Source organism: Camelus dromedarius, chromosome 15 (assembly GCF_036321535.1).
Source record: "Camelus dromedarius isolate mCamDro1 chromosome 15, mCamDro1.pat, whole genome shotgun sequence".
Taxonomy (NCBI): Eukaryota; Metazoa; Chordata; class Mammalia; order Artiodactyla; family Camelidae; genus Camelus; species Camelus dromedarius.
In genome coordinates, this window is record NC_087450.1 from 41643193 (window position 1) to 41787371 (window position 144179).

Below are 144179 nucleotides of genomic sequence, written 5' to 3' on the forward strand. Positions count from 1 at the left end.
TAACTGTTTACAGTGTCAAAGCTACGATTAGGTGGTAAGAGTGGCCCTGTGAAGCAAACACTAGCATTTGCAGGACCACAGACACACTACCACGTGCCAGCTTCTACAAATGAACTTCCCAACGTGGCCACAGTCTTGGGTTCCTAGGAGTGAAAACCTTGGGGGTGAGCATCCACTAAGGACTCCTAGGTATGGTGTGGAAGATGACAGGACTTTCCTGGTGGAAAGCCGCATTTGCGTGCCGTCAGTGCTCTTCATTTAAGGAAGTTTGCTGGGGGAGGGGGCTTACCCTGCGGCTGCGTCCTGCTCCGCTCGCCCTCCCCCTCCCAGCCTCTGCTGCCTCTAAACCCCGGAGAGCGGAGCACGCACGTTGAGATTCCTCGGCGGGCCTGGCAGCGGCTGCTGGGCATGCTCAGTGGGCAGGACCCGTTAGAGTGGCGAGTAAGGAAGCGTTGGCTCTTCTCCGGGTCTGCCTTCCCCGGTTCAGGCCCCGGCCCTGGGCTTTTGTGTGCACGGGGCTGCAGCCGTCGCTGCCTCCTCGCGGGGCCGCCCGACCCCAGATGCCGTCTGGCCTGTCCGGTGTCCGCCGTTAACCTCGCCGCGCGGCCGGAGGAGGAGCTGGGCGGGGCGGGGCCGGCGGGCCGGCGGCCGGGCAAGCAGGAGGGCCCCGCCGGGGGTGGGGGTGGGTGCGGGGAGTCCCGCGGGGGGTGGGGGGAGGGGGCGGGCGTGGAGTCACGGGGGTGGGGTCACCGGCGGTGGCTCGGGGAGGCCGACCGGGAGGGGAGGGGGCCGTGGGGGCGGCTCGGCGGAACCAGCCCCGGCTGGGGAGCAGCGGCGACTCCGGGGGCCGGGGCCAGGGCTTTCCGGGCTTCGGTGAAGCCGCTGCGGGCCCCATCTTCCGGCGGTCGCCCGAGTTTGTGGTGATTGTTGCCGCCGCCACCACCGCCCCGGCTGCCATCTCCTCCTCCTCCCGGGCCGCCGCCTCCTCCTCTTCCTCCTCCTCCTGGGCCTGGCTGATCCCCTCCCCGCTGCCGCCTCCTCCTGGGCTGGGCCCGCGGTGTCTCGTCCCCTCGCGGAGCCGCTCCTGCCGCCGCCGCCGCCGCCTCCTCATTCATCCTCGTGCACCATAGGCGGCACAGGCACCAAGATGTCCAACCGAGTGGTCTGCCGGGAAGCCAGTCACGCCGGGAGCTGGTACACAGCCTCAGGTAGGGCCCCAGGCCGGCCGGCCCGCCCGCCGCCGCCGCCGCCGCCTGGCCCCGCGCCCGGCCGGCCGAGGTCGGCGGCCCGGCCCCGCGCGGCGGCGGGAGGGACGAGGGCGCGGACGGCCGCCGACCGCGGACCGCGTAGGGAGGGAGCGGGCCGAGGCCGGCCTCGCCGCCTCCCCCACCCGGGCGGCATCTCGCGGGGCAGCTCCTGGCCAGCCGCCCTCGCGCTCTGGCCGGAGTTGGGCGAGAGGGAGAGTTGCCGCCTCGGCCGCCTGCGCCCTCCCTCGGGACCAGGCTCGAGGAAAGAATGTGCTCCCGGACCCAGCCTACTTGTCGGCGCCTTTGGCTCCCGGGAGAAGGGCGGCCGGCCGCTGCCACCCCCGGGAGCCCGGTTTGCCAGGCACCCGAGCCCAGCTTCCCCCACGAGGAGCCGAGCGACCCTCTGCCCGCGGGAGGGACGCGCCTTCCTCCCCTCTTCTCCTCTAACCCGCCGGCGCCCGCGACCGGGGAGTTCTCAGCCTCCCGGGGTGCACACGCGGCCCTGCCCGCCCTCTCTGTCTTCTCCCTCTTTCCCTGGCAGTTTAGAAAGAGAGGCTGCATTTCCCCCTCACCTTTCAGGTGCTCAGTTGTCTTAAGAGGAGTGAAGGGTAGTACTTTTCCGCGTTGCCAGGACGGAGACAAGGTCTCGGCATGCGAGATCTATGAGAGGAGGCCCTTTTCTGGGATTTGCAGCTCTGTCTGTTGGGGGTAGGGTAGGAGTATTGCTAAGCAGAGGCTTGGGGTGGCCTCCCAGCTCTTTTGTCAGTGTTTTCATTGTTACTGTCATTCACGAAAGGGGCAGCTGGAGATGGCATCAGCACTTTTCCTGAGCAGCCTCCCCAGTCTCCAGTCGCTCAACGCTAAGCAGGTGCTGAAGTGTCTAATGCGTTGATTCAGGTTTTGAGCGAGTTGTCTTCTGTCGACACTGTCCAAAAACATTTTAGAGCTCTTTTTGTACGAGGGTGTAGGGACTTTCCCTTTAATAAAGCTCTTGTTAGAACGACTGTTTTCTGGGATTACTTTCAGGAGTCACATTTCTGGTAAATTGACAAAGTTCCACTGATTCCTAAGAGTTTTCAGCCATTTGGTACTGGCTTATCAATGACTGGAACCAACTCTTTAACGGAAATCGGATCATGTTTCCCTTTGCAAATAATTGGGTTGGATAGTTGACGTGATTGTGAGAAAACAAAGATTTGGAAGACAATTCATTTCTCTGAGGTTGCTAAACTCTTAAATACATGCTCTTTACTGACTCACTGAAGGTTTGCTGTATTCAGACTCAAAAGAATGATGATGATTGGACTTGCAAGCCTAACAGGTAGCTGTAGTTTCATATTAAGCAAGTGACTTTTAATGTTTACAGTGGCTTCCCTCATAGCCCTAAAGTACTTCATAAACATTTAATCGGTTCTCACAACCTTAAAGATCAGTTAAGCTGTTCTTGTTCAGCTTGTGGAGATGTGTGCAAGACTCTGTACAAGCCAGTGGCAGAATGGAGTCCCTGTTCCTGGGTTTGTCCTTCAGTCAGCCCATTTTTTTGTTTTTTGTTTTTACTTTCTCTTGTGGGTGGGTAATTAGGTTTATTTATTTTTTAAATGGAGGTACTGGGGTTTGAACCCAGGACTTTGTACATGATACTAGGCATGCAGCTCTACCACTAAGCTGTACCCTCTCCTAGTGCATTATTAATATTAAATTTATCAGTGAATAGTAGTCTTTTCAGTCTTTGTAAATCACTAAGCTTTTTTCTTCGATGTGTATTGGAGAGTTAAAAAGTCTCAGTTTTCACTCTCATGGCCATCTTTGGGTCAATTTGTTTTTGCTTTTTTTTTTTTTTGCTTTTGCTTTTGTTTTCTATACCTTTCAAAAGTATTTTAAACATTTTTTTTTGTGGTTTGCATTGAAATGTGGGCAAATGATTCTGGAGGAATTTTTTTATAGACTCTTGAACATTCTTTGTATAGTGAAATAAGGTATAGTTTACACTTTGAACTTTGAAAAGACTTCTTAAGTAATCTCATATATGAAGAATCCTTTAATTCAGCTCATTCTGTGATTATCAAGTGAACTAAAATGGACAATTTTCTTAAAGTTTTAAAATATATTCTTATTTCCTTAGATTCTTATGAAGTCAATAATTCCATTTTGGTAATGTGAGTTATCATGGAGAATCTTATTGTTAAAAAAATTCAGACTGTGCATGGTGCGTGTGTGTGTGTGTGTGTATGTGTGACTTTAAGTTTGAGTAATAATTAAGGGTGAATGTAAAGCACTTAGTTATAAAAGCTTATTTTGTATTTTAAACATGAGTAAAAATTATATGTAAGTAAACTTTGACTTGTTATAGTAAATTCTAGACTGCAATATACCTATATTGGTAACACTGACGAATGGAAAAATTCTACTTATATTATTATTGTTCCCTTAAACTTGTCCTAAAAACATATAATAGGAGAGAGACAAATGTGCTTATGGATTGTCGTTCTGTAGTTCCTGTAGCATTTAGATTGTGTCCATAGAATTAAAGTGTTCAATTACTGATATAAGGATAAAATCACATTTGCTTCAGTTATATAGTTAGTTCTAAAAAAAAGTTGTGTATACATACGTATGTTACACATATACAGACACATCATCATTTTTTATTTACCCCTTGTTATATGCTATATCTGTTGATAGGTGTATAAAGTATTCCCTGCCTGTAAAGTTTATTTGCTATTTATTTATTTTTATTGAAGTATAGTCAGTTACAATGTGTCAAATTCTTGTGTACAGCATAATACATATAGTTATACATATATATATATATACATGTATTCATTTTCATATTCTTTTTCACTAGAGGTTATTACAAGATATTGAATATAGTTCCCTGTACTATACAGAAGAAATTTGTTTATCTATTTTTGTATATAGTGGTTAATATTTGCAAATCAAGCTCCCAGATTTATCCCTTTCCACCCTCTTTCCCCTGGTAACCATAAGATTGTTTACTATGTCTGTAAGTCTTTCTGTTTTGTAGATGAGTTCATTAGTGTCCTCAAAGAAGTTTATTTGAAGTAAGTAATAACTCAGGACTGCAAATTAATGTCAGATGAGTTGAGGCAATGCTTTTTGGAGTTTGGAGGAGGGTGGAATAATTTCAAAGGATTTGAAGAAAAGGTATGCTTTGAAGGAAAGGTATTTGGGTAGGTTTGGAAAGGGGGAAAGTATTTTGGAGAATAGTACAGAGATACAGAGGCAGGTAAATGTAAGTAGGTTACTTTAATAGAAATGGAAGGTTCATAGAGGGGTGTAGTTCATGAGCCTGGTTGGAACCAGAGTATAGATAGATGCCCATCAATGCTACGCATCGTAGGGATTTGACTTAATCAGTAGGCAGTCAGGTCCAGTGGAGAAGTTTCTGAGTAGGGGACTAATATGCGAATAGCATTTTAGGAAAATTAATCTCATAGGAAGATTAATCCTTGCTTCTTTATGGGTGTATAGCAGGGATCAGCAAACTCACTGTGCCTGTGGCCCAAATCAAGCCTGTGGCCTTTTTTTTTTGTAAAGTTCACTAGCAAAGAATGGTTTTTAATTTTTAAAGGGTTTAAGAACAAATACCAAGAAGTGCAATAGAGACTGTGGCCTGTAAAGCCTAAAATACTTACTATTTAGCCCTTTACAGAAAAAAATTTGTCAACCTGTAGTGTAGATTAGTGGTTTGCAAAATGTAATCGCTGGGCCAGTGGCATAATGTGTCTATCTATACTCTGTTGTTTTTCTGTATGTGTTGTATCTTTCACTTCATTATTTCAGACCTTATCATATTCCGTCTGGACAGTTATAACTGCCTCCTAAACGCCCTTCTTTCTGTCAGCCTTATCCCCCTTAAGTTCATTCTCTACATTGCTCTCGGAATAATCTATCTAACTACATAACTTCTTTGCAGAAACCTCACTGACCCATCTTGACTGTTAGATAAGGTATAAGTCCCTTCATGACTTGGCATCTTCCTGTCTCTTTGGCCACTTCCCCCAACCCCATCCCAGTTCTTGTTTTTACTACCTTTAAGCAACGTCTAGCAACTGTTCATTGTTTCTTTAAATACACTGCAGTTTCTTATCACTGTGTCTTTATGCAGTCTGTCTCCTCTGTTGGAATGTACTTTGCCAGAATAACCCCTTCTCATCTTTTAAGCACTCAGTTGTTGATACCTCCTAGAAGCCTTCCCTGGCGCTTTACCTCCCCCTGGCTGTTCTTGATGTTCCTTGGTGTTCCTGTAATACCCTGTGTGTATCTCTATACGTTTACCTTCTTATTTGTTTTATGTGGTCTTCTATAAGATTATGAACTCCTGGAAGCCGGGGACTATGTCTTACTCATTTTTTATACCCTAAGTTCTTAGTACAAGTTTTGTACATAATAGATACTCAATAAGTATCTGAATAAGCCAGTTTTAAAAAAAATTTTTTTGTACAATTTATTTTTATTTATTTATTTTGGGGGAGGTAACAAGGTTTATTAACTTATTTATTTTTAGAGGAGTTACTGGGGTTTGAACCCAGGACCTTTTGCACACTAAGCATGCGCTTTACCACTTGAGCTATACCCTCTCCCCTGAATAAGTGAATGTTAAAATGTTTGGCATGTAGATATGTAGGTATGGACAGAGATATTGATGTTTAAATCCTGAAGAGCATTGTGGGTGATATGGGACCATTGTTAATCAAGTCTCTGAGTGTAGTATAGGTGAAGAATCTTGGTGGTAGGAAAGGATTAGAAATCCTGATTCACTAGCTGGTGGCCTTATTTAATATAAGATTCTTAAAGAAGTGTGCCATATTTATAGAAAAGTGTACAGCTAGATGAATTTACACAAAATAAGCATATCAATGTAATCAGCATCAGCTCAATAAACATCAGTTCAGGAATTTGCAAGTACGATGTTCCTTGTATTCTAACTGTAGAAAAGTTTTGTCTGTTTTTGAACTCTATGTAAGCGGAATTATATAGTGTAACTTGTTAGAGCTTCTTTTGCTCAACATTACATTTATGAGATTAGTCCATGTTGTATTGTAGTTTGTTTATTCTTGTATTCTATTCTGTGAATAAAACACAGTTTATGCATTCTACTTTTGATGAACATTTGGGTTATTTACAGTTTTGCTGCTTTGAACATTTTTGTGTTCTTTTTCCTGATGAACATATATATGCATTTTTGTTGGGTTTGTACCTTAAGTGGAATTATTAGGTCATGCTAATGGCTATGGTATGTTCAGTTTTAGCAGATTATGCTAAAGTTTTGCAAAATGGTTTTACAAATTTATACTCCCGCCAACAGTGCCTAAGAGAATTCCAGTGTTCCATATCTTTGCCAACACTTGGTATTGTCATTCTTTTTATTTTTAGTTATTCTGGAAGGGTGTATAGTGCTATCACATTGTAGTTTTGATTTGATTTTCCTGATGACTAATGAAGTTGAGCACCTTTTCGTATTAGGGGCCCCAAGTTTTATTAGCCATTTGGACTTACTCTTTTGTGAAGTGTCTGTTAAGTCTTTTGCCCTTTTTCTACTACAGTATTTACTTTTTTATATTGGTTTGTACTTCTTTATATATTCTGGATATAGTCTTTATAGTCTTTCTAGATAACATGTATTGCAGTTATCTTCTACTCTGTAGCTTTTTCAAGATCTTGGTGTCTTGGTGAATCAGAGTCCTTAATGTTAAAGAAGTCCAGTTTATCAATTGATTAGTGTTCTTTTGTTTCCATGTATGAAATCTCTACCTAGCTCAGTGCCGTGAAGTTAACTTTCTTGTTTTCTTTGAAAGCTTTATCTTTTCACCTTCCATATTAAGATCAGTAATTCATCAGGTTGATAACTGTGTCCATATGAAGTAGTTTTATGTTACATAAATTTTTTTGGACATAAATGTACATATAGAAAAAGTTGAAGTAAATATAACTGTAGAAAAAGTATACAAAACACTTTGATATTCACAAATTTAACATATTCTATGTAACTATCCTCTAGATCAAGAAATAGGACACTTTCAACATCCAGGAAGGCTGTATTACATTTTACTGTTTTCTAAAATAGGTGTATTTTATATCTTAAGTGTGTATTTAATGTGGGAGGGTCCCCCCCCGGAAAATGGTTGTTATATTGATGGTACATCTTATAATTACTGTGTCATAGAATTGTGGAAATATATCAAAGTCTAATGATTTCATAAAGCATTCGTAAAGTGTTTTTATGGTATAGTTCTTAATAGCAGTCTTACCTTTTATGTTGTTTTAATTCTGTTGTATTTCTAAATATAATAAAATTATATCAAGGTTCTATAGTTGGAAAACCTTAACTTATTTTTTGTCATGTATCGAGTTCTAGAGTGTCAAAAATATTATCTTTTGAAGAGAGAAAGACTTTAATTTCTAATTTCAAAATGAACTTTCTTAGGTTACTGAATATGGTTTTTTGTATGATGATTTTTTTTGTGTGTGTCTCATCCTATTATCTTCAAGAAAAAGAAGCAAAGAACAAATTTAATAGGTAAACTGTTCAGATTATTGCTTGATTAGCCCTTTCTCAGTTTCTTTCTTGTCCTCTAATGTGCAATTTCCAAGTCAAAAATCATCTCTTTTCCTACCTCCGTAGTGTAGTTTATATTATCTACTTTTGGGTTTTTGTCCATTTGAAAGAAGATCAAAGCAACAAATAAAAATGTTGTTGCTTCAGTATGTTCCACAATTGTGTTACATATATGTGTATATAATCTCTAATCTTCAAAAGGCTTCTACAAGGTGGGTATTTATGGATGTGGATACAGTGACTCAGAAAGGTTGAGTAACTTGTTTCAAGTATAGTAAGTAAGTGGAAGAGCCAGTCTGACTCCAAAACTAGTTTAATGTTAGGGGCAGGGAGGTATGGTGAGATATGTTGCTCCAAACACTGGACTTTTCTGTTTCATTTGGGTTTTTACCAAATTACAGTATGGACATTTAACTCGCATTAATACATTGTTTTTGGTTTATAAAGCATTTTCTCATACATTTTTGACTTTCACAAGTCTTATGATTAGGTATAGGATAGGTAAGATGGGGAGGTCTTTAATTCATCTCCACCTTGCTGTTTTATTGATGAGAAACTAAGACTTGGAGGAGGCTAAATAGCCTGAGTCATACTACTAGTAAAAGCTAGAGCTAGAATTTGAACTTAGGACTTCTAGCTGGAGCCTACTGTTCTATTTATAGTAATGCCAGAGTAAGTGAGAAGTTGAGCTATTTGGAATCAGTAAGCATCTCTGTAATTGTCAGGTAAATATATTATAAAATAATAAAAGCATAATTAAAACCACTTACGAATATTGAATATTACTTATACAGTATAAATACTGGCAAGGGAATTGATATATTTTAATTAGGGTAGTCGTAGGGTTTGAATTGGGCCTAACAAAACTTGACACTTCTGCAGAGGCTTTTTTATTTATTTATTTATTTATTTATTTATTTATTTATTTATTTATTTATTTATTTATTTATTTTTAAGACAGGGAATACTTTATTCAAATCCATCAGAGAAATGGATAGCTTGGGCCTGTAACAAAGCGTTGTGTTTTAAAGCATAGGTCAGTAATTGTGTATGAGAGTATACACTGCTACATACAAATTAACTGATCAGACCACAACTTTTCAATGTTGCAAACAGAATAAACTTCCCTGTAAAAGCAGCACCTTTGTGACATTTTGACTTGAGTATTCCTCTCCTTCTTCCTCTCCCTCTCCTTCAACAGAATCTACACCAACCTCCTCATAATCCTTCTCAAGGGCAGCCATGTCCTTACGGGCCTCAGCAAACTCTCCTTCCTCCATGCCCTCACCCACATAACAGTGAACAAAGGCATGCTTGGCACACATCAGTTCAGACTTGTGGTCCAGGTGAGCCCAGGCCTCAGCAGTGGCTGTGGTGTTCCTCAGCATGCACACAGCTTCCTGTGCTTTGGCCAGGTCTCCACCAGGTACCACCGTGGGAGGCTGGTAATTAATGCCAACTTTGAAGCCAGTGGGGCACCAGTCCACAAACTGGATGCTGCACTTGGTCTTGATGGTGGCAATGGCAGCATTGACATCTTTGGGGACCACATCACCACGGTACAACAGGCAGCAAGCTATGTATTTACCATGGTGAGGGTCACATTTCACCATCTCGTTGGCTGGCTCAAAGCAAGCATTGGTGATCTCTGCTACAGAAAGCTGTTCCTGGTAGGTTTTCTCAGCAGAGATGACAGGGGCATATGTGGCCAGAGGGAAGTGGATGCGAGGATAGGGCACCAGGTTGGTTTGGAATTCTGCCAGATCGACATTCAGGGCTCCATCAAGCCTCAGGGAAATGGTGATGGAGGATACAATTTGACCTATCAACCTATTCAGGTTTGTGTAGGTTGGGTGCTCAATATCGAGGTTTCTATGACAGATGTCATAGATAGCCTCGTTGTCTACCATGAAGGCACAATCAGAGTGCTCCAGGATGGTATGGGTGGTCAGGATAGAGTTGTAGGGCTCAACTACAGCTGTGGAAACCTGGGGGGCTGGGTAAATGGAGAACTCAAGCTTGGACTTCTTGCCATAATCGACAGAGAGATGTTCCATCAGCAGGGAGGTGAACCCAGAACCAGTTCCCCCACCGAAGCTGTGGAAAACCAAGAAGCCCTGAAGACCTGTGCACTGGTCAGCCAGTTTCCGAATTTGGTCCGAGACGAGGTCAGTGATCTCCTTGCCAATGGTGTAATGACCGCGGGCATAGTTATTGGCAGCATCTTCTTTGCCTTTGATACGCTGCTCAGGGTGGAAGAGCTGACGGTAAGTGCCAGTGCGAACTTCATCAATGACTGTGGGTTCCAGGTCTACGAACACTGCCCTGGGCACATGCTTGCCAGTGCCTGCCTCACTGAAGAAGGTGTTGAAGGAGTCGTCTCCTCCCTCAATGGTCTAGTCACTTGGCATCTGGCCATCGGGCTGGATGCCGTGTTCCAGGCCATAGAGCTCCCAGCAGGCATTGCCAGTCTGGGCACCAGCCTGGCCAACATGGATGGAGATGCACTCACACATAGTTGCTGTTTTGTGGCTGCCGAGGAGATGGAGGAGAGGAGGAGGAGAGGTTGTTGCTTCTTACAGCGCGACTCTTAAGCGGTTGATGTAAGAGAACCTGAGGCTTTATTTAACATTCAGTGATTCAGTATTGAACAAACTCAGTTCTGCATGAAAGGTACTGGTCTAGGGACTAGGTGCATAGCAGGAGATGAAACAGACAAAATATCTGTAGAGTTTTTATATTTTAGTTGAGGGAGACAGACAATAAGGTAAGTAAGTAGAACATACAGTATGTTAGAGGAAAGTGCTATGGAGAATTATAAAGAAAATAAAAGGAGAGCTGGCACATAAGGCATGTTAAAAAATGGGAGAAAAGCTTGCAATTTTAGATAGCAAGGAAAGGGTAGACTTCACTGAGATGGCATTTGAGTGAAGACTTGAAGTGGGTAAAAGAACCAGCCTTGTATTCCAGATAATCTTAAGGGCTGGATAATTTTTGGCTGAGGGTACAGCATGTTCAAAGGTCCTGTGGCTAGAGCAGGCCTGGAGGATTTGAGAAATGCAAGGAGGCCATTGCAACTAGAATGATGTGAGCTAGTCTGATTTGAGGTTAAGAGGTAAATTAAAGGCTAGAGCAGAGCACAAAGGTGCTGTGGTCAGATGACATTAGGTCTGGAAGACCACTGTAAAAACTTACTTGAATGAGATAGCTGTTGGAAGGTTTTGAGCAGTTGATGACATGGTCTAATTTAAATTTGCTAGAACCACTTAACTGCCATGTTCAGAGTAGACTACAGTTGGGGAGTGGTGAAGGCATTGGCAAGGGCAGAAACAGGGAGACTAGTTAAGAAGAAAGCACAGCAGTCCAAGTGAGAGATGGTGATGGCTTGGACTGAGTAATGACAGTGGAGTTGGGTAAGAAGTGGTTGATTACTGGATATATTTTGAAGGTAGAGCCAAAAAGATGTCATGACATGCTTAAAGTGGGGTGTGAGAGAGAGGAGTCACGGATATCTCTTAAGGTTTATCCTTGAGCAATTGCAATAATGGAGTTACTTTCATCCTAGATAGGAAAGACTTAAGACAAACAGGTTTGGAGGGGGAAGGTTAGGAGCTCAATTTTGGTTTGTTAGGTTTGAGATGTTTACTATATAGTTAAGTGGATACATGAGTGTGGAGTTTAGGGGAGAGGCCTAGAGTGGAGATATAAAATTGGAAATTATCGTTATGTGTATAATATTTAAAGCCAAGTATCTGGATGAATCACCATAGGAATAAGAGTAGCCAGAAAAAAGAAGTTTCTGAATGAGCCTGAGAACATTTTCAACTTGAAGAGGTTGAGGAGGTGAGGGAGATAGTGTAAAGAAGATAAAGTATCTCATGAGGAGGAGAATGAGATGTCCTGGGAGCCAAGTAGAGGAAATGCTTTAAGGCATCTCAACACAATTTATATGGATTTTTCTGGGCGTTTTTTTCTTGACAGACACATATAATCTGGCTTAAGCCACTCTGGTTTTAGCCATCTCTTAAGCTGCTACCAGAGCTTCCTAACAGGTTGCCTAATTTCTATTCTGTTCTTTACACAGCAGCCTAAGAGATCTTTTGAAAATGTAAGTAAGGTAATATTCTTTTCTCAAATCCTCCTATCATACTTAAAATCACATTTAAAATCCTTGTCAAGGCTTAGAAGATTTTACATGCTTTGACCTCTGTTTAACTTTCTCATTTCATCTCCTACCACTTGTCCTTTACCTTATACTGCTGCAGCCATTCTGGCCCTCCTGCTGTTGTCCAGATATGTCAAGTTTGTTCCTGCCTTAGGACTTCTGCATGGACTTCATAACATTGACTAACCCTGGCTTGGTAGTCAAGGAAAGGATATATTTATTGACTCCCTTATTTTGTTAGTCACCAGTAGGAGGCGAAATAGGAAGAGATGTTGAAAATGAATGAGGTAACTTTTCCTAAAGTGTTCTGAGAAACAGTAGTCCCTGGAGATGCCTTTGCAGAAGGGGTTTATGGTCAAAAAAGTTTAGGAAGTGTTGCATCTATTTTTCTCCCTCAGGCCCAGACAACTAACAATAGACTTGTTTTATGGCTCATTACATGGTCTGTCTTGGTGAGTGTTCTGTGTTCATTTGAAAATAATCTATGTTTTCTATAGTTGTGGGGTAGAATGCTCTCTAAATGTTAATTAGATTAAGTTGGGTTATTGTAGTTAAATCTTCTACATTTCTGTTGATTTTCCTTTTCTTTCTGTCAGTTCCTGAGAGCATTGTTGGAATTTCCAACCATAATTCTGGATTTGTCTATTTTTTCTTTTAGTTTTGTTGATTTGTTGTTTCAGGTATTTTGAATCTCTGTTATTTGATGTACATGTTTGAGGTTATATTCTTTTGATTACTTGGCTATCATGTATGTCTCTCTTTATATCTGGTAGTATTTCTTGCTCTGAAGTGTTTCTTGTTTTTTTTTAGTAAAGCCAGTCCAGTTTTCTCATGGTTAATACTTACATGGTATCTATTTTTCCATCTGTGTTGGGGGTCAACAAGACCACCTTCAGGTTTGATGATTTGTTAGAAGCATCACAAAACTCAGAAAAGCTGCTATACTTACAGATGTGATTTATTAAGAAGAAAGAATACAGATTAAAATGAGGAAAAGGTGCATACGGTGGAGTCCAGGAGAAAGCACGTGTGAGTATCCAGCTGTCCTCTCTGTGGAGTTGCTTGGACAGTCTTTAATTCTCCCATCAGTGATGTGTGACAGCAAGTGTGACTTCACATTTGCCAACCAGGGAAGCTCAGCGAGGCCTTGGTACCCAGGGTTTTAATTGGGGGTCAGTAATGTAGGCATAGAGCACCCTTGTGACTGACTTTAGGTACTTAGTCTCTAGCCCTCCTCTCTCCTGCATAGGTCACGCTGGTGCATTGTGGCCCAGGGTACCAGGAGAACAAAAATAGCAGTTCACCATAAATCACATCGTTAGCATAAACTGTCTGGCAAGGCCCCAGGTATATGAAGACACTTAAAAAAAATTGTGGTGAAATATACATAACATAAAATTTACAATTTTACCAGTTTCTCAGTGTACACATATCTGACATAAGTGCATTCGTATTATTTACACCATCACCAGCATCCATCTCTAGAATGTTTTTATCTTTTCCAACTGAAAGTCTATACCCATTAAGCACTTAACTGCCCGTTGACTCCTCCCTGCGGTCCTGGCAATCACTATTCCACTTTCTGTGTCTATGATTTTGCCTATCCTAGGTGCCTCATTTAAGTGGACTCATAAAATATTTGTCCTTTCATGTCTGGCTTATTTCACTTAGCATGTTTTCACAGTTTATCCGTGTTGTAGCATATATCAGAATTTCATCCCTTTTTAAGGCTGAATATTCATGTACCATATTTATTCATTTATCTGTTGATAGACATTTCAGTTGTTTCTACCTTTTGGCTTTTGTGAGTAAAAATGCCATGAATGTTGGTGTACAAGTATCTGCTTTCAGTTCTTTTGGATACCTATCTAGGAGTAGAATTGCTGGGTCATATGGTAATTCTATGTTTAACTTTTTGAGAAACTACCAAACATTTCCACAGCAGTCACACGATTTTAGATTCCTACCAGCAGTGCAGGGGGGTTCTCCTTTTTTCTCATCCTTGATGACACTTGTTGTTTTCCCCTTTTTTAGATAATAGCCATCCTAACAAGTGTGAATTTGTGTCACTATGGTTATGATTTGTATTTCTCTAATGACTGTGTTGAACACCTTTTCATGTCCTTATTGGCCATTTGTATATCATCTTTGGAGAAATGTTTATTCAGGTCCTTTGCTCATTTTTGAATTGTTTGTTTGTTTTTTTGTTATTGGAATTGTAAGAGTTCTTTACATATCTTCTGGAAAGAAATCTTTTATCAAATACATGATTTGCAAGTATTTTCTCCCATCCTGTAGATTGTCTTTTTACTTTCTTTGTAATATTGTTTCATGCACAGATGTTTTTAATTTTGATGAAATTTAACATTATCTGTTTTTTATTTTGTTACTCATAGTTTGGTGGTATATCTGAGAAATGACTGGCAAATGAAGATTTTCCTCTGTATTTTCTTCTGAGAATTTTATAGTTTTCAGCTCTTAACATTTAGAGTTAGGTTTTGACTATGGGATGATCTATTTTAAGAGTTAGGTTTTAACTATGGGACGAAGTAGGAGTTCCACTTCACTATTTTGCATGTGCATTTCCAGTTGTCTCAGCACTGTTTGTTGAAGAGACTGTTCTTTCCTCATTGAATGTTCAAATCACTGGGCCATAGATGTCTGGGTTTGTTTCTGGACTCAGTTCTATTCCATTGGTCTATATGTCTGTCTAGCCTATGTCACTAGCATACTGTCTTGATTTCTGTAGCTTTTATGCCCCATTTTTTAAAGGTAGTTTGGTAGGTGTTGAATTCAGTGAGTATATTGACATTACTTATAGTGTTTTATAAGTGTTCTGTTGTATTTTGGCTTGCACAGCTTCTGAGTATTCTGAGATTTTAAAATATTTGTTCCTCTAAATACAGGATATCTTTTTTCCTCTGGTTGCCTTAAGAGTTTAAAAAATTATTACCATTTTCCTGCTATTGTATTACCATGTGCCTTTGAATAATTTTCTTTGAATTTAATCCTCTTTGAGATTTGTCAAGTTTCTTGGATCTGTGGGTTGTAGTTTGCAGCAAATTTGGAAAAACAGTCATTGTTATCATCTCATATTTTTCTTTTTCACTTCCTTTGTTTTGTAGACTCCAAATAAAAGTATGTTAAATAGCTTAATACTGTCCCACTGTTCACTGAGAATTATTTTTTCCTTTTTCCTTTTTTTGGCTTCCTTTTGGATAATTTTTTTTGCTTTGTCTTCAAGTTCAGTGATTTTTTTTTCTTGTGCAATAACTAATTTTGCTTTTAGTCATCAGTGACATCTTTTAAGTATGAAAGAGTTAAACTAACTGCTGATCATGGTTTCACCTGAATGTTTTCTTGTTAATTACTTTATTCATTACTGCTTTGTTTTATTTTTATTTTTTCAGATGATTGGTTTATTTATAGGTTTAAAAAAAGTTACTGTATTGTAGCCTAGAAATCAGATTGACCTATGCTTATTTTTCTGGCGTAAGTATTTAGTTGCTAGCAATGCTATTTTGTCTCAGAGCTGGAAAAAAGAGTAAAACTTTTTGTTTTTCTGAGATCAGAGCTACCTAGAAATTGAAAATACATTTGTATTATGGTTTAATATTGGTTTAGGATTATTTTCTTTTAAATTAAATTATAAATTTGAATACATTTGTGTGTTCTAAAAATTAAAGATACTCGTTGAGAAGTCTCATTCCTATGCCATTCTGTGTATTTTATATTTCCCTTCCCTTGTAGGTAGTTGTCTTTATCAGTTTCTTGAGTGCCCAGTGTTTATGCATATAAAAGCACATCTGAATATGTCATCATTTCCTCCTTTTCAGCGAATGGAAGCTGTAATGTAATAAGTGCCACTCTCATATTTTGTTGTATACTTTGCCTTTTCGTACTTAAATTTAATAATTGAAGATCTTTCCATATTATAACAGAGTCATTGTGCTACCTATCCTACCTCCTTTTTTGGTCAGTTCTTATTCTGGTTCTTCAAAGGAAGATAGTTATGATGCATTTGGTAAGGTTATCCAGAGGTGAATAGCTAAATAAAGTATCATTAGATCTCCAGCAGTTGTTTTCAAACTTTAAAGTCCCAGAATCCCTTTACATTTTTCAAAATTATTGATAACCTCAAAGAACTTTTGTATGTGGATTGTGTCTGTTAATACCTATCAAAGTAGAAACTAAAACAGAAACTTTAGAAATATTTACTTTGAATTTATTTAAAAATAACAATAACAAACCCATTCCATGTTAACATAAGTAGCATTTTTAATGAAAATAACTTTATCTTCCAAATAAGGGAAAGCATTTATTACATTTTTGCAAATATATTTAATGTCTAGCTTAATAGAAAACAGCTGGATTCTCATATTTGTTACTGCAGACCTTCTGTTGTGATCTGTTATTTTACTTGAAGCATGTGAAGAAATTCTGGCCTTATACAGATATGTGGTTAGAAAAGGGCAGAGTGTTTTAATAGACTTTAGGTAATTGTGGATATTCTTCTTTGATGCTATACTAAAACTCGAGTGGCATTTTCTTATTTTTTAAACTTTTACTGATATATAGTTGATACACAATAAGTTAAACATATATTAAATATGTGAAGCCTTCAGCAAAATCAAGAAGGGCAGTTTTGGAAAGATTTAATTGCAATGTGGAATTTGAAATCGTAGCAATAAAGTTTTCATGCTCTGTTTTCATTAAGATCAGTTGGTCTATCCTCCACTTTGAGGATCTTTTCATCCAAGCAGGATTTTTTAACACCATGCATTAATCATTTGGAAGATATTTGTTCCTTGAGTTATGCAGATCTTCCAAATATTTACACATCTCATTATTCATTGTCAAAGAATCAAACAGAATATTAGCGTTTGTTAATATCACCATTCTCATCAGAAAAGTCTTTTTGACTTAGGAAGCTTGTAAGTCCACAGTGGTAGAAATGAGTTTGCAAAATTCTGATTTCCTTAAAGCTTGAATTTTATAGTTAGCAGTAGATATTGACAGTTGTTTTCCTTGATGTTACAGGTTCACCGTTGATTTTCAAGGAAGTATCTGCTAAATACCCAAGATTAAGTAACCATCACTTGTCAGTTGTTATTTCAAGAAAAATGGTGTTTTATAAAAAAAGTGGCTAGTTCAGCTTGCGCTGCTGAGGGCATAAGTGCCCAGAGACAACCGTTACACTTCCCATTTTGGCACACAGAATATTAACAAGTGTACTCAGGCTTGAGATTTTATAATATGTGTAATATTTATAGCTACAGCTACATCAAAGATATACTTGAATGAAAGTTTTTTTTTCTTTTTAAATGGAGTGTGGTGAGTTGTGGTGGCAAAGAGTATAATGACTGCTAGTCTAGTTTGGTGCTGCTGTTGCTAAGACATCAGCAGTTTTATCTGCCATTACTTTTGAGCTGTCAAGGCAATGCCAGTACAGTGAAAGAAGCAAATAATGTTTTTAGTATTTTGAGAATGGTTTTGAACTGGTGGACTGTCTTGAAAGGGTCTTGGGGATCCCCAGGAATCTGCAGATATTACTTCGAAAACCACTGGTTTGTAGAAATTCTTACTTCTTCCTTGGCAATTATAATTAACCCTTCCTCCCCACTTCAAGAACTCTTCATTGTAGTGGTTATCAATCTTAATGTCTCTACACACACGCACCCACTCAGACCCTCATTCCCCCAGCATACCCTGTGTCATATTACATACTCCTTCCATTAATTACAATGGCTGGAGGAAATTGGGGAGATGTAATTTGTAAATCATAAGTGATTTTGCTAAACTTCCTCCCTTACCTCTGTTTCTCGAAGTGTGGTGAGGGACTATCAGAAACCTTTTGAATTAGAATTGCTAATAAGTGGGACTCAGATGTCTGCATTTTTATCACACTCCAAAAGTGGTTTTAATACACAGCATAGAGAACCACTGTTCTGAGTCTTTAGGAAAAAACTGAGTTACTCAGTTAGAAGATGATATCACCATTATTAGTTTTGTATTTACTGCTCAGAGTGGAAGGTGACATCACCACCGTCATCTTCGTATTCCCAGCACCCAGAGAAATATCTGGCACAGAGCAGGAGCTTACTAAATGCTTTATGAGTGGTTGACTGAATGACTCAGATTATTTTGTTATTTGTCTGACACCGGCTTGCCAAATATGTGATGACAAAGTTAGCCTTAAATTGTGTATTTCATTATATTTTGTAGTGTGCTTACTTTACAAGTACATTTTAGATCTTAAAAATATTTAAATCAGACGATATGGCTGTGCTACTTACTGATTACTGCTTCAATGGTTTCCTCTTGTATTTAAGCTTCTGATTTTAGATAGCCTGCTTAATATGGCTTATGCCTGTCCTTCCTGCCTCATCTTTTGTCATTCTCTCCCTTGTTCACTATATTTTAGAATTCATGAAACTGATCATTTTTCCTCCTGGTTCGTTTAATATGTTAAGCTCCTTACCTTAGGGCCATTGTACTTGCTGTTCTTTCTTCCTAGAAATATCTCCCCCAGCTTTTTTCTTGTCTCTTTCTTATTCAGATCTCAATTCTGTTGTCACATGCTTGCGGTACCTTTCCTGTCTTTGTTTTTACTCCCTCTTCCTCTACTGCATGTAAAGTGGCAATGAAATAGTCTCTTTCTTTCTTTCATAGCATTTATCACAATCTGAAGTTACTTATTTCCTATCTGCCTGCCTCCTGTAGAATATATGCTCCATGAGAACGTAGACCTGCCTATCTTGTGTATTGTTGTCTCCCCAGTGCCAAAAACAGTCTTGGCATGTAATAGGCGTTTTGTAAGATTATTAAATAAACAAGTGAATGAATGAGTGAGAAGAATATATGGAAGAAAATTATTTGATTACACAACAAATATCTTTAACTTAATGAGTGAAAGTAATGGTTATATTAATAATTAAGGACACTACATGAATAACTTTGTTCTACTAGTTTATTAAGTTAAATATCACAGATTATGGTTTCTGGTTTATAAAATTGCCTGTAGAGTAGACATTTTCCTTTATAAATGAATGTGTGATTCTAAATAGTTGTTAGAACTTATATAAGAGGGAGCAACAATAACTTCTCCTGGAAAATAAGTATATAAATAAGATAAAGCCTTTACCATTTATAACCATCCAAGAAGAAGTCATTTGCGATTAAGTATTTTAGTAAGTTACCACTTTCAGCATTGTAGCTTTTATTTTAGGAATTTGAAAATGATGACATATCTTCTATTTTCAAAAATATGTGACATATTTCTCTTTTTCCCCAGCTTTATTGAGATACAATTGACATATAACATCATGTAAATTTAAGGCATACAACATGATGGTTTGATATCCTTATATATTGTGAAATGATTACCACAGATGGATTAGTTTAATGCCTCCCTCATCTCACATAATTGCTGTTTCCTTTTTGTGGTGAGAACATTTAAGGTCTACTCTCTCAGCAGTTTTCAAGTATATAATACACTATTGTTAACTATAGTTGTACATTAGATCCTCAGAACTTATTTATCTTTTAACTGAAAGTTTGTATCCTTTCACTGACCTCTCTCAAATTACCCCCCCCACCATTAGTCTACTCTGTTTTTTTTTAATTGAGGTATAGTCAGTTTACAATGTTGTATCTAGTCTACTCTGTTACTATGAATTCAATTCTTTAGATTTCACATATAAGTGAGATCATACAGTATCTATTTATATCTCTCCATCTCTATTAAGCTAGAGTTCACACTCATTTCTCCGACTCTAATTCATCATTTTTACACTTTTCCTCTTGCTTATCTGTAACTTCCCTCTTCAATAGTGAGAAACCTGTCTCCCACTGAGCATCCACCATCCATTTACTCATTTGTTCAACCCCAGTATATATGTAAAGCAGGCTTAGAATTGTTAGCCCATACCTCTGTGTGAAACACATTTACCGACTATAGTTCCTTTTAGTCTTAAAATTTCTAATCAAAATATCATTTTCCAAAGTTGGGTGATTTTGGAAAGTTACTAAATTTTTACACCTGCCATTCTCCTTACCTGCATGGGTGAGGTGGTATCATTAATTTGTAATATAGTTAGATTTATTTGTCATCATTTCTCTTTTCATCCTGGGATATCCTGTCATAACTGGTACATTTGTTTGTTTGTTAAACAAAGTTTAACTTGCATATAATCAAGTTCATTCATTATGATTTTAGTTCTGTGGGTTTGACGAATGCCTAAAATCTGTTTAGTTTTTTTTTTAAAAAAAGTGTTTTTGTGTGTGTCATTTCTTGTAGATGTCTTTATGCCAAATTTGTAGCAGTCTCTTTTCCCTGTCTGAGTTGTTGCTTCTCATCTATTGGGTGTTTGGTATTAACATATGTTTATTAGAATTGAGTGAAGTTAAGTCTCGAATTCTAGGGAACTTTCCTAGGAGTAAAGTACATGAATTTCATATGTAGGTTTTGATACCGATTTTGTCAATGTAGATACTTTTTCCTTTGGTTACTGTTTGCGGTTTAGTTGGTAAAAATATTTGAAGTTTGAGTACAAGATTCATAATCACTGTGCTTTGGAACACTAGACCAAGTGTGTCAAGGAAGAACATCTAGCTGATGATTACTCTTAGCATGTGGATTATTTCATTTTCATAGGACAAGTGGGATGCTGTGTTATTTAGGTTATAAGCCAGAGAAACGGTTTTCAATTACCTTAAGTAATCAAAGTTTATTATGGGAAAATAAGGGACACAGAAATCTCAACTGCTACACGGCAAGGTGTAAGTAAGACAGAGAGTGGCTGAGGGAATGAGTAGTCATTTAGGGAACCAGGGAGCTCTGGGTTATCTTGTTGCAGTCTTAGCAGCAGGTGTCCTTGGCTCAGTCCCTACTGCAGAGGTCCTCAACCGGAGGCTATATATAAGAATCGTCTGTGGGACCCTATGCCAGAAATGTTGAGCTAGTTACACTCTTCTAGGTATGGAGATTCTGGCCTTATTATTATTTTTTAAAGCTCTACAGGTGATTCTGATGAATATTTCTGCTCTAGTGTTTTGCTAGATTCAGGGTCTGCTTCTTCTGAATTAATGCTATTGACTAATTTAAACTGTGAGAATACTAGGTTGCATGCATCTTTTCAAGTTAGAGTTTTCATCTTTTCTTGTGATATGCCCAGGAGTGGGATTGCTGGATGGTATGGTAGCTCTATTTTTAGTTTTTTAAACAACTTCCATACTGTTCTCTATAGTGGCGGCACCAGTTTACATTCCCACCAACAGTGTAGGAGAGTTGTCTTTTCTTCACATTATCTCCATCATTTTTATTTGTACACTTTTTGGTGATGGTCATTCTGAGTGGTGTAAGGTGATACCTCATTGTGCTTTTGATCTGTATTTCTCTAATAATCAGTGATGTTGAGCATCTTTTCATGTACCTGTTGGCCATCTGTATATCTTTGGAGAAATGTCTATTTAGGTCTTCTGCCCATCTCTTGATTGAGTTTTTGCTTTTGATACTGAATTGTATATTTTAGAAATTAATCTCTTTTTGGTTGCATCGTTTGCAAATAATTTCTCCCTTTGTGTAGGTTGTCTTGTTGATTTGTTTATGGCTTCCTTTGCTGTGCAAAAGCTTTTAAGTTTAATTAGATCCCATTTATTTATTTTTGCTTTTATTTCTTTTGCCCTGGGAGACTGCTCTAAGAATATATTGCTACGATTTATGTCCAAGAATGTTTTGCCTGTGTTCTCTTCTAGTTTTATGATGTCAACTCTAGCTTGAAAAATTACATGCATCCCAATGTTTATAGCAGCACTATTTGCAATAGCCAAGACATGGAAACAACCAAAATGCCCATCAACAGATGAGACGATTGGTTTAAGAAGGTGGTGTGTGGTACACAATGGAATATTACTCAGCCATAAAAAGAATGAAATATTGCCATTTGCAACAACATGGATGCCCTTAGAGAATATCTAAGTGAAGTAAGTCAGACAAAGACAAATTCATATGATATCACTTACATGTGGAATCTAAAAAGTAACACAGTTGAATCTATATACAAAATAGAAACAGACTCACAGACATAGAGAGCACACTTACTGTTACCAAAGGGGAAAGCAGGGGGTTGGGGAGGGAGTATGAGATTAACAGATACAAACTACTATACATTAAATAGATAAGCACCAAGGATTATTGTAAAACACAGAGAACAGTATTCAAAATCTTGTAATAACCTATAATGGAAAATAATCTGAAAAAATATATAACTGAATCACTTTGCTATATACCTGAAACTAACACAATATAGTAAATAAACTGTATACTTCAATTAACAATAAACTGAAAAGTAGAAGGCAGGGAGCTGTCTATTCAATTATCTAGTTTCCATCTCTGCTTTGTATAGAATTCTTTGACTCCTAAGGCTACTGTATCAGCTATTGGCCAGCCCATAAATGAGTTCTTCTTGGGTTCAGACCCCCATTCCTATTCTAGTCAGCTGTGACCAGATTGAAAGGGTTATTTGGCATTATGTCTTATATTACCATACTTGGTAATACTTGTCTCAGCATTTGACTGTGGTGAGGAGGTAGTACAGAAGTGGGTAGTGGAGAAATACCTATGGGTAAGGATTAGAAGAGGCTTTTCTGTGAGATAAAAACTAAGTGGAAATCCCAAATGCTGTGAAGTTGTTTGGGAGAGACATTTCCAGTTAGAGGGAATATATGGTTAAAATATAGTGAAGACCGTTGGTGGAGGCTAGGACTACATCATACAATCTTATGGGGCTGGTAAAATAGTTTGGGTTTTATTCTAACTGTATTGGGAATCCATGTGAAATGGCAGAGAGAACTCAAAAAATCTGATTGGGTATTAAAATGTTCATAATAAAATAAACATTGAATGAAGAGCAGTGATTTAAAGATAAAAAGGTCCTTAAAATATTTCAAAATTACATTGCTAGTGTTGAATTTGGTAATTTTTTCAAATCTCAGTTCAATTTTCAATTCTTTCAAAATTTCAAGTGTTGTTTTTAAACAACTGAATTAAGGTATTTTATGTTATGGAATTGGATAGTCTGTCAGTTTGTCTGTCATTTGGCATAGTAATAAATGGTTGGTTTCTACATAGAAGTTAATCTGGATGTATTTATGAAATACATGGTAGCATTTCACTAAGAATTTTGGGGAATAAAAAATAAGTGCAAATAAACTCTCACCAAAGTTCGGATGAGCCAACATCTAACGGGGCTTCTGGATTCAGCTTAATGATTATAGCCAGCATTTATGAAGCCTTTACTATACGTCAGGCATTTGCTCTTGGATTTCTCTTTTAATACAACAACCACATGAAAAAGCTGAGGCTTAGGTTGTTTGAGGTCACGAAGTTTGTGCTTGTGTTTCCACCAGTTGGCTCCACAGTTGGAGCTTTTAACCACTGTTCCATCCATATTGCTTCCCATACAAAGTTTTAAATAATTGAATATCCTAGATTATTAAACATATATGTTCATTTGAAAATAAAATGTTAGGAAATAATTTAACTTTTAAAACAAATTCATTTCATGGAGTTTGACAGTGTAAGACCAATAAAGGCAAAATAATCATTAAAAAATTGTAAATATGTGAAGTTATAGTTGTTAGCCATGTGTGTTGCATAAATTATACAGTGCATGTTTCAGTATGTAGCTCTTGTAATTAAAACACATCTTCAAGCATAAGAACTTTCAGTAGCTCCCCATTTTCTGTCTATATGGAAAGTAAGGGAACTCCTTAATGTAGGAGTCAAGGGGTCACTTATTCTACTCCCCTTCTCTACTATGCAGTTGTTTGTTTCATGCAGCTGGAATTGTCATTTCTACTTCTATGTTTTTGTTCATAGCTTCCTTCTGTTTGGAAATGCCCTGCCTTCTTCTTCTCTGGTTCTACATTAAGACTTAAGTCTATTTTTCTTCCCAGCATTTTTCCTTCTTCAGAACTCTGAAATCCCTCCTTAGGCATTGTGTTTATCTCACCTTGTTTTGTTTAACTGTTTCCCCAATATAGATAAGGCTCTTGATGAAAATGGCTGTCACTGATACCTTTTTTAGTGTGTTATATACACAAGGAGCTCGATAATTACTTGTTAGTGAAAAAAGGATAAAAAGCTATATAACAGTATCAGTAATGTTTTTTAATAAACATTTTCATTTTGTTCATCTTGTCTCATAAATCTTAAGTTTATAATCTGATAATTTATATCCTTGTAGAAACTTTTGGTATTTAATTTCACCATGAAATGAAAGGTTGGAACTCTGAAAGGAGAAAGTGTATTTTGTATTGATCTGTATAAATAGCAAGAATAGGATCATAGTAATTTATATTGTGAATATTTAGAAATTGCTATTCCCTTGACATTTGATATATTTAATTATTCATACTTCAAATCAGGTTTCTTGAATACCTTATATTGGTTTTAAAAATTTATTCTTTATAGATTTGACTTATACTTCCTTTCTAAGTTTGGAATGTACATGGGGAAAGCTTTTAACTTCAGCTTGTTTGTACTGTTTATTAGTGTTTTTCTACCTTGAACTCTTATTTAAAAATTTTAAACTGTCTGTGAAAATTTCCTTCCTCAGTTGCCACTTTATCGTTCCCCTATTTAGTATTAAGTTGAGGAGCACTGATTTTAGGAGAATTATTTATTAAAAGTAATTGAAATTATGCTAACAGTCTAGATGGAAGTTAAACTTGCCTTGTTCTTAATTATGGGCTAAAGAGAATTTGGTTTGCATGTCATGTGCAATCCAACTTTCTGGATGTGGTTTTTTTTTTTTTTGTCTCTTCATATTTTTAATATATTTATGTATACTTTTAGTAGTTTTTAGAAATGTGACTATTGATGCTAGGTCATGATAATGTATATTGGCATTTTCAGCATTTAAAGTTTCTTGCCGCATTTTAACTACCGTTTAGAGTCTAGACTTCTTTTTTAGCTCATTGTTGCATGAGCTTCCTTTCCTTTCCTTTGTCTCCCTAGACAGTTTGTTCCTAGGCAAAGACACTTTGTTTTTTAGTACTTGGCCCACATAGGGGGTGGGAAAGAAATGTAACTAGGATGCTAGTGCCTTTTTCTAGATAATCACTAAAGAATGTGTAATCTAAGTGTTCTTCATATTTGGGTGGCATTGCCTGCATGTCTAGGTGGTAGGGCATGGGTTTTGGTAATTAGCTTTTCCCCTAACTGGGCCCAGTGAGCCCCTGTTGTATATGCATTGCCTGCTGACTCCTCTCTCTGTCACACAGATCTGGAGATGAGAATTTTCCTCAAACCCCAGCTTTGTCTAGCTGGAGGAGCTTTGTCCCAGGAGAATGCATAATTTAGGTGTCATACTTGCCAAGTATGCTTGGTGTTTATTTTTTTAGATTAGTTTTACTTTCCTACTGCAGACTGTTGAATTGGGAGAGAAACCTAATTTTTTGTGGTGTTCCTGTTCTGGATTAACAAAAATCAGTGTATTCTTAGAACTTATATCATAAAACAGTACTCATGACCACTGTTTATTTTTCTGTGTGCCATGTAGTTATAAACAGAAGATTGAGTTGATTTAGATTTTAGTTTCTGTCCATAGATGTTTTATAAGTTTATTGGTGTTTTGTAGTTTGAAATGCTGGATTTCTAGAGATGTTGAAGCCATGAGAAAACAAACGTGTATGCCTGTGCATATATTTTAATTTTTACTTAGAAAGCAGTTTGAGTTGTTAGAAAAGTACATTAACACTTTGCAAGTATCCATTACATAAATTGTCTTAAATACATACATGTAATTTTTTTAGATATGTGTAATGTTTTGAATTTGGAAGCAGAAAGTATGGTTTTCCAACCATTATTATGTTAATTGACATAAATTTTCACATATTTAAATTGTTAACTGGAAATGATGTGATACACTGACCTTGTGTCTTTGTTGAGTATCAGGCAGAAATCTAATGAGTAAATAAAGTGCCCTTAGTATACAGAATAAGGTGGTATATTTTGTGGATGTCCATGATATTAAGCAGGTATAAAAGATTGGAGGTAGAGGGAGAGAGAGAATAATCAGCACTTTCTAATTTATTGATTTTTCATTTTTATTATCCTATGAATTTCCATAAACTGAAGATTTGTCTAGATTGTCTTTGTTTTATTGAGGCAAAATTCAGATAATATAAAATTAGCCATTTTAAACTGTATATTTCATTGGCATTTAATACATTCACAGTGTGGTGCAACCACCACCTATATCAAGTCCCAAAACATCCTTATAATCCCCAAAGAAAACCCTGTACCTATTTAGCAATTACTCCCCATTTCCGCCTATTGTTAGCCACTGTTGGCCATGAATCTGCCTTTTGTCTCTGTGGATTTATCCCTTCAGGATATTTCATATAAATAGAACCATACAATATGTGACCTTTTGTGTCTGGCTTCTTTCACTTAGGATGATATTTTCAAGGTTAATCCGGTTTGTAGCATTTATCAGTACTATTCTTTTTTATGGCAAAATAGTGTTCTATTTTATGTATATAGCACATTTTGTTGTCTTTTCATATGTTGGTAGATATTTGAGTTGTTTCCATTTTTTGGCATTTGTGAATGGTGCTGCTATGAATATTTGTCCACTTGTACACAAGTATTTGTTTGAATACCTGTTTTCAGTTCTTTTGGGTATTTACCTAGGAGTGGAATTGCTGGATCATATGGTAGATCTATGTTTAATTTCTTTAGAAAATACCGAAGTGTTTTCCAAAGTGGCTGCACCATTTAACAGCCCCAGTAACAATACATGAAGATTCTAGTTTCTCCACATCTTCTTTGATCACTTGTTACCTTCTTCTTTGTTTTAGTCCTCTTAATGAGTGTGAATTGGTATCTTACTGTAGTTTGATTTGCATTTCCTAATTGCTAACGGTGTCAGTTGAACATTTTTTCATGTGCTCGTTGGCCATTTGTATATATCTTTGGAGAACTGCATATGGAGGTTTTTTGCACATTTTTAAATTGGGTTTGCCTTTTTGTTGACTTGTAAGTGTTCTTTATGTATTCTCACTATTAATTCTTTATCAGATGTATGATTTGCAAGTATTTTCTCCCATTTTGTAGGTTGTCTTTTCACTTTCTTGACAATATCTTTTCATGTATAAAAGTTTTAAATTTTGATAAAGTACAGTTTTATCTATTTTTTCTTTTGTTGCTCATACTTTTGGTGTTAAGGTATCATTGGCAAATCTGAGGTTATGATTTGCCTCTGTATTTTCTTCTGAAAGTTTTATAGTTTTCAGCTTTTACATTTAGGTTATTGATCTGTTTTGAGTTAATTTTCGACTGTGGGATGAGGTAAGCGTCCAGCTTCATCATTTTGCATGTACATTTCCAGTTGTCATAGCACTGTTTGTTGAAGATGCTGTTCTCTCATTGAAGTGGCATAGATATTTGAATCTGTATCTGGACTGTCAATTCTTTTTTTTTTAAATTAGATTTAAAAAATTGAAGTATAGTTGATTTACAGTGTTTCAGGTATACAACAAAGTGATTGTTATACATATATATATTCTTTTTCAGATTCTTTTCTGTTATAGGTTATTACAAGATATTGAATATAATTCTCTGTGCTATACAGTAGGTCCTTGTTGTTTATCTATTTTTATATATAGTAGGGTGTATATGTTAGTCTCATACTCTTTATTTTTCCCTCTCCCTTCTCCCCCCTTTCCCCTTTGGTAACCATAAATTTATTTTTTAATGTCTGTGAGTCTTTTTGGTTTGTAAATAAGTTCATTTTTATCATTTTTTAAAGATTCCACATATAAGTGATATCATATGATAGTTTTCTTTCTCTGTCTGATTTACTTCACTTAATATGGTAATCTTTAGGTCCATGCATGTTGTTGCAAATAATATTTCTTTTTTATGGCTGAGTAATATTCCACTGTGTGTGTGTGTGTGTGTGTGTGTGTGTGTGTGTGTGTGCGCACACCACATATACATATATATATATATATATATCCCACATCTTCTTTATTCTTTCATTCATTGATGAACATTTAGGTTGCTTCTATATCTTGGCTATTGTAAATAGTGCTGCTGTGAACATTGGGGTACATGTATCTTTTCAAATTAGAGTTTTCTCTGTATATATGCCTGGGAGTGAGATTGCTGGATCATATGGTAACTCTATTTTTAGTTTTTTAAGGAACCTTCCTATTGTTCTCCATAGTGACTGCACCAATTTATATTCCCACCAACTGTGCAGGAGGGCTCCCTTTTCTTCACATCCTCTTCCAGCATTTGTTATTTGTAGACTTTTTAATGATGACCATTCTGACTGATGTGAGGTGATATCTCATTGTAGTTTTGATTTGCATTTGTCTAATGTAGCGATGTTGAGTATCTTTTCATGTGCTTGTTGGCTAACTCTGTGTCTTTGGATAAATGTCTGTTTTGGTCTTCTGCCTATTTTTTGACTGGGTTGTTTGTATTTTTTTTTTTTTTTTTAATATTGACATGTATGGTCTATTTGTATATTTTGAAGGTTAATCCCTTGTTGGTTGCATTGTTTGCAAATAATTTCTCCCTGTCTGTGGGTTGTCTTTTTGTTTATGGTTTCCTTTGCTAGGCAAAAGCATGTAAGTTTGATTGGGTCCCATTTGTTTATTTTTGCTTTTCCTTTTCTCTAGGAGATGAATCCAAAAAAAATATTGCTGCATGGACTGTCAATTCTATTCAGTTGGTCTGCATGTCTGTCGTAAAACCAGTACCACACCGTTTTGATCACAGTAGCTTTGTAGTTAAGTTTTGATATTAGGAAATGTGAATCCTCCATCTTTGTTCTTTTTCAAGGTTATTTTTGCCATTCAGGGCCCTCTGAACCTCCATATGAATTTGAGGATCAGCTTTTCCATTTATACAAAAAATAGTGGTTGAGATTTTAATAGAGATTACATTGAATCTGTAGATCGCTTTGAGAGTATTGCCATTTTAACAATATTAAATCTTTCAATGCATGTACACAGATTATCTTTTCACTTATTTAGATCTTTGTTATTTCAGCAATGTTTATAGTTTTTAGTGTATATGTCTTTCACATCCTTGGTTAAAATTATTGCTCAGTATTTGTTTTGATTCTGTCATAAATGAGATTGTTTTCTTAATTTCCTTTTTGGATTGTTCATTGCTAGTGAGTAGAAATACAACTGCTTTTTGTTTTTTGATCTTGTATCCCTTATTAGCTCAGTTGGTTTTAATGTGGATTCTTAAGGATTTTAAAAAATCTCACTTTCCCTTTTTATCATCCAACATAAAACAACTATTAAGTTCTTATCCAGGAGATATGGGTAGCCCTGAAAAGAGCCTTTGGTTTGGACTTGACTTCTTCAAGTTCCTTAAACTAATGTAGGCCACTACTTTCCCTTAGCTTATGGTGGCTCTCTGACTTTCTGAGAGCAGCATGGCCTGGCTCTTTGGCAGGACACTGCCCTGAGCGATGGTAACTTTGCCCAGGAGCTTGTTCAGTTCCTGGTCATTGAGGATAGCCATTGGCAGGTGATGCAGGATGATGCGTATCTCCTTGTTGCAGGGCCTTGTTGCCTGCCAGCTCCAGGATCTTGGCCATCAGGTACTCCAGCATTGCTGTTGGGGCCACCTGCCTACCACCTCAGCCCACTCTGCATACCCTTGTGGAGAAGGCACGGTATATGGCCCATGGGTAACTGGAATCCTGCCCAAGGAGAGTGGATTTTGGCCTGGGCCTGAACTTTGCTGCCATGTTTGCCTCATTCAGACATTATGACCTCAACTACTACATTGCAAATAGCTATCCTAGGATTTTTTTAATATATAAGATCATGTCATCTGTGGATAGTGATAGTTTTATGTCTTCCTTTTCCATTTGGATGCCTTTCTTTCTTTCTTTCTTTCTCTTTCTTTCTTCCTTCCTTCCTTCCTTCCTTTCTTTTTCTTTCTTTCTTTCCCTTCCTTCCTTCCTTCCTTCCCAGTTTCTCTGGTTAGAACTTACAGTACAATATTGACTAGAAGTGGCAGAAGTTGGCATTCTTGTCATGTTCCTAATTTTAGGGGGGATGCTTTCAGTTTTTTACCATTGAGTATGATGTTAGTTGTGGGTTTTCTCATAAATGCCCTTTCATTAGGTCAAGGAAGTTTTCTTCTATTCTGAATCTGTTTTATCACAAAAGGTTGTTGGATTTTGTGAAATGCTTTTTCTGCATCAATTGAGATGATCATGTGTTTTTCTTTTCTTTTATTAATCTGGCCTATTACACTTTTATTTTCATATAGTGAACTACCCTTGCCTTCCTGGGATAAATCCCACTTGGTTGTGGTGTCTAATCCATGTTTTTGGATTTGGTTTGCTAGTATTTTGACATCTATATTCAGAAGGGATATTGGTTTATGGTTTTCTTTTCTTGTGATATCTTTGTCTGACTTTGTTACCAGAGTAGTGCTGCCTTATAAAATGAGTTAGACAGTGTAATCTACTCCTCTGTTTCTTGGATGAGTTTGAGAAGGGTTGGCATTAATTATACTTGAAGTGTTTGATAGAACTCACCAGTGAAGCCATGAGTAGGCTTTTCTTTGTTGGCAGGTTTTGATTGTTGTCTTGGTTTCTTGTTATACGTATGTTCAGATTTTGTATTCTTGAGTCAGTTCTGATAGTTTGTGTTTCTAGGTATTTATCCATTTCATCTAGTTTATCTAATTTGTTGGCATGCAGTTGCTCACAGTATTCTTATAATCCTTTTCATTTTTTAAAGGTCATTATTACTGTCTTTTTTTAATTTTTTTTAAAAAAATTGAAGTACAGTTACAATGTGTCAATTTCTGGTGTACAGCACAATGTCATGCATATACATATATTGATTTTCATATTCTTGTAAACTGGTTTTTAAATAGAGCTTTACATTTTTTCTTGCCTTGGTATGTTAACATACCTCTGTTTATACAACATGCTTCAAAAGGTAGAGGACTAGGAAACAAGTGAGAAGTACAGCATCCAAAAGTGTCTGGGTATTGTCTTCACTTATACATCAATTCCAACAGAGTTGGGTTCATCAGACTCCCAGACCACATCCCCACTATATCAGTTAGAGAAACATTTGAGTGAATGATTACTAACAAGAAAATGTATCACAGGTCTAATTTTGTGTAGTGCTAAACTAGCTTGTGCCTTTCTGAATCTTGTGGTGTAAGGTTTATTTGATGCAATTTTATATTTTTGAATCTTCCCCGTGCTTGCTTTTAGCTGTACTTCAAAATAAAAATTTATACTTTCATACATTTTCCTGCATTAATATACCTGAGTTATGTTTATACCCAAGAAAGAAGGGTCTACAATCTTGCTAATTTAAGAGTATTCTCACCCTTTGCAGGATATATTATTGGCAGCCATATGAACATATCAATGTGTAAATTAAGAATCTGGAAATGTGGGAAAGTCAGAATTTTAATGTGGATTTGGAGGGAGTTAAACTCTTCTGGTTTAGTTAGTGAGTGACTATATGAAATAACTCTTATCCTTTAGTGTTGTTTCAGAAAAAATGGGACAAAGTGGTCAGCAGTGCTAATAGGAGGTATTTTGCGTGTGCATCTGCAGTGTTTTTTACTTGATCCCAGTGAGAATGATAGTGTATTTTGAGTGTGACTGAGAACTATGTTATTTGGTCAGGAAAGATGTTAAGAGATAGTTGCCTCAAGACTCATTAGGAAACTGGGCTGTGTGACAGTGTCTAACATTGAATGAGTATTTAATAAATGTTTGGTTAAATGGATGGATCAGTAAAAACAAACTTAACTATAGAACTAAAATATGAAAGAGGCTGAGATTAACTAAGCTAATGTTAGCTCTTTAAAACAAGCTACATTTTCAAATATAGTAATAGGACTACTATACTGAATGTAAAAGTGTTGCGAGGGCCAGGAAGAGAATTATTCCTCTTCTTGGAGAGAGAGCTGTTGAAAATTGTGAAAAAGAAAAACCTGTGTTTATTACAAAGGTAATTCAGGTGCATTATAGGAAATTAAGAAAATATAAATATGAAGCTGAAATAAAGCATCTGTGATCCTAAAATAACTTTTCTTAGCTTTTTGTCTATGCCTGTGTATAAAAATGGGGTCGTTATATGTGTGTGTGTGTGTGCGCGCGAGCGCGCGCACGCGCGTGTATAAAGAGACAGAGAGAGCGCGCGCTTTGTAGCCTGTTGTATTCCCTTAACCATAAATCTTCTAACAAGTACAACTTTCGGTTGAAATGCTGGGGATTAGGAATCCTGCTGGAAGATTTCCTGTGTAATTAATAGTCTTAAATGGCTAACTGGATGTACTGATTAGCTTTTCCTATATGAGATAGATGGTATTGAATTTTTATAGCATTTATCTAAAGTAAACATTAGTAAATATTAATAAAAATGTCATGCATGTCTGATCAAATCAGATTATTTTTACATTTTTAGTAGTTTATCAACCAGTATTTCTCCAACTTTTTTTAGTTCAAAATTTAAAATGTTACTATGAATGAACCAGGAGGACTCTAGTATATTCTAGATTATGAGAGAGAGTTGAAAATGGAATGGAAATGTCCTGTTTAGAGAGAAAATGTATTTACTATCTAAAATTCTATCTAGTATGGACAACATTGACAATAAAATTAGGTTGAAAACAAAAAAAACACAAATAGAGATTAAATTGTGAAATAAAACACTCAGTTTATATGTTAGGAATTTTGGAGGAAGCATAGCGTTTGGAATGTAAGAATATGAAGTAAAGGGTAGTTTTGTAATCAAGGAGATAAGAAGTGAAAGAGAAGGAAGCCTCCTTTGTAATTAATCTGAGGCACTTGGAGGATTTATGGTGCTATAGTTTGGTCACTAACAGAACAGAAACCAATGACCACAAGGTTTGCTTCCAGGAGATGGAAATCTGCTGATATTGTTAGGGTAGCAGGCAGTGTAAGATGAAGAGACTTGCATGTCAGGGGATCAGCATGAGAGTTCTGAGCAGAGTTGGTGATCCCAGGGTAAAAGCTGTTTGCAGTTAGCCCTGCCAGGGTATAGGCAGCCCTGGGCCCCTTCTTGTTAATTGAAGCCAGACAACTCAAGTCTACAGATGCATCCTATTGCCAAGTGGGGCAGAATCAGATACTTGACAAGACGAGATACCTGGAACTGTTTAAATGAGGTGAGGTGGTTTCATGGGTTGGCTGGGGGGAAGCTATTTAGGGTTTATAGGAAGAAATAAAATAATTGTCAATGAAGTGCTTTTATTTGTCGGGTTTAAGCTTGATACTTTCTTGTATACTCTGATTTAGGCTTTTTTAGTTAAGCTTTCGTGGGGGTAGAGGGGTCAGTTCTGAAGTTTTATTAAGCACATCAGTGATGCTCTTGAATGTGGCTTTTGAACCAGAGATTGAGGCACACAGGCAAGACTCTTGAATCTTGGTTGGTAATTATGAGTTTGGTTCCTGTTATCTAATCATCCTGGTCAATCCCTCATTCTTCTGAGGCTTCAGATGACTCTCCAAGATAATATTTGAGAATAGAGGTCAGAACAGTAATTTCATAATAACTACTTTGGGAACATACATAAACAGCAAACCGGAATTTTAAAACCTTCTGCTAAAAATAACACACATTAAAAAATCAAGTTTTAGTAAGGAATTATATTTCTATTAAAAGTAGTTACTATTGATTGCCAGATGACTGGGATCTATTAATATTAACATCTCTTTACATGGCAGTTTAATTTAGTGAAATTGTGCTGATAACTACAGAACAATTTAGTATTCATTATTGTTTCTGTCTTCCTTTATAGAATGAAGTCCTGCGTTGTCCTATGTTTATACACACCTTTCTTCCCATTGTAAAAATACTTAGTTACTAAAAAAAGGATTAGAATGTATAGAGATGACCAAAATAAGAAACAAGTAGCCATAATTTGACAACCAGAAATAACTGCTGACAAAAACATTGGTTTTATATTGTTGACTAAGTTAGGTTGTTTTGCCTAAATATAATATTCTTTCCAAAGATTTTTAACTTAAATTTTTAATGAATTTTAACTAAAACAGTGTAAGTGAGATCCCTGAAGTGCATGTGCAGCTAGCAGCAAGTGGCTTAGCTTTCTTTGGGATAGGAGTATCAGGCCTAGTTACTCTTGTTGTTGTTGCTTTGGTTTTTTTTTTTTTTTTTAAATTGAAGTATAGTTGATTTACAGTACTGTGTTAGTTTTAATGGTGAACAAGTATGAGAGAAAAAGATTGTAAGTACCGTACGTTACTCGAAAGAAGGGTGTCTGTTTGGAACTGTAATGATAAATCACCAAATAACCAGTAGTAGTAACTAACATGGCTTGGTGATTGGTAAGTTTATTAAAGTAAGTCTCCACTTAAGCAAGACACAGGAGTGTACTTTTTATAAACTGGAAATATAATGTATAAACTGGCAATGAAGGGATGATATTAGAAGAGGAGCTAACTGCGCATGGAGTAGAACATCCCTGCAGTTCAGAGGCAGACCAGCATTGCCATTTATTAGCTGTATGAACTTGAGGAGACTTTGTTTTTTAAATTTCTTTGTAAGCTAGAGATAATAACTGTATCACATGATTGCTATGACAGTTAACCAAGAAGAACATTTTTAAGGAACTCAGTGCTGTGCCTGTCACATTGTAGGTACGCTGTAAATTCTGGTTTTTCTGTCCTTGTTTGCACTTCTTTCTTCCATATTATTGCCTCCTTTTAAATTGAACATCAAGTATATCTAAAGTAGCTGAAAACTGTGCTTTTGTTACCTTCTTCATGGTATTTGCTTAACATATTTTTTCTTTTTGAAATAAAAAAATTTGGTCTGGTCTTTTTCTGAACTTACAGATGACAGTTACTGATGTTCAAATTGAGGTTTACTTTTCATTCTGAATTACTTTAAACCAAAGTAACTTTGGTTGTTATATCCCCATTTATTATAATTATTGATTATTAATCACACATGTTTTAAATTTTATTTTATTTGTCATCAGGGTAGAATATAATCATGTTCATGCTTGTATGCTGCTGCAGCAAACAAGATTGTTAGAAAGGCTATAATTAATAGATGTTTAAAAGTTGCTTTTATGTCCTTAGATGAAAGCTATGCTACCATTAAGAAATGCTAGTATATTTAACTATCACTCTCCTTTTTAACTTGAAATATTGGCTTGAGTTCTATAGAACTAGCTATAGGATTGTTAACTTGTAATACATGTTTAATGTGAATGTGTAGAGAAAATCTTAGAAACTGTTTATCTTCCAAATAATGCACTCTCAGATTCACGCTGTTTGCTATCTGTTTGGGTAAAATTCCAAAAGCATACCTGAGTGTTGACTTTCCCATGACATTAGTAGAAGGTTTTCTTTGTTGGGAAGTATAAAAATATGATTGCTATTGCCTAAGGTTATATTTCATAAAGTGAGTGCATTGATGTATATGAGGTATTGGAGACTCCGAATTGGGAGGCCTAGAGATGATTAAAAAGGAGGCAGTAATAGCTGCTTTCAGTTATTCTTGGAGTGGTTTTTATTTGATGTCTCCGTTTTCTTGTAACTCATCTTGTTTATAATTACTGTAAATGCAAATTTTACCCCCAACCACTGAAAACTAATTGCTCTAATGTTACTGATTTCTCATAATCACCAAATACATTGATTGGTATTTTTTCTATTCTCATCATGCTCATTCATTGTAGATCATTGGATTCTGCTAATCTTGAAGATCTTACCCCTTTGCCTTCCTTGTACTGTATTTTCCCCTCTATCTCTTGGGCTGCACCTCTTTTCCCTCCCTCATTGTCTCGACTTCTTACTTATATACCCCAGTGTCTGTATTCGTTAAGACTCAAATTTTTAACGTTAGTGTTGTCATCATCTGTCTGTGCATACTCAGATGGTTCCTATCCATTCTCTTGTCTTTTGCCACCTTAATTAAGTGACTCTGAAATCTGTTTCTGTCCTTAATCCTATTTTGTCTGCACTTTAGACTCTTATTCTTTACCAGTTGGATATCTGTACCTAGTTGCTTAATTATCTTCTGTTACTTTCAGTGTGTTCAAGTCAAAGTCTTCATCTTGGAACAAACTTCATGAGCCTTAATTCTGTCACTGGTAGTGGTACTATCACTTGTCTAGCTCTGAAATTTAGTCAACATTCTTTCATTCACACCCCTCCAGTTTATTTAGGCACAGAGTTCTGTATTCTAATTTTGCTGAACACAATTTGGGAAATGCTGGCTTGTAAAATTAAAGTTGGCTGAGTGGTTATCTGTCTATCCATTGAACTGGCCTAAGTGTAGAGGTTTTTGGGAGGGAATTTTTATTTCTTTAATTGTTTGTGTGTGTGTGTGTGTGTGTGGTGACTGTGGTTTAAAAGAAAGTGCCAGTGGCATTTTCTAAGGTCTCTTAAAGGTGCTAGTGCCTGAGCATGGCTGAGGCTCTCAGAATTTTTCTAGTATGATCTCCTGGGAATGGGAGAGGTTCTCCTTGGGTTTAAACCCAAGTATTCTTCAATCTGGGCAGTTTTTACACTAACACATTTGTTTCAGTGTTTGGCAGTTTAGCGAAAACAGTTCAAAGGGATATGGAAAGGGTTTGGCAGAGTGGAAGTACACAATATACCTCAGCTTCCATGTTTAACCATGTCCCTTAGTTTCCAAACTTAGATTTTCCCCTAAATTATCAATCTCAGAACTCCTTGGAAAGCCTTTTATCTTGATAGCTGTTAGAATCGACTTTTTCTTTTCTGCATGTCTGATACCTGGCATGCCCATCTCTCAGTCTACATTAGGTGTGTTTTCTTGGCTAGTTATCAAGGAAGAACTTGCTGAGATTCTTTTGTTTGCATCTTATGGTTGCAAAATCAAAAACATAATTCTTTAGATGGATGAGCTGGCACATGCAGTACCAACGCTTAGTGAAAGAAGGAAACAGGCCTCAAACATGCCACAACAAAAGTACAAAAATGAAAATTGCATTAGATTATAGTTAATTACTTCATAAAGCAATCTGATTTCTCTAGGTTGTCTGTTACATGATTGCTGAAGAAGTCAGTGAAGAATACCTCGAGTCCTTGATAGAACCCCCCCCCCAAAAAAAACTATTGAAAGGATTATATTTTGTTCAATGGGGAAGAATTATAAAGAAAGATATTAATAAAGAATTTAATGTCCTTTTTTCTGGATCATTCTTTTCTAGAATGTTTCTGTATTCTCTGATTCTATCTGCCAGAAATTCAGTGATGGATATTACACCTTTATGGAAGGGAAGTAAAAGGGAGAAATCCCTTCCTGGTAACAGGGAAGTCTTGTTAGATTGTTCCATATGTATCCCAGTACTCTAATATATATTTTATTAATCAAATAGCAGTTCTCAGCAGCTTGGTTTTATTTGTTTTAACCTAGATTATTGACGTAGGTATTGTCTTAGGTTTAACGGTGATTTGTTGTTTGTTGGGTTTAGTTTTTATAGGCTTTCTTTCCATGTCACTAATATCAATAAACCTGTATCTGCAGCATCATGGTATTATAGGACTGCACTATCTTTTTTTACACTTTAAGTGCTTGGATAGGTAGTACATGTGCATGGTGCAAAATACAAAAGATACCAACGGTATACAGTGAAAAGTAAAGTTTCCCTCTACTCTTAGTTTCCTTGTCAGGATGGGACTATTATTTATTTCTTTTGTGTTTGTCCAGAGGAATTCTACATAAATACAAATCAGCATGTAGTCATATATAATATATATGCATACCCCAAAATGGCAACAAACTGTATCTTCTGTACCATGCTTACTTTTTCCCCTCAATTAAGAATTCTTCCATAGAGTGTCCATAAAATTTTGCCTCATTGTTTTCTAGTTGCTGAAATTCTATTTTATGGATCTACCATAATTTGTTTAACTAATTTCTTCTTTGGTGGATGCTTAGATTGTTTCAAATCTTTGGTTATATCAGTTTACATATATGTACTCATATTACACGTTACATTTGATGTAGTCCACTGGGCCTGATCCACTTTTTTTGATCGAACTCTGCAAGTGAAAACTCTTAGAGAAGAAAAAAAATCTGTATTATCTGTATTACATAGAATAGGGTGAAAATGTGGTAATGTCTACAAATCTGTTTTGTGGTAAAAATATATGAAAAGTGAAAATTCTAATTTTTTATCCTAAATGTTTATTTTTTATTTTGTTTTGTTTTTCAATTGAAGTATAGTCAGTTTACCATGTTGTGTCAATTTCTGGTGTACAGCATAATGCTTCAGTCATACATGTATTAAACTTTCATTTTTTAGCAATTGCCTGAGAAGTATTTCCTTGGGTGAGAAGTGTTATCCTATTCCTGATTCTTTCCAATAAGGCAAAGTTGTTTTATTTTTCCACAAATTATGTTTTTGGATTTGGTACCAAATTATCCAGATTCGCTAGTATCAACTGACTGGTTGTAACCCAAAGAAACATTAAAAAAAAAGTTAGCTGCAATTGGAAGAAAATAATGATTCCTGGTTAGATAAGTATTGTGGACCCAACTTTAAGTTTGGGCCACTTTAGGTTGTTGCTTTTTGTGCCCCAGATTCATCTCTCCCCACTAGAGTACTTGAACCCTGTATTAGAGGATAAATATGGTGTATCTTCTTGAAGCCTCCATTTAAACTGCAAATAGGAGCATGGGAGTTTTGAAATTACTACGGATACTGTATTGTCATTTAGTCTATTGCATTCCTATGAATTTTTGTACTGAAACAGAAGATTTAAAAGAACTGAGTTTGTTTATCACCCAGTTTCTTCCTTCCCTCTTTTCTTTTCTTTCTTGCAAAATAATTTTTTAAAATTGAAATATGGTCAGTTTACAATGTCAATTTCTGATGTACAGCATAATGTTTCAGTCATACATAAACCTACATATATTTGTTTTCATATTCTTTTTCATTATAGGTTACTACAAGATACTGAATATAGTTCCTTGTGCTATACAGAAGAAACTTGTTTATCTATTTTATATATAATAGTATTTGCAAATCTATCCCCTCCTCACCCATTTTCTTTGAATCTGAGTTCCTTTTCCTTTGTCATTAGGGTTATTTGAGAGGAAAAGCTGAAGAGGCACTGGTTGAAGTGAGAGGCTCAAAAGACTTAAAAATAAACTTATGTAAATTTTAAGAACCAGTGGATCACTTATGGCTTCAGAGTAGTTGGGAGGTAAAAATTCTGCATTTACATATTGCTGACTTAAAGATGATGTGATTTGTTTATGTATTGAAAATCTTTACTTATAATCCATCCAAAAGTCTATTAGCTGCATTGATCCATATATTCATTCATGTAACATGTGCCCATGAACTCCTTTATGGCAGTGGCCTCATGTTTTAGTGTGTATCACAGTCACCTGGAGAGCTTGTTAAACGCTTGTTAAAAACTCCAGATTGCCATCCCCAGAGATTGTGATGACCTAACAATCTCTTTTTAAAATAAACACATCAGATAATTCTGGTCTGTAGACTACTTTTTGACTATTATAGGAAAAAGATTATGATTGCTGAAAGGTTGAAAAATCATACCCCATTAGTTAAAAAGATTTAGTGGCAGGAGCATATAAGATTCTTCAGAATTGTGAGTAATTTAAAATAGTAGCATAATATAGCGTAATAGAGTTGGTTTTGAAATTGACTTGTCTACTGTAAAGGCCAATAGATAGTAGTTGTTTGCTAAACATTAGTAATGGATAACTTATGACTGGCACTAATACTCATCATGTTGCTATTCCATGGTCTAAATAGAAAATACGTATCTTAAAAGTCAAAATACATTTCTCTTAGACATTAAAATTGCTTTGATTGAAGAAATAGAATATTTTGAAATGCCAAATATAATTGAGATCAGGCATTAAATTTTCATTTTTATCAAACAAAGGATGAATTAAACTACTTAACCTTTTAAAATATTATTTCGAGAGTGGTAAGATTGTGGTGAAATAGGCATTGTTCATGCATGGTGCAATTTTGGATAACATTTTGAATATATGTATTGAAATCTTGAAAAGATTTATATTGATTTACATAGTAATTCCATTTTTGAGAATCTCAAAAGGAGATAACTTAAACTATGGGGATAGAGGTACATATTACAGAATTATTTTATAATATCACAAAAAATTGGAAAGAGCCTAAACATCTTATATTAATGTTTAAGGAAGCAGTGATCCATTTACACAAATAAATATTATGTAGTCATAAAATATCTTTAAAAATTTATGATAAAGGGGAATGCTATAATGTTATGTAAATAAGAGCAGGTTACAGAATTGTGTATCATTTTTAGGAGAATGAAATTTGGAAAATACTAATTTTGGTCATTTTTGTAATTGTGGAATTGTTTTTCCCCCTTAATATGCATTCCCCCAATTTTCTGTACTGAGCGTATTTTTTTAATAATGAAAAAGTAGCAAGCCAAAATCAATGTCTTGATCTTAAAAAAGAGTTTAGGTAAGATACTATAGCCAGGCACTCTCAAGGGATTTAGTGGCATTAGTTAATAGGGATAGAGAATATGTTCATAAACAAAGAATAGGAGTAGGAATAGAGACTCCAAATTAATAGACTGTTTAAGGGATCAGTACTAAACCTATTTTCAGATTACAGTTTTGTAAATGACCTGGAGGGAGAAATAGACTGTGATCCTCCAAATCTGCAGCCTTTTTAGTTTTGAAATGCCAATGGAGTTGGTATTAATTATTTGAAAATTTTGAGACTTGTATACAAAGTGGATGGAAAAGTAGCAATGATTTCCAGTTGGTCAGTATGAGTTGGTTGGTACGCACTAACGACTGTTCATTTGGATAGTTAGTTGCCCCTATGATTTGGTATTCAGAACTACAGAATTTAGTCAGAAATATAAATAAGTTCTTATAATGTTTAAATAAATCAGTGGGTAATAAGGAAGTCAAGATATTTGGATTTGGCCTAACACTTTGAGGTTTATATCAAGGAGAACAACAGTGTTCTTCACAGCAAGGTTTTTTGTTTGTTTAGTTTGATGCAGTATTGCTCTGGATAGGTTTTGGGTCATATTCAGTGTGACAATTCTTGTGTTCTTGTGTTCCCAAGGGCGTATTATTTTCTGTGTAAGGAGTCTTGTCATAGATACATAAGAACAAACAGCATCCCTTGAGATGTATTTAAAATAAGGCACTTAGTTTTATAAATAGCATAGCAATAAATTCCAAGTATGTAGTCACAGTACGGCATCAATAATGAGAGAAAGGATTTATGGAGAACTGAAATGTTATTTTTTTAGATTAAGTGAGATTATTATAGTTGGTAAGCCTTCTGAGAAACACTGTTCATTGCAGTGAGATGTAGTTCCCAAAAGCTGGTCTTCAACAAAATTTTTCACTGTTCTGCTTTGAAATAAATGTCAGAACATTGTGATGAGCGTGGTTTCATAGTACTGCTATATTTCTTCAATTTTAAAATGTACATTTCCCCACATTTGAACATTTCTGAAATTGAGATGTGTTTTTACAATCAGTGGCATCTTAAAATCATTGTCAGTTGTGAAATAGTTGTAACTGCCTTTACATACTTGAACTCAATAATTAATCCTGCTAGTATAGTTAGACAGTAGCAACCCATTGATGTTTCAGTTAACATACCATTTAAGGGCCATTTATGGAAGAGGTGACCATGCCTGGGTTGTCTTCTGAAACCTGTAAGTTGCATCTTCTGGTGATATCTTTTCATAAGATCAGGAAAGGTATGGCATCAAGACTTGGGCATTATGTGTCAGTTGCTTGGAGAGACCCAAGGCAATAGAATTAAGGTACAATGAAGGTATCACTTAAAGAAGAATATTAAAACAGTTGTAGCAGTTGGTTATTCTTTACCTTACCTATATGAAATAGTTTGACCAACACTGGAAGGCTTCTCCAACCAAAAATGTCTTTCCTACTGGGTTGTCCTGGTGTCTGAAATTTTCATCTTTTAGCCATTCTTTGGATTTAGGGTATTGACAGTTTTAAGTGCCATGATATCAGGTATCACTCTTTTGTATTGCTGTAACTCCAGCATCCCTCCCATTTCCTGGCAAATAAGTAGCTGTCCCATAAATATTTATTCAGTTAACAAATGAAAGGAAATTAAAACATGATTGGTCATAGTTAACCTTATGATATCATAGCTTATAAAATAACTAGTAGAAAATGAAGCTGTATGGTAATTGAAACACAGCTCAAGATAAAATTATAGGAAAGGTAAGTGATAGAACTAGGATGGAGAATGATTTTCAGACTTTTTGAAGAGTATTCTTTCCCCTTTTTAATGAACCTACTTCATGTCAGAAAGTACAGAATATTGTGCAAGACCGTAGTTGTTCTTTATAACATGTTGATTGATAAAATATATGATTAAAAAAAGGTGAAGGAAACTTCATCAGTTCTTTTAAATGAATATGAATTTCTTAGTCTGTAATTAATCTTATGTTTTTCTAGACATTTATTTTATCTCTAGATAAAGTTTAGTATGCATATAAATTTGTGGAGTCCTTGGGGTCTAAGGCCCTTTTTTGCTTGGCAACCATTGATCTGGACTTGATAACTTGAGTGTGGTTTGTAGGCCAGCAAATGTTGCTGTCACCTGGGGAGCATATTAGAAATGCAGGATCTCAGGCCCTACTCCAGACCTCCAGGATCATAATTAGCATCTACTAAGAAAAAAAACAATTTTATTTTTGAATAAGCATTAAGTTAGAATATGATGCACGCCACCCGCAATAAACATAAATTATAAGTAGTGTTCAAGTAAGAGGACTTAATAGCAACATTTGTCACACACAGTTCATCCTAAATTCCCTTGGTAATTGAGGTGATCATATGTATTAGTTAATTGGTTTATCCAAAGGAAAAATAAACTTATATTTTTATGACAGGTGGCAGTTTTGCAACTTACGGCTGGCCCTCTGAAGTTAGGCTCCTAACCTCCCACAGAAACTGGCATGAAGGAGTGCTGTCTCCCTTGTTGATCCACATTTCAGAGATGGCTGTGGGTCTTTGAGAAAGGTGGTCCCGGGTTACTGGTTAGAGGCTTTTTTTTTTTTTTTTTTTTTAGCTTTTAAAAAGATTTACATACATTTCAAAGAGAAAGAATTTACAATTAAAAATTTTGTAAAGAAAATGCTAAGAAAAGTGTGTGTAGGATGTCTCCTCTCTTATTGTTTATAGGGAGAATTAAATCTCTTATTTTTATTTGCCCTTAAACTGATGAGTAACTTGATCCAGCTGCTTCAGTGGGCATTTTATCAGTGTTCTAGTAAAATTGAAGATGTGCATAATCTATGATCCAGCACTTTTACTTTTAGATAGATTCCGGAGAAGCTCTTTAACACATGTTCATGAGAGACTTGTGGCATTGTATAATAACAGTGAAGCATTGGAAACAACCATAATGTCTGTAAACCAGAGAATGAGTGGATAAATTTGGGTATACTCATACATTACAGTACTATACAGCATTGATAATGAGTAAATTAGAGCTACATCTATCAAGATGAGTTTTTAAAAATAATGTGACTAAAGCAAGTTGCAGAAGAACATGTATAGTATATTTATATAACATGTAAAAACATACAGAACAAAATAATTTTATCTGTGATTATATATATTAGTAAATGAACAATGCAGCGATGAGCACCAGAATCAGAAAATGGTTACCTTGGTTACCTTAGGTGGGAGGTGCATAATCAGGAAGGGATTCAACCGTATCTTTAATAATTTATTTCTTAATATAGGAAGATCTTAAGTAAATAAGAATGTTAAGATAATTTATTTGGGCAGTCAATCCATGGGTGTTTGCTATATTATTATCTAGATTCTTTTATAATGTTTAAATATTTTATGATTAAAAGTTTAAAAAGAGAGAGAGCCAGAGAAAAGGGGGCCAGAGAAATGGGTGATAGCTGGGGGGATATCAGTTTGCTAGTATTGCATATTTGCAGGCTAATGGTAATGACCTACTAAAAAGGGCCAAGTTAGTGCAGGAGACTGGGACAGTTGTAAGACCAGAGTCCTTTAGTAAGAAAAACAAAGTGGGATCCAGTTCAGAATCAATTTGTTTGGCTTTTGATAGGAGCAATGACAATTTGTTGAAACAGGAGGGAAAGCAGAATAAGTGGTAGGAAGGGGAAGTAGTTCTCTTCTGAATTTACGGTGACTAACGTTCAGGTTTGCCTGGAACTGAGGTTTTCCAGGATGCAGGACTTTCAGTGCTAAAACTGGGAATGTCCTGAGCAAACCAGGATGGTTGGCCATTCTACTTCTGCTTGTTTTTCCTTGACGAAGTGAAAAACATGATCTTCTCCTGGGGTAGGAAGGGGATATGGTTTAAGGTAAAAGGACAAGCTATATGAAGTAGTTCTCTGTCTTAAAGATAGGGGACCAAATTCACTAGGTTGTTGTGGTATGATTTTTGAGCTTTGTTTGTTAAGGGTCTACTGAAATTTTATGGGTATAATTTCAAAGTTCATATGGCTATGTTTCTTTACAGTCTCATTCAGCTGTTCAGGTGGAGGTGCTGTATTAAGTGGAAGGTTGGTTTTAACAATGATTGGACTGTGACTGAGGAAGAGGAGCAATGGAGGGAGGCCATAGACAAGGGAATGATTATAGTGATAGACTGTCGCATCTTAGGATGGGGATAAGAAGTGAAGAAGAGAGGATTAACGACAGTTGTAAAAATGACTCCAACAAATTTCTTGAAGTGAACTGGAATGATAGAAAGTGAAGATGGTGGGATGCTTGAAATTGAGATTTTTAAGGTGGCGTCATTACTGATTATTGATTTGATGATGGGAATAGGGGGCTGGAATGAATGGAAGAAAAGGTCATTGGCGTGTGAATGATCACTCCATGGATGTGATTTTAATGATTAAGGCAGATTTTGGTGCTCTAAATAATATTCACTCAGTTATTTTCTTTTCATATGCTAATAGTTTACTGTTTCTTATTTTGTTTAATCATTGCCTCAAATTGTAGATTGTATCGTTCTCAAATGAAGACAGTTGTAAATATAAAAGTAAATGGACAAAAGGAGATTTTGTTTCATCATTACTTGTCCTTATCATATAGCATGCTAGTAGAAACTTTGTAGTTGGTTAAGTTTTAAACATTAACATCCAAAATGATGGTCCACTTCCCATTAAGCTATTTTGGTCACAAATACTTTCAATGAGGACTTCATGGCATGAATGGTTAACTGTACTACATTGCTTTGCCAACTCCAGTTTTCCTCCTTCTCTTTTTATAGGACCGCAGCTGAATGCACAGCTTGAAGGTTGGCTTTCACAAGTACAATCTACAAAAAGACCTGCTAGAGCCATTATTGCACCGTAAGTTTTAAGGGTCTTTGCACATGATCTTTTGTATGTTAATTATTAATAAAGAATGAATATGTATAGATTGAGCTAAAAATTAAAAATCACATGCTTTGTTGAACTGAAGAAATCATATTCATTAAATGTCATTCCTGTGGTCTTCACTTTAACTCAGGGATAAAGGAATCGGCCACTTCATTTTCTCAGATGTAGTAATTTCAAAATTTATTTTTGGTAATAAAACTGATTTTTAAAGCAGAGAGCTATTTACGTTAGGTAAGCTTTGTGATTTCAGTGGTATTTGGTACAAGTGAATAAGTTCTATTTTAAACATTAAAAAGATATACTTTAATCACATAATTTTTAACTTATAATAAAAAAGATGCATTAAGCATAATATGGTGCAAAATGGAGTAGCAACCAGATTTTTTGGGGGAGGGGTAGTTTCTGTTTTTTTTATGAAGAAAATCTGACTATTTTGTCTTTCTGTACAGAAGGCTTTTTTAAACTGCAAGCTAGCAAACATACAGTTAATTATGTTTCTGTATATGATATGAATTTAGTTAATTTTGACCTGGTAAATGTTGGAGTTTGTGCTATTTCTCTCACAGCAACATATTTTATGTGACTTCTGTTGAGTTAAAATTGGTACTCTGATAAATAGTAAACAGTGAATATAATAATAGCAACCACTTACTCAACAATATGAGAATTAAATGAGTAAATATAAAGAGCTTACATTAATGTTTGGCACATGGTAAGTATTCCCTAAATGTTAGGTATTTCATGTGCCAAACATTTTGTTAAATATTCTCTATGATCTAACTTGATCTCATGTAATAGACACAGGATGCTGACCAAACTACTTAAAAACTATGTGACATACAAATTATTTAATCTCTTGTGCCTTTGTCTCATTGATAAAATTGGAATAATAATAGTACCTCCATATAGTTTTTTTGATGATTAAATGAGCTGATCTGTATAAAACTTTTAGCATAATGACTTGCTGTTTATTTAGTCATTCAGCAAACATCTTCCAGTTTAAATGCCAGATACTCTTCTTTGTGCTGCTTTTTGAGTAAATCAAAATTGCTTCTCTCATAGTACATTTTACTCTCATGGTTGCATTTCAGTACTTGGGGAAGACAGACCATAAACAAATAATTCTATTCTGTGTCAGGTGCTGATGGGTGCTAAGAAAAATAAAGCAGATAAAGAGGACTGAGAGTTACAGGATGGGTTGGGAGTTGGTAGTTTGTGTAGGATAGTAAGAAAGGTCTCCCTGATAAGGTAACATTTGAGCCTAAATGATGAGAGAAGTTATGCAGATACCCAGGGAAAGAGGGTTTCAGGCTGAGGAACAACAAGGACAAAGGCCCTGGGGCAGGGTATGCTCAGTGTGTCTGAGGAAAAGCAAGGAGGCCAGTGTAGCTGGGGTGCCTGTGTGGGGAAGAGTAGTGGATGAGATAGGCAGCAGGGGCTAGATCACACAGAGGCTTTGTAGGAGATCTGACAAACTTTGTTTTTTATTCCAAGGGATGTGATGAGTAGTGAGAAGTTTTGAGCAGAAAAGTGACACAATCTAACTTAGGTTTGACAAGGATTACTCTTGCTGTATGGACTTTCTGTTTTGTGGGAGCAAGGAGTCCAATTTGGAGGCTTATTATAGTAGTAAAGAAAAGAGAGTGACATAATGGCTTTGTCTGGGGGCTAGTGGTAGAGGTGATAAGAAGCAGTGTACTAGATATATTTCGAAGGTAGGACTGATAAAATGGAAGAAGAGTCCAGGATGACTTATTTAAGTTTTAGCTTGTGGAACTGTAAGGATGAAATTGCTTTTATACTAGTTAAAGGAAAAAGCAAGAGTGGATGTGGGGAGTGGATTTTAAGTGTGTATATAGAACCTAAGGTTTTATTTTGTTAATGTTGAGATGCCTATTAGGTATCTAAGTGGGGATTTCTAATGGGCGGCTAGATATATGAATCTGGAGTACAGGGATGAAGGGCCAGGCTCTTTTGGTGTATCACCCTTACACAGGTAAGTGTGTAACTTATCACACATGAAGTCTAAAAAGACTGGTTGCCTAGGGAGTAAAATAGAGAAGAAATTCAGAAACTAAGTGCTTAGGAAAGCCAACTTTGTTTAGAGGTCCGGGTGAAGATGAGTATTTGTAAAGGAGATTCTGAAGAAAGACCAGTGAGGAAGGAGGAAAACCAAGAGTGAGTGATGTCTCTGGGAGGCAAAAGCATGAAAACGTGTCAGGGAGGAGAAAATGATCATCACTTGTGTTAGAACCTGTCAATAGGTCAAATCAGTTGAGGACTGATAACAGGATACTGTGGAGATTACTGGTTATTTTAATAAGAACAATTTCTGTGGAGTGATGGTGATGAAAGCATAACTGGAGTGGGTTCAAGAAAGAATCAAGGAAGGAAATGAAGGCATAGTTTTTTTTAGGAACTTTGATATAAATCAAGGAAATAGGTCAATGGGAATATGGATTCAGGTGAGAATTTTAATTTGGGGTGGGAGATACTGAAGTGTTTATAATGTTGATGACATGATTCAGTAGAGAAAGAAAAACTGATGCAGGGATAAGATAGAAAGTTTGTATAAGTGAGATCGATTGGGTGAGAAACAATGGAGTAATAATCATCTCTTTATAGTATCTCATGAGGTAATTCTATTGTCATTCCCATTACTTTGCTAGTATTTGACTATTATGGAGTACTACCTTGCTAGTTAAAACTTGTTCTAAATGTGGGAGCTGAGCTGAATCAACATATAATTAAATTGAAGTTAGTTATTCATAAGAAAGTAGCTAGACTTGTTTCCTTCTTGTAGTTAGTTTTAAACTGAAAGCATTGGAAATGACCTGGGGAATGAAATGTTTAAGCCTAAGTTATAGATATATTGATTTGTAAATATTTCCAGTTACCTTAGGTTTTAAAATGATTTTTGAAAATAATTTGGCTTTGATATGCATGTTTCTGCTGTTTAGTGATTTTGTAGTTATTTTTATGCATATATAGGCAATTTCTACTTTGATAATATATGAAAACTTTAAGTATAGTCAAGTTCATCTTTTTATATGGTTTCCAGAGATAAGTATTTTCTTTTCCAGAGTTACTTTTTTTTTTTTGAGGTAGAAGAGCAACAGCAAATATTTTATTGCTATGTAAGCACAAAAGGGTCTTTGTAAGGACATACTTATATAAATCTTAAAATTTTAAGACTTCTATTTATATTTCAAATAAAAAATATACTTTAAGTTTTATAAATTCTAGCTCATTGGGACCACCTTTTCTTAGATTCTGCCTTCATAGGAATAAAGCATATAAGGGAAACTTAAAAAAAAAAATGAGAACCTAGATAGCATACTTTTGAAAATGCTTAAACAGATTGCTCTTTTTTTTTTTTAATACTGATGTAGATTAAATAGAGTAATTTCATTAAAGAATAAATATTGACCCATAAACCAACTGTTTGATCAATCTTAATTCTAAACAGTCACATTTGGGGGAGGGGTTGAAAAGAATTTAACTTGACTAAAACATATCCTTTGGTTGAATTTAAAATTACCTTACTTACCTTGAGGCACAGGAGACAGTGTGTGGCCCAGGGATACAAATTGAAATGATCTTATGAACTAGGAGTTCCAAAAGCCTTCCTACCATGATTGCCAGACACCTTGATGCCAAAATTGTTGTTTACCTTGCAGTATTCAGGAATTTCTCAGCAAACCTTAGAATGGAGCTGTACAGGTGTGCATCACTTAAGAAACCTCTTATTAAATATAAAAATATAAACAGTTAATTGTGGAGGGGGCTTAATTTACATGACAAAGTTTTTTTGTTTTGTTTTTGTTTTTGTTTTTGTTTTTGTTTTTGTTTTTGTTTTTGTTTTAATGGAGGTACTGGGGATTAAACCCAGGACCTTGTGCAGGCTAAGTATGCGCTCTGTCACTGAGCTATATGTACTCCCAAAGTTACTTTTTTATTATAAAGCACAGACTATGAATACTGAAGCAACCCCCTCCCCCCATTCATACATTTAAAATAGAGTCTGATTTGTTAGTGGTTAATCTAGTAGACATAGTATGGAATAAGGATACTTTCACTTTTTATTGTGTATCCTTTTTTATTGTTTGGCTTTTTTACTGTGTGCATGTGTTACTTTTAATACAAAAACTAGTTAAAAAAATAAAAGCTAAGAAACATTTATATAGAAAGTCAGTTTGTATATAGTGAAGCATTCCTGCAGAGCTCTACCAGTGCATATCACAAGACAATGAATCTTCATAAATTATGTAGTTAATTTAAGTTACTGGAGATGTGCTACTTATTTCTCATCCTTGTTTATATTAAGCAGTAGGTTATTCACGGCAATATCTCAAATCCTGTATATTCTAGCAGTAAAAAAAAAAAACTTGATATGCAACAGTGTGGTTAGTTTATTCTTACTTGACTTTTTTTTTCACTAAACGTTCTTTATTGAGCACTGTTGAAACTTGTGGATTATGATTTAACTATAATTTTATAGAAGGCAGAATCAAAGTACTTAATGGCTCACTTTCTACTACTTTTATTTTTCATTTTATTAACTCAATATTTAGAATTTAAAATGTATGATTCTGAAGTTGGAAATCATTGAATAAAATTTAGCAATTTATAAATGCAGTTATTTTCTTTTATTTAACTTTTTAGCTCATAATATTGTTGACTTTATTTGTGAGATTCCGTTTTGTAAAAATAAACCTGGACTTTTTGATATAATCATCTGCTAATATTTTTTATTGAAGTAGGAATCTTGAGGGGCATCGAACAGTATTGTTCAAAGAAAAGTTTAAAAGGGTAGGTGCAGCAAAATAAAATTGACAGTCTATATGGAGATTGCTGCTTCTGCAAACAGTAGGGGGCAGTTGTCATTCAGGTTGGTCCCGTATGTTCACAGTTGTTTTTAAAGTTAGTTTCTAGCTTTGTAGATCGTATCAACTTTAGGTTACAAACTTTTCTTATTGTTGAAGGAGATCTCATTTCATCTAATCTTCTCATTTTATCTAGTCCAGTCTTTTTATTTTGCATTTTTGCTGCTATTAAGTAGAACTAGGACTTTGAGAACCTGACTTTGTTGAATTCAAGTTAAGTGTTCTTTTTTTAGTCCCTGTATCCTCTGATGAAAAGCCTTTTGTAGAATGTGTGGTAGATTCTTGGCATTCACAGTTGATACTATTTACCTGCAGCCTTGAAGGTCTCAGAATGAACAAGTGAAAGTCCGTGTCACATAGTGATTGGTGTTTTTCCTGACATAGGAATTTAAATTATACCACACTACTGTATGGGAAACTGTCACTTAACCAGTGAGTGACTTTGGACAGTGGCCTTGTATCCTCATTTAATTGCAGCTCTTGAGGGACGCAGAAATTCTGGTAGGTTAGGAGCTGGACTTGCTGATGTAAAGGGTCTGCTGTGTAGGAGTAAGGGCTGAAGCAAAAGTACTCCATGTTAAAAGAAGTATCAGCCTTTAGAGGCATGGTTTTAACCTAATGAAAAATTATAGATATTAAAGTATAATTTTATTTTGTTTTCATGAGAAGTTATATTGGGAACCAGAGTGACCTGGAACAACTAGCAAGGATGACTTTATTAAGTATTTTAAGAACTTTTAAAAGATTGATTTAGACACACTTTTATAATGCATTTTCAGATATCTGTAGAGCTCGAAGTTTCATTGCTTTTCTGACTTATGCACAAAAGAAAACTTATTTGTTCCCTTAATGAAGCCTCTTTTATTATGAATGACTCCTTAATGGAAGCTGTTTCCACATACATGTAGAATCATATATTTTCTTAGCAAGAAAAGAGTATAGGAACAGAGGATCATTGGTGAGATTTGATGATAATTACTATGACTTTGTCATTACTGTATATATGGGCCAGGATAAAAGAAAGTATTAGAAATTCTCTTCTTTGACTATTATCTTGGTCCTTTCATTAAGTGGAGTTCTTCATGATGGGAGTTAAGAGGGATGGTATACTTAATGATTTAAAAAAAAAGATACTCTGTGCTATATCCTCTATCCAAGTGAAGACTGTTCATCTCTTATTACAACTATTTTGTCTTTACTTCAAGTAGACTTTTAAGCCTTCAGCTTCAGAAAGGACTGAAACCAAGAAATCTGGGTTCTATTAGAAAACAAGTTTACCTCAGTTGATTGTGGGGTATTGTTTTTGTTTTTGTTTGTTTGTTTTGGTGGGGAGGGAATTAGGTTTGTTTATTTATTTATTTATTTATTCATTCAGTCATTCATTCATTCATGCTTAGGGAAGGTACTGGGGATTGAACCCAGAACCTCACACGTATGCTAAACTCGTGCTCTACTACTTGAGCTATATACCCTGCGCACCCTAGTTAATCGTGTTTTAAAAATTATCGTCCTTCCTTATAGTCTTACCAGTAGGATACATGATTCTTAAGTAGTCTTCCAATTGTCAGGCTTGTTGCTTTTCCTGCTTTGTGGACTCTTGACTCCTTCTGTTCTTCCTTCAGATATGTGAAGGTCTCTAACGGTGGTTAAGAGTGGGTCCTGGAGCTCTGCTGCCTGGCTTTTAAGTCCTGGAGTGCCACTATTTGACCTTGAGCAAGTGTGTTAACCTTTCTCCTTTAGTTTTTTCATCTATAAAATGAGAAAAATAATAATTCCTATCTCATAGAGTTGTCAGTGAGTAATGCTTTGAGTTTTCGTGGAAGAGTGCCTGACATGCAGTAAGCACTCAGAAATGTTAGTTGTCACCACTATCATAACTGTCCTCTTCCTCTTCTTAATGCTTGGTCACTAAGATATGTCAGTTTTTCTTTTTAGACTCTAGACCACTGATTTCTCTTTTTCCACTGGCACTGACACTGTTCTAGACTGTGATGTTACTACCTCATGCCACAATTTGCTAGAGACTTTCACTTAACACCTGCTGCCTCTAATACATCCTTTATGCTTGTGTTTTTCAGTACTAGACTAATTCCAGTTTCATACTGTCACTCCCTTGCTCAAGAGCATACAGCAGATTTTCAATTGTTTTATCAAGCCCAAATTCCTCTGTCCGACCCTGGCTTAATTAGCATTACTCTCTTATTCCACTCAGGCTAGTGTCGTATTTTCTCATCTACGTCATATACTTGGACATTTGCTCATATTCTTCTTTCAACTTTTATGCCCTTCCTTTCTGCCTTTACCCTTCTACTTTTTATATTTCTGTTGTATCCATACTTCAAGAATCCAGTGTTTCTAAGAAGTCTCTATGGCATGTAAGAACTGAGCTTGGGTAGGAAGAGCATTGGTAAAACTGAGAGAGACTCAGGTTGATTTACAGATCAGAGTATATACTGGGGTTCAGGACCATTAAATTGAAGAAGGGCAAATAGGAACTACGGTCTGAAAAGCAGATCTAAGATGAAGGACCAGTTTTAAGGTAAAGATTGAAAAGTGGGAGGGATGTGAAATGAATGACAACTGAGAGCAAAATGGTATCGAAAATCTGAGGTGTCATTCAGGTTTGAGACAGACCAGAGAAGATCCAGATGGATCAGATGGTTTTTAAGGTCCACATGGCCAGGCAAGATAATGTATTTCTGAATTGAGATAGGGGAGCCAAGTAATATTAAGATCATATGTAAAAAATAGGTTTTAGGAATCTGAAGCAGTCAAATGGAGTCTTGGGCATTGGAAGACTGGGGACATAACTGGATAAAATAGAGCCCCTGGTTAGGCTAGAGTATCAAGATCTGTACAGGATGACAGCAAAATTGAGTGTACTGAGCCATAGAACAACTTAAATTTCCTTATGATTAAGATTAGAACTGGATTGTGTGAATATTGCTGTATTGAGGCAACTTGATAGGCTACCTTGCCAGAGGTGTAAGGATGGAGGGACCACCATTGATCTGACCAGTAAAGCCTTTGGTGATTTCAGTGTACTTAGTGTATGACCCATATTGCTTTAATCCTGATTAAGCACACCACTATCTTGTATGGCTGTGATTGACTTATGTGAATCTCTTTTTCTGTATTCATATCTTAAGTTAGTTCAGATGAGTACCATTTTAAAAATAGAGCTTTATTGTGCTATGATTAACATTCAGCTGTGTATAAAGTGTACAATTTGATAAATTTGAAATATGTATATACCTGTTAAATCATTACTACAATTAAGATAATGAACATATTTATCATCTTCAGAAGTTTCCTTGTGCCCTTTTGTAATTCTTCCCTGTGTTCCTCTCTGCCCCTCCTCCACCCTCTCAGGTCCATTGATTTACTTTCTGTCACTAGAGTAGTTTTTATTTTCTAGAGTTTTTAAAATGGAGTCACACAGTATGAACCCTTTTTGTCTGGCTTCTCTCACTCAGCATATTTATTCTTTATTTTTACCACTTTTTAAGCAAAGTTATTTTGAGTGTGTCAGTAGTTTATTCCTTTCTATTGCTGAAGAATTTTCTTTTGTATGGATATACCTCAGTTTGTTTATCCATTGACCTTCTGAGGGATATTTAGCTGTTTTTAGTTTTTGTGTATATTGCAGACAAAACTGGGGTGAATATTTGTGTACAAATCTTTGTGTGGACATAATGCTTAATTTTTTTTTTTCCAGGAGTAGGATAGCTGGCAGGAGTTATATGGCAGAAGTATGTTTAGCTTTTTAAGAAATTGCCAAACTGTTTTCCAGAGTAGTTGTACTGTTTCACATTTCCGCAAGTACAGATTGAGTTTCAGTTCTATATCCTTACTGCACTTGGTATGGTCACTCATTTTAATTTTAGCTTATTCTAGTGAGTGTTTAGTGGTAGCTCATTGTAGTTTTAATTTGCCTGTCTTCTTTAATGACTAACAGATGTAGAGCCTTCTGTGTGCTTTTTGCCATTCCAGTGTATTCTTTGATGAAAATATCTGTTAAACATCTTTTCCTATTTAAAACTTTTTAAAAAATTCTGGTAAGAGACATGTAACATAAAATTTACCATCTTAACCATTTTTAACCATTTATGTAATAGTGTTAAGTGCATTCACATTGTTGTGCAACCAACCTTCAGAACTATTTGTCTTGTAAAATAGTTACCTATTTTTTTAAAGAAGTATTAGGTTGTTTTGAAATTTCTTTACATATTCAGCTATGAATCTTTTATCAGATATATGCTTTTTCTTTATATATTCAAATATAAATCCTTTATCACATAGATGCTTTACAAATATTTTCTCCCAGTCGTGTTTTGTCTTTTTCAGTTTACTGTGCATCTTGAAATTGGCCATGATGGGAATGATTTACTCCATATTAACAGGCAGATTGCTACAAATCAGGGCTTTATTTTTTGTTGATTGTCAGTGCTTAAGAAAAGTAATGGGGAAAAGTTAATAATGCAGATTAAACTTAAAATTGTGTTGTGTCTGTAGCCTTTATATTGTGAATAGCACAAAAAAGTGAGGAAGGAAATATACTTTCCAGTATTGGAAGAACTATTGTCTAACAAGCAAAGAAGTCATTCAAGTTGTTGAATGAGTGAAATTGTTTCACTCTTGTCATTTGCAACTATCGCATGGCTATGGGTAAAAGAGTTCAGCTAAAATCAGTGAAATCATTCTGGGACAATTGGTTGCCTATGTAGAATTTGCGAAGAAGAGTTTATATTTTTTCATTGTTTGTAAATGTATGATACATATCTTTTTATTTTAGTAAAATTTAAAATAAGCTTATGTACATACGTGTACATATACATTTTTTTCCTGCAAAGCTATTTGTTAAACAGTTACCAGTCTACTACTGGCCATACACTAAATAAATTGTAAATGGTGAAGGTAAATGTTTCTAGATTCATGTAACTTGAGTTAAGAAAGAAAAATGAGGCTCTGAAACAAAGTCACAGTGTGGGTGATCAGAGAACCAATTTAATGCTGAAACCAGAGGATGAGAAGGATAGGATGAATAGTAGGGAGATCAAATGAAAGACATAATAATACACAGAAGGCCAAGACAGTTCTCTTCCCACTGAAGACACAAAGAGAAGTGAGTTGTTAGTTGTAGGATATTTGTTTTGCTATGACGTGCTCTAATCTTACCATTTTGTGTAGGTGATAGTTCGTTAGTGGTATTGAAGAGGAAGGTTAAAAACTCACAAGTTATTAGTGTTACATTAGCAGCTTCAAGTAAGCCTTGAATATCTCCAACAAATCTAATTATCCTTTAGACCAAAAAAAATCACAAAATACATTTTAACATTTAAAACTGGAACACAGAAGAATAACGTGTTCCCTGTTATCTTCTAGAAAGTTGCATCATTAGCTAGATTGCTTTTTAATCTATACACACACTTTGTTATGTTAACCATAATTATTGTATTTCTTTCAAGAGATTTTTTTCCCCAGAATAACTTGATTTTGAGTCTGATGATTAAGTGACACATTTTGTTTTGTTTTGTAGCCATGCAGGATATACATACTGTGGGTCTTGTGCTGCTCATGCTTACAAACAAGTGGATCCATCTATTACGTAAGTAATATAGTCAGATATCATTTTGACCAGGTGGGAGAAGGTTGGGAGTTATATCATCATTGCTTTGCCACTCAAGCAGTTTGTTTTTACATACTTACTGTTATATACTCAATTTCATTATGAATTGACTTTTTATAAATTTGATTTTACCTTACATGGATTATGAGAAGCTTTAATGCTATTTTTCATTGTTGGAACAATTAGTTTTTATCTTCCCCCTTTTTGCTAAAATGTTTAGTTCTGGAATTGTTAGGAGGTTAATGCAGTATTGTCATTTATAAGAAATATTTTTTGGTCATTTAGATGACCAAAATATATTTCACATACATATTTGAGCTTCTTCCACAGTTCCTGGCTCACAGCTCCCCAAACTCTTGGAATTTCCTGAGTGGTGAGATTGACAAAGGTGTCTCTTATGTTACTGAGTGACTTTTGGACTCCACCTAAGGATGGGGGCTGGTTGCCAGGATAACTAAGTTTGTGATTAGAGGGTTGGAATTTATTCCCACTCCCCAACCTCCTCAGGGGGAGGGGAGAGGACCTGAAAGCTGAATCAGTGCCATAAGTACTATGTAATGAAACCCCAATAAAACCTCAAAAGGATAGCATTTGGGGAGCATCTGGGTTGGTGAATATGTGAAGATTTGGGGAGAGTGGCCCACCTGGAGAGGGCATGGAAGGCCCTGGTCCTTTCCCCTTATCTTGCCCTACCTGCATCTCTTCCATCTAGTTGTTGCTGAGTTACATCTTTTTATAATAAAATGGTGATCTAGTAAGTAAAATGTTTTTCTGAGTTTTGTGAGCCAAAATTAGCAAATTTCTGTCAAATTAATTGAACCCAAGGAGGGGATCATCGAAACCGGTCTGTTAGAAGTACGAGTAACAACTTGGACTTTGCGATTGGCATCTGAATTGAAATCAAAGAGGAGATTGATGGATCTCCAATCTGTAACTGGTTGGTCAGAAGTACAGGTGACAGCCTGGGCTTGGGACTGGCATCTGAAGTGGGGGATGGGCGAAGATTGAACCCTTAACCTGTGGTATTGGATGCTATCTCCAGGTAGATAAGTGTCAGAATTTAGTAGAATTCTTGGTCACCCTCCTGGTGTACGAGAATCGCTTGTTGGAGGTGTGGGCCCCCAACCCGTGTGAACCACACAGTGGAACTGGGTCCAGGAACACTAATATTTTGGTTTTTAAAATTTTCTTTGAAAACCTGGAGATGAGCATTTTTAAGAAAAAAACAAAGCTCTTTGTTCTATTTTAATCACTTTGTAACTGAAAATTCTTTATTGTACTTGTTAAGTTGTGGTTAATGAATTAAGAATAATTTCTCATTGACAGGATAAGGTACGTGAATTATTTTAGAATCTGACAGTGAATTTCATATGATGTTTGAAGTATATTAGCTCTTAATAATTTAATGACAGCTCTGAAATTAGCTTTAAAAAATCTTTCTGGCAAATTGAGACTGAATTGTATACTACTCTTTAAAAAGAAAAACTTGTGAACTTTAAAAAGCTTAGTATACCACTGTAAAATAAGAAACAGGAATTTTCAGAAGCTTCTGCTGGAAATGGCCACTCAAATTTCTTAATGTGATAACCAGCATTTTATTTAAATTGTTAATTCACTATATGTTAACCAGTCTCAGGTTCTACTTTGTGTTGCCAGTTGTATATACACTGTGTGAATAGGTGTAGTTGATTATTTAAATTCTGTCAAATGTTGATTGTTAGGTTAGACCTGTACTAGTAGAGATAAAGCATAATCATTTCAGAAGTAACTCATGACAGCCATGAGTTTATAAATAAAATCTCACTCACAGCCTACTCCTTTGCCTTTGAGCAATTAATTAGTTCAAATTGTTAAAACTAAAAATCTGCTCTCTTTTGTTTTTATGAAGTGTGCTTTGTACTTTTTATCATACCTTTGTTGAAATTATTTTTAGTAAGTTTTGTAATAATAAACAAAATGATAATGTTGCCAGATCAATGAGGTTTTGGTTAGCCCTGCTTCCTTTATGGTGTTTTGAGGAGCATCTTTAACAAATATTTCTTTGTACGTATTTAATGTATAATTTGAACTTATTTTATCAATCACAGCAAACAGAAATTAGATTGTAAAGGTTTTCAGAATCTTCCCTTATTTGATCCTGGACCTATAAAACCGGCTATAGTCTAGGCTAGTTGATATGACAGTCTTTTCCAAGCCTTTTTCTATTTTGCATAATTTTTAAAAATGTATTTTTATTGAAGTATAGTCAGTTTACAGTGTGTCAATTTCTGATGTACAGCACAATACTTCAGTCATATAGGAACATACATAAATTTGTTTTTGTATTCTTTTTCACCATAAGTTACTATAAGATACTGAATATAGTTCCCTGTGCTCTACAGTAGAAGCTTGTTGTTTATCTATTTTATGTGTATTAGTTAGTATCTACAAATCTTGAACTCCCAATTTATCCATCTCCCCACCCCGCTCTGGTAACCGTAAGTTTGTTTTCTATATCTGTGGGTCTGTTTCTGTTTTATAAATAAGTTTTTCTTTTTTTTTAGATCCCTAATATAAGTGGTATTATATGGTATTTTTCTTTCTCTTTCTGGCTTACTTCACTTAGAATGACAGTCTCCAAGTCCATCCATGTTGCTGCAAATGGCATTATTTTATTATTTTTTTATGGCTGAGTAGTATTCTATTGTATAAATGTATCACAGTTTCTTTATCCAGTCATCTGTCAGTGGACATTTAGCTTGTTTCCATGTCTTGGCTATTGTAAATAGTGCTGCTATGAACATTGGGGTGCATGTGTCTTCTTGAATTAAGGTTCCCTCTGGATACATGCTCAGGAGTGGGATTGCTGGAATATGGTAAGTCTATTTTTAGATTTTTGAGGAATCTCCAAGCTGTTTTCCATTATGGCTGCACCAAACTATATTCCCACCAGCAGTGTAGAAGGGTTCCTTTCTCTCCACACCCTCTCCAGCATTTATCATTCGTGGACTTTTGAATGATGGCCATTCTAACTGGTGTGAGGTGGTACCTCATTGTAGTTTTGATTTGCATTTTTCTGATAATTAGTGATATTGAGCATTTTTTCATGTGCCTGTTGGCTGTCTGTGTGTCTTCACTGGAGAATTGCTTGTTTAGGTCTTCTGCCCATTTTTGGATTGGGTTGTTTGTTTCTTTCTTATTAAGTTATATGAGCTGTTTATATATTCTGGAGATTAAGCCCTTGTCAGTCTCATCTTTTGCAAATATTTTCTCCCATTCTGTAGGTTGTCTTTTTGTTTTGCTTATAGTTTCCTTTGTTGTGCAAAAGCTTGTGAGTTTAATTAGGTCCCATTTGTTTATTTTTGCTTTTATTTCTATTGCCTGGGTAGACTACCTAGGAGAACATTGCTGAGATTTATGCCGGATATTGTTTTGCTTATATTTTCTTCTAAGAGGTTTATAGTGTCTTGTCTTAGGTTTAAGTATTTAAGCCATTTTGAGTTTATTTTTGTGTATAGTGTGAGGGAGTATTCTAACTTCATTGATTTATATGCAGCTGTCCAGTTTTCCCAATATTTTGGAGAATTTTTATTGATGATGTTATGTGCTGAAAGGGTACCCGCAAATTAAAGTTAGCATAGGGGTATATATATATAGAGATAAAGAGCCTGTATTGGAACTTGTGTGTTTAAAAAGTTGATGGACAGTGTGAATGAAATAATAAAAAGGGAAGAGAGTCAAGGACTAAGAAGGTGATTATAACGGAGATCAGTAAAAAGAAAGGCAAATGATGGGTGCTGATGTGGTCACCTTATTTTTGTAATAAGAATATATAATAATTGAATTCTGAATAGATAAATTTCAAGGTCTCAGTGTTAAAAATAATCATTGACAGTCATAGTTGTAGTCTCTTGAATGTGGCCCTCTCTGAGAGTTTCAGTGTCTATAGAGTTGTTTGAGAAAATAGAGACAATATCTTTTTGAGAATGGCAAGTATGGAGAAAAAATAACAGTCCAAGAGAGAACATTAAATTCTACACCACTAGCATCCAGTTTTACTTTCCCATTCTCCACATGTTAACCAGGATCATCTTTTGTACTCTATTGTACTTTGAATGAATATTTTACCTTTGCATGATTTTGTAACATCTCAGGGAATATTTGGAAAATATTTGTTCAGTAGTTATGTATTTCTTTCAAATGTTGACATTTCATCATAGGATGTCAGAAATCACATTTGTTAATATTACCATCAATTTCATCAGTTTTATCAAAAAAATGTTTAACTATTGGAAAGCTGTCAGTCTTACAGTGATAGAAGTTTTGCAGAAGTCTTGTTTTCCCTTAAAAGTTTCAGTTTTATCATTGGCAACAAATACTTCAGATGTTTTCTTTGAAGTGTCAGGCTCATTTTGTTCATTTTTCTGGAAATTTTCTGGCAAATACTTTAATTGGAATAACCACAATTTGCATACAGTCATATTTTTGAAGTAAAAATTATGTTCCATGGAACAAATGTCTAGTTTAGCTCACAGATCAAAGTCACGGAGGATTTTTCCTTGAGACGTACTACTCTATGCAGCAGAAATACTTTATGCATTTATCACCACAAACTGAATGCATTTTGTCATACAGAATGTTTCTATAAAACTGTACTCAAAATTCAGGATTTAATGAAATTAAGTGAAACTGGCTTTTAAAAAAAACTTGGTGTGGGTGAAGGTTAAGAGTACATGACTGCTAGTACATTTTGATTCTATTACCTTGATCGTAGTTCTAATGTGCCAGCAGTTTAGCCAGCCTCACTTTTGTACTGAGTGCAAATGTCAACACAGTGAAAAGGCAAATAACTTCTTTGTATTATTATGAAAATAGTTTTGATTTTGTGTTCTCCTTGAAAGGATCTTGAGGAGTCTACAGTTCACACTTTAACAACTGCTGTGACATAGGGTGATTGGATTTAGATTGTGGATAAGGTATTGGAGAAAGCATCTCTGAGAATGTGGTTTTTAAGCAGAAGGAGCCATAGCATGTGTAAAAACTTTGAAGTAGGCAAAGATGTTCCTGTCATCAAGGAGCTTCAAGGAGACCAGTATACATAAAGTATCATGATCACAAGAAGGGGCCAGTTCATTTGAGACTTTAGAACACATTTTAAGGATTTTGAAATTTGTCCTCTGACCATGAAAAGCCGTTGAAAAACTTTTTAAGCCAGGAGAGTGATATGATCTGATTCATGTTTCAGAAAGAGTACTCTGGCTGTTTAAGGAATTTAAAAAATGATACATTTAATTAATTTTTCCCCATATTTGTAGTTGCAGAGTCTTTTCCTATTACTTTAGTTAAAAACCGGAACTCAGGATGTTATTTAGATAGTAACTTGATTTCTGACTCATATCTTTCAGAAAACTTTGCAGGGCAGAAAAAGAGAACAAAAAGGAATCTTCTTTGGGGCCACATGACATTTTATTCTTTATTTAAAATATCTCCACTTGCCGTGAAACACTTTAAAAACTTACCTGTGTTCCATTATTCAGTATCAGTAAGTGAGTATTTATGAGCACACACTCAGGTAGCTCACATACTGAGTGCACAGACTGTACCCCTCATAGTAAGTAGCTCCACGTGAATTCTCTGGAGGTATTACACACGAGCTACATTTATTTCTAAAAGAATGGCTACTGCTTTTTTTTCCAGTTTTTTCATACTAAAGATTTCTTTAACATATATGGCAACATTGATTATATGCTGATATTTAAAGGAACTCCTTTAAGAGAAAGAACCTCGTAATTAATTAATTAAAGGGAGATAAAGTGGTCTTACTTCTAGTGCCTACTCATTTCTCTCCAGAATGTTTCTGTGGCCATGGTCTTTATGGATCTAGCAATCTAGTGGGGGGATAAAAAAGAAACTGCATTATCTTTTATTTACATGATTAATTTTCTCTTTTGGTTAGAGTATAGCTAACACAGAGGCCCATTCTGAGAGTACTACTGGTTTATTACACACTTTCTTTTTTCTTCTTTTCAGTGATACCTAGCCTTTTTTGGTTTGTTTTTGAGTATATCACTTTTAAGGGTTTTATATTGATGGGACCTAAATGTCTTTTCCTGTTCTCTCTCTTCACCGTATGTGGAACTTCACTGTGTTGCTTTTGGGTGAGTTTCTGCCAAACTGGAAAGAATCCTTTGGGCAGTTCAGACTGGCGAAAGCCCTTTTCCCCACTAGTCTTCATCCTTTCGTTTAGGGCGGGTCTGATGAAAAGACAAGCAAGGTAAATAGTTGGGTATCAGAGGAGGCGTTAGGCTTGTGAAGCCGACCTCAGGTCTTTATTTCTGGAGTAGTGCTCATTTTATAGTCACTGTGAGAGGAACCTTGTTACACTTACCTATGAAATAAATCTATGCCTAGATTGATGTTTTTGAAGTCACTGCGTATTTTAATTATATATCCTGGGTTTCCCAGGAGTGTTCTGATTTTAAATAATACTATACCTGTCTCTTTTCATAGAAATACATTCCTCAATCATAAAAGATGCTTTTTTTTCTTACTTGATTCTTGGTTCATATAACACCTGTCCTCAGGCAAGTCTTCCAAACACTCAGAGTTACCATTATGTAAGTCCCACATTAGACTTTAAAAAATTGTGGTGATGTTTATGTGCTGTTAAGATAGGAGAACATAGTGGTATCTCTTTTGTTCATTTAGGAATCTATAGATTTGATCTTTTTTTCTTAAATGGTTATTGAGTTGATTATGGAGATGATGACAAGAAGTGAGTATTAATAGGGGAGAAGGTAAAGAGATTATGTTTCTGACTGGAAATGGCCTGTGAGTGGTCTTACATGTGTGCTCTGTGTGACATCTTGAGGAGATTTTGGGACTAAACTGAGAATTGCTTTTCACATCTTTCTTATTCACCACCTTCCCACCCCCTATATAGCAAGTAATATATAGCAGATAATAGGCTAATTTTCTTAGCTATAACAGGATTTTATCGAAATAAATATATTGATAAAGCACACATTCCTTGGCCTGCAAGTTTTTTTGTTTGTTTTTTTCCTATTTCAAAGATTTTTTTTTTAATTGAAGTGTTGTTAGTTTACCATGTTGTGTCAGTTTCTGGTGTATAGCATAATGTTTCAGTCATAGCCTGGAAGTTTTTGATGTGAAAGGAATATAACTCTGGGTCTCAGTCTTTGTGTCTTTGTCCATTAATTGAGCAATGAGTAGCACTTAATTTTCTAGGTATGTAGCCTACGTATACTCCTTTTTTTCTTATACTTTTGGTTCTTTTGGATCTGTGTGTGTGTGTGGTGGGGAAGGTTTTGTTCTTATGAATCTAGAAGAATAGAGAAATTAGATAGTTTTGGAATGTAGATTGTAGAGCTGTTTAAGATAAAATGAGAAGAAGTTAATTTTACTTTTGATGTCAAGATAAAGGGGTTGTGAAGATTTAAGCTACAGTTTAGCCCAGTTCTTTTCTTTAGCCTACAGGGCAAATAACACATAATTAAGTTTCTTTGTTTTTGAGAATGACTTCTACTTGAACGGGAACAGAGAAAGCTTATTACACAGAATTCTCCTCAACAAGATGCCTTTTTTTCCCCTGCCATGGAAAGAAATTTGGAAGTAGCTTTATCAGAATGTTTCTTTGTAATGATACTATGTATTTTTAGAATTTATACTGTTAGGTATTTTTATTAACGTTGTAGGCAAGTTTAGAATGTGTTATACTTTTGAGATTTTATTTAGTAACCGAAATGTTTAAAATTCAGTTAATATAGCTATTGGAAACCTGTATCCTTGCCATTGTGAATACAGAGGTCATTTTAAGCATAGTCAGTGGGTTTACAGTATATAATCAGTAACTGGTATTTCCAGGTGTTGAACATGGTACTTTTAAAGGCCTTCTAACAAAAAGACAGAGTTAAGGCTTAATTAACTGAAGAGCAAGTCATTAGTAGGTACATTAGCTTGCTAAGTGCTGCCATAACAAAATACCACAGACTAGCTGACTAAAACAACAGAAATTTATTTTCTCACAGTTCTGGATGCTGGAAAAGTCCAAGATGAAGGTGTTTGCAGGGTTGGTTTCTTCTTAGGCCTTTTTCCTCGGCTTGTGGTTGGCTGTCCTCTTGCTGCCTTTGCACACGCTCACCTCTCTGTGCACGTGCACCCCTGGTGTCTCCTCCTCTGCTTGCACCAGTCATTCTGGATTCAGGCCTTACCCTCAGGGCCACATTTTAACTTAGTCATGTCTTTAAAGACTTTATCTCCAAAGAGGCCACATTTTGAGGTGCGGAGGGTGGGATTTCAACATATGAATTTCAAGGGAACACAATTTAGCACATAATAGTAGGTAATGAAGTCAATCAAGGAAAACAGTGTTACGTGTAATTTTTAAAAATTACTTATTTTCAACCTTTTTATTTAATAAGGTTTGTGTAGAAGTGCAATTGTTCTGTGTTTTTTGTTGTATATCTCCTAGCCGGAGAATTTTCATCCTTGGGCCTTCTCATCATGTGCCCCTTTCTCGATGTGCACTTTCCAGTGTGGATATATATAGGACACCTCTGTATGACCTTCGTATTGACCAAAAGAGTAAGTATATAGAGATCTTACAGCTTATAAACAGCTAAAGTTTTTAAAAATAGGAATTATACGTTAATTTAAAATAAAAATATGAGTATCATAAGTAATATTTTAATTAAAAAAATAAAATTTGTTGTGACTAATCTGCAAAAAATAAAAACAAAGAAAGTGTTCCATATGCCTGAAAGACAACTACAGTTTTTCTTCCAGCTACAAAAATCTGTCATATTCACTAGTCTCCAGGCTGTAATGCTTTGCATTTATAATCAGGGAGGTACCATGTACTCATTGTACCATGAGACAAGAAATTGATACCCACAACAACTTGATGAAAGATTCTGGGCATGTTAGTGTATAACAGTTCTCTCTCAGTGTAAATGGATAATAGTGATAATGACTTTACTTCCTCATAAATGATTTTTTTATAGGGAAAAAAAGGGACTATGAAACTCTGCAAGAAAAGTGCTACATAGATCTTAAGTATATTTTATTTTTAAAACATCTATTTTGATTTTATAATAGGATTCTAGAAACTCCCTTTTTTATTAAGTTGAAGCTCATTTTGTACACTGAATGTGCAAAGTAAAACCTTTTGACTTTATAATAGTATTCTTGGAGCAGTGGGTGAACATAAATTTTAAAAATACAGAATAATACAGAGACTATTATAACAAATACTCATGTACCAATTTATTATCCACAGTTGACTCAGAATTTTCCCTCATCTGAACTCCATTTATATTCCCCAGAATAACCACATTCATGAACTTGGTGTATATCCTTTCATTTCATGAAATTATATTTTAAGTATGTTGGGTATTTATTGTTTCAAGAAATTTTGCAACAAGTTCTTCTGTAGAATGAAAGAAGCCATTTGAAAGGAAATGACCCCCTCTTTTTCTTTAATTTTTAGGCCTAAATTTTCATAATTTGGGGTTTTAAGCATTATAGAGTATTAGCAATTTGTTGTTAGGATATATCGTATGAATGAAGCTGGAATATTACTAGCCTTATGCTCTGGAATGGTTTTAGGGGATATACTTTTTTAAATTTTTAATCTGCTTTTTATATGAATTTTATTAAATTAAAAATTTTTTTTCCTTCTAGTTTTATTGAGATGTAATTGACATACAGCACTGTATAAGATTAAGGTGCACTGAATAGTGATTTGACATATCAAATAGTGATTTGACTTAATATATATCATATATTTGACTTACATATTCATATACACATAAACTTAGTAAGTTTAGTGAACATCCATCATATAGATAAAAATTAAAGAAAGTTAAAAAATGGAAAAAATTTTTTTGCCTTGCAATGAGAACTCTTAGGATTTACTCTCAACTTTGATACCTAATGTATGCCGCTGAGCATGTACAATATTTATCGTGTTGCACATTACATCCCTAGCACTTACTTATCTTACTACTGGAAGTTTTACCTTTTTACTACCTTCATCCAATTCCTCTTCCCCTCTGGGACACACTTTATTTTTAAAACCTTGTTTGGGCATTTAGAAGATTTTGGTTTTGGATAGCCTGCCAATGAAGGAATGGAAGATTTTTAATCAGTTTAATTTTATAGGAAAAAAAGTCATACCATTATTTGTTCCTTTCTTTGATATTGGTAAACCTGTCTAAGGATATAGTTATAAAAATGCTGATTCTGGGGGGACAGTATAGCTCAATGATAAAGTGCGTGCTTAGCATTCTCGAGGTCCTGAGTTCAATTCCCAGTATCTCCATTAAAAAAAATAAGATAAAAATGCTGATTCTGTTCAGTGATAACACAAAAATATTCTTATTTTTTTTACATATTAAATTTCATCATTTTCTTGCTATATAATAATCTAGTTTTAAGTATAATTCATCAGGAGGGTCTGAATTACTAAATCATTTTAAGAACATTTATGGCATGGTACTGTGGTAAATTTACATTTCAATCTATCCCACAAGCTTAATTTTAAATTTTGAGGAAAATAGCATCCTTGGTAGGATTTTTTTGTTCTTAGTATAACACGAAACTGAGATGTAAAACAATAATCCTATACTTTTTATTAAAAAACAAAGGAAAACTCAAAAACTGTGTTATTAACCTCATGAGTAAGTACACCAAGGGTTTTTCCATGTTTCAGTTCTAACCACCTATGTTCTTGTTAGTATCTACTGATTGATTAAGATCAAGGAAAAGCTTAGACCCAGAGGTGACTTTAGATACAATGAAAGGAACTGATGAAAAATTTAAATTACTATTTTTTGTGTAACTTTGTGACATACAAAAATGCAGAGTCAGTCATTATATGTATTATTGTTTTGTCTGGTATGTTAGAAGCTAGTGTTTTCTCCTTTTTTAAAAATAGAAATGAAGGAGAATATTCTGTGGTGTTTCTGTCTCTTGCCAAAGCATGTGGTTTTGTGTTACTGGGTGGAGTCTCACAGGAGAAGGATATACATTAATATATTTGTTTTACTATATTTTGAAATCTCTAGTTTACGGAGAACTGTGGAAGACAGGAATGTTTGAACGCATGTCTCTGCAGACAGATGAAGATGAACACAGTATTGAAATGCATTTGCCTTATACAGCTAAAGCCATGGAAAGGTATATTAATTAATATAAGAAATCCCAGAGAAATCATGGATATTAATTTCTTTGGAATTCTTTTAACTAGGATAAGATAATCATTAGGGTAAAGAGATTTTAAAATTTTTCATTGAAATGAAATAGAAATTTGAGATTTGGATCTTTTTGAATGTGGATTTGAGTTGGTTTTGAGTAGTTTGCCTACGCAGGCTAAATGTAAAAATTGACATAGTGTTTTATTAGGTGGAAATATTAAAAAAAATCTGTGTGTGTGTTTGTGTGTATTGGCTTGCCTGTTATCTTATTCATAACACATGTATTTATCTCAGAATAATAATTACATTCTTTCACGGTACAGTGCTATAAGTAAATAATCATAAAATTGTAGATTTGAAAGTAACATTGGAGGTCATGTATTTGAGCCTTAATCAAAGTACGTGAATCTCTTGTATAATATGCTTGACAGATTATTATTTGATAGCTGCTGAAAAGTCTTTACATGAAAGGGTGCTTACTAGACTACAAGTAGAGTGAGGACAGGGACAGTATTTTGTTCTTCACTTATCCCTCAGTATCTAGCACAGTGCCTGTCACATAGTAGTCATTTACTTTGGTAAAATGAAAGAATTGTTTTAAGAACTTTCTTCTTCTTTTAGGGCAATATTCATATTAGAAAGTCTTCCTTTGTACGTCATACTTCTCTGATTTTTTCAACTACTTCCTTTGTATAGATTTACTAGTCCATATATAGTTTTAGTCCCAAATATGGTGAGATTACTCGTTCTCTGGTTCTTGTTACTGTGTTCTTCAGTAAAGTACATGGCACATTTTAGGTTCTCAGTAAATATTTGTTAATTAAATGCGTTAATGAAGCCTGAAATTACATGAACAATTTTTTTTGTGATATGGCTTACTTACTATTGTCTAATGTCTTGTGGTCAGCTAAAACCCCAAGGCTTTTTCATTCTGCTAAGCTGGATTATTTTCTCCTCTTGTACTTCTGTGGTTGAGTTCTCTTTAACCCTAAATGTGTATGTCTTTTCAATTACTTCGGTATAATTTTTTCATGTTGGTTTTATTCCATTATTGCAGTTTTGGGGATCATTTTTACTGTTAATTCTGTTATCAAAGTATTATTTACTTCTCTCAGTCTTACATTATCCACATCTGTCCACAATGGTAACTATGAAGAATTACATAAATTTGAAGAAGTTTCTGAAAGTCAGTGTGATGTTAAAAAAAAAGGAGTATAATTTTCAGTTAACTGTGTTTTAATACAATATAATTCTCTAGAAATTATTAAATCAATTTCAGCTGTGTATTTTTTGGAATATTAATGTAATCAGAACATCTCATTCTTCAACTACATAGGACAATAGAAAACTTCTGTTGTTTGCTTAAATGTTTGTATATTTTGTCACAGGAAAATTTAGTTTAGGCTTAATAAATTTCAATATAATAGAACTAATAAGCTACCAATAATATACTTAAGGAGGTTTTTTTAAAAGAATAACACTTTTGACACAACATTGTAAAATGATTATAACTCAATAAAAAATGTTAAAAAAACATTTTGTTATTTCGCAAGTAAAACAGGTGCAATGTGGAAAAAACTTATTTAGGAAAATGGGGACTTGAAACCAATGAACAAAATGTTTGTTCATAATTCCCCCTTATTAAATAGTGTTAAATGACCACTTTTAAATGTATCACTTCTCAAGAAAACCTTCCCTATCTCTCAGATTACAATAGGATTCTTAATAGTATCTCATAGAAAGTACCCAGTACTTCCCTTTGTAACCTTTGCTGCACTCACTACCTGTATCAGTTATCCATTACTGAGTAATAAATTATCTCAAAATTTAGTGACTTAAAATCATAACTGTTTTATTGCTGACAATTTTTGGATCAGGAGTTTGGGCAGGGAACACCTTGTTGTGGTCCATCAGATATTGACTGAGATGACTAAAATGGGCCTTGAGGATCCAAGATGGCCTTAATGCTGGCTTTTAGTTGAGACACCTCATTTATTCTCTAGGTGGCCTGTTTGTTAATCAGCCTGGGCTGTTCTATCATCATGGTAATTCTGGATAGCAAGAGAACAAAAACATAAGTTTCTTGGCCCATTTAGGCCTAAGCCTGAAATTACAAAGCACCATTTCCACTGCATTTTGTTTTCCACCTCTTGATGAGAGGACTACCATATGTGTACAGGAATAGGAGGAATTGTTGGCAGCCATCTTTGCAGAGGGACTACCATAATTCTTCCTCTGGTGGACAATTCACATTTCTCCAATGTGGGGGTCACACCTAGCTCTCCTAAGGTGCCCAGAAGTCTCATCCAGTTATGACCTCAGGTTCAAAGTGCATTGTCTTGTGATCTGCATTAGGCTGGGATGTGGATAAGGCTCCTTGGGTGCAGGTCTTTTTGATTTGGATACCTATGAACTCAGAAGACACCCTCCCGTGCCCCCCAAATACAGTCTGTATATAATTTTGAGACAGGGACAGTCAACCACAATAATTACTTCCCTTGAAGAGTGAAAGAATGGGAAGCGTATAGTAGTCTCTGGTCCAAAGCAATTCTGAAATCTAACCAGGAAACAGAAAATGTCATTGATTATGGTTTGGTTCTGTCTTCATAATTCATTACAGATGGTCCGTGATTTGTAATGTTTCCACTTACAACTTTTTGGCTTTATGATGATGTGGCAGTGATACACATTCAGTAGAAACTGTACTTTGGTTTTTAATTTCGATCTTTTCCCAGATTAGCAATATGTAGTATGATAATCTTTCATGTTTCTGGGCAGCGGCAGTGAGCCACAGCTTCCAGTCAGCCACATGATCACAGAGGTGAACAGCCAATAACACTTATAACCATTTTGTACTCACACAGCCATTCTGTTTTTCACTTTCAGTACAGTATTCAGTAAATTACATGAGGGATTCAACACTTTTTTATGAAATAGGAGTTAGATGATTTTACCCCACTGTAGACTAATGTAAATGTTCCTAGCACATTTAAGGTAGGGTAGGCTAAGCTATGATGTTTAGTAGGTTAGGTGTATTAAATATATTTTCAACGTATGATGGGTTTATTGATACTTAACCGCATTGTAAGTCAAGGAAGATCTGTATTTTTCTTAGCTCTTGGCTGGGTCCTTTGGGCTCTTGGCTCTACTTTCCTAGTCATTTTTACTTTTCTGTAAGAAAAGGGCCTTGTTTGCATCTGAGTAGCTTTAGTCTGTTTCATGTATGTGACAGTTTTAAGAGCCTAAAGGCCTCTTTTCATTTGGAACAGTGTTTTAAATTCAAACTGATAAAACTCGTAAACACTTGAGTTTTCTGTATATCAGATTGTAAGTGCAGTCCATTAGACAAGAGTTTCACATCACTTCTTTCTGAGACAGGATTCTCTTTACTCTAGATCCCAAGTTAGGGGCCTGTTAAGTCTTAGAAGTCCTTTTACCTGCCTGAAAGAGTATACAAGTACTGTCTTAAGTCTTCCTGAGGTCTTAGTGAAGGGTTTTACAGATGTGGTATTATTTTATTTTAACATTTAAAGTTTAAAATTTTTATTTTTTATACAATTTTAAAGGTTACTTTCTATTTACAGTTGATTGCAAAATATTGGCTATATTCCCCATGTTATACAATATATCCTTGAGCCTATCTTGCACCCAGTAATTTGTACCTACCAGTTCTATATTACTCCTCCTCCCCCTCCCCGCTGATAACCACTAGTTTGTTCTATCTGTGAGTCTGCTTCTGTTTTGTTATATTTACTAGTTTGTTGTAGTTTTTAGATGCCACATATAAGTGATATCATACAGTATTTGTCTTTCTCTGTCTGACTTATTTCATTTAGCATATAACGCCCTCCAAGTCCATCCATGTTGCTGCAAATGGCAAAATTTTGTTCTTTTTAATGGCTGAGTAGTATTCCATTGTGTGTGTGTGTGTGTGTGTGTGTGTGTGTGTGTGTATGTGTGTCTGTCTGTGTGTGTCTGTGTATGTATATGTACCTCCCCCTGTTTGTGTTCTTTTTGATGATAGTCATTCTGAAAGGTGTGAGATGACCTCATTGTAGTTTTTATTTGCATTTCTCTAACAATTAGCGATTTTGAGCATCTTTTCATGTGCCTGTTGGCATCTGTATGTCTTCTTTGGAGAGATGCCTATTTAGGTCTTCTGCCCATTTTTTGATTGGGTTGCTTTTTTTTTGATACTAGGATATATGAGCTGTTTGTATATTTTGGAAATTAGTCCCTTGTTGGTCACATCATTTGCAAATATTTCCTCCCATTATGTAGGTTGTCTTTTTGTTTTGTTGATGGTATCCTTAGCTGTGAAAAAGCTTTTAAGTTTAATTGATCCCATTTGTTTATTTTTGCTTTTATTTCCACTACTGCAGGAGCTGGTTCAAAAATATATATTGCTGTGATTTATGTCCAAGTGTTCTGCCTATGTTTTCCTCTAGGAGTTTTATAGTGTCAGATCTCACATTTAAGTCATTAATCCATTTTGAGTTTATTTTTGTATATGGTGTTAGAGAATGTTCTAATTTCAGTCTTTTACAGGTAGCTGTCTAGTTTTCCTAACACTACTTATTGAAAAGACTATCTTTTCTCCATTGTATATTCTTGCCTCCTTTGCCATAGATGCAGATGTAGTTTTGTTTTGATAATTGTGAGCCCATGTTCTTGGTAGCACCCTGGACTTGAACTTTCTCCTTACGCTGTTTCTTTGACTATCTGTAGAAGCTAGCAGTGAGAAACAATTGTTTTCCAACCAAGCAACTCCTGGTTAGAAATACTTCTTTTAGTTTGAGATTTACAAATGTTAGCCACTGTATATAAGAACAGATTAAAAAAAAATTTCCTTTGTACAGCACAGGGAACTATGTTCAATATCTTGTAATAACCTTTAATGGAAAAAATATGAAAATGAATATACGTATGTATATGCACGACTGGGATATTGTGCTGTACACCAGAGACAGACACATTGTAATTGACTGTACGTCAGTAAAAAATTTTTTTAAAGAAATACTTCTTTTAAATTCTGCTTATAATTCTTTAAAGTAAACAAAAAATTTATTGAAATACAGTCGCTTACAGTGTGTCAATTTCTGGTGTACAGCACAGTGTCCCAGTCATGCATACACATACATATGCTTATAATTCTTTAGCTCGTGCTTTTCTTCTTGTATCTCCTCTTACTTGTCTGTAAGAAAGCCACTGACATTTTGAATATTTTGCCTGGAAATCTTCTTAGCTAGATCTTTGGGTTCACTAGGTATGTTTTCCATCTTCTAAGTTACTTCATGTGACAGTTACGCTAGTTGTTCTGCCAGTAAGTAATATGGGTCACCCTTTTCACCTCCTATAGCAGTTTCCTTACTGCTCGTCCATTTCTAGTCTACTTGTTGCCCTTTCAGCTTCCCTCTGTCTCTGTGTCACCGAAGTCCGTATTATATTTTATGTTTCTGCTGTAGTAGTACCATTTTTTTTTTGTCTCAGTTATCTATTGTTGTATCACCTTATGGTGCCTTTCTTTTTGCTTATAATTTTTTGGTCTAGAATTTTGTTCAGGGTTTAGTGGCAACCACTCATCTCTGTTTCATCTGTTGACAGTTGAGACAGATTGACTTAGGCTGAGGGCTCTAAAATGCTTTTACTTCCTGTCTGGGACTGTGATGCAGGTTGTCTACTGAAGCACCTTAGTTCTCATCTTGGTGCTATCTCCACTGTTGTCACTCTTCCTTCAGGGCCTTTCTCTGCACATGATTTTCCTTTCCTGTCGGGCTGTCGTGCAGTACATGGCAGTTCAGAGTAGCAAGAAAGCAAGTAGAAACTTCCAGTCCTCTTAATATCTAGGCTTGAAACTGGCACAGTATCACTTATGCTACATTCTACTGGTCAAAGCAAGTCAGAAGTCTGGTTCAAGGGGAGGGAGAAATTGTACACCTAATGAGAGGAGTGGCACGAGTGTTCAGAGGTGGGAGGGATTTAGTGATTATAGTTGCGGGCAGCCTACCACAGTACCACCTGTGTTTCCTTTCTCTGGTGCTTTCCTAATTTGTTCCCTGCTCAAGGACAGCTAGTCTACTCTGTATCTTCTGTACCCAGCTCAGTACCTGGTACACAAAAGGATCTCAGTAATTAATTGTTGAATAAATTAATAACAGTCTATTTTCAATACTTTTGTTAAATATTTTTCCAAAAATTAGATCAAAATTTTTTTATTAACTGCTTTTCATGTTATGAATGTATTTTTATGTCATTTTTAAACTTCTTTTCATTGGTCATACATAGGACTTTCTAGTATATGTCTATGTAATACTTCAGTTAATTGACCATATAATTTTTAAACTTTTCCCTCATTTTAACTATTATAAATAATTATTGCAGGTTTAAAAAAACTAAATAGCTAAGTTATTATTTGTAATTTTCTGTGTATTTTAAACAGATTTTAAAATATTCATTAGAGCTTTTTAAAAAATGATGAGTAATTTAAAGGAGAAAACATGAAATGACCCATAATCCCCTTGCTCAGTTAACTCTGTTGACATTTAAAAAATGGATATACATGGGTTGTCCCCACGCCAACCAATGGCCGGCCAGTGCCTTGGCTGAGGAGGTGAGGTGGGCCCGGACACCACCACTCACCCAGTGGGCCACCTGGGTCCTGCCATGCCTCCACAGCCAGAAAAAAAAACAAACTATGGATGCACATGGTTTACAAATGTAAACAGTATTGAGAAGTACAGAGTGAACAATGAAAGCTTCTCTGCTTCCCCTCAACCAGTGTTTATTGAAAGTAAAAATTATGCATCTGCTAACATGTATGTGTGCATATGTCTATGTATATATATGATTTATACATACACGTTTCTTTGTGTAAATTAAAAAATACATACACAAGGTTATATCTTAAGTACTTTATTCTGATCTTTTTCCATACTTTATCTTTGTCAGAATTCATGATTTTTACTGTTGCATATAATTGCATTTGAGAGTTAAGTTAGGATATATAGAAATTGTCAATCTTGAAAAAACGATTTACTCTTAAAATTAACAGCATTGGATTTCACTTCTTCCTTTTCTTTGTGTTTTGCTCTGTTCAGTTATATAACCCTTCTCCCCTGCCCCTTATTCCTTTCTCTATATCATCCCCATTTACTCTTTGCTTGCAGTTTAAAATTTTAATTGATTTTGGGGGTAATTTACATACTGTAAAATGTGCTCTTCATGGCATAGAATCCTATGCTATAAGTATTGATAAATGCAGAGTTATAAATATCCACCATAGTCAAGATATGGAACAGTTGCTTTGCCCCATTTTCAATGCTTTTTGTTCAGGAAAAATGTGCAGAGTAAATAGAATGCTTTAGTAATTTTCGAAGTGTTCGAGAAATATGGCCCTGTAAAAATGTTCATCTTCACTGTAAAAATGTCATTATTATCTTTTTAGCCATATAATACTTTTTGTTACTGCTAATATTTTGGAATAGGGACACCTTGAAAGCACAGTACAGTATATTCAAATCTGTTCCGTCTTCTCTTTTAGGTTCTAGCCAATCTTAGAAATTCATCGTGGTTAAGATTTGATAACTCTTAGTAGTTAGACCGTTATATATTAAATAACCTTGATTTTGTATCATTTATCCAGATCATTTAACCTAACTCTTGTAATTCTTTTTTTTTTTAGCATGCATGAATGCAGGACCTCATGTATGCTAAGTATGCAGCTCTGCCACTGAGCTATTACCCTCCAACCATAACTCTTTTAATTCTTATATTTATTCATATTGATTATATTTTTGAGTTCCCTGTGTGAGGGAATTTTATTAAATACTATTAACTAAACAGTTTTTCCTGTTTGTATTATATTAGTATAATACATTTGTTACAGTTGAACCAATATTGATACATTATTATTAACTGAAGTTCAGAGTTTAATTAGGGTTTACTCTTTGTGTTATATAGTTTATGGGTTTCTCATGTCATGTATCTACCATTAAAGTACCATACGGAATAGTTTCACTGCCCTGTGCTCTGCCTAATCATATTCTCCCCTCACTCCACCTCCATCCAGCCCTTGGTAATTACTGATCTTTTTATGCCTTTATAGTTATATACTTTGTGAAATATCATATAGTTGGAATTGTGCAGTATGTAACCTTTTCAGATTGTCTTCTTTAAGTCAATAATATATTTTCATGATTCCTCCATGTCTTTTTATGGCTTGATAGCTTATTTCTCTTTATTGTTTTTTTTGTTGTTGTTGTTGTTATCTTTTGTTTTGAATTAATAGATATTATTTCTTAAAGCAGTTTTGGGTTTATGGGAAAACTGAACAGAAAGTACAGAGAGTTCCATGTACTCCCTCTCCCCAACACACAGAACTTTCTCTATTACTAATATTCTAAGTTTGTGTCTGCACTTACTACAATAAATGGACCAATACTGAGACATTATTATTAACTACAGCCTGCAGTTTACATGAGGATCACTCTTGCTGTTGGATGTTCTGTGGGCTTGACAGGTGTATGATGACATGCATCCACCAGTATGGGATCATTTGGAGGCATTTCACTGCCCTGAAGTCCTCTGTGTTCCACCTGTTATTTTCTCCCTCCCCTAGGTCCTGGCAACCACCCATCTTTGTACTCCCTCCATAGTTTTGCCTTTTCCAGAATGTCTTTAGTTGGAGTCACACAGTTTTACCAGTTAATTGATGTAAAAATTTATTGTTTTTAAGGTGACATTTACTCTCAGAATTTAAAAATCTTGGTTAATTTGAGTTTTTCAAATGTTAGTAGAGTTGCCTAATTGTAATTGTACAAGAAATGATGAGTAATACAAAAATCGGCAAAGGTTGTGTGTTTCCTGAGCATATAGCCTAGTAGGAGAGATAAGAACTATATAAAATTAATATAATTTAGTTCAGTAAGTGCAGTTGAGTTTATGGGAGCAGAAAAAGAGGTTGTAGACAGTAGCTGAGTTAGGGGAACACAGAGAAAGCTTTATGGAGAAGATAGTATTTGAGTAGACCCTGAATGAAGATGGCTGTAATTTTCACAGAAAGGGCAGAATTTTTTTTTGTGGGAAAGGTAGTGCTGTAAATACAAAGTATAGGAGTAAGAAAGCCCGGGACTTATATTAAGAGCAGAAGACTGTTTGACTTAGCTTGTGGGAGTTGCAAAAGGCCGGGATAGTAACTGAGGCCTATCTGTAGGTGTTTTTGGTTTGGCCTGCATAGTTATAAAAAGCTTTTTGACATATATGAATACTTTTAGTTGGATATTGGTTCTGCCACTCCCTGTTGTCTTTTACCTCATCCAGCTTTTCACACATGTATGATATCAGCCGGGGACTGGAGACATTCAAATTGGTGACCTTGTAGATGCATAGTCAGAGGGCCAGGATTAGAAAGTTGGAACAGTAGTGTGGGACCAGATTAAGGAGGGCACTGAATGTCAGTGTATGAATTTGTATTTTATTCCATGATTGGTATGGAGCTACTGAGAGGTTCTCAGCAAAAGGAGGAGATGATTACAACTTGACTGTAAGAATATTGCACTTAATGGCATGATGGTACTGTGAAGGATGGATTAGAGTTGAAAGAGATTGATAGAAATAGTTTAGAAATCATGGGGTGATTTGAACTAAGGTAGTGGTGCATAGGGTACCAAACTGAGCAGATTATAGGAGGCGTTCAAAGGTTAGAATAAATAGAACTTGGTAAATGTTTCTTTGTGGGAGAGTAGGTAATTTTAAGACAGTGCAAAATTTTTGACAATAGTATGCCATTATCAGAGAGGATAAAGCTGTAAATTTTAGATGTAAGCTAGGTGTAATTTTAGGAGACATAGGGCATGGAAATGTCAACTTGTTTCTATCAAAAAATTGGAATTTCTTTATAATTCTGAGAGCAAATGTGGTCAATTTATCATAGGACTATTTTGCTTCAAATGGTTGAGTTTTCTTTAATAAAGTTTATTTAGTATGCCTCTCTAATTTCTGAAATATACTTGCCTTTGTAAAACCTTTCTTATCAGTATTCCTGCCAGCATAGAAACTCAGAAAGGTATAACTTTAAAAATTAATTTTGATAATCTCATTAGATTCACTTAACTGAGCAAACAGTAAAGATTTATAATGACTTAAGTGTTAATTTTAGTTGTCATTGACAGCTGGTTTACCTTCTTCCTTTGCCCTTTCTTCTTCCCCTTTCTCAGTGCTTTGGCTCTAGTTGATGTTTTCTAGATCTTTTTCGTTTATTCTTTCTCACAGTCAGAATATTCTGCATAAAATATAAATGTGCATGTCCCTGTTGTTGAAGGTGGATCTGATTAAGAGGAAAAGATGAGAGAAATTCTTCCTTATAGGGCTCTCTAAAACTCTGCAATTATGATTCCTTTATGTCACCATGCCTTTAACGCCTGTTTCAAAGGTTCTACAAGCAGCCTAATGTTTGCAAACTCACTAGAAGGACTCAACAGTTGTATTCATGACTGTGGTTTAGTGGAAAAGATATGATGCACAGCAGGACTGGCAAGGGAAAAAAGACGTGTCGGGCAGAATCTGGCAGAATCCAAGTGCATGCTTCCAACATTCTCCCTCCCATAGGGGTGTGTTGAATAGAATGTGGATCCTCCAGCACTGTTAACACATGTACAGTGTTTAGCCAGGGAATCCTGCTTTAAGATTCAAAAGCCAGCATTTTTACTGGGGGCAAGTCATGTAGGCACTTTCTGCCTGTGTGACTAGTCACAGCTACTGAAATTCCAGACTCCCGGAAGGAAAGCAGGTGTTTACCATAATCACATAATTTATAAATAGTCTAGATAAGCTGGTACAGTGTCCCAAGAGGGTAAAACAACGTTAATCAACATAAGGAATGTTGGCAAAAGCCAAGTTCCTAGGTGTAGGCGAAGGGCCAGTCTTACAAGCAGGCCATTCTAAAGACTGCAGCAACAGATCTTCTGTGTTAACTCTCTTGCAAAATTCCCATTCTGTTTTCCAAATTCCAGGGTGCCATATTGCCATTTCGAACTTTCTGACTTTTGGACTTGCTTTAAATGCCATCTTAACCTTTGTTACAGCTTAGGTTTGTACTAGATCTTAAAATTTTCCTTTTCTTTCTGATTGTGGCTTCAGTCCAGGTCTTCAGATATTAGAAATGGTCACAGAAAAGTAAGGTATGTTTTTGTGTAGTTATTCTTTAACAGATTGGAATGGCTTGTCTGTGGAGATAAAAAGAAAATTGAAATTTTCTACCCCTGTCCAGCTTACGTGACAGCCATAAGAGCAGTGCTATTTTCAAATGTGTTCTTATTGTGTGACTTTTATACTCCCGGTTATTTGTGTATTCCTGCATATGTCTTGTCTTTTTTGTTGTCATTTATTGAGATTTTAGAGCAAACATTGTCTTTCTTTATATATTTGAGTTTCCCTTTTCCATGAACATTGATTCCTTCTGAGTATTACCTATACTTCAGGAAGAGAGCATTTTTTAGAATTATAGAACATGGAGTATTTCGGTAATAATAAGTAAAAGTTCTTTGTTGGTTGTAATGGAACAATTTTAGTTTCTATAACCATGAAACGGTTGAGCAAGAGGTAGCATAAGACATTTGGGAAGATTGGGATGCATTTCATTTTTATCAGAGTAAAGATTTTTTTATATTTATCTACACATGTTTTGTCCTCTTTTTTTTTTCTGTAAATATTTTCTATCTAAAAAGAGGAGAGGAGAGTAAATTATGTACTAATATTGTTGTGGCAATAGCTTCAGCACCTCAGGGATAAGGATAATTTTTCTCTGGACTGGCTTGTTTATAATTTGTTTAATTCTCACCTGAGAAGCTCTGGACGGCTTCTAAAATCATTGGGGTATTGGAAGAATTTGTATAGAAAAGAAAATTCTCATCAATGTTATTCAGGGGAGAAATTATTCAAACTAATGCCACAGAATAAGCAAGTAACTATTTGTATACAGTATTTCTTCTAGTTTAAAATTTCATCAATTTTAAAGCTTCAGTTATTTATATACCACTGCCACACCACCAATTATGTTTTCTTATCAATTAGAACATTTATATTAGAATTCACATTTTTATTTCTTGTGATGAGGACTTTTAAGATCTACTCTTAGCAACTTACAAATATACAATACAGCATTATTAACTATAGAACAATATTAGCTACAGAATTCATATTTTTATATTAGAATTTTTGCTTGGAATTTAGACTTTTTGTGCTCTGTGCCACTAAGAACATTGGTGATACAGTGATACTGTTTTTGAAGAGAGTGTTTCATTATTGGTTCTGGGACTTAAATTCTTTTTAGTCTGTTACATATCTTGGATATAGTAATTTTCTGAAGCATGGGTTAGGGTATAGAACAGAAACAGATGGGCTGAAACTTTCCTCTGCATCACTAAAGTGCCCACAAGAGTTTTGTAAGGTAGGTATTAGTAATTCTTTTTTTTTTCTGACAGTTGAAGCTCAGGATAGTTTAAGTACCTTGCTACAGGTAGCACAGTTTGCAAGTGGCAAAGATAGATTTTCTTCTTTTTTAACAGTTTTATTAAAGTTTGAAGTATGATTTATATCCTGTAAAATTCATGCACTTAATAATACAGCTCAATGATTTCTAGTAAATTTATTGAGTTGTATAGACACTCTTGCAATCTAGTTTAAAAACAACATTTTTATCACCTGAAAAAGAAACCTTGTGTCCATTTGAGAGCAGTTCTTTTGCTCCCATTCTCAGCCTCAGGTAACCATTTATTTGCTTTATGTATCTGTAGATTTGTATTTTTTGCAAATTTTATTTAAATAGAATCATACAAAACGTAGTCTTTCATGTCTGTGCTTTTTTCATTTAGTGTACTGTTTTCGAGATCATCCATGTTGTAGCATGTATCAGTAATAGATTCCTTTTTATTGCCAAATAGCTATTCAGTTATATGAATATACCAATTTTGTTTAGCCGTTTACCAGGTGGTAGATATTTGGATCATTTCCATTTTTGATTATTAGGAATAATGTTATAAACATTCTTGTACATGTCTTCATGTGAACATATGTTTTCATTTCTCTTGAATAGATACTTGGGAATGGAATTGCTGGGTTGTAGGATAAGTCTGTGTTTTAACTCTTAGAAACTGCCCAACTATTTTTCAAAGTGGCAGCACCATTTTATATTACAGGAGCAGTGTGTTAGGGTTTCTCCACATTCTGGCCAGTACCTGTTATTGTCATTCTTTTTTATTACAACCATTCTGACAGATGTGTAGTGTAACCTCATTATGGTGTTAAATTTGCATCTCTCCAGTGACTCATGAAGTTGAGCAATTTTTCATATTAGTCATTTGTGTATCTTCTTTTGTGAAATGCCTATTCATATATTTTGCCCTAGTTTTGCCATAGTTTTAATTTGATAATTTATCCTTTTACTGAATTGTAAAAGATTTTGTGTATTCTGGATACAAGTTCTTTGTTCATATATATGATTTGCAAAGATTTTCTCCCATTGTATATGACTTGTCTTTTATTTTTTTAATGGTGTCTGTTGAAGAAGAAACTTTTTTTTAAATTGAAGTATAGTTGATTTACAATGTTGTGTTAGTGTCTACTGTACAGCTTAGTGATTCAGTCATATATATACACACACACAAACATTCTTTTTCATTATAGGTTATTACAAGATATTGACTATAGTTCCCTGTGCTATCCTGTAGGACCTTCTTGTTTATTTTATATCTAGTGGTTTGTATCTGCTAATCCCAAACTCCTAATTTATCCCCCCCCCCCCGACTTCCCCTTTGGTAACTGTAAGTTTGTTTTCTATGTCTTTTGAGTCTGTTTCTATTTTATAAATAAGTTCATTTGTGTCATTTTTTAGATTCCACATGTAAGTGATATCATATGGTAGTTTTCTTTCTCTTTCTGGCTTACTTCACTTAGTATGATAATATCTAGGTCCATCCATATTGCTGTAAATGGCATTCCATTCTTTTTTATGTCTGAGTACTATTCCTCTGTGTGTGTGTGTACAGCACATCTTTATCCAGTCATCTGTTGATGGACAGTTAGATTGTTTCCATGTCTAGGCTATTGTAAATAGTGCTGCTGTGAACACTGGGGTGTGTATATCTTTTCAAATTATGTTTTCTCTGATATATGCCAGGAGTGGGATTGCTGGATTATATGATAAGTCTTTTTATAGTTTTTTGGGAATCTCCATACTGTTTACCATGATGGCTGCACCAGATTGCATTCCCACCAACAGTCTAGGAGGGTTCTCTCTTCTCCACACTCTTTCCAACATTTATTGTTTGTGGACTTTTTAATGTTGACCATTCTGACTGGTCTGAGGTGATACCTCATGGTAGTTTTGATTTGCATTTCTCTGATAATTAGCGATATTGAGTATCTTTTCATGTGCCTATTGGCTGGCTGTGTGTCTTCATTGGAGAAATGTCTGTTTAGGTCTTCTGCCCATTTTGTGACTGGGTTGTTTGGTTTTTGTTGTTGTTGGGTTGTATAAGCTGTTTTAATATTCTGGAAGTTAAGCTCTTGTCAGTTGTATTGTTTGCAAATATTTTCTCCCAGTCCGTCGGTTGTCTTTTTGTTTTGTTTATGATTTCCTTTGCTGCACAAAGGTTTATAAGTTTGATTAGGTCCCATATGTTTATTTTTTCTTTCTATTGCCTTGGGAGACTGACCTAGGAAAACATTGCTACAATTTATGTCAGAGTATGTTTTGCTTATGTTCTCTTCTAGAAGATTTATGGTGTCCTGTCTTATGTTTAAGTCTTTAAGCCATTTTCAGTTTATTTTTGTGTATGGAGTAAGGGAGTGTTCTATCTTCATTGATTTACATGTAACTGTCCATGTTTTCCAGCACCACTTTACTGAAGAGACTGTCTTTTCTCCATTGTATATTCTTGCCTTGTTTGTCAAAGATTAATTGACCCTAGATGTGTGAAGAGCAAACATTTTAAGTTTATCTTTTTTTTTCTTGTATGGCTTCTGCTTTTGGTATCATATTTAAAAGATCTTTGCCTAACCCAAGGCCACAAACTTTTTCTCTTCTTGAACAGGATCAGCAAAGGACAACAGCCTGGAGGTCATAGCTGTCCCACAGCTTGTTATTGTAATGTTTTACGGGAATATAGCCACACCCACTCATTTGCTTATTGTCTGTGGCTGCTTTCTCTTTACAGTGACAGTTGAGTAGTTGCTACAGAAGTGTATGGCCCAGAAAACCTGAAATATTTACTTTATGGCCCATTTCAAAAGATGTTTGCTGAGCCCTGTTCTAGAAGTGTTACAATTTTAGTTTATGGTTGTGTCTGTGATCTAGTTTGAGTGAATTTTTGTGTATGGTATGAGGTAAAGGTCTGAGTTCACTTTTTTCATATGCAATTGTCCCAGTACCATTTGTTGAAAAAGCTATCCTGTAAGTAATGACTCATCTTCCTTTTGATGGTTTTAAGATTTATCTCTTTGTCTTTGTTTTTTATCAGTTTCATTAAGGTTTATCTAGGTTGAGAATTTCTTTTCACTTATCTTACTTTGGGTTATTGATTTTTTTTTTATCTGTAGATTAATGTTTTTCATAAAATTTGGAAAGTTTTCAGCCATTATTTTTTCTCTATTTTTACTGTACCTTTTCTGGGACTCCCATTGGGTGCATCCTTGTAAGTTTGATGTTGTCTACAAGTCTCCAGTGTTTTGTACATTTTTCTTCAATCTTTTTTTCTCTCTTCTTCAGATTGGATAATTTATTTTATGTTTAACTTTACTGATTCTTTTTGTAATATTAAATCTCCTCTTCAGACCATCTCGTGAATTTTTCATTTCACTTGTTATACTTTTCAATTCTAAAATTTCCATGTGATTCTTTTTAATTGTTTGCATTTCTTTGTTGATTTTGCTATTTATTTAGTCATTGTTATTATATATGTATGTATACATTAAACTTATTTAAGCATAGTAGTTTCCTTTGATTCTTTGAACATATTTATAATAACTTTTAAAATCTTTGCTAAGTTTAATATCTGGTCCCACTTGGATACAGCTGCTATTGGCTCTCTCTCTCTCTCTTTTTTTTTTTCCTCTCCTGAAAATTGGCTTTCCTTTTTCTTTGGCTTACAATTTTTTCTTGAAACTGGACTTTTTACATAGTAAAATAGCAACTTTATTCTGACTTTATTTTTTCTGCAGGCAGTAGTAGTGGTAGTTGTGGTTGTTTTGTTAATTCACTTTTTTAAAGTTAACTTTCATGGACTCTATCTGCACAATCTGTCTTTCCCACAGGGTTTGACTACTTACGTGTCTCCTCAGCTTTTAAAAAATTCTTATTTATGTTTTTCATCCTGGCTTTCTAGAATTCAGCCCCTGTGTTTGCATTGCTTAGTGCTTAGCTAGTCCTTGTTGGAAGATTGTGCTTAAACACCATAAGCCAGTATGGCTTTTACCCTTTGTGGGTTTTGTGTGTTTTGGGGAACACATTTGAAGTTCAGGCTTTTTTCAAGTTTGCCTTCTTTACTTTCTGCTGGGTCTTCTCTTGTCTCCCTGCACATGCGTGCAGGTTTCTGGTCAGCCAGAGGTGTGTGAGTCTTGTGCTTGGTCTCTTTTGGGTCTCCACTTTCCCTTGTGCATGCTTTCTCCTTCCCAATTACTTGGTATTTTGGAGGAGCTTAGGGCCGTATTGACACACGTGTGTTACCTCCTAGTCAGCCAGGTTGTGTGGAGGGCATCAGTTCTCTCCTCAGAATATGTGAATTTATCAAGTCCCTCTGTGACTCTCTCTTTTCTGGAATCTCCCTGTTAAATTTCTAGGTAGTCCTCAGGTTTGTGGCTTGCCTCAATTGGTACGGTAATCTCAGGCTACAAAATGGCTGCAGGTTTGTCTGTTTCCTGCTGTGTATGGGTATTGTGCTCTGTGCTCTTCTCCAAATCACAGTCAGCCCCCTTCAGCAGTGCAGCTGCTGGTTTTCACAGCCAGCCTCAACCTTGCTTGCACCATAATGTTGGTGGAGCAGGGGAGGGGCTAGGGGCAGTTCCTGGTAAGATGCCAGACTTCCAGTGTTCTTCCCATGAAGTTCCATTTATCTTTCATGAGGCAACTCTTCTCATTGTATTTTGGCCTTTGGTTGATTTCTAGAACACTCCTTTTTTTTTTTTTTTTTTGGTGGTAGTTTTATCCAATTTTGTAATTATTTTTTGAGGGTGAAATCTTATACTCCTTCATCAGGAAAGACCAGCTTCACAACTTGTATTCTAAAACCTAAGAATGTTACATTTCAAAGTCAAATGCTCTTTTCTCTAATCCATGTTCTGTGGGGATAGAGAATAATAGGTAATTTTTTAAAAAAGAGAAGTGACAAAGGGTGGATGGTTGAATCTTGACTCAAAGCTTAGATTTCTAAGTGGCATGAGACTCACCTCTGTATAGGTAGCTCAAACTCAGGTTAATTGAATGGTGTGGTGGCTCTTGTGGAGAGTTGACATGTTATTTCTTCCAAGTGAGCCACATAATATTGACAAAGTACTTTTCTCATAGTATTCCTCAACTTTGTAGCAGTTTTATGAAATAGGTATTGTAATTACGATCATTTTATAAATAAGGAAGTAGATTTTTTAGGTTAGTGACTTACCTGTGCTCTCACCGTTTATTTGTATGTGATGGAGGCAGTACTTGAGCCCCTTTCTTCTGGCTTCTTGTTTTTTTATATTCTATATACCTGCTTCCCTACTGTGCCATAACAACTGACAGACTCTTCAGTGATCTTAGTGTATTTATTTATGTACATAGTACTTGAAGTAAGAACAGTTCATAACCCTCTTCTTGAATTTTTACTAGAGCTCAGATTCTTTTCTTCCAAATGATAATCACTCTTAAGTTACTTAAGAGCCCCTACTCATTCATGCAGTTGTTATGCAAACTGGTAAGAGTCAGAGAAAGAGATATTCCATGGCAGCTTCCTCTGCCAGCTTCCTCTTTTTTTCTTACTCCATAGATGCAGATTCTGCCCAAGAAGCCCCTGCATTGCAGAGGGACTGGAGATCTGTATGATCTGTTTATTTCGCAATTGACAAGGGTAAGGGGGCCTTTTTGGGGGAGGCGCTTGGGTGCCCTGAATTTAGCTTTATGAAGCTGGGCTAACATTTATTTTAATAATACTTAAACTTAGTATTTTTAAAGACCCTTTTAATGAATTCTGTTTGTCCTACATCAATTAAGTGCCAGATTATCATATTTAAGAGCTTTTATTATAATGGTGATTTTTTAAAAGAAAGTCCTTTTCAGAACAAGTCCAACAAACATATGATCCATGCTCCTCAAATTCCAAATCTGGGACCATATAGAATATAAATAATATTGAATATATGGAAGGAAGGAAAATTTCAGCACATTGAAATACTTAAAAGATCTGTTTCTGTAGCCCGTCACAGTTATTTGTAATTAATCTGCTCTGTTCCTTTTCCATAAATCTTTCAATCTGTAGAGTGAAAAAGGGACTTGTGGATATGCCATAAACATTGTGGATGGGCGTGGTGTTTTTCCTGCTGCTAGAAGTTAGTATCTGCTTCCTTGAATTCTGTGTCCACCCTAGATGCCAGTGAAATTCGAGTGTGTCTTCAGACTGTGCTGTACCTGTTTATTAGTATAGGTGTAAAGTGCAGTTGGTGAATCTTCCGGGAGCCCAGATAAATTTTGTAGATGTCACTTAGCAGGTTTATAGAACAAGTGCCAGAAATGGTGGTGTTTATATTAGAATAGAGTTAAAATAAGTAAGGAAGAATTTTATTCTCTTTTAAAATTGTGGAAGCATTGGGCAGATGATCGTAGCTTTTATGGATAGTTGAGAAGACTTGACTTGGTGATGGTCTGATGGGCTTATTCTTACGTGTGAGGATATCGTTATACCTCGTAGTAAAATAGCTTTGTTTATCTAATAAAGCATACTGTACATTTCTGTAATTTAAAGAGATATGTTTAGTATTCTGTACCTCTCATCTTTTTAAACGGTCTTTTAAACATCAATTTATAGATTTTAAGAGATCAACACTATTATGTATATTATCCTTTCCACTATTAATAAATGTTCCACTTTTTAGTGCCAACACATTGGAAAACTATTTTTATTCTTAGACTTCTTAAATGACTTTTTTTTTTTTTTTTTCTGTTTTCTTTAAGCCATAAGGATGAGTTTACCATTATTCCTGTACTGGTTGGAGCTCTGAGTGAGTCAAAAGAACAGGAATTCGGAAAACTCTTCAGTAAATATCTAGCGGATCCTAGTAATCTCTTTGTGGTTTCTTCTGATTTCTGCCATTGGGGTAAGTTCTAGATTTTAACATATCATGGTAGTTATTATATACTTGAGGTTAAAGTTTATCTTTTCTTTCTAAACTCTGATTTTCAGTTCTTTATCACTTTCCTTGAATAGTTTTACTTTTAGCAACGATGTTCAAAGGTGAATAAAAAAGTCTTTTGGTCATTCAAAAAGGATGAGATTGTAATAGGGAATTATGGACACATTTCCAAAGGCGACTGGTATAATTGGATTCACACTGTGAGGGCATCCTTGCTTAGACACTTAGATTAGTGGAAGTTAAGTTCTTTTAACCCCATTTCCAGGTAGAGTTGTGTGGTAGATTCTCTGAAGTTAGTCTTCTGGTGGATAAAACAAATGTTCTGTAGAATATAGAAGAGCACTGTGTGCTATGCCAGTCCTTTTCCACATTTCCTTTTTTGTAATTAGTCTTTTTTCCTTTCCTTTTCCCCTTTGGTGCTTAATTTTTGCCCATAGTTGCCATGAGTTTAGAGCTACCCTCCAGAGATTGCAACATGCTAGCTGTCAGCGCTCTGGTCTTCGTTAGTAATGGTTCATAAGGGTAGGGACTCCTGAGAGATTGTTGTTACTATTGTGAATTAAAAGAATATGGAAGCTTCACAGTGAATCGATCATCAAGTGAGACGTTTATGGATGCCTCTTTTAGGAAATTTTGTTTTTTGAATTCTTTGCATACATTTTACTCTCATTTATCCATTACTGTTGTAGAATATTTCTGAGTCCTATTCCTTTTAGGAATACTCTTTGATATATTTATTTACGGTTTAAGGGTGCCAATATTTGTTCATTCTTCAGTTATTTGATTTTGGCGAAAACATGAGGCTCAAGACCATAAATTTCAAGATACAGTGCTAAAATGGCCAGGAAAACATCCTTCATGAGATATAGGAAATACAGGGAGCCCTGGCTTTTACCTGTCTTACTCATTAATTGCTAAAGTCGATTCAACATTTAATGGGCCTGGTTAGGCTGGTTTCTTCTCTTACCTCTTGCTATGCTGTGAGTGGCTTTGAGATTTCAGTTCAGGAGAACGTCTCCCTAATGGTATAGAAAAGTGTTTCTGTTTGAGGCACTGATTTCTTAGCTGAGGCTGATTACCCCCTCAGGAGACATGTGAAAATGCCTGGAGACATTTTTGATCATTACAGCTGAGGTGGGGATGCTGTTGGCTTCTAATGAGTAGAGTCCAGGAAAGCTGTTAAATAAATATCCTGCAATGCACAGGACAGTCCCCCACATCAAAGAGTTATCCTGCCCTGAATGTCAGTGGTGCTTAGGTTCGGAAGCCCTGGTTCAGGGTATGCAGGTACCTGTGCTGCTTTGCCAAACTCCTTAAAAGGCTCTCAGGATTCTTTAATAACAAATTCTATTAGCTATTTTGTTTGCTCCCTTTGGCAGAAGTTTTTTTTTTGTTTGTTTGTTTTGTTTTGTTTTGTTTTGTTTTTATGGTTATAAGTATGTTAGTTAGACCTGAGTAGGTTGATACTTGAAAAGAGTTCTTTTCTTGGGATTTTTGAAGTTTAGTAATATAACTAGAGAGTATCGTTATTGAAAAAAGGACTCATTTTCTTAGTGGTATGAATTTGTGCTGATAATGAAGTATGTCCATATGTTTTAGAAGTTAAAAATTCTTGAAGCATGTGCCCGTACCTTCTTCATTTTTAAGGCTCTAATGAATCATTTTAAATCAGTCTATGATTTAAATAGTTTGTTCCCCTGATACTGTTCTTCAGCGACCAGGCTCTCCCTCTAGGTTGGCATCATGTGCAACCATAACATAAATCCATATAAAATATGAGTAGATGTTTTAATATTGCTCTTTTATGTAGACTTTTTACCCCACTGATGATGAGAAAGCAAACAAATTCTAGTCTACTACTATATTTAAGTACAATGTTGAGAGAGAAAAAAAATTTTGTTGTATATTCTACCTAAATCCTCAAAAAAGTAATTTAGGCCGTTTGATCTCCTTATTTCTTGAAAATCTTGGAATTTAAATTGCAAGATAGAACTCAGAGTTTCCAAAGGTTGATAATGTTAGCTTATGGGAATCATGTAGAGACTAAAACATATTTGTGTTTACATTTGCTGGTTAAGTAATAGAACTTTTCCAAGTTTTTTTTTTTTTTTTAGTATCACTATCACTAACAATACTCATTAAGTGCTTTGTTTGTACTTACAGAAAGCACTGTGATAATTCTTGTTAGGAAATTTGATGGAGGTATGGGAGTAGGTGGAAAGTGTTAGGTGGACACTATTCCAAACTTGGTAGACTCCTTTCTACAATAGTAACTGTCTTTCTTGTAAAGTAAGCTTCATGTTCTGTTCTACATGCCTATTGAAATAATAGGAATCATTGGCTAGTTATGGGTTAAACTGTCTTTACTTAGAAATTAAGTTTCATATTTTTCAAATTCATGCTGTAAGGGCATTGGTCATCTTTCCTAAATTAATGAGTTCTGTATTTCCATCTCAAAAATCTAGCTTTTTCTCACAAAGATAATACTTCTCTTTTCAAAGGTGCTGTACAAGTTGATTTTACCACACCAAAGTAATGATAACACTGAACTCTAAATCATTTCACAGGAAGGATTCATTTCCTCAAGTACTCAGAGATCTTAAAAGTTTCATTGAGTTAGGTTCTTAACGCATTCCAAATTTCTAAATAGCTGATTTTTGAAGAAAAATAACTTAATTGATTATGGTACGGTTGACATATTACTCATATATGTAGTGGAGTTTTTTGTTCTTGTTTTTATTGAATAATATGGTAAAGTACTGGTAATGGTGACATTTTTCATTTCTAGTGGGCATTTCTTTTTATGTAATGTCCAGCTTCTGTGAAAAATAAAGTAAGAAAATTGGTGATAGAGACAGTTGGGAGACCCACATGTGTATAATTAAAAGGGTTTGCCTTGTCAGCCTTATTTATTAGCCAATGTCCATTACCAGACGACTTCTTTTTTTTTTTTTTTTTCCTTGACAGGGTGTTTTGCTTTAAAGACGTTTATCTTTAAGATCTCATTTAGCTCTTACTTAGACTTGAAAGAGATATTAGATAAAAAGTAGAAAGATTAAAATACTCTCAAGTTTTCTTTTTGGGTGAGACACGCAAAGGGAGAGTTGGGAACCTAGATTTTATTGTGCCTTCTCTGTCTCTTCATTTGAATCCTACCCTCCGCCCCCATCTCCTGCATCTCAGTTCCTACCTTTTATTTTATAATTAGTCAGCCCAATATGATGATGTTTCCCCTGGTAATATTTGATTATACTTCTTTTCACCTTTCCTGCTACTATCAGGAAGAGTGGCTTAAGTGAAAGGACATTTGCTTTTAGTATTTCACTTTTACCATGGTTAAGTAATGTCCCCATAATTTGTGTACTTACCAAGTTCCACATCCTATAGGATGGCTTCATAAAGAGAATTTTTGTTTGGACCTTTTTTAGTTTTTTTAATTAGTAGAATTTTTATTCTATTTTCCTAAGTTTCATTTTTGCTCTTCTCCATGTAGACTGTTAGTATTTGTGTTTTCTTGATCTCCCTGAACTTTATATTTCCAAATTCCAATTATTGACACCTTTCATTAACATAACTCTCAGTTAACTTCTAAGAAGTTTCTAAATGAAACTGGATCTAACAGAAATTGATTCTTTAAAAGCAGATTTATGCTTCTATTTAATTTTCCTTTTATGGTGGTTTTAAGTTCAAATCAATTTCAATAAATTTATTTGGTAAATATTAGTGATAAGTTATATTACTTTGTTAAAATGTGAATAAAGTTTATTCTACAGTCACTTCAGTAATTTGGTACTTTTATCTATAAACTTACATTTGTCTAGGTTTATATAATTTCTTTTTTATAAATATGTGCCACTTATTAAAAATGGCATTCTCCTTCACTATTTATGAAGTTTATATCTTTATTCAGATTTCTGGTTTTATGTATATTAACAGGTGATTATTCATGCATACGCTTCTTCCCTCCTGTTAGTCTCTTGGATGTGAGGGTATTACTATTTTCTAAATATTTAAATTGGTTTGAGTGCAAGTTAGCTAATTCCTGAGATGTATCTTATTCAAGCTTTCATATTTGTCTTCTCAAATATTTGTACATACTGATTTCACATATTTAGGTCTTTGATCTTTTGCAAGTTTGAGAGAAAGCCAGTACTTTTGCATTATAACTAAGAATCCAGAATGAAAGGATTATAGTATTTTGCTTATAAAAATTACCTTACTTGATGCTACTTAGATAATATTTTCTTTATAAAATACATGTTTTTCTTTGGCAGTGATTTTAATTATGAATGCTCCCAGTTTAGGTCCTTAGTATAAAATGGCCTAATAATCTTATCTCACAGGTTGTTGTGAGGTTTAACTGTACTATTTGAAAAAGTTTTAATATATAAAGTGATTAAGTAAATGTATAACAGTATAGTTTTTACTGGACATATGTCTGAAAGTCTGTCTTACTGACTGATCTTTTGAGAACTTTATAGAACAACTTTCTAAACTCATTGTTTATTTCTGCAATCTAGTGTATAGCTTAACATTGAGGTATTTAACACTTTTTTACCTTTTGTTTTGAGGTATTTCAAAAGTAGTTTTGGTTCTTGTATCATTCATTGTTATGTTTGTCCTCATTAGTTGATTGTTGTGTGTTAAACAGACATCCCTGGAGCTTATTCTCCACACTCTGTGAATCCACTCATTAATCACCAGTCACCTTTGGAGATGGGAAAATTACTTACCTGTATTTCTTTTTCTCAGAAAGCGTGCTCTGGAATGGATTCACAAATGAGCTACCTTCCTTCCCTCAAAGAGTAAGGTTTCTGCTTTACAGGATTTTTTTCTTGGGTTATTTTTCCTCTCATCTTTTGAATTTGAAAAGAACTGAGGGAAGGCACCTGAAGAAACTACTGACATACTCAATAGGGGAGTTCCAAAGCTTGTGCTGCCCCTAGGGGCAGTGTCAATGGCTCTTAAAGCTAGAAAGCTCATACTTGGAGTTGAAACAGGGGCTCAAAGAATCCATTTTCCCAGTGTACCTTCTGAAAGGATAAGTTTCAGGTAAGTAATTTTCTCTTACTATGTGATATGCTTTATTCATACTTATGAAAGTTCGCAAGTCCAGTTCTCCAGGTACATAGGCAACTGTATTTGTCAGTTTAGAGGCATAAGCTTTACTGAATGTTAGAAATAATGTAAAACAATGTATGTCTGCTAATGAGGTACATGAAACCATATATATTTTAAATCAACAATATTTAAAGATGCATTTTTGAGCAATATATTGTGCTAGTGTTGTCATTTCTTTTATTTCTTATTAAACAAAATCTTGATAAACTTTATTTTTTAATAATTAGAGACAAAGAAAAGAGATTTTGAAAACAAATTCAAAGTATTGTTTAACTGAAGTTGTGTGTTTGTGCATGCACACACATATGTTCATTCAGATGTACATATATACCTTTAGGCTTAGATGATGGCAGCTCTTTACTTCAGATTAGATGCTTTCTTTAAGTATATCGACCAGAATGAATTACTCAAGTAATTTTGAAATATTCGAATAGTTAAAAATATTATCATGAGACAGTTTGAACTGTTATAAGTAAGATATTTTTTCAGTTTAGTAGTTACGTGAGTGTGGATTTAGCTTCTTAACTGATAAATTCTACAGAGCTTATCAAATATTTCTGCTCAGTTCTTCACTTACTAAATGCCAAGTGACAACTAAAGAGTAGTAAAAAGTAGATAGTAAAGTATTAAACATTTGCTTATTGATATTCTCTGTACTTTATCATTATTAAATCATGTTGATTTAGTATTTTAAACATTCTGTGTACTCTCTTACTTCAGAAGTAGTTTTTAAGTGAAAGTTATGTTGAAAATGGTTCATATGAACAAGGCAGCATTTTAAAATATAATTATACTTTTGACTTATGATTAAGGCCGTTTTGACCAACTTCACCTATTTGAAGCAGCAGCTTTGAACTTGGAAGTAAGCAGAAAAGACTTTTGAGTAGCAAATGTCTATCATAAAGTACATGAATTTTCTTTGTACTTGAGAGTAGCAGTCTTCAGATAAGACAATCATGTTCAGGTCACAGGGATTATTGACAACTAAAACTAACAGTTATCACCAGAAGCAAGAAAAAGAGAATGTGTTAATATAAACTTGAAGCAGTTTAGGTTCAAAGAATATTCATCTTGATTTCTTCCAAGGGTATTACTCTTACACTAGTGTTAGTGAGTTAGAATTGTCTGGTCTAAGATTAGTTTTTTAATTGTTTACTCATTTTAACAAAAGATTTTGGAACTTTGAAATAGAAGTAGAAATCTAGTGCCATTGAGTTGAATCACTAAGTTACTGTGACAAACTTTAGATTTGGCTTTGAGCTTTCTGACAGCCGTCTGGCAAATAGGAAAAATAGGGTGAATTATATAGTTCTCATTGTTAGATAGAAGAAAGTACATACATTCTTTAAAGAAAAACAAAGCTATACCTAACTCAAAATTTTGAAGGAAATGTCTGATGAGTTATTTAATGTAGGGGCTTTGAGTGATGAATTGTCAGTGTTTTAAGAATTTTTTTAGTGCAACGACTGTAATGGATTATATAGTTATGGCAACATGCAGTAATCTTCAGTGTTTACAAAAAAAGATTGTTATATTCAGAATGCAGATAATTGTCTCAGAACCCTTGATGGCTTGATTTTGGGATATCATGAATTGTAAGATGCAATATTGATGTAGAAATGGCTCTTAGGGGAAAATAAGAACTGCCACATTGAGTAGTTGTACATGTTAATGTATGTGAAAAGTTAATATGTGAAAGTTAAAGGAATATGGCATATTGTAGAAAGGTGACCATCAAAGATGATCAACGTCAACAAATTAAAGAAATGTTAAGAACTGCGATGTGTGGTTTTTCTGAAAAATGACATCAAAAGAGTTTTATAATTTTGCATGGCTGATTATTTATAAGACTTTTTTTAGTAAGATAAACAGAAAACTTAAAAATCATAATTATCCAGCCAAAGAAACCCATCTCCTCAGATGCAAGGATAATAATTGGATATGTGAACTTTGCTCTGAAACTGAAGCACAAGGCACATAGTGTGTGTGTACATGGTTAGGGTACTCTAATACCTTTACAGTTGCATTTTGGTGAATCTTTAAAAATAAGGAACATTAAAGTAATGATGGAAAATAGGTTTAGATATATCTGAAATGTAACAATCAGTTGAGTAGTAATCTGCAATTAATTATGAATATGTTTCACTTCTGGCTTTCATATGACTATAGCAGAATTTATCACCTGAGCCTTTGGTTTTCTGCCTTCTTTTTAAACTTTTTCTATTTAACCCTTTCTGTCCTTTGGAGAATACCTAACGTTGAATGTTATGTGCTTATACCCTTCCTTGTTGACATTTTGTTATCAGAGTAGGACTATTTGTTATATTTACAATTTTGTGTATCCGTCACTTTAAGGAACTTGCATTGATCCTTTTCCAAGTAGAAAGTTTTGCAAAAATCAGAAATTTTTTTGTCGAGGTCATAACCATCACACAAACTACATATGCATATATCTCTGACCTACGTTCTTTTTTTCGGAAATAGAGATCAAATCGTTGCATTTGTGCAGCAAAAGCTAAGCTTTCATTGATTTGTTACATTGAGATAGTTTCTTTGGGCCAAATTTTCTTGAATCATATCCTTTGGGTTTACTTTCCATTATAGACTGATATAATATGTTTAACAATGCTTCTAACTTTTAAGCTGTTTTGTTTCCTTAGTGTTTTGTATTGCTCGTGACTTTAAGGTTTTACAGTTTGAAATAGTTTTTAACATCATAAAACACTGGTGCTGTATCATTTCTTTACTACCTTCCCAAATATGCCTTTTATTTTTATGTACAAGGGCTCTTGGGAATGATTCTCTCAGAGGCTTAAGCTGGGCTTTGCCTTCGATGAGAACTGAAATTATTTGGTAAGCGCTTGCTTTCTTTTTAGCTTCTAATTTTTCCCTATTTTATTTTGTACATGATATTTGTTTCAAGGTCAAAGGTTCCGTTACAGTTACTATGATGAATCCCAGGGGGAGATTTATAGATCCATTGAACATCTAGATAAAATGGTAAGTCCTTCAGGTGTGGGGTTTTAATGCTGTAAGATTTTTTTCTTTAACTTCAGATTAGTGATTCAAGACTTAATATGTTGAAATATGCAATGGGCTAATAATTATTTCCCTATCTTTAACTAAATGTGCAAAATAAATTTTGTAATCATGTGAATATTGAGTGTAAAAATAATCCCTGTTCGATTAGTAGCAACTTCCTTCAGCTTAATTTTATTTGATTAATTATACTTTGAATAATTAGATATAGCTTTTAGGTATTATTTGGGCGAGTGTCTCAAATTTAGGGATAGCAGGGTACTAGTGCTGTTATTTATTGTTAAGCAGAAACAACTGTAGCAAATTCTTAGTTTATTTTATTATCTAATTCTATTTTTTGGCCATTTAGATTTTTCTTAAACCTGAGTTTGTTTTAAATACAGAATTTAAAAATATGATTATATTTTTTTCTAGCCCAGGAGTACAGTAGCCATTGACCTTGTTGAATTTTCCTTCAGGTAGTATCGGAGTCATAGTACTTGTTTTAATATTTATTATTTAATGTTCCAAGTAATATTTAATATTTAAGTCATAGAAATCATTTTGGCATCTACTCATAAACAGAGTATTAGATCTAGCACCTTCAAAAGATCATTTCCATTTTGTAGTCAGTTTGCCATCTCTAAAATGAGAGACTTGGTCTCTAAATTGTCTTTAAACTCTATCAGCCTTTAAGTCTGTGATCTGTTAAAATCAACTTTACTAGTGTGTAAAAAGTCTTACGTATATCTTTTAGTACAAGAATATTTAGTCTAAAGTAGATACAATGTTTTAGTAAGTAAGGAATTGGATTTGAAACTATAGGTAGATTATGTTGAGCAATGTATTTTATTAAAAGCCAAATGGAATAAATGCAAATTTAGTTACCTCAGAGATTTTATCATATTTAAATTTGTCTTGTTACTTAAAATTCAATTATGGCCTAATACTTTAACCTTTGGAATTTTGTTTGGATTTTAATTCACTGACTTTTCCTAAAGCTTTATTATGTTGTCATTTTAGGTGATTCTTTTCTGGCTACTCTTTCTAATTTATTTTTCTGAGGTTTAGTTCTCAGTTGCCTCAGAAAACTTTTCTGGTTCTATATTATTTATTTTCTTCATATGGCAAATGGTTAATGAATGTCTACTGTGTGTCTGGCACTATGTGAAGTGTTGAAGCTGCTAAGAAGAGAAAACATGCTCTCTGATTTAATGGATCTTACAGTCTAGTTATCGAACAGACTTAGAAAGAAGCTACTAAAATACAAGAGATGTCAGAGGTTTAGGAGGCATTGTGGACACACTGGCATCCTTACTAATAATGCGTAGATGTGCCTAGCTTAGGGCTTTTGTCCTTTTTTACATTTTTGAGTGTCTCACTTTATGACTTTGCTCAGTTTTCATCTTCCCAGTGAGACCTACTGACGACCCAATTTAATTTTACATCCTACACTCCACCCTTTCGGCATTCCCAATCCTCCTTACGATGTTCCACTTTATTTTTTACATAAGGAGATTTGTTTTGTTCACTAATATATCCAAAGTGCTTAAAATAGCAATTGGAATCTAAGTAGGTGCTCAAAAAATACTTTTCAAGTTAATGAACTAGTGAATATAATCTTCCTACATACATAATTGAATTAAATGAATACACAGATTGTAATCTGAGAAAGAAACAAAAGGAAAATAATTTATAATAAATTAATATGTGTTTAATAGTGTAAATACCTAGGCACCAAGTATTAGAAGAGACAATGAAGTAGTTGATGCTTACGTATAGTGTCATTAACATAACAGCTGCATACAAACTTAAACAGCTGTTTAACATTTATTACTCACTAAGTTACATTGCTGGGTAACTTGATTTTCCAAAATGGTGAACAATTTTATTAGTAAAGTTGTAAACTAAACAAAGTACAGTCTTCCCTTTCTTTATGTGATAGTTCTTTTCCCAGGAAATCTACTGTATATTAAAATCATGCAAAACTTCTTTGTGTTTGTATGTAAAATGGAGTTAGGGTGTAGGTAACTGTAAGCAGGTTTTTCACATACATGGACATGTGAAATGTTATGGGAAGAGAACAGTTCTTTGTGTGGGACTATCCCTGGACCCCACTCACTAAATCCCTCAACAGCATCTTCTGACTATTGGGACAACTCAAAAATGTGCCCACAATTTTTTCCATTACACCCCTGTGGTGAACAGTTATTCTATGACTTTCCCTAGTTTATTTTTTTTTTCTTAGTACTTACTACCGTGTGACTTACTATTTGTTGATTTGTTGATGATAACGTCCCCGACTAGATGATAAGCCTGTCGGTGCTCGGCGTACATATTTATTGAATCAGTGGATGAATGGATGGGGGAGTGGTGAGAAATGAGGCTAGAGAATCTAGAACAGGCTGGTTAAAGGATATTAAATAGGAAAGGATAAAATCAGATTGTGTTTGAGTAGATTATAGAGGTGCAGTGCAACAAATAGGTTGGAGGAAGGCCAGAGGAAAAATGAGTAGACCAGTTTGCTGATCCAGATGAGAAATGGTAATTTAGACAATGGATGGGGTGGTGATGGTCAAAGAGAGGAACAGAGTGGATGTATCCAGTATATTTTAGAGACAAATTGATGACAGGACTTGGTGATCGATTGAACTTGAATGGGGAGAAAGTATCAAGGACGGTTTCTAAATATCTGGCTTAGGCTGCTGGTTGGTTCTTGGTTGTGTTCACTTAGATTGGAAGCACAAGATACGGCTAGATTTTTAGGAAGTAGGGAGATCATAAATCATATTAAGGATATCTTATATTTGCTGTTGCCTTAAAGGTGTTCAAGTGGAAATGTCAGCCAGGTAGGCATTTGGATTTTCATTTCACCAGTTATTTTTAAACATACAGTTATAGTCCTAGGCACTGGTGGAGATATGGCAGTAAATAAACCGACTTGCTTGCATAGAAATTTTGTTCTAACAGGAGATACACTTTTTTTTTTAAGTGAAGAATATAGTATAAAAGTTAGTTTCTAATAGTGATGTGTGCTGTGCAGAAAATAATAAAAGGGTTTTTTGAAATAGTAAATAATTCTAGTCTGCTTTAGACTGAGTGATTGGAGAAAGACTTTCTGAGGAAGATTATTAAACTGAGATGTAAATGTAAGAGGAGCAAATCAAGTAAAGATCAGAGGGAAGAGCATTCTAGACAGAAAGAACTGCCATTGCAAAAATCCCCATGAGGGGAAAGAGACTAGTGTGTTAGAAGAAAGAAAAAAATGCAAGTGTTGTAGGAGTATAGTAGATAGGGGTAAGAGTGATATACATCTGTGGTAAGAGAAGCAGGCAGGGATCAGATAATGTAGGGCTTTATGTTCCAGGGTAAGAACTTTATTTGAATACAGTGGGAAGTGAAATGATGTAACTTACATTATTTGAAAGGTCACTCTGGCATTTGTGTACAGAATGGATTTTAAAAGAGGGTCAGGAATAGTAACAGTGGGCATTGGCAGGACTTTGGGGGAGAGATGATAGTAGTTTGAACTGGGGTGGTAATAGTGGAGATGGGAAGAAGTTCGTACATTTTAGATACTGTCATCAACAGGACTTTGCTAATGGGTTGACTATACTGGGTTTGGAGTTCAGAGAGTTAAGTTTGGGAATTCTCAACACGTAGATGGTAATGAAAGGCAGGGCAGAGATGAGATTATCTACTGTAGTAATCCTCAACCCCCTCCTTACAACTGAAAGCACCTGTGGATCTTTTTCAAAATAGACTTGCCCATACACACCCCTAGGATTCCCCTTTCAGTAACATGGAAAGAGTCCCAACAATTTTATTCCTAAAATAGCTGAGTTTGAACTGGCCTACTATGGCCCCTGATATGTTGAAGTACAACAAAATTTCCTGTTAATCTTCTTTCCCTTTGTTTTCTCTTCAGCTCTTTAAATCATTTGTGAACTTTAATCAGGCAACATTTAATTTTGCAAATATAAGAATTTGTAAGTCAGTGAATTGATGCTTTTAATACATTACGAAATGTTTTCCCTGAAACTTTGGTTTACCTGGTACTCTGAAGTTACTGAACATACTAGCATCCTTTGGACCTCGCTAGAATTGTGGACACATTTAAATAATATTATATGGTATCCTGCGTATTATGTATAAACATCATACTTTAAATAATTCTTTAGCCTTTCTTCTAACTATGTTGTTAGGTTTTATTAAACCTTTATTTGTCTTTCTTGAGGTATATGATCACTTGGAAGGATAGACTTTGGTTTTTACTTTGAGGGAGAGCAGAAAGAATTAACATTTACCCGTTGGCATTGTTCTCATACTTTATGAAATTTTTGCCTTTTCTGCTCAATTCTAAGGCTTTGAAAGTAAGAATTTTTGTTCAAAAACTCTTAAGTAGAACCAATAAGCTTTAGATTGGCTTCTAAATCTGCATCTGATTTACCTCACTTTAGATGTCCAAAAATACCAGAGCTTGACTTTAAAAATTGTATTTAAAAAGCTTGGAATTCAATTTTGGAATAAATACTGAGTATTTGCTATTTGTTTCATATTAATATGCTTGAATTTAATATTTGGTATAACATTTGACTTAGACTTGATTTTTGAGGTCCATTTATTGAAAAATTTCTGTTTATATATATAGAATTTTTAAATGACTCCGAAGTGTTCTGTCCTTTTATTAGCATGCTGTTAATTCAAGTTATAAGTCAGTTCTGGGAGTTAGAATAAATGGATTAAAATAATAAGAATGGTTAGCTCTGTACATATACTCATGTATGTATGATTTTATACATATATCTATGTATGTATGCTCACTGTTAGGCAGACTCTTATACAATGTGTTTTTTTGATTGGTTTATATAACCTAATGGTGAATAACCCACTGTATATTTCTTTTCTAAGATGTCATTTTATGTTGTGAATAATTTCTTTCATTTCAGAATTAATATCTTAGTTTCTATATGCAATCTTTTCAAAGCAAAATATAGTAGGATGCTTTTCTGTACAAGTATTGCAAAAATGTTAGCAATTCTGAATTGTAATAATTACACATTTGGAAAGTTTTATAGAGTGAAAAGATTAATTTTAAGTATAAAATTTTAGATTTAATTTTTTCAATTGTGTTAAGTTTTGATCCTTTTTTGATAGCAGAAAAGTCTCATTAAATGTAGTTATTAAAATGCTAGAAAAAATGTTTTTAGGTTCCAAAAGCAAAAGAAAAATGACTAATTATTTTTTTGAAAAATTTTTATATCTCTAGCACCTGAATATCAATTATGTGAAAAACCACATAAAGAAAGAAAAATATATAGGAAAAGAAACTAGGTGTTCCAAGTATTGTAGTTGGTTAGAAAAAGTAACTACTTATAGGAGATGTAGATTCTGAAAGTCTTACTGTGAACCTTTTAAATGACATACTGGAAACAATAGCCATATTAAACATATTTTATATACATTACATGATCTTAGGTTATTTTTCCTGTACCACTTTCAATATAGATCAGTGTTTCCTTGTAGACATTGGCATATTATGTATGATTTGGCAGACAGAATCTGAAAATTTCATTGTAGTCATCTTTATGACTTCTTTTGCTTCCAAATTTATTAGTAGCCACTTCATTTACCTTGAACTTCAACTAATTTTCTTTTATTCTTTTGAAGGTGAAATTGTTTGTATTTGTCCATTTGTACTTCTTTTTCTTGAACTTAGGCCAGTAGTTTCTTTAGTGGTCTTCAGTAGGTTTCACAACATCATCTTTAAGATAGCTATTTATTAGTACATTGATTCTTAGTACTGCTAGGGTGACTTTTTTTCCTATAAAATTTTTTCATTGTAAGACTTTATCTTGATACCTCTTAAAGAAACTAGAGTATTTCCTTTTCCTTCCTCATCTCCCTAACTGTCTACCTGTCTCTCCAATATAAATGTATACCCTTACTTTAGAAAACGAGGCCACAGTCCTAATGATTTGATACTATTATGTATGTGTTCATAATTAAAAGACATAATTCTAGTTCTTATTTCTCAAAGGCTTCTAAAAATGTTTCACTATTTTTTTGTGTTTGTTGCTTTAGAGGGAGATTACTTCTAGGTAATAGTATTTAAAATTAAATAAAATTTAAATGAATAATTTATTATATGTTTATAAACTTTTAAAAAGAGAAGACCTTTGTTGTCTTATTAGAGTCCTGAATTTGCAGCTCTGCCAGTTAAAACTGCCTGTTCAGTTTAGGATTGTCACTTAGGATTTGACATTACGAGCTTTCACGCATTACTTGGAGAGTCAGCACAAAGATAGATTCCTTCCGCCCTTGTTCTCCTCAAGGTAGGGAGTTAGCTTTCAGTCTGCGGATTTCATGCTGAAGCTGTTAAATTTTTCGGAAACCCAGATTGTGATGGATAGGCTTTTGGTGTTTATAATGTCTGCTTTGTAGCTTAGAGGTGAATGGATAGTGATTAACCCACTTCACTGCTTCATATTAAATGAAGTTGATGTGAACAAATTCTCTGTATACCAAGCCCTAGGCAAGCTTTCCGTCACTGGGACTGTAGATTTACTGATCATATCTTCCAGTGTTTTAAGGAATAGAAAAGTTATTTAGATGTATTTGGGAAGCACTTTATTTTTCATCTTCTTAGAATTTTGGCAGTAGTACAAAACTAGCATTTTCATCTTCTTGGAATTTTGGTAATATAATTTCAAAATAGCATGAAAACATAAATATATACAAAAGCATATTTGCTAGTGTTCTGTATTAGTTAATGAATGTTTCATTTTCCAGTTTTACTGATCATTATTGCTGTTACTGGCATACTTCATGAATTTTCCAGTTGGAGAGTTTCACTCATGAGAAGCACCTTAATTTTTCCTCTCAGTCCCTCCTATATAAAAAGGCATATCTCTTAACTATCACATTTGTCAGAGAATTGAGTGTAATGGAATTGATTCTTGCCCTGGTAGGTACATAACACACTTGAGGGAATTAAAATTTTTAATTTAATCCCTTAACTTCCATCACCTCAGGTTTTAATTTTCATGTTGTAATTTAACCATTAAATCTTCATTTGGAACACTTTATTTAGTAGTGTCTTCTGTACATTTTTAACATATTTTCTGTATGAAATTTCTTGGCCAGTTTGAATTTTTTGTCTTCTACAAATGTGATCATTAGTTTTCTTCTCTTTGAATTACTCATGTCAGTATATAAATGTGATAAGCTTATTCACAATGTGCTTTGAGATTTTAATATTAAAAATGCATTGGAACCTCATTGTTACATAATTTATTAATGAGTGGCATTCTATGTAAGGTAAGCTGTCTTAGACTTCATCTAGGAGCATTAAAACTTCTCTTATACTATGTATACTAATTGTAGCTATTGAAAATATTTAAGAATTTTTATTATGTCTCTTGTTACACTATATGAAGCAGAGTAAGACAATGAGTGATTTTCTTTTTATCAGAATTATGATACTAATTGTTTATCTTAGGTTTAACTTTTGAATTAGTTCATATTTCTGTGAATTTGTACTGAGTATCAGTATATAGTGTTGATCTGGAAGCCTCCTAATTGGCAAGGGAAAACCAACTTAGCATTAAACACTTGATTGTGGATAAATATGAGAGTAGCTAATTGATGTGCAAGCAGTTGCGAGTTGACTATACACACATATGCTTATCTTTTAGATATTTTGTAGAAAAAAATGATAATGTTTATGAAGGACTTGGGTGTTCTGAAAAAAGTTTCTTTATAAAATTAAATTTTGATGCTGCAACTGCACTATTTGTACTGTCACCTACTGATTGCTGTTATTTTTCAGATGGGTGTTCATCTGAAAACTGTAGGTGCTTTTGTACCACGCTTGTTAAAACATGTTGAAATAGAATTTAAAAATACACACAAAATATATCAGTTAATTCCGTAGTTAAACTACCATTTACATTTCTCCCAAAGGATATTAATCCAGCTTATTGAACACAAATTGTAAGGTATTTTACCTGAATAAGAAAACAAGGTAAGATAGTTGGTGAATGAGTTAGAATCACTGATTTATTTGCTTGATTTGGATGAGTTATAGTTGCTCTATATTAATGTGTTATGAATACATTATTTGAATGCATTTGTGGAGTACAGAGTTAAGTGTAAAAAGTGTCCAGGTCATAGTGGTTGTTTTAATAGTACTCTAAAAATTTTGATTGTCAATTAAAATCTTGAAAATAAAGCATTCTAGTTTAAAGGGATAGTAAGCCTTTCTTTTTTAAACTTGTTTGTAAAGACCTATTTTGCTTAAGCTTTATCAGTCTTTTATGAGCTTAAGGTTGATTAAAAATACATTATTTTCTTAGTTTGTGATATCTTTTTATCACATACCTCAATAATTACTGATAATTCAAAATGCCTTGCAAACTGTTGCTATTTAAGTATATGTTATGGAAATAGTTAAATTGTAATCAGCTCTTCATTATTTATGCCATTGGTAGGAGAAATATAGTGGATATGGGAAAAACAGCCATATATCAAACTTAATTTTAGATTTTGTATGAAAATTTTCACAAGTTTACTGTTGTAAATACACGCACAGACATACACATGCACTCACACATGCATACATGTGAGAAAAGTATAAAGTCCTGAAATGTTTGAGGATTGTAAGCTAAGTGACAGCTGTGGAAAGTGGTACAGAAACATACCAGGAGGTCAGAGGAAACTAAACTGGGGATTAAACGTTTCTGTTTATAAAGTATATATATTATTGAGAGTTGACTATAATGAGATTATTTTTGATTAATGAGTTTGATATTTCACAAAGTTTAATGTATTTTCTTTCCTTCTCCTTAATTGAAAAATTATGATCATTAGCTGTAAGTAATAGTTTTAAAATGTAATTAGGAAATAATAAATTGTCCTTTTTTCTTTTTCTTTCATTTTCTTTTCTCTCTCTCTCTCTCTCTTTTTTTTTTTTTTTAGGGTATGAGTATTATAGAACAATTAGACCCTGTATCTTTTAGCAATTATTTGAAGAAATACCATAATACTATATGTGGAAGACATCCCATTGGGGTGTTGTTAAATGTAAGTATCCTTAGGAAGCCTTAATTTTTAACATTGGATCCTGTGATGTTTCAAAATATCATAATTGTTATCATCTGTGTTACCTTATTAGCACTGGTTTTAAGTATATATGGTCAGTTTTCTTTCTAGTACCTTTAAGATAATTTAAATTTCTATTATCTTGGTTACTTAAATACGGTTACTTATCACTGTAAAACAAGCCAGTACTTTCTTTTAAATTAAGAAAGTTATTTAGAAGTCCGTTTTTTTCTCTTGACTCTCATCCAATTCCAGTATGCTCTTTACAGATATAAACCAAAGTAACCTTTTAAGAGATATGGTCTTACTAGTTTTTTGGTTTTATTTAATGTTCTAGACTCTAAAAAATAAGTGGAAGATTCTGCTCTTGAATTTTATAAATTCATAATTTAGGCAAGACAGATGACATGTATATGTTTTTCTCCTTACAACAAAAACAATAATATTTTATTAAAAAACCCGTAAAGGGGCAGAAGTTTTGGTTAAGTGGATTTTTGAAAGAGATAACATTAATTTCCCCCCCCAATACAAAACCCAAAAATTGAAAGAAAATGTATGACTCATTAAAAAAGAAGAAAGTGTACATTCAGGGAAATAGGGGGAGGAAGTATTAATGGGCTCATTGTTTGGAGAGGCAGAGAAATAATGGAGATGGTAATGTAGTCTAAGGTAGTCTAGGGTAGGAACCTAAAGTGTCCAGTATTACTTGAATGTGATTTGAAATATAGTACATAGTGGATTTTTAGGAAATATTTTCTCTTAAGCAGTATTGACTGATTGGAAGAAAAACCTGTTAAGGACTCAAACTTATTTCTGAAATTTAGAGTAAGCTATACAACTTTACTAAAGTTTGAATTGTATCAAATAAAATTTTTGTAAAATAAGTGATAAACCAGTTCATAAAGTAAAAATCCTGATATACCTCTTAGATTTGGAACTTAATTTATATATGTTTCAAATTTAGTCAAAATCATGCAAAGAGAAGACTCCAACATCTTAAGACAGAAGATTTGGTTTAGAGAATAGAGAGAAAGATACTATATTTTTATTTTTAAATTTTATTTGTTGATTTATTAAAGTAGCCTTACTAAATTACAGGGAAAGGTAGAGTGGAAGATGACTCATATTTATCAAGAAGCTAGAGTAGGAGAAGTTCTTTGAGAGAATGAGATAAAAAATTCTCTCTTTTTCCTATTTTATATGAGGTGACACGAAATTCAAGAAACAAAAGGAGAGTGAGAGATCTAGGCTTCATCTGTGAAGTGGACAAAGTTAAGCAACCAACACATTCAAAGAGTGCTCACTTTTTTATATGTTATCTGTCATAACCAAATTTTTCTTTTTTTAGGCTATCACAGAGCTGCAGAAGAATGGAATGAATATGAGCTTTTCCTTTTTGAATTATGCCCAGTCAAGCCAGTGTAGAAACTGGCAAGACAGTTCAGTGAGTTATGCAGCTGGAGCACTCACGGTTCACTGAAGCTCTGAATCCTCAGGGATGCCACCTGCACATACTCATACTCTGTCCAGGGTCCCAGCCTAACCCTTACCAAGACACTGGTCCTGGTTTGGGAGGGATTCTGAAACCTCAAACTAATAGAACTTTCTTCTCTTCTTTTCTAGTAGGTGTAGTCCTTCCTTAATTTCAACTCATTAAAAAATGCTTTATAGTTTAGAGCAGTGGAAGGAAGGCTGGCATCAAAATATTTTGATCAAAAAAAAACAAAAAAAAGGCAATGTAAAGGCCCAGTTGTGGCAGTCAGTTTTTTGAAAGTAACTTGTAAAGCATTTACCATATTCTAAATTTGCACTCTTTGCAGACTTGTGCACATATATTCCGCTTTCAGAATAGTTTTGCAAATTGTACACAAACAAAAAGGGTGGAAGCTTTTTAATAAAGAAATTGCATTTATAAATGATCTGTATTAGAATATAATAAATCTCCAGTTATAGTCAATTACTACCCGTGTTGTACAACAGATACCTTCTATTTTAGTTGCTAATAAAGGGCTACACAACTCAAAATAGTCTGATTTAAACTTATTGCTCTGTGGTACATATGAAAATTGTTTTTTATTAATTCCATTTCAGAATTTTTATGTTAAAAGTGGTAAACTTAAGTTCTTATGTAAAAATATGTTAGGATGTATTTTGTATTTTACATATTTATGTGATTTTTTTATCACAGTTATTAGATTCATTTTAAAGTTAGCTTATAATATTACATAGTTTGCCTTTTTGTGTGTGACATCACTTTGTGTCATTACTACATTATAATACAATATAAATTCAAGATTGGTAAAAGAACATAGATGTACTTCTATAATTCAGAGATTGTGTTTGATAGGCAGTAGTCTGCAAATGAGGAAACATTAAAGAATATTCTTAGTGTTTTTCAAATCATTGCAGACCATACACTGCTGCTATGCTTTTTTAGTGCTTCAAGCAATTTGACTCTCTTACTTGAATTTTTAGCAAGAAATCATTAACAACAAAAAAAACCACTGGATTTTCTTATAGTTCTACAATTTTTTTGTCATGATTTCTGGTGCGGCTCTTCCAACTAAAATAATGGTATGGTGTTGTATTTCTTTCTTTAGCTTGGATCAGTTCTAGGCATTTTTGTAAAAAAAAAAAAAAAACCAAAAACAAAAGGTAATTCAGTTAGCTGATTATTGGCCATCATGTATGTACTAGATTATACCTATTTAATCTAACACTGGGTATTTATATTACATTGGAGAGCTTTTATATCTTCAGTGTTATGCCAGAATAGCACAATTTTTAGATGCCTTGCACCAAATTTATTTAAAGAGTTACATTTCTTATTTACTAAATACCAACTTTCTATACTCAAGAATTGAGATAAAATAATGTAATCTTTTGGATTCAGAATTACCCACCTATACATGTGTGGAAATTATATTCTTACGTATTAGTGATTTATTTCCCATAATTCAGATATACTTTTGAGTACTGTAAATATTTATTCCTTATTTATTATATAGACTATAAAAATTTCAAAATTGACTACAGAGTGAATTTTTAATGTTTTCTGGATAGAAAACTAATACATGATTACTATAGAAAATTTAGAGAATACCGAAAAGTATAAAGAAGAGAAAGAAAAATCTGCAATCTCACTATCCAGAGATAACACTGTTAATATTTTTTGTATTTTCTTTCAACTTTTGTCTATGCTGTTTATATGTATGAATGTGTATATGTGTTTGTGTGTGTGCATAATGACAAAGTTGAGATTATACTGACCTTATAGTTGTATACCCTACTTTTATAACTTACCGTCATAAGTATTTCTCCATGTCTTTGAAAATGTGATTTTAAAAAAATGGCTGCCTAATATTCTATTGTATGAATATACTATAATTGAACCAGTTCTCTCTTCGGATATTAGATTGTTTCTAATATTTCATAATTATAAGTAATAGTGGGATGGACATCTTTGTATGTGAAATTTGAATTCTATATTAGACTAGTTCTTTAGGATATATTCATGGGAATGGGATAATTGGTTTAGGTGAAGAGACCTTTTTAAGCTCCTTACAAAATGACCAAGTTACCCTTCAGAAAGATTGTACCAAATTAGCAATATATGAGTACTCATTATACTGCCCCGTCTCCACCACTGAGTATCATTTTTTCTAATCTTTGACAATTTGTTAAGCAAATAATTGGTTGTTCTTTTGATCATTCTAATAAGAGTGGCTTTACAATCAATTATATATATATTTTTTCCCTTCTGTAATTTTATAGTTGATTGATTAATAAAAAATACAAGAGGTTTGCTTAGGTTGAGGGAGGGCTGTAGCCCTTTGAGTATGTTTACTGTACATTTAAAACTAAAATATTTCAACATCACTCCACCCTTTCCTGGAGTTTGAGCATATCTTTCAAACTCAGTCATAAAATAGAAAGAATTCCAAACTGATAGTTAGGTGTTGGGTTCTGTTTCTGCCTCTGCCACTAATTAGCTGTCTCACCACACACATTTCATGTTGTATTGAAACTTTTAACTGTAAGATATGGAGGTGATCTCTTAAGCACTTTGCAGTTTCAGAGAACTTCAATGTTGTGACTTTGCTCTTTAAAGATTCTGATGTCACTTATGTTTGAAAACTGTGTGATTGAATTAGAAGTATTATCTTTTAATTTCGACTCTACATACATGAAAATGAACGTACTTTTTTTTAACACAAAAGGGAAGTTAATTTGCGTTACTTAATGCAGTTAATATTACCTAAATTGTTGAACTTAAGCTTTCCTACTTTAAGTGCCTTTAAAAGTGTTTTTATTTGAAATATAAAATGTAAAGGAAATTTTTGTGTAGTTCTATACAGTTTCTTTTTTATTATATACTTTTGAGTTATTTACAGCACTTTTTTTAAGCCTTAGAGTGTGCAGAGCAGTATATTCATGGATTCTTCACTGTTCTACTAATGAGTCCTTGGGAAATGTATGTAAAAGTTAGCTCAGTGAGCAGGTAAGTAAATGCTCTCTGTCTTGGGTGGGCAATAAATCTTTATACAGAATAGGGTAAAGGACATTCAGATTCCAGTGTTTATATTTAGCTATTCCAGTAGAGACAGTAGGTGTCCTGAGTTAGTTAATGGTTATTGTTGCAAATCTCAAATTTTTCTTTGGTTCATTACCCTAGATTAGTGTTTTTGTGTAAAGGGCCACATAGTAAATATTTTGGGTTTTGCAGGCCATATGGTCTCTTCCCAACTATACACCTTTGCTATTGTAACATAAAAGCAGCCGTAGACAATGTATAAATGAGTGAGTGTGGCTGTGTTTCTCTCAGACTTTATTTACACAAAATGATGGTGAATTGGATTTGGTCCACAGGCCATTATTTGTTGTCCCTTGTCCTATAGTTCACTTGTAGTTCAAATTACTGGCTAGTGACTGCAACAAATGGTTGTAAGTTTCTGCCATTCCAGGTCTCTCTTAATTTGATACAGTCTGGTTAGTTGGGTTTGAGTGTTATTTAGGATTATAAAGGTAAGTAAGAAGTGGGTAAGGGAAACTAGGAACTCTTAGGAACTAGTGTTAAGGCACTCTGAAGCTCTTTTATTTGCTGGAGCCCATTAGGAGGTTGGCTTTGCTGCCAGAAATTAATCGAAAAAGTGATGAGTGGAGTTTGTGATTGATTACCAAAAACTGTATAAATTATTCTAAACACTTGGCTACTTAGATGGTAATAGAGGATGAAACAGATGAAAGCCTTTTTACCTGAGTACCCTAGGATGCTAGACCAAACTTAAGAAAGATTGTGAAATGTGAGACTTTATTTTGCCATATAAAGAAAGACTTTTGGGGAAAAAAACTACCATTTACTATCACCATTGCTTTAAGACCCTCTCAAACTGGCCCAATATTTAGGAAGGACAAAAGCTCAGAATAAAAGAGAGTTCTTTAATTTGAATAACTTTAAACTGGATGTGAAAATCACTATTTTTTTTTCTCATTTACTTTGAATCACTGAAAACATCATTAAGGAGCAGTATTGATCCATAGACTGACTAGAGTTGGAGAAGTGCCGTGATACAGTTGCTGACAGACCTAATGTTATAAAAATTATTATTCATTAGGGGATGTAATAAACCACATGCACTCTGATATTCAGAGTACAACTTTATATTATTGTGTTAAATTGCAAGTGCTACATATCAAGAGGGACATTATGAACTATTAGTGTTCATAGGGAGTCAGCTAGGATGCTGAAAGGCCTGAGTGCTGCGGAGAGTAGGATGCAAAGAAATTGGTGATAGTTACTTTGGAGAAAATAAGTTTAAAGAGGGAGTTTTCTTCAGATATTTGAGTGACTGCCACATGTGAGAAGGAATAGAATTGTTCTATATTCTGGATGGAAAAGTTAATTGTAAGAAATGTAAGTTTCTGCTTCCATATTTAATGTTCTGTATGAGAATTTCTAAATGAAAATCAACTCTGTCCTCAAAGTGGTTCTCAAAGTCAGATCCCTAGACCAGCACAGCATCACCTGGGTATGTTACCTGTGTAGACCTAAAATTATAGATCAGCAAGCTGAAAAAAGCTAATGGAATCAGTACAGATTACTTCATTTGTATAAAACTGTTAAGGGAAATCATCTTTTTTGTGGGGGGAGGTAATTAGGTTTATTTTTTAATGGAGGTACTGGGGATCGAACCCAGGACCTTGTATACACTAAGTAGTCTACCACTGAGCTGTACCCTCCCCTCCAAGGGAAATCGTTTTTAAAATGAAAACCGATTTTGATCATTTAACACTAACTTTCAACAAAGAAATTATAAGTTGATGATTGTTACCTAATTGTTAGTGGGAGTGACGTAGCTTTTCTAAACAGAGGTGCTTCTTAGATCCAAAACAGCCATATCAATAGCAGGAAAGGATATTGAGGGAGCTTGCTCTATTTATACCTGTTAATGTCAAAATAACATTGGGAGGGGAGCCAAGAACAGCTGACAGATAAGTTTCCTCTGTCCTCTCCCTGTTTTCCTGCCACGTAAAACTGAGTGGCATGGCACAGTTATCACACTGACCGTATGTCTGGTAGAAGTACTACTAGTAACTGGGACCTTTGCCTTTGTAAAGTCACTGCTGTGGATGGGATTTGTTCGCCTATTGTGAACGCTGGGTACGCTCTGTCTGTGGGTACTCCGAAGAACCTTAGAGTTTCTGATTGTCATTTATTTGTTCAAGGATTCTCCAGTGGTCCCAGAGTGGTTTGTACCTAGGGTGTATCACGTTTACAGTGTTTATATGTGTTTAATTCTAATGCAAGGTTTTGGCCATCACACTATAAAAATAATGGAAGAAAATTAAAGGCAGTTCCCCTGATTTTGAAAGCCATAATATGCAATTGGTTTTCCATTATAAATTGTAAATTATATTCAAATGCATATTTCATACTTTGTAAAGTGAGATTTCTAACTTTGCTAGATGTAGTCCTATTTTTTTCCTGTCATGCTAATAAGGAAACCAAAGAAGCTACTGAAGGCCAAGTGTATTCAGCTATGAGTAAGACCTGAGTTCTGGTCTTTAAATCTGCCAATGTAAACTTTGGACAATATTTTAATTTTTCTGACCACGATAGTCTCTGAATTACTTACTGAATGTGATGTTATATACATTTAAGGAGAAAATATTCAAACAAGATGAAAACTGACAAAACTAGAATGATATGTGAATGACATAAATGACAGACTGAATTTTGTGAGCTTTTAAAGTAAATACTTAGGCTCTTGAACTAGATTTAATAAAAATATTTTACCTTAACAATTTTATAAATGGAAGTTTTTTTCTAAGAAGTTTTTATTTCCATTTAAAATTTATCCATTTGAATCTAGCACATAATAGACTTCAGTTGGCGTTTGTTCAACTTTGATAAATTGAATTTTAAAGCAAGAAGGTCAAAAGGCAATCTTCATTATGAAGTGTTTTTTAAAGGACAGGAAAGCATAAATCTTTCAGTAGGAAACAAATTTTAATTGGCTTTTTATATTTTCAGTTTTTGATTATGGAAATCAATGTAATTTTAAAAGATTATAGAATTTAATATTCCTAGACTCTGTATAATGCCAAATGGCATAAATGGTAATGTAAGGGATCTGGTAAATTTGAAACAATTGGCCCACAATTCTTAGCTCATATTTTGCAATATCCTATGGTATTTACTGTTATTTTAAAGTGTTACAGAGTTTTTAAAGCAATTAATTAAAATATTATTTAGCTGTTTGCCCAATGACATGTCCAGCCAACAAAGTAGAAAGATACTGTGGAGATGCTAGACGCTTTCCACTGGAATCTGTTTTCAGCTTCGTCAGTGACTTGCTACTGGTTTGCTGGAACAAATCATTGCCCTTTCCTCAAGTGGAGTTTATTTCTTATTTACGTGTGTTAGAATTGTATAGTATGACCCCTAAGGGCCTTTCCACCTTTGACTTTTTATGACAATAGTGAAAACACCTTATTACTTAATATATTGTACTTTCAATTTAAAAAATATATTTCACAACTTTTTCTTTCCTCTTAATCTCAACAATAAGTAGGCCAGACATTACTACTGTATTTTTACTGATGGAGAATGCGAGTCCCATGCAAATAACATGACCTATGTAAGTCTGCATGGCTAGTTAGTATCAAGAGCTAGGACAAGAACTCAGTTCTTCTGGTTTTCAGTCCTGTGTGTTATAAAGGCTATATCATGTTACTATTCTATATTTTGTATTTGGTGCTGGCTCTTTGAGGTACCATATTCAAATAGTAATGGGGTTTTGCAATTTCAGTAAAAATGGGAATCGTTCATGTAAACATCTATTTCGATTAATCAGGCAAAAATAAATTTCTTTTGGTGGATTAAAATACTTCTAATAACTCAGCAGACTTCTAATTGCTTTGTTGAGAGGTTTACTTTTAGACATCCCAGTTCTGTTCTATTGCTAGCATCATCAAAATGCACTACTTCTTTGTAATGAGACAGTGACAGAAATGAAATTTAAGTTACTTGTATGTGAGACTTTCTGATGGTGAGACTTTATAGCAGACACTTGACTCTCACCACTTGCATTAAATTGTCCTGCAAGCACCAGTGACTCTGCCTTGGATTTTCTCACCTGCACACAGGGCAGATTGGAAATGCCAGGAAGACAATGCCCTGGAAGCATCTCTCAACCAGTGAGATGGGAATTGGGGATAATTATTCCAGTTTCCTTGCCCTTCTGGTAATACTCTGAGGTATGTTTCATACTATTTCCTGGAGTTTCCGGTAGGACTGCTCATTGCCTACAACAGGAAACTGTTAAATATATATTCTTCATTTTTTCCCCTCTTCTTCTCTGTCTCACTTCCCATTCCTTTATCAGCGTTTCCTGGCATTACCTCCTAAAGGAAATTCTTGTCTTTGAATCTGGTCGCAGAATGTGTTTCTGGGATAAACTAAAACATGTTTGATTCAGGAAATAAGTCATTACCTGTGTTCTTGTTAGATATAAAGTTTTTTTTTTTTTTAAGAATTATTTGGGGCAAGATCTAAAACAAGTATTTTAATATACTGACTCTTTTAGTCTCATAATCACATCCATGTTCAATTTAATTTCCTTACTTTCATTTCATAACAAAGATTCAAGGTAAAAAACACTTAAGTAAAAATTCAAGGTAAATATTTTATGTGGAAATCTTTCTATCAAGTAAAAATTCAAGGTAAATATCTTATATGGAAATCTTTCTACCAGATCTGTTTGTCCTTTTCTTCTAAAAAAAAATTGTAGCCTGATTATCCAAATGCTTTAGAAGGACACAATGGGTTATCTATTTTGTTAGAAATTGAATTAACATGGAATTTGATACACCAAAATTATAGATTATTTTCTGCTTGGATCCAACTTTCTCATCTCTTATCAGGACCTGCTTATTCACAATCGGGGACCAGGATTAGCCTTGCCTAACATTGATTATAAGGGTAAATTTAGTTCGTGGCTAATTTCCCCAAAGATTGTTCTGTGATCTTTATTAAGTCAAAACTTTTTGTGCTCTTATTAAGGATTAAGAAATATGGAGTTGTCTAATTGAATAAGCTCTACATTAAATTCAGTGTATTGTAAGTATATCTTTTATAGTTCTTTGATACCTTTTTTAAAAAAGTTAGTACTGATTTGTATGTGTTTTTTTAAAATGATGTGGAAAATTTGTATTCATTTTAGGAACATGTTAATTATCAGTCTTTTTTTCCCATGTAAAAATTGTGTTGCATGTCTGAAATGTATTCTCTGTTGATTTGGTTTATGCATGAATTTAACCAAGTTGATAGTTCTGTTTATAGGGCATCCTAAGATTAGCATGCACAAATATCTTCTTATAGGACAAACAAAACATTTAAAGATTATATTTTACTTAGTTATCCTTATTGTAAAGTAACAGCTTTAAACATCTGTATTTTTTTAAGCATATATACCAGAGTGAATGCAGAATATTTTCCCTCAATGTAGTTGCCTTGTGGTACCATGTTCTTTTGAATATATGGCAGGGAATTTATTGAACTTTGAGCCTGCAATTGTCTGTTAGAAATGTTCAAAGGTCAGCTGAGTGGTTAAATTGGATAATGTGGCTTGGGGGGAAATATGTTAATTACAAAGGAATAAGTCTGACTTTCTCCTGGGACACATCAAACTACTCTAAAGTGGAAGCCCTCTCCTCAGAATCTCTGCAGTGGTATATTGGAATAAGCTTATAGTCTATTAAAATTACTATTCATTTGTAACTATAAGTTCTGTTATTTCAAAAAAATTAATATTGTTACTTTTTAGATGTGTTACATCCCAGCAGCTACCTAATTTTATTATCAGATCCAATCAAGGCTTTTGGTATTTCAAATATCTCTGTATGGTAGATTGAAAATCAGGAGTAAGAATCAGAGATGATTTTTTAAATGTGTCAAGAAGGGTGTCCAATTTTCCTGAGCACTAAATACTTTCTATAAGGAATATTACATTAAAAATATGGAATATCTTTTTAAAGTCTTTGCTAGAAGTTGATTCCTTATGCTAGGTGTGAATAATCTCATGATAAATTGATGTAAAACAAGCTTGAAAAGTTGTCTCTTTTCAAAAGTTTACGTATTTAACCATCACCAGTAGGCCACTTTATGCAGTACCTCTGTACTAAGTATTGAAGTACAACCTTGCCTTTTTAAGATTTAAAAAGTGCTCCCTGTCTACATTAATGTTGAGTACTTGTATTTAGCAATGTTCTATTTCTGGATGTTTGTTAATTTGATTAATCATACAGGATTAGTCTATTCCTGAAAGTTCTATTTGGTACAGTTGTCAGAGACAATTAACTTGGATGAAACAATGATGCATGCTTTAACAGTTAAAATATTTTTAAAATTTCTATTTTAAAACTGTCTCCGTAGTTGGCAGGGATAATTTTGTAATTTCTGGTTCTTGTAATTGTTTCTGTGTCAGGAAAATATTGTACCTTGCAGTACTTGATTTACATTTCTTGCTGTTTGAAAATCTTCACGTTTATTATCTGTTAACAAAAGTAATTTTAACTAAATGTTTATGCTATTGAATGAGGAAAGTTGAATGAACTGTTAGTACCAAAACAGGCTGAAATTTAGGTCTGGTGTTTTGCCTGGAGTTTGTGATTGATTTATCTAAAGGATATCAGTTTCCACTCAGGTATTTACATTAGAATTAATATTAGATTCAAAATTACTTGATTGTGATTTACATTTTAAGTATAATTTAGAGATTCTGCATTATTAGGAAGTGTTGTTTTAAATTTCCTCTTTCATTTATGCTTATTTTTAAAATGGAGATTAAACATTTTTTAGATAATAGAAATTTAGGTAAATATGCAGTATTTAAATCATTACTAGTTTATTACTTAAAAAGTTCAGTGTGTGATAATAGCTTTTATATTATAACTACGTGTTCCCTTGTTTTTCCTTGAAATTTTACCTCTTTAACTGAAGTAATGTCTGTCCATAATAACTTCAGGTTTCTGTGACCAACTTATATATAATTGGAGTTACTCTTGATATAAAATGAATTAGAAAAAAAATTTTAGCAGAAATTTTATAGTAACTGCAATGCTATATGATAACAAAACACTTTCTGGTGAGAATCTTTAACTTTTCTTATTAGTTTCTAACCTGTTATCTCCTCTCTCCCCCCTTTTTAAGTGTGTACATTGCCACTACCTTCTCTATAATTTTAGAAAAACTAGATATTTGAAAGTGGAGTTATTTTCACCGAATTTTAGTCTTTTCTGTTCAAGATGAACAGTACTGTGATAAGGGGATATACTTTACTTCCCTCTCTTGTAACAGAGTTTGCAGCGCTTAATGTTCTTAAAGAATAAACCTTTATCAAGTTTTATGCTCATTTGCAGACCAGCCTAGGAACACCCTCAAGAAAGCAACAGGTGGGTTGTGTAGCAAAATAGAAATACTGAGATTTTTGAGCGTGGGGATTTTGTCATGTTTACTGAAGAATAATAGTCTTTCAAATAAAGATAATGAGGTTTATAAATGGAAAATACAAGACAAAAAGTAATATGAAAAGTCAAAATATTTTAAAAAGAATCTAAACTCTATTGAAGTCAAACTAAATTGGTTATTCCTAGAAAAGAGGGTACTGTATGTTTCAGTTGTATTTTATGTGTTTGGGAGCTAAAGCATTAAATGCCAAGATTTATCTGTTTCTCTACCCCCTTGTAGTTAATTGACACAAGTAATTCAGTAGTATTACTGGTCTAATTCTAGAATGCTTATTATTTCCTCACATTTAAAAAGACATTGTTGCCTCTAAGATAAAAAGATGCTGATATGAAGATGAAAGATACTGATCTGTGTCCATCCGCATTTCCTCTTTATTGTATTTCCCCCTGTATATTAAAAACAACAACGGCCTACTTTTATAGTCCTGAAGAGGCTGCTTTTACCCGGGAGAAACTTTTTCAAGTAGCTCAAAAACTGCGGCTGTTAGTAGTAGGTAATCTGTTCATTCTTTTATATCTCTAGCCGTGACTTTTTAACGAAGACTGGAGCTCCGGAGATAATAATACCCATCAGCCCCATGTGTGCGTGCAGGAATGGTGTTGGCTATGTTCCCCCATGGAGGTGGTGGTTTGGGTGCTTTTTTATGGTCCTCCCCAAAGAAAACACCCCACCAGCAGCAACCTCCTTCTTGACCTTTTACCCTCTCACTCTCTCCTTTTCCATTTCTCCCTCTTCCTTCGTTGAAATACATCAAGGAAAATAGGACCCTGTAAGTATGCAATTACTGCGTTTCATATTCTTAATTAGCTCTTATAACTAGTATTATCTCCTAACAGAACAGTCTTAACATTAGTCATACAGCTTGAGCTCGTTGTCCTTCATTTAGGTAGCCCTTAAGTGTACTGAATATAAGGAAAAGAGTGAAGGGAAGAAATGACCATTTGTAAAGTTGCTGGATTTCATTGCTTATGATAAATAATGTTTTAATCCTTTTCCAAGTGAAAAAAATCTTTTAAAAGGAAAGAAAAAATTTAATGCAAATGTTTGTAAACATGTATGTAAATATCTTGTTTTCTTTACCTCCAAAAATCATTAATAAAAGTGGCTTTTTAGTTTCTTCTTGAATGGGGTTACTTTGTGTATATTAGGATAAATTCTGCAAGCCTAAAACACTTAAATCTGAGTTTCTTATATCACATGACATCAGAAAGGACACAGCTTTTTCTTTTTTGTTGTCATTTTTCATCCATTGCCTTTTCCCCCCTTTACCTAAGAAAGAGTAATTATTTTTCTTTTTTTTAAACTGAGGCATAATTGACATATAAAATTATATTAGTGTATATTGCAAAATGATTACCACAATAAGTCTAGTTAACATGTCACCATACAATTACAATTTTTTCCCTTGTGATGAGGTCATTTGAGATCTATTCTCTTAACTTTTAAATATGCAGTAGTTTTTTTTTTTTTGCAATACAGTATTATTAACTATAATCATTGTGCTGTATATTACATCCCTATGACTTAGTAAGTATTACTATTTAGTATTTTATATCCAGAATTTTGTACCTTTTGACTCATTTCCCCACCCAACATTGCCTGCTTCTGACAACCATCAATCTGTTCTCTTTTATCTGTGAGCTTGGTTTTGTTTTTTTGTTTTAGATTACACATATAAATGAGATCATATGGTATTTGTCTTTCTCTGACTTATTTCACTTAGCATAATGTCCTCAAAGTCTATCTATGTTGCTGCAAATGGCAATATTTTATACTTTTCAAAATGACTGAATAATATTGTGTATGTGTATGTTTATGTTTATCCATTGATGGACACTTAAATTGTTTCCATATCTTCGTCATTGCAAATAATGCTGCTTTGAACATGAGGTACACATATCTTTTTGAGTTAGTTTTCTTTTTCTTTAGATAAATACCCAGAAGTGAAATTGCTGGATCATAATGGTAGTTCTATTTTTAATTTTTTGAGGAACCTCTATACAGGTTTACATAATAGCTGTATCAGTTCATATTCCCTTCAATAATGCACAGGGGTTCCCTTCTCTCCAAGTCTTCGCCAACACTTTTATTGTCTTTTTGATAATAACCATTCTAACCAATGTGAGGTGATACCTCATTGTGGTTTTGATTTACATCTCCCTGATGATTAGTGATGTTGAACATCTTTTCACTTACCTCTTGGCCATGTGTATGTCTTCTTTGGAAGAATGTCCATTCAGATTCCATTTTTAAATTGGATTGTCTTTCTCCTACTAAGTTGTATGCATTCCTTATATATTTTGATTATTAGCTGCTTTATTAGATATGTGGTTTGAAAATTTTTTTTCCCACTTACTAGGTTGCCTTTTCATTTTGTTGATTTCCTTTGCTGTGCAGAAGTTTTTTAGTTTGTTGTAGCCCACCTTATTTATTTTTGCTTTTGTTGCCATTGCTTTTGGAGTCAGATCCAAAAAGTCATTGCTAAGACTGAAGTCAATGAACACCTGTGTTTTCTTCTAGGAGTTTTATGGTATCAGGTCTTACTGTTAAGTTTTAATCCATTTTGAGTTAAATTTTGTGTATGTTGTAAGATAGTGGTGGAGTTTCATTTCTGTGCTGGCTTCTATGCATTGGGTAAAACAACCCCCTCTTCCAGTCTTAAAGGAGTGACCTCATTTAGGAGATAAACCTTATCATTCAACCCTGCCTTAGCTCTTGCTTGTCTCTCAAGTCTTTGTGACAGTTCATGCAGCTTATTTTATTTTTAATAACTCCCAATATATGAGGGTATGCCAAGACCAGTCAGTGTCCCAAAGGGGAGTATCTCATTTAACACCTAGATGCAGGCTGATTGGGAGCTAAACCCTTATGCAGCAGCTTTTAAAATATGTAAACATATGAAGTCTTGTGGGACCACAAGTATAAGCCTGGTTGGCCACCAGATCCAGGCAATCTGGAGGTGTCCTCTAGGCAACAGTTGCACAAATCTGTGCTGCAGATGAGTGTATAAGTGGCTCCTTTCTGGGAGGTAGCAGTGAGCTGTAGCAAGGTAGAGGGAGAGTGTAAAGATGGCATCCCCTGGCTTCTGTTCCCTGAGAGCACCTCTGTATTCTCTAGATGTGTGCTAAACCAGAAGCTTGCCCCTCAGGCTAAATTCTAGGACAAGCGAATAGGCCTCTTCCCCAGAAAGATGAGTGTGTTTTTCAGTCTGCTGTCCTCTCAGTGCCCTGTGGGTGGCAGTCTACTAAGAATTGTCTCTCTGATTGTTTCAGTCCCAAGGGACCTAGGAATACAAGCCCTTGGGTCCACCAGAGCCAGGTGACCAGAGGGTATTCCCTGGGCAGCAGCCACGAAAACTAGGGCACTAGATGGGTACCTCTGGAGATGCTGGCGCTGTGGAGCGTGGCAGAGGGAGAGCACGAAGGTGGTGCTTGCCAGCCTCCGTCCAGCTGAGTTTCCCAGCAGGCCCCTCCCCTACAGCCAGTGCTTTAAAATGACCACATGAAGGCTGGCCCTTTTAAAAGGCTGTTTCTGCTCCAGGCCCTGGGAGGAGTGAGTGAGTCTGCATGTGGGCCAAGTAAGAGCCACTTCTCAGTTTGCTATAGCCCTTTGGTTTTGTGAATGGAGCTCCACTGATTCCCAAAGCTAGATGTTTTGGGGGTTTGTCTCTCAGGTACAGGTTTTAAAAGTTTGGGTTCCCTGTGTGGAATATGAACCCTTCACTCTTCAGGGAGAAGCTCTGGGCTTGTGAATTCCTTCCTAGTTGTGGGTTGCTGCTTTGGGGATGGGTTTTATTGTTACACTGGGTCTCAGTGTCTCCTGCCCATGTCCATGTGGCCTTTTTCTTGTTTACCTGTTGTAAAGGAATTGCTTAGCTAGTTTTGGGGTTTTTTTTGTTTGTTTGTTTTTTGTTTGTTTGTTTTTGGTCTTTTTCAGAGGAAATTGTTCCTTATGTAGCTATGGATTCATTGTATTCATGGGAGGGGGTGAGTTCAGGATTTTGAATGACCTCTCATTGATTTTTAAATATTATTTTTTGATGAATTGGTTCTCTAGACTGGTTGACCAAGAGCATTTACTAAACTAATGACAAACTAATGATGGCATGGTCATCTCTGTGATACACTGTCATTCATGAAAACCACTGAGTTTTCAAAAAGAGGAGCAATAAGTAACTCTTGGAAATAGAAACTGCTTATTAGCGTCCACTTACAGCATCATATGTACAATGGGAGAAAAATGTCCATCCTAACAGTGTTTTGCAGAGTCCTTCCATATTGTTTAAAAGTTTGTAAGAGTTTTGTGCTTGATTTTAGACTCCATACATGAAAAAAGGAGAAAAACACTAAGAGTAAGCGGCACACATGAATGATGATTTGAGGAAATAGGATTTGGAGGAAGAATTAAGAAAATCTAACTTGTGCAGCTTTAGGAGCTGAGCACACAGTCACGGGAAGTTTTGGTGAAGAAGAGGGGATGTAACTTCATCAAGAATGGTTTAGGTAAGATTCTGCCCAAAGAGTTTCAAAGATTAGCTCCCGGTGAGATTGTTGAATTCATTATTAAGGGTAATACCACAAGCCCTTTAGTGTGGTGTATGTTGTGGGTGTGGAATGGGAGGAAAGCATGAAAGAATATACCTCAAAAGAAGAGTTTTTGAACCATTGCTTTACCTTAAATTCATTTCTATAAGCAGGATAGATTTTAACTTGGCAGATGGCCTTTAGGCCATGTAATGTAATACAAATTATTCAAATACTAGAGATTATGTGTGTGAAACTCCAGACATTTCAGTGGAAATTGGTAAGTGATGTAAAAATACAGTTTTTGAAAATGCAAAAGTTTAAAGTTTTTTGTTTTGTTTTTTTCCTTAAACATAATCCCTTAGAACCACTTTGAAATTTGGGGAAATCTGAGTTAGTGATTTTGATATAGAAAAATCTTAACTTTTACCTCATTAAAATTTAAAAGAGATGTTTGTATTAAAGTCTTTCAGTTTTACTTTTTGGTAACGAATTGATATTCTTTAATCTGGCACAGAAATCAAGACATCTGCAGTTCTGATTCTCAGGGAAGTAATGTCATTTTAAAACTGTTAGCTGTGCTTTTTAAATAACAGTGTTCTTAAACAGCTTTTCTTTCTTGGCAATACTCTTACAATTTCTTTTAAAATGTCACATAACATTTAAAATCTTTTTTGGTAAAAGCTTTTGATAAGCATTATATGTATATTATATACTTAGTCATTGAAAATGATGCGAAGCCTTGTAATATTCAGCCAATTTGAGGCTATATTACAGGGCAGATCTCATTATAGAAATTACTGCTTGAAATAAAATCTGCATATCAACACAATTTAAACAGTATACAAACAGTAGGCATTTAGTAAATGATATGGCTGTCGACTAAAGAGAACTTTGTCTTCTACCAGCCTCCCAGAAATTCATATACACAGACAGCTGGTGTCCTTGGGGCAGTGTCTTTTTGGGTAGCTGACCCCCTGTCAGCACTCTGGCACTTTGTAAAACTGTCTTCAAAACTTGCAGGATATTCTTTTTTGAGAAGGACAGGAAACATGTTGGGATATTTAAGAAATTAGGTTTTTGTCAGATCACCTGTACCTATGAAATTAAATTTAATTTGATTTTTAAAAATAGACTTTTAAAGAGCAGTTTTAGGTTCATAGAAAGATTGAGCCAAAAGTGCAGAGCTCCCATGTATCCCGTCCCTGCCATGTGCATAGCCATTCCCATTATCATGGCCTGAAACCACAGCAAGGGACATTATAATCAAATTGCTGAAAATCATTGATGCAAAGAAAATCTGAAACCAGAGGAAGAAAAGACACAGTAAGCACAGAGAAACAAAGAAAAGAATGACAGCTGACTTTCTAGGCACTATGCAGGCTGTAACACAACGGATGCCTTTAAAGCACTGAAACAATAACCAAAAAACCTAACCTAAAAATTTTGACCCAAGAAAACACTTCTTAAAATTGAAGTTGAAATAAACAGTTTTTCAGACAAAAGGTGAGATAATCCAAAAAAATTTTCCTAGCAGGAAGAAAAAATAACAAAAACTTCCCAGATATTTGAACCCACACATATATGTGAGTAAATAAAAAGGTTTATTTCTTCTCACTGTTAAATATTATGGAATAATTTATTATGTAGAGCAAAAATATTTAAGAAATTAGTTTAGATTTTTGTCAGATCACCTGTACCTATGAAATTTAATTTAAATTTAATTTGATTTTTAAAAATAGACTTTTAATAAGAAGTTTTAGGTTCATAGAAACATTGAGCCAAAAGGACAGAGTTCCCTTGTATCCCTTCCCTGCCAAAATGCATGTGGGGTTTATAGCATATGTAGAAGTAAAATGTCTAAAAGTACTATCACGAAATGTGGGAATGGGGGATGGAAAGTACGCATTTATAAGGTTCTTACAGTATTTGTGAAATAGTATTATTCAAATATTATTTGAAGACTGACTATATATTGTAAACTTTAGCAATTACTAAGGTAAAATAACAAAATAAAGAAATACAGCTAATTAACCAATAGTGGAAATAAAATAGGATTATTAAAAACAAACAAACAAACAAACCTTAACCCAAAATAAGTCAGGAAAAGCTAAAGAAGAAAGGAACAAAGAACACATGGGACAAATAGAAACAGCTATGAAAAAAGTAGGTTTTAATTTAACCATATGAATAATTATATTAAAGGAAAATGGTCTAAACACCACAACTAAAAGGTGATATTGTCAGATTGGTTAAAAAAGCAAGACCCAGTCATATGCAAACAGTAATCCAAAACTGGAGTGGCTGTGTTAGTCACATGAAGTATACTTCAGAATGACAAATTTTACTATGGATAATGAGGGACATTTAATTATGACAGACTGGTTAATTCATCAAGAGGAAATAAGAATCTTAACTCTTAATATAAAGCTTCAAAATACATAAATCACAAGCTGATAGAATGAAAAGGGGAGCTAGACATCCACAATCATAGTTGGCTACTTCAGAAGATCTTTCTCATAATTGATGGAATGAGTTGAGAGGTCGATAAGGATGTAGAAGACTTGGACAGTACTGTTAACCAACTTAATCTAATTGACATTTAAAGATCACCTCACCTGACAGCTGCAGAATATACTTTCTTTGAAACTCACATGGAACATTTACCAAAATATGTCATATGCTAGGCCATAGAACAAATCTCAGTAAGTTTAAGAAGGTTGAAATCATTCAAAGCTTTTTTTTTTTTTTCCCCTATCACAGCAGAATTAAGCTAAATAGAGCTGTCTGGACCAACTTCAAATATCTGAAGATTAAACAACTTACTTTTAAATAATAAGTCATAGAAGAAATATTTTGGGCTGAATGAAAGGCAAAATTTATGGCATCTAGCTAAAGCAGTGTTTAGAGAAAAATTTTAATTCTCATTTTGGAAAATAGAAAAGATTTCAAGTTAATAATCTAACCTTCCACTTTTAGAAACTAGAAAAGGAAGAGCAAAGAAACCCAAAGTATAAAGATGAAAAGCAAAGATAAGAGCAGAACTCAATGATACAGAAAACAAACAAAAATAAATGGACTCAAAACTGATTTTGTGAAAGAACAATGTAATTTCTATCCAAGTAGGTCAGAAGAGTGGAAACACAAATAATTAATAACAAGAATTTAAGAGGGGACATCATTACAGATCTATAGATGCTAAAATAATTAAAGAAATAGTATGAATAGTTTCATTCCAGTAAATTTGACAACTTAGGTGAAAAGGACAGTTCTTTGAAAGACACAACTGCCAAAGCTTGCTCAAGAAACTAGATAACTAAAACTTAGTCTTATCCTTTGAAGGAATTACAGTTAAACACTTCCCACCAAGAATATTTCTGGCTTAGGTGACTTCACTGGTAAATTCTACTGAGCACTTGGGAAAGAAACAACACGAGTTTTAAACTCAAGAAATGGAACATTAGGGAATATTTCCCAAATTATATGAGTCCAGCATTACCCTGATACCAAACAAAACCAAAACACAACCAAACAAAAATTCAGAAAAACTTATTACAAGAAAGACTATAGACCAATATCCGTCATGAACACTGATGCAAAAATTCTTAAGAAAAATTTAGCAAACTGAATTCAACAATATATGAAGAAATGATAGCATCATGGTGGCTGGGTGCGTTTTATCTCAGGAATACAAACTTAGTTAACATTTAAGAATCAGCCAATCAGAGAAAAATAAATATTCTGTGATTTAACTTATAAGTGGAATCTAAAAAAATAATTGAACAAACAAAACAGAAAAAGACTCAAGATACAGAGAACAGACTGGTGGTTGCTGGAAAGGAGGCGGGTGGGGGAATGGATGAAAGGTGAAGGGGGTTAAGTACAAACTTCAAGCTGTAAGGTCAATGTTACAGTGATGTACACATGGAGAATACAGGCAATCATATTGTAACAACTTTGTATGGTGACAAATGGTAACTGATCTTATTGTACTGATCATCTCATCCTATATAAAAATATCGAGTCAGTATATTGTACACCTGAAACCAATATAATACTGTATGTTAACTATAACTCAATATTAAAGAATCAGTCAATTTAATTCGTGGTATTAATAGAATAAAGAAAATCATATGAACATCTCCGTATGTGTGGAAAACCCATCTGACACCCATTTAAGGTCAAAATCATCTGTGAACTAAGAATACAAGAGAACTTCTTCAGCCTGATAAAGGATGTCTACGGTAAACCTACAACTGACATCATACTTGATGGTGAAAAACTGAATACTTTCCCCCAAGAATAGGAAAGTCAAGGATGTCTGCTCTAATTATTTTTGTTCATCTTCCTACTGAAGGTTTTCAACAATGCAGTAAGACACAAAAAAGCAAATAAAAAAGCATACAGATTTCAAAGGAAAGAATGAAATTGGCTTTCTATTTGAATTGTATGATTGTCTAGAAAATCCTTAAAAATCTTGAAAAGAAAAAAAGCCCCTGGAAATAATAAATAAATTTAACCAGCTTGCAGAATTCAAAGTCAATATACAATGTTCAATTTTATTTCTGTGTACTTGTAATTAATGACTGGAAATTGAAATTAATATTATTCAAAGCAGTATTAAACTATAAAACACTTAGAAGTAAACTTAAAAAATACTACCTTACCTGTACACTGAAAAATCCACAATATCGCTTAGTGAAACTAAGATTGAAATTCATGGAGATACAAATACCATGTTACTGAATTAAAAGTCTCACCATTATTAAGATGTTAATTATAACAAAATTTATGTATGGGATCAATGAATTTTCAGTCAATATCCAAGCAGAGTTCTTCCCCCTAGCTTTCTTTCTATGTAATTGACATACAACATTCTGTAAGTTTAAGGTATACAACATGATGATTTGATACATGTATATATTATAAAATGATACCGCAATAAGGTTAATTAACACATCCATCATTTCATATAATTATCTTGTGTGTGTGGTGAGAACATTTAGGATCTAATTCCTTAGCAACTTCTAAGTATGTAATACACTGTTAGCAACTATAATCACCATGCTATACATTAGATCCCCAGAACTTACTCATCTTAAAACTGTAAGTTTTATCATTTGACAAATATGTTACTTACAAGTAATTATGCCAATGTTCTTTTCAAGTTTTTGGGAACTACAAACTCTTAACTATCTGGCTGGGTAACAGCATAGACAAGTATTTCAAAAGACTGAACAAGGTGACCAAAGTCTTCCATCTCAGAGGGTAGTTAGTGATGCATGTAGTTTTCCTAAACATTTACATCTTCTTGTTCATATTCTTTCACTTACTAATGCGGAATATTATTCAAATATTTACTTGAAATTTTAAAATTTCAAACATTGAATTGAAATTTTTGACATGTGGTTCAAAGATGACTCGCATCAGAATTAGCTTGGGTGTTTATTAAAATTATATGTTCCTAGGCTCCAAACCGGAGCCATTGAATTAGAATTCTCTGAGGATGGTCTGGGAATCCTAACCCTTAGCAATCTTCCCATCAGAATTTATACATTGATGTTTGAGAACTACTGAAGGGATTACAGAATGTATACAATTGGGAATGTGAGGAAATTAATGTTACTGTATCAGATATTAGATATCCTTAACATCTACAGTTTTCGTACACAAGAGTATATTTTCCTGAAATAGGTTGTAAGTCAGTGATATAAATGAATCTGATTTCCTATAAAAGGAATCCATATTGCTGAATATGGACTTGTCCAACTTTTGTAGAAATAATAATGGTAGTAAATCAACCCAAAATTTCTACTTCACCGTAAAGGCCCTTTACATCTTGTTAATGACAGTCATTAATCACAAAATTTTATTTTAATGAATTTATTGCTGAGTTTCCTAGAAAAGAGATTGCAAGATGCTTTGCATCCAGAATAGAGGATATTTTTGAGAAGAGTCTAAAAGTACAATATGACTTGCTTCAGGTAGATGTTTGGAGAACAGTTTCAAACTGAAGTCCAGGCCTGACAGGAAAGACTTGCTTTTTTTCTTTTTTCTTTTTTTTTTTTTTAACATTTTTTATTGATTTATAATCATTTTACAATGTTGTGTCAAATTCCAGTGTTCAGCACAATTTTTCAGTCATTCATGGACATATACACACTCATTGTCACATTTTTTTCTCTGTGAGTTATCATAACATTTTGTGTATATTTCCCTGTGCTATACAGTGTAATCTTGTTTATCTATTCTACAATTTTGAAATCCCAGTCTATCCCTTCCCACCCTCCACCCCCCTGGTAACCACAGGTCTGTATTCTCTAAGACTTGCTTTTTTTTAACCAAAAGAGACAAAGAAAGCTCATTTTGGGACTTGGGGATCATTGTTGTAAATTGTTGGTTTTTGAGTCAAATATTAATCTGGAGTCTAACCTTGGATGAATTACTTAATTTCTTTTATGGTGTTTCCTAATCTGTAAAATTGAAACAGTAATAATAGTTTCCTTTTAATATTGTGAAATGAGATAGTGTGTGTGTTGTGGTAGGCAAGGAACTGGCATATGCAGAATATCTGATCAGTTATTATTTTATTTGATACTAAACTTTCATTGAGAATCCTTTGTGTACTAGACCCTGGAAATGGGGAGTAAAAACTAGTCTAGAAAAGCTAGTCTGAAAGTATCTTGACGAATTCTTTTTGGGTTTAATTATAAAGATTTAAATACAAAGATTTAATTGCAGGCTGATCCAAGAAAATTAAAAGGGAAGCCCTGGAAGCAGCCGAGTTATGCTTGATCAAAGTAACTGGAAAGCCTGACACTGCGTGTTACTTCTGTCTCTAACCATTTTGTTCCCACTGTATTAAAACAGTTGATGCATCTTAATATTGGAATTGTGAGGAAGGAGAAGGGAAAGGGACATAGAATTTCTTCTTGAAAGAGCCACTGTCATGCCCTAGGGACCATATTTTCTCATTGAGAGAAGCTAAGCACCTCATTTGGGGTTGATAGTACTCACAACTGTAGCCTTAGCACCAGGCACCAAGCAACTGAACTCAAGTAACTGCCTATTCTAAACAAAAAGTGCAAAGAAAATAGCTTTAGAAAAGGAATAACATTCTCAGCCTTTCATTAATGTACTTAGTACGTTATTATAGAGTACTCACTAAATGCCAAGTTTTTTGCCTTAAAAACTCAGAAAGGCATATGCTCTGGCTTCTTGCAGCACCCAGTCTAGAAGAGGCAGCAGGTTAACTTGGGGAAAGATAGACTCTCCCTAAAAGGAACTACACTGTAATGTATATTGCTCATGGGCTAAGTGCTGTCCATTTTGAAAAACCAGAGGTAACCGAAACCCACCTGGAAGACTCATCTTACGCCCTCAGAGGGAGAATGAAAGGGCAAAGGACCTGGAGGATTCTAGGGCTGACATCCTGTCATAGAAAGAGACATTAAATCACGATGAGGACTGGCTCAAAGTTGCACACCTAAGATTTGTCATATTTTCTACCTTAACTTAATAGTCTCGAAGGACGTCTGTGTCAACATGTACTCCAAGTGAATAACATAAACTAACTTAACCATCCAATCAATCTATTTTAGAAAATCCTTTAAAGACAGTGATTGCTCCAGCTTCAGAGTCAGATATCTGCATTTGAATTTTAACTTTTGCAGTGATAACATATAGTTAAACTTTTAACCCCCCCCCCCCTTTTTGGTGTGTCAACTAGGGATGAAGGTATAGAATTATTTGTAGTTGATGAAAATAAATGTTTAAAATGCTTAGCACAATACTTGACATGTAAGTTTTCAATAAATATTTGCTAATACTAAGCTATATCCTAATAGCCATTCTTGGAGGGAGGGAAGGAGGGAGGTAAGGAGCAAGGCAGGCAGGCAAGCAGGCAGGCAGGAAGGGAGGAGGGGAGGAAAGAAGGAAGGAAACAGAAGGAAGGAGGGGCAAAAGAAAGGGAAAATAAAAAGAATGAAAGAAAGAAACAGTCAATACACTAGGTGTCAGCATTGTGCTTCAAGTAGTCATGTACACAAAATGCCTACTCTGATTTTATTTTGAGGTTATCCAAGTTGAACTGTCTTGAAATAGATACTTAAGCCAACCTGGAAAATTTAGATATAAAGCTGCAAAAGAAGGATGTAACAGTGTATTAGCTTAGACCACTGTGCATCAGTTATCTTTCAGACTGGCAAGCTGTTGAAAGTGAGAGAGCTGCCTATCTCATTTGACCCCTGCTATCTCCATAAACTCAGCAAAGCAGAAACTTAAAATAATCTCATCTTTGTCTAGGATGCTAGCATTTTTCTCATCTCTAGTCTTCAAGTCTTGGAGTAATTTTCAAGGAAGAACTGTGTTTGAATCCTGCATTTACTACTTATTAGCAATGTAAATAATGATCTTCTCTGTCTTACCAACTACACAAGGTCATCAGAATGACATTTGAAATATAAATATTTTTTAAAGAACCTTACTGAAATGCAAGGCATTCTTATTATTCTGTACATTTCGCAAATATTAAGAAACAAACGGAAGGAGACATGCGGGAATAGTTGACCTAGAATTTTTTTTCTCAAATTGAGATATAATTGGCAAGTAACATTGTTTAAGGTGTACAACAGGCTGATTTGATACATTCAAATATTGCAATATGATTATCACTGTAATGTTAGCTAACACCTCCATCACATTACGTAATTATCTTTGTGTGTATGTGTGTGTGTGTTTGTGTGTGTGTGTGTGTGTGATGAGAACATTTAAGATCTAGCCTCTTAACAACTTTGAAGTATACAATACAGCATTGTTGACTATAATCACAATGCTGTGCATTAGATCTCCAGAACTAATTTTCTAACTGCAAGTTTGTACCCTTTGACCAACATCTTCCCAATCCCCACCCACTGCAGCCACTGTCAACCACTAATTTATTCTCTGTTTCTATGTGCTTGGCTTTTTAACATTCCACATAAAAGTGGTGTCATAATTATTTGTCTTTCTCTCTCTGGCTTATTTCACTTAGCATAATACCCTCAAGGTCCATCCATGTTGTTGCAAGTGACAAGATTTCCTTCTTTCTCTTGGCTGAATAATTTCATATATATGTGAAATATATATATGAAATATAATTTCATACACACACACACACACACCCCACATCTTCTTTATCCATTGATGGGAACAGGTGTTTCCATGTCTTGGCTATTGTAAATAATGCTGCAATTAACATGGGTTGCAGATATCTTTTCAATACTTTGTTTTTATTTCCTTTGGATACCTAGAATTGAGATTGCTGCATCTTATGTATTTTTAATTTCTTGAGGACCCTCCATACTATTTTCCATAATGGCTGAACCAGTTTACATTCCCAACAACAGTACACAAATATTACCTTTTCCAACCACATCCTCACCAACACTTGTTATCTCATCTTTCTGATGATAGCCATTCAAACAGGTGTGAGGTGATATCTCTTTGTGGTTTTGGTTGCATTTCTCTGATGATTAATGACGTTGAGCATCTTTTCATGTATCTCTTGGCCATTTGTATGCCTTTGGAGAAATGTCTATTCAGTTCTGCCCATTTTTAAATTAGATTTTTTTTCTATTGAGTTGCATGAATTCTATATATATTTTGGGTATTAGTCCCTTATCAGATATGTGATTTGAAAATATTTCCTCCCATTTAGTAGTTTGCCTTTTCATTTTGTTGGTGATTCCCTTTGCTGCACAGAAGCTTTTTAGTTTGATTTAGTCCCACTTTTTAATTTTTGCTTTTGTTGCCTTTGCTTTTGGAGTCAGATCCAAAAGTCATCACGAAGCCTGATGTCAAGGAGCTTACAGACTGTTTTCTTCTAAGGAGTTTATGGTTTCAGGTCTTATTTTAAGTCTTTAATCCATTTTGAGCTAATTTTTGTGAGAGGCATAAGGAGTCCAATTTCATTTTTCTACATGTGGTTGTCCAGTTTCCTAGCACCATTTATTAAGAGACTGCTTTTCCTCATTGAATATTCTTGGCTTCCTTGTTGGCTCCCAATATTAGTTGACCATATATGAAGGAGTTTATTTTTGGGTGTTTTATTCTGTTCCATTGGTCTAATTTTTTTTTTTTTTGCCAGTACCATACTATTTTGATTACTATAGCTTTGTAGTATAGTTTGGAAGCAGGAAGTGTGATACCTCCAGCCTTGTTCTTCCTTCTCAAGATTAATTTGGCTATTAAGGGTCTTTCATGGTTTCATATGAATTTTAGGGTTTCTATTTCTGTAAAAAGTGTCGTTGGAGTTTTGATAGAGATTGCATTGAATCTATTGATTGCTTAGGGTAGTGTGAACATTTTAACAATATTAACTCTTGTGATCCATGAACTTGGGAGATATGTGTATACACACACACACACACCCCATACATTTGTTCTACACCCTCTTTGTTGAGAGTTTTTATCATAAATAGATGTTGAATTTTTTTAAAACATATTTTTTATTGAGTTATAGTCATTTTACAATGTTGTGTCAAATTCCAGTGTAGAGCACAATTTTTAAGTTATACACGAACATACATACATTCATTGTAACATTCTCTTTCATTGTGAGCCACCACAAGATCCTGTATATATTTCCCTGTGCTACACAGTACAATCTTGTTTATCTATTCTACGTTTTGAAATCCCAGTCCCTTCCAACCTCCTGTCCCCCTGGAAACCACAAGTTTGTATTCTATGTCTATGAGTCTGTTTCTGCTTTGTATTTATGTTTTCTTTCTTTCTTTCTTTCTTTCTTTCTTTCTTTCTTTCTTTCTTTCTTTCTTTCTTTCTTTCTTTCTTTCTTTCTCTCTTTCTTTCTCTCTTTCTTTCTCTCTTTCTTTCTCTCTTTCTTTCTCTCTTTCTTTCTCTTTCTTTCTCTCTTTCTCTCTTTCTCTCTTTCTCTCTTTCTTTCTTTCTTTCTTTCTTTCTTTCTTTCTCTTCTCTTTCTTTCTTTCTTTCTTTCTTTCTTTCTTTCTTTCTTTCTTTCTTTCTTTCTTTCTTTCTTTCTTTCTTTCTTTCTTTCTTTCTTTCCTTCCTTCCTTCCTTCCTTCCTTCCTTCCTTCCTTCCTTCCTTCCTTCCTTCTTTCCTTCCTTCTTTCCTTCTTTCCTTCTTTCCTTCTTTCTCTCTCTCTCCCTCCCTCCCTTCCTTTCTTTTTGTGGTATGTGACTTTTTTAATGTATTGTTGAATTAGGTTTGCTAAATCTTTTGTTCAAGATTTTTGCATCTATGTTCATCAGGGACATTGACCTGTGATTTTCTTTTGTTTTTGGCATCCTTGTCTGGTTTTGGTAACAGAGTAATGCTGGCCTTGTAAAATCAGTTTGGAAGTGCCTCCTCCTCTTTTATTTTTTTGAGAGTTAATGATTGGTATTAAATTTTCTTTAAATGTTTGGTAGATTTCACCAGTGAAGCCATCTGGTCTTAGACTTTTGTGTTTTGGGAGGTTTTTGATTACTGATTCAAGCTCCTTACTAGTAATTTTATCTATTTAGATTTTCTATTTCTTCATGATTCAGTCTTGTAGGTTGTATGTTTCTAGGAATTTATCCATTTCCAATCTTGATGGAGTGACCTTGTGTATATTAACCTTATTGTTCAGTCCTGCCCAAGCTCCTTATTGTCCCTCAAACCTTTGTAATTATCCATTTTGCCTGTTTTATTTTAGTAGATCTCAGTAGTTGAGGGTGTGCCAAAACCTGTCAGTGTCCTAAAGGGAAGATTCTCAGTCAACATCTAGATGCAGGCTGATTGAAAGCCAGACCTCAGCAGCTTTTAAAGTTTGCAAATATGCGTAGTCCTGTTCACAAGTATAAGTCTTGCTGGCCACCAAAGCCAGATGATATAAAGATGTCTCTTGGCCTGCAGTCATAAAAATCAGGGTGCCAGTTCAGTGAACAGATTCCTTTCCAGGTGATATCAGCAACATGCTCAGTGTAGGTTTTTTCTGTTTCCCTGATGTGTAGGTATTGCTTAGCTAGTTTATAGTGGGATTTTTTTTTTCCCCAGTGGAAATTTTTCTATATGTAACTATAGATGTCTGTGGGAAGACGTGAGTTCAAGGTCTTCATATATCACTGTCTTGAACCCAAACTGCCTATAATCCTTTTAATTGCTGTAGAATTGGTATTAATGTCCCAACTTTTTTTTTAAAGTAATTTGAGTCTTTTTTCTTTATCTTAGTCCATGTAGCTAAAGATTTATCAATTTTATTGATAGTTTTGAAAAAACAATTTTTGTTTTTATTGATTTTCTGTTCTCTTTCTAGTCTCAGTTTTCTTTATCTCTGCTCTAACCTATTATTTCCTTCCTTCTGCAAGCTTTGGGTTCTATGTGTTCTTGAAGTTGTGAAGTTAGCTTGTTGATTAGAGATCTCTCTTGATTTTAATGTAAATGATTGTAGCTTTAAATTTCCCCCTTAGCTCCACTTTTGATGTATCCCTTAAGTTTTGATATGTTGTGTTTTTGTTTTCACTTGTCTCTTAATTATTTTTAACTAATGTTAATTTGCATGATCTCTTTTTTGTGGTTGCATTTACGAAAATCTCTTGGGCAAGGACGAGACCAGACTTCTATAAGCAACAAAGATTACCTCCATTACTTATCTCCTAGTTTAAAATTTCCCACTGAGAAAACTTTATTGAAGAAAGGAATGATGACTTAGAAGCATTGTATTTCAGGGCTGAAATTGGAAAGCTGTTCCAGCTTTTTTTGCAGGATAAGTATGAGTCTAGGGCTACCTCACTGTATTGTTATTTCTGCCCTTTCAATATTCACTCACTCTTCTTTCAGCTCAGCCATGAATTACGTATATTCCAGCATTTAAAAAATGTACTGTACAAAGATGAATTTTACTGACCTTTGTTGATACCATAGGGCTGGAATCAGAACTCAACTGATAAGTATTTAACATTTCACCATTAGTTTTATTCAGTTTATTTTTAGCTTTTCACTTTACTCATATTCACCACACTTTATAGATTGTACAAGAACACACAGTTGGATATCTGTTTATTATCTATCAATATAGCTATCTATCTGTTTATCTATCATCTTTTGTAAGCTCTTGATTATCTTCTATTAATAAATAAAAATGTGTTAAAATATTCATAGACTCATAAACTAACATGTATCATCTTTCAGCCTTAATAATCCCATAGACACTGCTTTATTCAAATTAAAATGTTATACTTCATATTCACTTATCTAGTCTTATTTTCTTTTCAACACAAATGATAAAAGCATATTCTTTTGTTAGCAATTTTTAAGTTTTAAGACAAATCTAAAATCTAACAGCTAGAAATTTATAGATACAGAGCAATATTTCCATGTAGCTCATTGGAATATTTCATAAGCAGATTTCACCGTATACCTCACCTGTTTTGTTCTCTTTGTTATGAAATAAATTAATTTTAAAGGCTCACAAAAATGTAAATAAATAAAGACCTCATTCAACTGTTCTTAACCTTTAATATTCAAATAACAAAATCTGGCAGCAGAAGAAATGGGAAGGACTTCTGTCTCATCATCAATTCTCTTCCTTTCCCAGCCAGTGATCTCAAAGCTCCAGAGGAAATGAAAAATAGTTCTTATTCTCAAAAAGGCAAGGTATCCTTAGATCATCCAATTATTTGGCACAAGACTGGAATCAATAAGTTGCTGAAATAAGTCAAGAGGTAAGGTTTTAATCCCCCTAATAGAAAATTGTGTTGTCCAGAATTTTCATGCTTCATAAATCTTTTAAAGTGAGAAGAGGAGTGATGGAGATTAATGGCATGAATTCTGGCTCCTCAACTCTAGTAATTAGTTAAACAATTTTGTTCTACATATTTTAAGCTGTAATTGACTTTTGTGCTATTTTGATTTGTAAATGCTCTGGAAAGGAAACAGGTAATTTCGAAACATTTAACTTTTTAAGATGTAAAAGCTAGCTTACTTACTGACAAGCTGATTCTTCTTTTTCCTCCTTAATGGAGGCACTAGGGATTGAACCCAAGACCTTGTGCACACCAAGCAAACACTCTATCACTGAGCTACCCCCCTCCTTCCTGATTAGTTCTTGATATGGGGAATAAATATTCTCAAAATATTAGATATGATTTACTTTTATATTTCCTAATCAGTGCTTCTATATTAGGGCTTACATATGAGAGCTATGGCTAATTTCTTTTTGATCTTTTGAGTTGGCATTCTTTATTTGGCTTTGTGAAAACAATCCACAGCTAGGTTAGTATCATTTGATAATCTCTTTCCTGTAAGAGGAGCATCTCATTTGTGTAGCACTTTATGAAGAGCTTTCACATACCATTTGATTTTTACAGCTCTATGAGCTAGATATGAAGTGTATTATTCACTAATTCAGTATGTTCATTCAACAAGTATTTATTAATGCCCTACTCTGCAAAAGGCATTGAGGATATGTAGTGAACCAAATAAAGACCCCATTCTCATAGAGCTTATGTACTAGTGGGGAGAGAGAGAGACACTAAACAAATAAATATAGATTTATGCCTATTCTTGTGCAGAAAGTTAAGCAGGGTAAAAGGAACAATGAAATATGGAAAATGTCTATGAATGCTACTTTATAAGGAGTGATCGTGAAAAATCTCTCTGATGAGATGACATTTGAGCAAAGGATTCCAGAGGAAGAATATTCCAGGCAGAGGAAGCAGTAAGTATAAAGTTCTGAGGAGGGACTGTTTCTTGGTGGGTTCAAGAACTATAATAAAAAGAATTACAGGAGAGGAGATGAGACTAGAGTGAAGCAAGCAATGGAAGAATGGTGAGATGCTACTACATACCTATCAGAATGTCTAAAATTAAAAAGATTGACCATATCAAGTGTTGGAGAGGATGTGGAGAAACTGGAACTCTTAAGTGTTGCTGGTGGGAATGTAAAATTGTACAATCACTTTGGAAACGATTTGGCAGTAAACATGTTAGCATAGATCGACAACATGATCCAGCCATTCCACTCTAAGATAATTAAGCCAAGAGAAAAAGAAATACATGTCCATATACGGATTTGTACACAGATGTTCAAAACAGCTTTATTTATGGTCCCAAGTAGTAAGCAACCCAAATTTCCATCAATAGGTAAATGGTTAAACAAATGATAGCACATCTATATGATGCAATACTACTCAGCAGTAAAAAGGAATGAACTTTGGATGCAGTCAACAACAAGGATGACTCCTTAATTATGCTGAGTGAAAGAAACCAATCCCCTCAAAAATGTATACTGTAAGATTCCATACATATAGCACTCTAGAAAATGAAAACAGGTCTGTTGTCCCAGAAATCAGGTTAGTTTGGAGACGGGAGGGACGGAGAAGGGTGGAAGAGCAGAGTAGAGTGGGAAAGGAAGGGATTGTGAAGGGGCATGATGGTGCTCCCTTCAGCAGCACGTGTACTAAAATTGGAGTGATACAGAGAAGATTAGCATGGCCCCTACACAAGGCTGACACAAATTTGTGAAGCGTTCCATGTTTTTAAAATCAACTATACTTCAATAAAAACAACAACAAACCCAAAGGGACATGAGGAAACTTTGGGTGGTGATCCATATGTTTACTGTCCTGAGTGCAGTGATGGTTTATGGGTGTATACATATGACAAAACTTATGAAATTGTGCTCCTAAAATATGTGCAATTTATTTTCTATCGATTATATCTCAGTAAAACTTTTTTTTTTAAAAAGGTGGTTCCAACATCCATATAAGTGTTTGAGGTATAAGTGGGTTTTTCAGGTGGGCATGTCCACCTTGGGGTTGGAAAAAGGGATCTAGAACGTGGGTGAGAAGCTGGGGAGACAGGTTTTGAGTGAATTGTCCCTTCCTCTCTCTTCCTCCTTCCCTTTACTTTTTTCCTTACTCCCTTCATCTGTCCACCACTAAGATCTGATGTTGTAAATACTCTTTTACAGAGTTAATAGTTGAAGGTATGAGAAAGGCTGGTTGCACCAAGGAATGGAAACAAAGAAAGCTTACTGAGGAAATAAACTTGAGAAACACTTGGGGGATGTTTGAAGAGGATACTGAAAAATAAGAGAAACCAGTATGATCGTAAGAATGGTGGGCACATAGGAAAAGAATTAATAGAAGGGAATGGCTGAAGGGAACGGGTGGACTACACTTTTTTGCTTAGCATTTTCTATTTCTGTGAATGTCGATCTATCTTTCCAGTGCTCAAGAACATCTCCACTGGGATAAAGAACAAACCAACCAACCACAGGGACTATGCTAGTTAATGTTCTGTTGTTTCTGTGGAGTAATATGTTGTTAAAAAACAATAAAAGCACAAAACTAAACCTTAGTAAGACCGGTATCCTTAGCAGACAGGAGTCATTTCACATGTAAACCTTCAGCTGGCTCAACAGAGCAAACAATATTTGATTTTAACCTGCATCTTCTGTTTTTATAATTCAGACCACATGCAATGCTGAGAGTCTTCAGAGAGAGGCATAGTAATTTATCCCCTGATGTTTGGCAAAAGGTGAACAACATTTTTAATTTTGTGGAACAAGTGTAGGAAAAAAGTATATAGAAACATATATAGCAATTCTTTGAGATGCTTTTTAGCCTTTCCTGCTGCTGCTTCCTGCGAAGTCCTGGTGATAATTTCTAAAAGCTGCTCAGTTCTTGGATTCATATTGTACAAGTGTGCCAAAGAGAAATTAGTCAATTATTTCAGAGAAATAACAGGCACTTGTAGAAAAGCACTCAGCAGGGTTAGAATTCTACTTTGTTGTATTCTTTACATTTCCTACAGTAATAAAGAAATGGTTATTGAAATTTTAAGACTTTCCAGGGAAGATTTAATATTAAGGTCAATTAAAGTATCTTATCCAAAGTCTTTAGAGAGAAGTGGGTTGGATTTTATACCTGTGGCTTAAGGTTACAGTGTTCAGGGAGGAACCAGAACCAAAGAAAAAGAAATCAACTGACCAAAAAAACCCCTGCAAACTCACAAAAATAAAAACGTTTTATAAACCAAATACAGCATTCTATGCTGACCGGTTTGTAGAATGTCAGACAGCCCTGTGCTCCAATCTCTGGTGTGACTGATTAGCTGTGTGGCTTTGGGCGGATTGGCAGTCTCTCTGAGCCTCTCTTCTTCTGTAAGAGGGACCATAATACCTGCCTTACCTACGGAGATGTGGTGAGGAGTGAGGGAGGGGATCTCTGGGAGAGTGCATGGACAGATTATCCATAAATGACCATTTAGTCCCTCCCCCCCTTTTTTTTCCTCAGAGAGTAAACAGGGCTGACAGTTTAGGGTGCAGACAGATAATTTGCTGCAGTGAAGACATTTCCAGTCTCACTTTCTTTGCCACTTCTGCCCCTGTACCCTCTTCTGGTGTGAGAATGAGAAAGGTTTCTCTTCTTCTGGTGGACAGGTTTGGGTAGGGGAAGCCAGGAAAGTGACCTGCCTGGCTTTCTCCCTGCTGTCATATGTCCTTGGCCATGTTCCACCAGGCTGTGGCCTCAGTGCTCTGGCTAAGTAAGACCATAGTTTTGAGTCATCATGACTGAGAGATAGGACGTAAAGTGGCAAGCTTTGTGGGGAGCTCAGAACTGGTACTTCAGATTGTCCTGAACTGCCTTGCAGAGGGCGCCAGGCTTGGTTCAGACATGCCTCCTCTACACAGCAGTCAGGCTTGTCCTTTACCCTTCCAGATGTCCTGCACTCTAGCAGGGGGATGGAGAGGAGAAGTCTTATTCCAGAGAGGAGGCGTTTATGTTCTGGCTCTCAGTTTTTGTTTTGTCTTTAAGCTTCATGTTTTCTTATTCAGGAGGGATTTAAATTGGCTTACAATAATAATCACCATCTATTATGTGCCACATGCTTTATATCCATTAACTCATTGAATTCTCACAACAACCCTGCAAGATAGAGATTAGTCCTAATTTACAGATGAGAAAATTGAGGCTTCAGCATGTATTAGGACTTGCACAAACCCCCATAGTTAGCAACAGTAGTATTAGAGCCCAGATATGTTTTATGTAAGAACTGTTAAACATTTCATCTCTCAGTCATATTTACCTGCTTCTCCACCTACGTCACCTCACCTCCAAAACCTGAAAAGGCATCCTGGCCTGAGACAAGTACTAATCTAAAGGATTTATTTGCCATGTAAATACCAAGATCTGATCTCTCTCTCTAATTGTCTCACCTCTAGGATGTCATTGTAGAGAGTTTGCCAGCTGGGAAAAGATGCAAAGGACCCCACGGTATCAGTGAATATCGTGTGTCCTCATAAAACCATTGCTTTAAAAACAGCTTTGTTTTACCGAGAGAATTGAATAACCAAAAATTGAGGCTAATTTTTGCAGCTGAGCGAGTGGAGGTGCATTAATTATTTGTGAACCTTATTCTGAAGTCCTCAGTTCTAAAATTCCAAAGGAAGCGAGTAGAGTACAGTGTACAATGTTCTCTGAGCAGATGATCTGGTCTTCTCAAGTCAGGAGGTCTCCTTGGGAGCAGTTATGATACTGAATTGTTTTATGGTTTTACTCTTTAAAAGCCCACAGAGCAGAACAAGCTGGCTTGTCTCTGAGCACCAGGGCTAGATCCAGAGTGCATTGACTTTTTTTTTCTAGCAAAACAAAAACAAGGATAAACAATATTTTCTGTACAACTGAAAAATAATTGTCAGTGAGCAATAGTCTGAGAAACAGGGTAGAAAGAAGGACAGTTGTGGATTTTGTAAGAATCGAACTTTAATTCAGAATTTGAGTTGAATCTATTTTAACTTTTATTCACCTAAAGGCCTAGGCTCAGGTCTAGAATAATTACTACGATATTCCATGAAAGACTTTAGTATGTTTTCTGCATTTTAAACTGAGTGATTGGTGCAGTAGGATTCTCTTTCCAGTCTGAATGGACTTAGCAGCATGGATGGACATGCAGTGTGTACAAAGCTATTAGCATCACTCAGAAATAAGCTTAGGTCTCACAGAAACAAATATAAATCTTATATAATAAAGGGTTTGGGCCTTACGGTCACTTTAAAATTTCAGACGATGTTCAATATGACAAACTTTTATTGCCTTAGAATTTATTTGTTGTTCTAGGCATTCAAAGCGCCTTATTTATTCTAAGAGACAGAATCAGTTTTATGATGGCAATTAACACTTCAACAGATGAGAAAATTGATGCCTGATGTTACAACGTGATCTCTTCCACCCAGCTAGAGCTAGGAGTTTAATCTGTGACTATCAAGTGACCTGACTGTTGCAGCTGCAGAGCAGGGACCACAGGCTTTAGGGCTGGATTCTGCTATTTATATATTTTGGCCCTGGGAAAATTATTAGCAATTCGTAAAATTTAACGTGCATACCAATGACTTGGGGATCTTTTTGAAATGCAGATTCTGCATCAGTTGGTCTATGGTGAAGCCTGAGGTTCTGCAGTTCTAGCAAGCTCACAGGTGATGCTAATGCTGGTGGTCTCATGACCAAGCTTTGAGCCGCAGTAAACTAATTGAACCTTATTTTTCACTGACGTAAACTAGGAATGGAAATTACTACTTGGGAAGATTGTTAGGAAACCAAATGAATCAATGAGGTGAAGCATCTGACAGCTAGGAGGATCACCACAAGTATAAATGTCCTCTTCTTCACTTTCCCTATTTTGTTCCTATCCAGCTCAACAACATGTTCAACTCTTTAAGTTTCCTCAGCTCTGGTTTTCACTGGGTTCACTTCCATATTTGTGTGGCTTAATCAGGTTCATGGCAGAAAGGCATTTATGAATGGTTAAGAGTCCACCTTTGTTCTCTCTCCCCAAGTCAGTGTTTAGTGACATCCAAAGTTACTTGGAAGATCTATGCCAAATGTGAATGCGCAGAATTGAATTGACAAGCAATTTGTCCAAACTGGCTCTAAACCTTTACTTAACCATTAACAAAAAATGATTATTTGGATCACAAAACAAAACCTAATTATATTCTTACAAGACACATTTTTAAAGTAAATTACTTAAAAATGGTTAGAAATAACCTGAAACTAACATTGTAAATTGACTACACTTCAATAAAAAATGAGAATTTTAAAAAATGGTTATAAATGAAAGAATGGGCAAAAGTAGACCAGACAATTCAAACATAAACAACATGAGAGTTCTAATTTTAATATCGAACAATTCAATTCACAACCTTCCAGAAAGCAGAAGAGGAGGGAACACTTCCCAACCCATCCCCTAAAAGTAATTTTAACCTGATACCAAAACCAAAGACATTGCAAGAAAAGAAAACTAAAGGCCAGTCCCTTGTGAATGTAGATGCAAAAATCATTCTCAATAAAATACTAGTGAACTCAATCTATCAACATATAAAAAGAATTACACATCTTAAATGGGACTTATCCCATGAATGCAAAAGTGGTTTAACATTTGAAAGTCAATTAATGTGATATACCACATTAATTTTTTTGAAAAGGGATGAAATCCTTTGATCAATGCAGGAAAAGTATTTGATAAAGTCCAGTTCTTCTCAGGATAAAAATACTTAAAACTATGAACAGAAGAGGAGACCCTCAACTTGATAAGAAACATCTATGGAAACCTATGGCTGATGTCATACTTAATGGTGAAGGAGTGAAGGCTTTCCCTCTGAGATCAGGGACAAGACAAAGATGTCACTCTCGCCACTTCTATTCAACACTGTACTGGAGATTTGAGCTAAGGACAATGTCTTAGTCCATTCATGCTGCTATTACAGGATATCATAGACTAGGGGGCTTATAAATAACAGAAATTAATTTCTCATAGTTCTGAAGGCTAAGTCCATGATCAAGGCACTGGCAGTTCCATGCCTGGTGAGAGCCCACTTCTTATAGACAGCAGTCTTTCTGCTGTGTCCTCACATAGCAGAAGGGGCAAGGGACCTCTCTCAGGCCTCTTTCATAAGGGTACTAATCCAATTTATGAGAACTCTGCCTTCATGACTTAATTATCTCCCAAATGGCCCAACTCCTAATACCATCAACTTGGAGGTTATAATTTCAATATACAAATATCGGGGTGGAGCACAAATATTCAATCTATAAAAGGGATTTAGGCAAGAAAAAGAAAAGACCCAGACTGGAAAGGAAGAAGTAAAATTATATCTATTTGCAAATGTTTGATATTATATAAAAAACCTCAAGGAACTCACTGAAGACCTATTGAAGCTAATAAACAATTTCACCAAGGTTGAGGGTACAAGATCAGTATGAAAACTCAATTGCATTTCAGTACATTAACAATAAATAATCTGAAGGTGAAATTCAAAAACAATTCCTTTTATAATAGCATAAAAATGTATAAAACAAGAATAATTTTGGCAAAAGAAGTGTTAAAATGAGTATGCTGAAACATTACTGAAATAAATGAAAGAAGATCTAAATAAATGAAAAGACATCTCATGTTCCTGGATTGGAAAACTTAATATGTTAAAAATGGCAGTACTCCCTAGGTTGTTCTATAGATTCAACGCAATCTTTATCAAAATCCTAGAAATCTTCAAGCTGATTCTAAAACTCATGTGAACATGCAAGGGAACCTATCATAGCCAAAATAATCTTGAGAAGAACAACAATTGTAGGACTCATACTTGTAATTTCAAAACTTACCACAGTGCTGTAGTAATCAAGATAGTATTCACTTTCATAAAATAAATGTAAAAATTAATGGAATAGGATTGAGTCCAGAAGTAAATTCTAACTTTTATGGTCAATTGACTTTTGAAAAATACACCAAGACAATTCATTGGGGAAAATAATGACCTTTCAACAAGTGGTGTTGGGGAAGCTAGATATCCACATGCAAAAGTATGAATTTAGACTCCCACCTTGCACCATCCACATGAATTAACTCAAAGAGAGCCACAGATTGAACTATAAGAGCTAAAACTATAAAACTCTTAAAATAAAATACAGGAGTAAATCTTCATGATCTTGGGTTAAGAATGATTTCTTAGATAGGTTACAAAAAGCACAAGTAATAAAAGAGAAGATTGATAAATTAGACTTCATTAAAATTAAGAACTTTTGTGCTTCAAAGAACACCATCAAGAATATGAAAATGCAACTCACAGAGGGGGACAAATTATTTTCATATCATGTATCTGATAAGGGACTGGTATCTAGAATATACGAAAACTTCTACAAACCCAATCAAAAATGAACAAATGATTTGAGTACTCATTTCTCCAAAGAAGATATACAAATGACCAATAAGCACATGAAAAGATGCTCAACATCTTTACCTATTAAGGAAATGCAAATCAAAACCACAGAGAGATACCACTTCACACCCATGAGAATGTCTATAATCAAAAAGACAGATGACAAGCAAGGATGTGGAAAAATTGGAACCTTCATTCATTGCTGATGGGAGTATAAAATGATACTGCCATTTTGGTAAAGCAGTTTGAGTTTCTAAAAATGTTAAACCTGGAGGGTACCATATGACCCACCAATTTCTCTCCTAAATATCTATCTACCCAAGAGAGTGAAAACATACATCCCCACAAAAACTTGTACATGAATGCTCACAGGAGCTTTTTTCATACTGTCCCCAAAGTGGAATGAACTTAAATGTCAATAAACAGGTGAGTGAATAAACAAAATATCACATATCTATACATTGGCATATTAATTGGCAATATAAAGGAACGAAGTATTGACACATGCTACATTTGGATGAACCTCAAATCATTATGCTAAGTGAAAGAAGCTAGTCACAAAAGACCACATATTGTTTGACACAATTTATATGAAATGTTCAGAGGAGACAAATCTGTAGAGACAGAAAAAAAAATTAGTAGTCGCCTAAGGCTGAGAGGAAAGGTGTGGAGTGAAGGGTCAGGGGTTGTGACTGCCAGTGGGTATAGGTTTCTTTTTGGGTGTAATGAAAATGTTAAAAAAAAAAAATAGGTTAAAGTGATGAATGCACAACTCTGTAATTATGCTAAAAATCAGTGAACTGCACATTTTTAACAAATGAACATTATGGTATATAAATTATATCTCAATAAACTGATTAAAAGATTAAAAATAATACATTTTTACTTTATTTTAAACTTTTTTTATTCAGTTATAATCATTTTACAATGTTGTGTCAAGTTCCAGTGTAGAGCACAATTTGTCAGTTATACATGAACATACATATATTCATTGTCACATTTTTTTTTTTTTGCTGTGAGATACCACAAGATCTTGTATATATTTTCTTGTATAATCTTGTTTATGTATTCTACATTTTGAAATCCCAGTCTGTCCCTTCCCACCCCCTGCCCCCTTGGCAACCACAAGTTTGTATTCTATATCTATGAGTCTGTTTCCATTTTGTATTTATGTTCTTTTTTTTTTAGATTCCTCATATGAGTGATCTCATATGGTATTTTTCTTTCTTTTTCTGGCTTACTTCACTTAGAATGACATTTTCCAGGAACATCCATGTTGCTGCAAATGGCGTTATGTTCTCAGTTTTTGTGGCTGAATAGTATTCCATTGTATAAATATACCACATCTTCTTTATCCAGTCATCTGTTGATGGACATTTAGGCTGTTTCCATGTCTTGGCTATTGTAAATAGTGCTGCTATGAACATTGGGTACATGTGTCTTTTTGAAGTAGGGTTCCTTCTGGATATATGCCCAGGAGTGGGATTCCTGGGTCATATGGTAAGTCTATTCCTAGTCTTTTGAGGAATCTCCATACTATTTTCCACATTGGCTGTATCAAACTGCATTCCCATCAGCAGTGTAGGAGGGTTCCCTTTTCTCCACAGCCTCTCCAGCATTTGTCATTTGTGGACTTTTGAATGATGGCCAT

The 144179-nt window shown here is 34.8% G+C and overlaps 1 protein-coding gene, 1 non-coding gene and 1 pseudogene across 9 annotated transcripts; 2 read left to right on the plus strand and 1 right to left on the minus strand.

Annotated features, from left to right (window-relative positions):
• Positions 1-419: 419 nt before the first annotated feature.
• On the plus strand, positions 420-116934 carry MEMO1 (mediator of cell motility 1). Of its 8 annotated transcripts, none has more exons than XM_064494627.1 (11): positions 420-441; positions 1131-1208; positions 45342-45423; positions 55879-55947; positions 64439-64551; positions 67035-67146; positions 86359-86501; positions 94582-94658; positions 103656-103760; positions 105127-113400; positions 115701-116934. In XM_064494627.1, exons 2-10 carry the CDS (start codon positions 1148-1150, stop codon positions 105256-105258), a joined length of 894 nt encoding a protein of 297 aa, XP_064350697.1. In that variant the 5' UTR covers positions 420-441; positions 1131-1147; the 3' UTR covers positions 105259-113400; positions 115701-116934. The 8 variants fall into 8 exon arrangements, with proteins under 8 accessions (XP_064350697.1, XP_031322673.1, XP_064350696.1 ...); XM_064494626.1 differs by lacking the exon at positions 420-441 and having other exon boundaries at positions 1080-1208; positions 115701-115733; positions 116332-116934; XM_064494625.1 differs by lacking the exon at positions 420-441 and having other exon boundaries at positions 1080-1208; positions 105127-112538; positions 113344-113400.
• On the minus strand, positions 8779-10439 carry LOC105095606 (tubulin alpha-1A chain-like; annotated as a pseudogene).
• An 18814-nt stretch (positions 116935-135748) lies between the features above and the next one.
• Positions 135749-135853, plus strand: LOC116157569 (U6 spliceosomal RNA). The gene has a single exon (XR_004141698.1). It is a non-coding gene; the product is annotated as a U6 spliceosomal RNA (small nuclear RNA).
• Positions 135854-144179: the final 8326 nt, after the last annotated feature.

Excerpts from the sequence above, each read along its gene's own strand:
- MEMO1 (XM_064494627.1), top strand. The coding sequence starts at position 1,148 with ATGTCCAACCGAGTGGTCTGCCGGGAAGCCAGTCACGCCGGGAGCTGG. Across the intron at positions 64,552-67,034 it reads CCTTCGTATTGACCAAAAGA|TTTACGGAGAACTGTGGAAG; the intron begins GTAAGTATATAG and ends TGAAATCTCTAG. Across the intron at positions 86,502-94,581 it reads TTCTGATTTCTGCCATTGGG|GTCAAAGGTTCCGTTACAGT; the intron begins GTAAGTTCTAGA and ends ATTTGTTTCAAG.